General features: G+C 38.2%; 1 protein-coding gene across 1 annotated transcript; it reads right to left on the bottom strand.

The window, feature by feature from the left end:
* Nucleotides 1–13,059: 13,059 nt before the first annotated feature.
* Nucleotides 13,060–113,194, bottom strand: LOC139733145 (von Willebrand factor A domain-containing protein 5B1-like). The gene is made up of 12 exons (XM_071643987.1): nucleotides 113,099–113,194; nucleotides 41,434–42,233; nucleotides 40,239–41,023; nucleotides 26,660–26,774; nucleotides 24,943–25,297; nucleotides 23,521–23,657; nucleotides 22,257–22,384; nucleotides 21,276–21,703; nucleotides 19,685–19,827; nucleotides 18,131–18,269; nucleotides 14,761–14,916; nucleotides 13,060–14,096 (listed from the first exon to the last, which is right to left on the bottom strand). Exons 2-12 carry the CDS (start codon nucleotides 42,103–42,105, stop codon nucleotides 13,060–13,062), a joined length of 4,095 nt encoding a protein of 1,364 aa, XP_071500088.1. The 5' UTR covers nucleotides 42,106–42,233; nucleotides 113,099–113,194.
* Between the last annotated feature and the right edge of the window lie 5,584 nt (nucleotides 113,195–118,778).

The following is a 118,778-nucleotide window of genomic DNA, read 5'->3' as shown; positions in this document are numbered from 1 at the left end:
TCACAGTAGATTTATCTAAGGCTCCATCTACACAAGTGTATACTCTATTATTGATTTTCTTTGCTTCCTGTCACCATGTTTACGACAGAAGAGAAGGTATTCATTGTAATTTCGTTTTTTCAGAAGTAGGAAGAGCACTGTCGCCACTCAACGACAGTATCGGCAGGCGTTTGACTTTACACAGATACTGCCATATAGGCTGAATAAAGACTAGTTGTGATAGTGGAATTTCTCATGAATAAATAATGAAGCATTCAAACCCTGGCCATTGTTCAGGACCATTGTCAGGGTGTTAACCACACACTCCCATACACACCCATTGACCCCTGTGCAAAATGAATGTTTTGTACAGAGGATTGAAAATAGAGCAAAATCTGAAACCTAACTGTGAAATCAATCATGGATTTCATGAAACTGATTTATGCTTTCATATTTAAACCACCTTCAACAAAATTGTACACTATTCAGCTATCACTCATATCAATGACTGTGTTATCTGATATATAGTTTATGAATTATTAAGAATCAAAAGTGGAAAATGTTTTTTGAAACACCTAGTATGTATATATAGATATATATATATGTACAGTGGCGTACCGTGGGTCGAGACATTGGGGGGGGGGGGGCACCTTGTGGAAAAGTAATTTTGAGGGTGTGTGTGCTTGTGCGTGTGTGCGTGCGCTGTCAGTCTGCAAACGTAATGGGACAACAACACATTACGGAATGTGATACATTCAACAACGCAGTCATTGAGCAACATTGGAAGTTTTCCTTACATGGATTATGGAATGACGGTGTGAAACGACAAATTACTGTCAGCAACATCAGGAGAATTGCATAACAATAAAATGCGAGCGAGCAGAGCGAAGCGAGCTTGAAAATTTTGACATTTTACAGTCCTCAAACTGCCGTTTGTAGCTATATCTTTCGCTTTGGAAATTAAGGGGGGGGGGCGGTGGCGCACCGGGTGCAACTGCTGGCAATTACTGGCAGCAACATTAGGAGAATGGCATAACGATTCAATGCGAGCGAGCGAAGCGAGCGAGCTTGAAAATTTTGACATTCTACAGTCCAAAAACTGCCGTTTGTAGCTATGTATTTCGCTTGGAAATTAAGGGGGATGCGCATCGGGCTCAACTGCTGGCAATTACAGGCAGCAACGTCAGGAGAATGGCATAACGATTAAATGCGAGCGAGCAAAGCAAGCGAGCTTGAAAATTTTGACATTTTACAGTATAAAAACTGCCGTTTGTAGCTATACTTTTTTTCGCTTTGGATATTAAGGGGGGGGGGGGACGCACCGTGCGCAACTGCTGGCAATTACTGGCAGCAACATCAGGAGAATGGCATAGCGACTGAATGCGAGCGAGCGGAGCGAGCGAGCTTGAAAATTTTGACATTTTACAGTCCCAAAACTGCCGTTTGTAGCTATATTTTTTCGCTTTGGAAATTAAGAAGGGGGGGGGGGCGTTGCGGGCGGGGGTTAAAACTATTTTCCCGGAGCGCTACCTACGTCGGGTGTCACGTTAGAAACAACTAGCGGTGGAAGTTGGACGTATGGTAGATTTTTTTTTTTCTCAAGGGGGGGGGGGGGGGGGGGCACACGTATAAAAATTACAAAACAAAGAAGAATTTTTAAAAACTTGTTTCAAAAGGAGGGTTGGCATGGGCCAGTTGTGCCCGCCTCTAAATCCGCCAGTGCTTAAAGCTAACATTTTGATATTTACACGATTTTCCATAGCCAAAAGCCTCTAAAATCTGCAACGGTTACCGTTGAATGTGGTTGAGATAATCTGCTCACACGCAACGAAAAACGAATGTCTAAACATTTATGAGAGTTGGAATTACTAGTCTTAGCTAATAAATTTCCCTATTTGTATTGTATATATATATATATATATATATATATATATATATATATATATACAGTGTATATTTATTTTATTTTATTTATTTCATGTCTTTATTTATTTATTTATTATTATTATTATTATTTTATTTTATTTTTTTTTTTGGGGGGGGGGGCTTGGGGGGGGGGGGGGGGGGGGGGCAAAAACGCGTTTTGCCCCCCCCCCCCCCCCGCCCCCATTTCCGGCGCCTATGCTTCCATGAGTTGAAACAGATATTACATATTACCAGCGCGAACAAAATGTCTGCCACGGCAAAGGAAGTCAGTCAAAGAAGTGCGTTCACCAACTGGGGGATTCCCCGTTATCAATACAGTGTGTCCCAGAAAAAAAAAAATAATGAAACAGAGTTTCTTGGCAACTTTCTACATTTTCTTTAAATGTACATGAATGAAAAGATACGCATCTCTTCTTTCATTTGATGCACAGCTCTATGTTCATAATTCATGCATGACTGAGTTTACACTCTGTATGACTTTCTACATTCTTTCCTTCTCTTCCTGTCTGCTTTCAGCAACTCTACCAAATTGTTATGGTCATGTCATAGTCTATGTGTTGTTCTAGATTTTAATAAAGGTGACATGAATACATGTACACGTAAAAATATCCAGTGTCCAGTTTTACTTTATTGACGAGTTTAATTCCGAACGGTTGTTCCAAAATTTTCAATTACGAGCAGTCTCTCAGTATACGCATCAATGCTTGCAGTCTTTTGAGAAATTACGAAAGCATGCAGTTACTGTTACCTACGATAAATTTTAAGTTTACAGTATTTGGTCTCACAAGCACATGGCTTTACGACAAGTCTTCTCCTTTATATAATATTGATGGATATCCTGCTGTCTGTTCTGATAGAAAATGCAGATGAAGAGGTGGTGTCGACCTCTTCCTATACCTATATCACATTCGCCATTAAGGCCTAATTTGATACACGATGGAAATAACTTCGATTGCACATGTGTTGAAATTGATATGTATAATAGGAAAAAAAAGGAAATGATACTTTGTAATATAGTATACAGGCCCCCTAAATACAGATAGTAATTTATTTTTGGATAAATGTGATATTTTATTACACATGATCAATCAAGAAAACAAAGGTGTATAATTTTGTAATATCACAGCTGATAAGCTTTCACAAAATCAATTACAGTAAACACATCAATGTTGGTTGATATGAAGCAGATTATTCGAGGTCTCATCTTTTGTATAGTGATATTTCTGATTACCTAAGGGTCTACCTATATGTTTCATCTGGATATTTTTCATTTTTTGTCGTTCTGTAGGGAATATTTCTCTTTTTCTTTGAAGTTTATATATTCTGGGATGGATTTCCTTGTTAACTGTTGTGCCTTTTGAGTGCTGTGTGACACAGAAAACTGCATAGCGCTGTTTATTTGCACTCAATTCAGGGACTGTCCCAAGTTTAACCCTTTGAGTGCTTTGAATTCCAATGGGTGCAGAAAATATCATAGTGCTGTACTTGTTGCTCAAGTATCTGGCATAGAAAAGGTTGGTGACAAATGACCAGAGGTTGTGGAGTTTTATGTAAATTGTGCAATACACGTACTTTGCAGTTATGAGTTATTAAGAGTTATGGCAGTGGCCAGAGTCGGTAAACTAATCATTTTAGTTGACCATTTTTTTTCATCATCTGTGGATTTTGTGCACCTGTGTGCTTTGCCATAATTGATCCTTATTATGTCAACCAGGTAAAGAGTGAACATTTAAAGTATATGATCTGAATGATTTCAAAACAACAAAAAAGATGATAGCAGATATAAAATGCGTCCTTATCTATGAATCATGACATCCATTGTATGGTAATGTGTCTTGCTTAATTGTGTTTGTGCGACACAGTTGATCATGATATTCTACTCCACAAGTTATCACATTACGGAATACGTGGGAAGGCCTTGGAGTGGTTCAGGAGTTATTTAGGAAATAGAAGACAATTTGTTACAACTAAAGGCAATCTTTCAGTAATAAGAGAAGTGAATTTTGGCGTTCCACAAGGAAGTTTATTAGGGCCACTAATATTTATTGTTATATCAATGATTTTTGCCAGGCATCCGATGTACTGTCCTTTATCCATTTTGCTGACGATACCAGTGTATTTTTTGCCCACAATGATGTTAATTTTCTTGTTCAAAAAGTCAATACTGAATAACAAAAAGTGAATAATTGGGTAAGAGCCAATAAATTATCATTGAATACCCAAAAAACGAAATATATGATTTTTAGTAATACTGTTGACACTTTGAGTACAGCTATAGTTTTGAATGATTTTCATTTAGAACGAGTTTCACATTTTAAATTCCTTGGAATTATTGTTGACGACAAACTTTCCTGGAAGTTACATACTGATTATATATCCAACATAATCTCACGTAATATAGGTGTCATAAATAGAATGAAATTGTATATCCCACAAAAATCATTACTTATGTTATATTCGTCATTGATATTGCCATATCTTAATTATGGTGTTTTAGTTTGGGGCAACACTCACCAGAACCTACTGGATAGAGTGTTCCTTCTACAAACGAAAGCTCTCCGTGTCATCAGTTATCCTTTCATACCCTCCCACTCAAATATGTTATTTGCCGCAAATAAGCTGCTAAAAATTAAAGATTTGTATTTATTTAATTTGGGGCAATTTATGTATACGTACAGCAACAACTCACTCCCCTCCATTTTCGATTCTATGTTTCAAAGAAATCAATCATTCCATGACTATCCCACTCGACGTTCCAATGAATTTCACTTACCTCTCTTACGAACGATTCTTGCTAAGAACACACTTATTTATACTGGCCCAACATATTGGAATTTTCTGAAGAATGACATAAGAAATTCACCTTCTATATTTTCATTTAAAAGGAGATTAAAGTTGTTTTTATTGCAATGTTATGTTCCTACAGAAGTGAATCAGCCTGTTGGCTCATTTTAATTTTTCCGAAGAATTTTAGATTACCAATAACATGCTCTCACATATTTTCTCGTCCCTGTTGTCCTGAGACTCTTACTGAGTAGATTCAATTCTACTTGTATTACCTCCGTACTATTTCTCTCTATTTTTCCATATTTATGTATCCCTTCCTCGCATCCCATTATTTTTTCGATATAGTTCTGTCGAGGATCGCTGGATCTGTTTTTCCCTTCTGTCCGCTGTATTGTCTTCCTATTATGTCAACCTTGTCTCGTTCTGTCTTGTATTTAAGTCCCCTTTCATAAGTTTTGTCGTCTCAGTCTCGTTTAATGTTCATTCGCTTGTGTATGTGTGTCTGTCCGTTACTCTGTCTTCTTATTGGGCTTCCAGACCTTTTTTTTTTTAAATCTGACTTATTCCCAATCTTTTTTCCCCTTTTTGCATCAGTTCATTTTCTATTGACATTCTGTACCTGAGGGGCCCACATTCTACAAGCATTGCCTTTTTAGTGGGTCCCTCCATTTTTCGATATTTTGTGTAATGTTATATCGTCTATATCACTTCAGTCAATTTTCATTACAACATTATTTGTTACCCCAAGGTTCCACAATTATGTTCTCTTTTCAGTTTTACTTTGTTTTGATTATATGTAACCTTATTCTCTGTTACCAATGAAAGTGAAATGTTTATGTTCTTTTCGAAAAATGAAATAAAGTTTGAATTGAATTGAACTGAATTGAATGTTATGTAATGGTATGTAATCATGGCAATACATTTACATTACAAAATTTAAAATGCCGAAGAAAACCTGTTTTGCTGACTGTCTAAAATTTAGGATTTGATCAGATTGACATCTTACTACTGAGTGCACTGATTGAGTGACTGATTGACAAACAATGTAGACAAAAAGATTTCCTCAGCCCGGCATTTCCATTAAACACTACTGAATGTTATGGTCTACACAGTCATGTAAACTTATGTCTAAAATGATACAATTTTACCTCAACTGCAAAAACAAAAAACAAAAACAAAAACAAACAGAAACTTCAAAAATTGCACAAATCCCTCAATACCACAGAAAAAAAGGATTATCATTTCACTCTCAGCCTCAATAAAATAATAATTACCTCTTTCGACCCATTCACTAAATATCACACAGAATGAACACAAATAAGACATTACACCACCCAGGGTTTAAGGCAGTTGCCATTTTAGTCATGCAAGCACATAATACACATATGCATATAGAATGATTTAATAGTGTTAAAATTACCAAGGCAAGAACAGTTTGACATAGATACAATGAATTTTCAAATGTATCTTTATGGATTTTACAATGAGAAAGCAAGAATATAAATACACAATGGCAGCGACAATGAATGTCTGCAACATTTCTGTACTTAAAATCACTCAAATTAAGCAAATCTTTGTACTTTACAAAATAAAGAACTCACTGTACTCTCATATACTAGTATCATGTTCATATATTATACAATAACATAGACTTTGATGTGCATTAAATGTGTTACAAAAAAGTGATAACATGAAATAGGCCAGTTCACTTTATTATTCATTTTCAGGGATATATTTTTTGAAAGAGTTCATATAAATCATAATTCATATACCTGTTCCTAAGAGTTCAATTCCATGCAAGGAAAGCAGTATAGATGAATCAGTCACCTGTAATGCTTTGCAAAGATATTGCAAACAGATGGTAAGATATCTTTCCATTTTTGAAGAGATTGGTATGTGTTAAAAAATGTACTAACACTTGTTTCTTATGTAGTGATATAACTTATCCAGATAGTCTGAATCAATACTGATTACTAGCGCACCTTGTCGTAGCTGTAGTTGTAGTAGTAGTAGTGGTAGTAGTAGTAACATCCCAGTAATAGTACTAGTAGTAGTGGTGGTAGTGGTAGTAGTAGGAGTAATAGTAATGGTAAGAATAGAAGTAGTTTCATTACTGAGAGTAAAAGTTTATGGTTCATACTAGGAAGTATGTTCTAGTAGTAGTAGTTGTAGCAGTAGTAGAAGTAGTAGTGGTGGTGCTGGTCTAAGCAGTGGTTGTAGGAGGACAAGTGGCTAATAAAAGTAAAATACGAGACCGTGCATCACAAAACAAACAAAAAATTGCACCCCTTGATTTTACATGAGGACTGAAAAAAAGGTGAAATGGGTCACCCGAGTCAATCTTGAGTTTTCATATTTTCTGAAAGAGATATCCTTCTTCTACATTATTCTTTAGTTTGGGATCATAAAATGAATGGAAAAGTGTGTTTTCACCAGTTTTTCTACAACCCTTTTTTTTTTGGGGGGGGGGGGGAGAGTACAATGATCAGGTATGTCTATGAGGCTCCTTTTCATTTCTTGATATCCTTAATTTGCACACTCTTCACTTTCAAGTCTGATAACTTTTGAAAGGATAATGCTACTGTTTTGAAAGTTGAATTTAATCATGGACAGAACATGTCAATAGAACATGCTCAATTTCAGCTTAATTTGATAATTCCTTCACTGTTGTTGCTCCGGTGGTTTACATCCTGTGTTTTGTCCCTTTCATCGTAAAGCTATCATATAGCTTGCTAAAGATTAAGCGCTTGAATGCACCCGTACTTCAGAGCCTTTTCTCTCAGTTCATACTTTTCCAGATTGTGTGCTTTCTTTCCAGTATTTAGATAGGTTAGCAGAGTCCATTTGAAGTGAGTCTTTTAAAGCTTAGAGTCTCCTTATACAGAATTTGCCCTTAACTAATAATCCAAATCTGGTGACTTTTTGTTGGTTTTGTGATGCAGGGTCACATATTATTACGCTTTAGTAGTTGAAGTAGCAGCAGCAACAGTACTTGTAGGTTTGATAATGACATTAATAACAATTTCTTGGTAACAACATTAAAATAAAGAAAAAGACTATTCAATGTAGTGTTGAGCATGCTCCAGTTTCTACTAAGGAATGAATGATGTAATCTCAACCATTAATTTTTATCTGCCAACAAATCAGATTTCAATACTATGACTTGTACTCAGAGTCAAAGAAAGTGCACAGGAGAACTAAATTACACTTAATAGTGAAACACTCTAATATGACTAAATACTGCTAAGATCACTTCTGGTGCATGACAAATTAAAACATATTAGAAAAATATTTAGTGTATTTGCAGCTAGGGTTTCAGTGTGACATCCACAAAGTATACATACTTGCTACCACATAAGCACATTTGTCATACAAGGTTTACATTCTATTTACTACATGCCATACGTAAATGGATGTACTGTGGAATGATACCAGAAGTATGTACAAATTAATACACAACCATCGACATCTTTTCGATGGGTGAATCAACACAGAAAAAATAGTCCTCACATTACACTGTTGCCACCTTTTGTGTAATTCGCCAGTTCAACATGCCCATTCAGTTTCCAACACTTTCTCATTTTTGGTGCAAAAGCATAACAAAATAGAAATATAAACCAAAAAAAAAAAACCGAAGGATTTTCTCTTTTTTTGATACACTCTGAATAATCCCTTTCTGTTTTATATTTCTATGCCATGATTGCCAATAAGAAAATCTTGTTGCATGGAAAAAAAATAGGAAGCATTCAGACAACTCATCTAGAAGATTTTGCTTTACTTACACTGCCAGTAAAAGAGAGAAGACTATGACATAATGGTGTAAAGCCAGATTTTGAGACAGAAATTGTTTGAAGATCTAAAAAGGCAAACTCAACAGGCTACCAGTATTTTAACTCTTTATGTGCCATGGTGTAAACCCCCTGTGTGCCACATTATTCTGAGACAGCAACATAGTCATGCTTTGGGTAAACATTCTGTTTCTCAAATCTGTGTAACTTATTATTTTTGTTACCCTGGAAATTTAAAGTGCAAAGTTATAGAGAAAAAGTGAAGCTTTGCTTTGATATAAATTGTATGACAAATCTAGAATTGTTTTTCTTTGAAATGACCAGTAGCTACATTATTGTAGAGGCATGAATTTTGCACAAAAAAACAGTGACAGAAACTTAGAATTTATTTGCAAATCCAGAAGGAAACACAGCTAGATAGTCATTCACCACATAACTACATGTGGCAGGAATGGAATCGCGAGAAACGCTTTTATTGTAATGAGGCATTTGGTGATTTATCGATCGGTTTGGGTGGATTTGTGGGTTTAAGCAGAAAATGCAAATTTGGCATGTTGTCTACTGAGTCAGAGGTGCGAATGTGGCACATAAAGAGTTACACAACAAAGTAGCCGCTGCTTTAATCTCTTTTCAGTGACAAATGCAGCTTCAATCACAGATGCTGATCCTGAAGAGATATCATCAGAAAGCACCATGCTACCCTCTCTACGGCTCTCTGCCTACCTGCTGCTAGCCTACTTTATTTTGCATGTTTTGACTTCTAGCTCCACATTATTTAATGGTTGCATAATAAAGTGCACCTTGCGTCTCTCCTTTCACTATTCACAATTCTTCCGAGGCAATAACATTCTTCATATAACAAACCTTGTATCACTTATGTACATTTTGGTCCATTGCTCCATACAGATAAATAAAAAATTACATCGAAGCAAACAAGAGAATAATGTCAATGAAATACTGATCACAGGTAAAAACAATACAAGGAAAGTCTTTTGATGATATCACTTGCGAAGAAGAACAAACACGAGCTAAAGATATGGTATGATACTACTACCAGGGTACATGAACATAAACTTTGCCGCCTTGCAGACATCATGCACAATAATTTACATGAGACTGCTATGAATATTCATGAATCGCTTTTTACATATTGCACACAGACTGTTTATCATGCCTTTTTTTATTTACAAGAGTGATATACTATCAAGAATATTTACAGTCTTCCTCATCACATTCGTTGACCTCAGGCGAAAGTGCATATATCTTTGTTTCGCATCATAATATGCAAATCAGAAGGCATAGGTGTATAAACAAGGCAAGTGTTGCCGCACTTTTGACACATGATAAGTTTGTCCCTAAGAAGACATTCATTATATTGAACTTTAGAAAAAGACATTATGTCAGTACATTACATTTTAATGGGACTGGTATGTCGAGTAGAAGTGGCTATACCATTGTAAATTTAGAACCTTCCAAAAGCTTTTCTTTCCACTTCACTCAAGAAGCTATGTTTGTTCAGTCAAAATCATTTGTCTGGTCAGTGAGCAGGTCTAGAACTAAATAATATTAATAATAATAATAATAATAATAATAATAATAATAATAATAATAATAATAATAATAATAATAATAATAATAATAATAATAATAATAACAATAACAAAAAGATCTGGAAAGTACCTTCATGACTAGATCACTCAATATCATTATCTTCATAGATAATCTCATCAAAATTGACATAAACACTTACAAAAATCGACAAGTACATACAATACTCCTAATACACTATCAATAAACTGAGCACAGCAAGGCAACTTTTACCATGTTATTTCTGTTTTCCACTTTCAAAATGACAACGTAAACTGAAAATATGTGACTTGTGATTAAATCTCAATTCTAATAGGGCAACCATGTTCCACAGAGTTAAATAGTGTTGAACACATTTCTCAATGAAGAAGAGTAGAAGAATTATTTCTTTTTTCTGGAGCTTTCAATCAGCTAGATTGATTCCATGATGATAATATAAATAGTCATCAAATTTCTGTGCTGAATGCTACTGGTTTCAAATAGGCAAACAGCACAAAGTTGCAACGGAGTGAAGAAGAATAATGGTGCTTGTGAAGTATGGTGGAGAAAAAAATACCCAACAGGCGTGTCTTCATCAGTCCGAAGTTCAAACTAGCGGGACATTTTGCGGTCTTAGAAAATAGCCCGATACAGCAAATGTGCGTCTTCATCAGCTCGAACAGACTGCTTCGGGAAATTAGTCCAAAAATTGACGCATGCGCACTTTGCAATATTACTCTGCCTGGCTCGTGGTTCGAAACTAGATTTTCCTGCTCAAAATCTCCTATATCACCATATGTACGATTCTACAACCAGGGAGGTGAGCAGTACAGCAAATTCTCTCCAAAGGGATATTAATAACGCTACTCTTTCTTCGGTCCAGTGAGGCATCTTATATGAAATTAACGAATTGCAATGTTTAAACAAATCCAAAATGCACACAATCTGCAAGAATCTTCAGCTAAGGTAGAGTGGACCAGAAGAAGAAGTTTACAAAAAACAAAAACAAAAAAAAAAACCAGCTAGCATGCATGGCACTGAGTTCTAATAGGGAGGTGATTAAAGATGACAACAACAGTAGACCTATAGTACACACATGTGATCCTTGAATACACCGTGCGTGTAATGTACTATACACAATCACTAGCTTGTACATGCGCTTTCCATTGCCAACTGGCTAACCAGAAGCGGTGAGGGATCAAGAAAATTTCGGACTGATGGAGACGCACCCAAAATAGCGCGCTATTTCACGAATTAGCGCTCTAGTTGACGAACTAGACCAAGATTTTGGGGGAAATTTTCCCGATCAAATAGCGCGCTATTTGCGTCTTCACTACACAGATAGCACGCTATTTTGACATCGGACTAGTTCGGTAACCGCAAGATAGCGCACTATTTTGAAACTTCGGGCTGATGAAGACACGCCTAATGAGTCTTTGGTTTCTCCTATTCAGTATCACATGACGAGAGCACCTTGTTGTAGCTCAATATTTGTGCAAGGGATTAACTGTGCAGATAAGAAGCCTGGTGGCGAGACAAAACAGTGAAGAAAACCTGAGTAAAGCGTTGTTTCAACCGGGTTGTCTTAGACGGACTGTATTCCGAATGATCATTCAACCCATTATAGTCTCTGGGGAATTTTGTTGCAGAAATTATCTGTTTGCCTTCATTGAAGGGATTGTACAGTACTGGTTGAGGTGAGAATTCAAGTTTATAACATTTTTGTTGAGATAATGAGAAACCTATATATATAAAATATAAAAGAGCATGTAATTTCAGGAGGGATTTAACATTTATTTGATGAAAATTGGCCTTGAAATGGCTGAGATATCCAAAAAAATAAGCGATCCTAATGAAATTGACAGGTCATAACTTTTATTAGGATCTCTTTTTTGTACTTTTTAAAGATATCTCAGTCATTTCAAATCCGATTTTCATCAAATAAACTTTTGATTCCTCTAGAATTGTATGCTCTTTAAAATTTCATAGAGTGGTTTCTAAATATGTATACTTTGTACTGTGTTTTGATTTTTGTTGATTGGAAATAAACTATGATTGAATTGAATTGAATTGAATTGAAATATCTAAATAGCTGAATCCTCACCTCAACCAGTATTGTACAGACCCTTTCAGTTCATACTGGAGGCAGACTAGATGAATCTGTAGCTAAACTCAATAAATCTGAACAAAATCTTGACAAAAGTTTGCAAATTCGACAGAAAAATAGGAAATCTATTATGCTGCAAATTAATGAACATTATAGATATGGGAACTGAGGCTTTTGAAAGTTCTGCAACAGAAACAATTAATTCTATATGAATTGCATTTTAATTCATATGAAAGATATTTTTTTACTCTACCTTAATATGATACATTGAACAGTAAAAATATGATAAAGAGACAGACAGCACCAGTATGGTTTGTTGGACTTGATGGCGTAAACTTGATCAAAAGCACAAGCACTTTAGTATGTACCACTTCCCATAGATTTGACAATGAATTATCACAAGAACCAAGAGATTAAAAACTTATAACCTTGCATGTCACCTTACCAAAATTGTGCTTCAAAAAAATGCAATTTTTTGATATTTTACTCAAGAAAATCCACAAAAGCAACCTTGTAAATAAACGTGTAGGAGACATGTTCTAGTTTAGTTTGTTGCCCAGCACAGTGCTTTGCTCTTACTGGACAGAGCTGATATGAAAAGTATTGATGCCTTTGTATTATCTTTATAACAGATCATTGAATGCAAAAACACACTCCATTTGAGATTAAAACAGAACATTATAGTCAAGGTGAAATAACTTGTTTTGTGATGGGTTTTTTTGTCTTCATGTTAATGGCAAATGGATTTCAATCTAGGTTGTTTTTCTTCTTAGTTGGGTTGAAGAGGTGCCTAAGACGCTAAAGATTAATTCAATGGGCTGACCAAAAAACAAATGGCCAATCCTAACTATACATACCTACTGATCCAGCAGTGAAATATTGTCCACTGCTGCAGTGGAGTCATTGTTAGTACTTTCTGGACAAGACAATAAGCTGCCTAGCTGAAGCCTTAAGTTCAGCTAGGTCTATGCCACTGGCACTGGGAATGGGTTGCTCCCCAAGCCAGTGGTCAGCCTTGGCGGCCAGTAACTCCCATTCGTTGAAAAAGGAGGCACAGTTGTGCTCCAGCCAGACCAGAGCCAGGGCTGTGGCCCACAGCCTCTGCTGCTGGGATTCGTCCGGAGACAGGTGACGAATCTCCTTCCGTAGCTGCTGCACGGCCGCGAATCGTTCCCGGCGTCGGCGGCTGGGGCTGAAATTGGCGGCCGTCTCAAGCTTCTTGGGCAGCGGTATACCCCGCCCTGAAGCCCCCAAGGTGGGGGATGGTGCCCGCATGCTGGCAAGGGAGTCTGGCCTGTGATTGGCCACTGCTAGGTTGTTTGAGTCGGTATGGCTGCTCCCATTGGTCGGTCGTGCCGCCTGCTGCAGGTCTTCTGGAGAGGACGACTTTACGGTGACATAACCGCTTTCAGATTGAGACAGCGACTTGTCGGACACAACACTAGCTGTGTCTGGTGGGCTGAGGGCGGCAGATGTCTCGTTTCCAGGCCCTACAGGGCTCCATCTAGTGCTGTCTATACTAGAATCTTTGTCTGAAGCCTGAAGACTGCTCCCCTGTGAGCTGCTGGCATAGAGAGTCCTAAAGCGAGGCCCAGCCAGTGGGCTCCGCACGCTCGGCATCATGGCCTCATAATTGACAGGGACGTCACAGAAGAGACAAGCACGTCGCAACTTCTCCAGCGGGATGTCAATGGCGTCGGCCAGTTCGTAGTCAAGCTCCCAGGCTCCTGACGCAAGTTGGAGGTTAACCAAGGCATGCAGCTCCACACACTCCATACTTAACGTGCGACCCACGCAACACTCTGTCACATCCACAGCACGGAAGAGGGGCCGCTTCGAGGGGGCGTTACCGAGGCGAGAGCGTAACCTGTTCAGTCGCGACCCAAGCTGCCAGGAACGTGGCTTGGATGATGAACTCATCCCATAGGATTTCTCGAATGACCCTGGAAAGACAAGAGAATTTCATATAATTACAAGGTTTTGTTTTGAGATGAATAAAAGCTTCTAAAAATTCAAAGATATCAGTGAGGTATGGCTTTGAGTCAAATCTTATTCTTACTGATGTAGAAAATTAGTCAAGTGTCTTCAAAGTATTTTTGCTTTTTCTGTAATTCAAGAAAACACATTACCACTCAGAACTTGCCCTGAAATCCTGCTATGCTTAATACTGAATTACAAAATCAAAGAAGCCGATGTAAATATTTGAAATGCTCTGTGTTTATATATGATATATGTAGCCCTTATGATTGTAATCAGTTTCTTGTTGGAAATGAAAAATAAATGAAATGAAATAGGTCTCCTCCTGATCATGGTGTTGTCATGACAAAAAGCAATAACTATACTCTTTAAACCTGAATTGTTTCATAAGAGGGAAATGTAGCATGAACAGATCAAGACAAAATTAAAATTTTAGGCTATTTTCAACTTGTAAAGGGAAAAAGTCCCGACATTTCTCAGAGGTTAACTGATGGGTATATGGCCCAATCTTGCATTGTGTAGAGAGAGAAATGAAACTGGTAAAGAAAGGTGGCTTGCGGAATGGAAAATTATTATGAATAGCACATGACAGGATATTAAACATGACCTATGGCCCAAAAGATGACTTACATGCATAGTAGTCACCACTACACTGAGATGACCAGGGTGAGTGAGGGCCCATAGGGAGGCCCAGGGGTGGTCCGGGGGGATCCAGGGGCTGGGCACCTGTACCTGCAGGCATGGGAACCGGTTGAGATGGGAGTGAACTGGGGGATTCAGACCGCCCTGGGGTTGGGAATGGGGGCGAGGGTAAACAGTAGAGGAGAGGAGGGGGAGGGGCATAGATTAAAGGTATATGGGGAACGTCGGTTGGAAGTGGAGTGGAGTTAAGTGTTTCAGGCAAAAAGTCATCAAAGATGAACAGAATGTGCAGAAAGTGTAGAAAGAAGATAGGAAGTCGTAGATGAGTGTTATCAATTTGATGTTCGAAATGAGAGATATCGGTTGTTTGAGAAAGATTCAGTGTTATTATGAATTAATGAATACATAATTCATTGGTGGGGGAAGTGGAAAGTTGCAAAGATAGCATCGAGCAATTTCATATTTGGTGAGACAAAAATTGATGTGAGAGCAGAGTTGCAAAACATGAAGTAAAGGAACATTGTTGAATCAAGTATTTTGTGAGGCAATTGGGATATAAACAAGTGACGGAGGAAGAGTTGTTTTTTGGGGAGTGTTTTTTGACATCGAAGCAAAAGAAATAATGAGACAATAAGGTGTAATCAATTTTGTAGTGTCAACAAGTTTACATATCAGTAGGATGAGGTAAACAAGAATAGAGGTGACATTTTGAAAACAGTCAATAGTTAGGAGTAATGTAGTCAGTATAAATAGGAATTTTCACAAGTATCGGGGGGGGGGGGGATGTGCAACAAAGGTTGTGAGAAAATACGAGGGATAGAGAGGTATAGACAATATTCAATGGTGGGGTGTTTTGATAGGAGGAAGGGAAGGGTTTGTGGTGGTGAGGATTTGGAAGGTGTGGGACAGGGTTGATGGAGAAATGAGGGAGCGAAAGTAAATAAAATGAGAAACAGCGATTGAGTAATACTGTGTGAACGCACATCTTTCCAAACAGTCATGCTACAATCAAAATGAATTGTAATGCAAAATCGTTCTAAGTTTGTCCTGTCCCAAAACCATCTGGAATATGCAGGGGTGATTTATTCGGCAAAACAATTATAGCTGATTATGGAATTAAATATGCAGGTATGTATGAGAAAGAAATGTGCACCTGTGTAGTTGTGACAAGATGACGGTTGATCTTTGTGCCATCACCAGGCAAGTTACATTGAAGACAGACTACCGTAGCTTCAAATTAACAAGCTAAACTCAGAGAAAACATCAGCAGAACAAATATGACAACTCTATCAAAGGTGCCTGTTAATCACCATTCTCGACTTGTAGATGGTTTTTAACTTTGATCCTACCTCTCCCATTACACTCCTACTTTTCACTCATCTTTTTGCCTCATTTTTAAAATTACAGTCTGTAATCTAATTCTCTGTATAGTGAAAGATATTCTCCGTTACGCAAGCACAAGCCAGAAATCACATTTCTGCATTTTGGTGCTGTGTCAACTATCATGATTTATTATAATGTTTGCATCATTCATTCTTAGTGTTTCAGAATGTGGAGTAGATGTTCTCTTCAGGTGAGCCCAGCTTGGTCATAGTATTATGCCACTACTAATTCTGGTAAACAAATCACAATAGCCTCTAAATCATTTACTTTTTAGTTAACTTTAAATTGACACCATACTCCAGAAGGTTAAAGTTTATGTTGTTGCTTAAAAAGTATAGGCAAATTTTTTCTGTATTTCATAATCATTACATATTGATGATGAAGGAGTGAAATTGCATTGTATTTTTGTCATTCAAAATGGACAGATGTAACAACTTAACTTGGAAACACAAGAAATAAGAATATTGTGAAAATATGTGGGGTACAGCTTTGAGATTAAGCATGGGGAAAATACACATAAATCATGATTTTGCTAAACACACTTATTGGCAGCAAGAGTTGCAGTGCTACGTCTGGTGGCCACTATACTAAAAGTATATTCATAAGGCAATTTGACAATGAACCAAAGAAAAATTATATTTTGGATCTGGAGCAAGCATCTGCTAAAAGGTATATGAATCAAAAGCATACACTCAGTGTATCTTTCAACAAGAAACATGTGTGAAGCAGAAAATATATGAACAAAACAACATTTTGGTGTTTTTTTTTCTCATATCAACACTAGGTCTATGATATTAATCTTCAAAGTGGCAAATATGCCACTCATATCCAGTACCCTACCCCCCCCCCTTGAATGATTGTTTGTAAGTTGAATTTTGGCACTAAAAACGACATTAAAACCACTGCGGCAAAAAACCTTGATTACTGAGGTTAAATGAGTTTAAAAAAATGAAATAAAATAAAGATCAGCGAAACAGGTAATGACTGCAGTAGATGACGACATGTTAGACCCTTTGGCCAAACAAAAACTTTCACAGAAGTTACATTTCAGTGATGTATATTCTCTTTGCATACAGTTACAGACAACTACTCTCCCAATAAAAAACAAATCACAATACATATGTGACCCGCTACAACAAAAAGGTCCTAAAGTCGCGCACGGTCGAAGCCGTGAAAATCGAGTTTGAAGTCAGAGCATTAAAATTGGTCAAAACTTACGATTTTCTGATTTTGATATATTATTGGAGTCTAACATGTTTTCTATCATCTGTCGAAATTTTGAAGCAAAATGATCAAAGGAAAGATTAAAAAATAGCATTTTTCTGAGCCATGTTTTTTGGCATTTCAACGAAGTAGAAACTTGTTCGAAAATTTGGATTGAGCGCCACAGATAGGTTCCGCCCCTAACAACGACCAGAGTGATCTCATTGGTCAGTTTGCTGCTTGCTGCTAACCGAAGCGTGAAGCTCGCACACTGCCCAGTCGACTGGTGCATGCGGGCGGGGTGCGCTATGCTCAGCCGCTTCTCACATCCTGGTCACTGATTGGTTGGTGAGGAGACCGCCGACGCTGATGTGCTTGAATGAACTCTTCGGGGGTTGCTAGGGCTTACCTTCTATTGTCCAGAGGTGAACACTGACTTGCGTGTCCCTTGATCGCGATTGCGTCGAAAGGAAGACTTTTAGGGCGCTTTTCTCGAAACAGTGATTTTCCAGACGTCTCGACATGCTCTCTTTTAAACATCGGTATCTCCGCAGCCGATTATTTTTATAAAATGTGTTATATATCAGTTTAAAGCAAAAAGATTGGGGGATTATATCATGCAATTTTCAAATAATCAACCTCGCCCGACTTTAGGATCATTTTGTTGTAGCGGGTCACATATATTCATACTTCTATATTGTTAAAATTTCTAAGCCATTAAACACCAAGAGTTGATGTCCATATTCAGGTCCGCTAAATGACCATGTCCTACCGTATCCAGATGAGAATGCTTCATCTTCAGAGTCTGTGAATGAGGAGGAGTACTGCTTGCCCATGATAGAGTTGTATCCCCAGAAACGCGCCGCTCTACGCTGGAAAGGATGGGGCGCCCTCGGCTGGCTCGGCATAATCTGGCCACCAAGAAAGCACATACAACCTTTGAGCAATAGATCACTCAATATCTCTCCGTATATGTCACTTTAGATGCAAAAGGGCATTCTGACTGCATGGGAGTTTTGTTGTTGTTGTTGTTGTCTTGTTCTCTATTGTATTTTGCACAATGTATAATATAACCAAGAAAGTCTGCATACATATGACTTATGCACATATGACAGATATATCCCCCCAAATCACTGTGTGTCACTTCTGTATCATATATAGTGATACAGTGTATATATATGACATATACTCATATATCACACAAAATTACTGTGTGTCACTTCTTTAGCATAATTGTGCTCATGATTGCAAGTTTCTAGTACACAACCATATCAAATCAAAGAAGTTCATCTTCACTCCTTTGAGAAGCAGGAAGGCCAAGTTACTTCAAATGTCTGTTTCGATTGCAAATCAAAACCACAACAATGACAAACACATTCACTTATAATCTTTGAAGAAGAGACCTCTCATTATCATAGCTTACTGTATACGCCATATATTTAGCGAGTCTCAATTTCCGCGAATTGAGAATTCCTGGCTATTTCGCGAGTGGTTGAATTTGCAATCAATAGAGTACTTGACTGAACGGAGAAATGTATACTTGTGCATCACAATTTATATCGGGATCAGAGTCATTATTTTCATGTGTCTTTAATTTCACAAATAGCACCTGACTCACAAAATTTGTGAAAGAAAAAACCTCAAAATATTCGGCATGTAGCCTATGTATCAAGTGAACAGAGAAAGGACCAATCAACTCTATAAAGTTTTTAAGACACAACCACCTTAAGATCAAGAAAGCACTTGTGGCTTTTGTGAAAAAAAAAAAATGTGTGCCGCTTGACTGGCACAAAGGAATTGATGGATTTGTACAGTAGTGCATTTATTCCCCTCTGGCTTTCAATTTCTTCTATAATGACATGTATGAAAGAAAAGGGGCCTTACAGAACAACAAACTTGAGTTATATAGGGTCAAAAATATGATACTTTTACTGCTTAACAGCGTGTGAATGAAACAAAATGTCACCTAGAAATATTACTAATGTTCTCACCTTTTCAAAAGAGAAATTATATGACGTAAATTTGAATGAAAATGTTTGGAATTTGAGTGCCCATTCGTAAAATTGAAAGACTCAAACATCCGGCGAGTGATGGTGAATTTGAATTAACATAGAGTATCAGCCAAATTGAATGCCCTTTTTACAAATTCGAATTAAAGCCACATGTGCAATTTTCATTAATCGAAATGCTAAATTGAACACACAAGTTGCCATTTTTACAGACAAACTGTGCGATAATGAGGGTTTTTGCTAAATTGAATGAACCTTCTATCAAATGGACTGACAAAAGTGCGAAATTGGCCGGGAAAACCTATATCATAACTCACCACCACAGGAGAAGGCAGGGGCTCCAAGGTCTCCAGGTCGAGAGAGACGAAGGCGGTGTGACGACAGATCACATGACTTGCTTGGCTCAGGTCCACCATCTTGGCTCGAATTTTGAAGATGTCGTCCGATGAAGGCTGATGTTCTGCAAATTTCACAGAGTCAGAAAAACAGAAGCACAATGTTTAGTAAGCTGACAGATTGTTGGAAGCTGAAGAGAAACAGTTCACAAAATCTTCATTCTTTTTTGTTTTTCATGAAAAACGAACATTCTCTATACCTCTATGATGAGATTTATTTTAAGACAAATATCATTCACAATGCTTTCTGGAGGTGATTTGACAAATGTACTTTTGATGTCAAGAAGTTAAAAAAAAAAGAGATTGTTGTAGAATTCCTCTTACATGATCCCAAAATACTGCCCCACTATTATGATATCATTTCCATGTGAGTTTCCATGAGTTTCCATGTGAAAAGAGCAATTTCTCAAAAACTGTCTCACTATAACCTTCTGCATTGACTAAATCCAAACACATTTTAAAAGAAAATTCCCTTCAAGCTGACATGTTTTTCACTTTCATAGTTTTTTCACTGTTAAGTGGGCTAACCCCATTAACAGTACCATCATCCACTATTACCATCATCCATCATCTTATATCATCATCCACTATCCTATGATACATGTATTTCATCCAACATCTTATGATCATCATTCACTATCTTATTGTCATCCACCATCATCCACCATCTTACCATCATCCACTATCTTACAATCATCTACCATCTTATACCATCATCCACTGTCTTACCATCATCTACCATCGCCATCATCCACCATCTTATATCATCATCCACTATCTTACCATCATCTACCATCATCCACCATCTTATATCATCATCCACTATCTTACCATCATCTACCATCATTTACCATCATCTACCATCTTCATCCACTATCTTACCATCATCTACCATCATTTACCATCATCCACCATCTTATATCATCATCCACTATCTTACCATCATCCACCATCTTATACCATCATCCACTATCTTACCATCATCCGCCATCTTATACCATCATCCATTATCTCATAATCATCCACCAACTTACAGCATCATCCACTATCTCACAATCATTCACCATCTTGTAGCATCATCCACCATCTACCATTATTATGATTATTCAATCTTATATCATCATCCACCATCTTATACCATCATCCACTATCTTACCATCATCCGCCACCTTATAGCATCATCCACTATCGCACAATCATTCACTGTCTTGTAGTATCATCTACCATCTACCATTATTATGATTATGCACAATCTTATATCATCATCCACCATCTCATCATCTTACCATCATCGATCATCATCTACCATCTTCAAATATAATTCCCCATGTCATCACCATCCACCATCTTATACCATCACCCACCATCTCACCATCATATACCATCATCCTCCATTACCTTTATTAATCATTATCATCTTATACCATCATCCACCACCTCACCATCACCCACCATCTCAACATCATCCACCATCTACCTTCAATCACCATCATATCATTAGCCACCATCTCACCATCATCCATGATCTGTCCCATTGTCTGTATGTCGTAGTCCATCAAGAGACTCCCCGATGCCAGCTGATGAATGGTCTCCTCCCACGCGTCATCCTCCTCTGTTGGCCCCCGCCACTCCCCGGCAACCAGCGTCGTTATGTCAAAGGGGACCTCACACCTGATTGGGCGGCCACAGAATAGGCCCGTGACGATGACGCAACCCTGGCCAGAGCGGTTAGCAATGTTAATAAGTTCTCCATCATCCATGAGCACGGCGTTGCTTAGCGACATATGGACATCGGCATCGAAGAGTTCTTCCCCCTCTGCGTCGATGTAGTCATCCCAGGCTGGACTGGTTGGCTCAAAGTCAAAGCTGTTGAGATGTGACCGGTCATGCCTTTGACCACTGATGTGGCGACGACGTCCATTCAGCTGGCTCTCTGATTGCCTTGCGAAAGCAATGTGTCAATTTGAATACATTAACACCAATCACATATCTTACTGATAATTACCCTACCTGTCACAATTGGGTATATCATTATCAACTCATCTTTTCACATCTTGCACCATTAAATACAGCTATTCGAATTCTACACACAATGCAATTGAGGTATTGTTTTATTTCATTAATTTTGATATGCTCTATTGATTTGCTTCCTGGCTATTTTTTAGTCAGTTCACGACAAAGCTCTATTATGTACAATAAAAAAAGAGAAGTAAGTATTCAAACATTCATCAAAATTTACACTTCACAAGTACATCAAATGACTTCTCAGAAAGCATCAGAGCTCATCAAATGATGTTAACTCATTGAGGACGGGCAGATTTTGCTACAACACGAATTTCAAGTAGACACATGCCCGAGTATACTTGGGACAAATCCTCAACTGGTTAAAACAGACAAAAGAAGTGCATCAAGCTTCATAATGCAGCCAAAAGATGCCTCCCTCTCATCTCCTCCCACCCCCCTCTCCACCAAACTTTGTCCCCTGCATGCTAACCTCCGATCTGCAGCATCCAGCGTGTCCAGGAGTCTCTGCAGTGATGTTGGGTCTGCTGCCAGGGAGTTGTCTGGCATAGACACTGCCCTCGTGCGCCTCGATGTGAATTCTTGTACTCTCTGCTGAACCTAGTCGGCACATGGTAGAAAAAGGATTACATTGCATCAATACTATTTGCCAAATACAAGCCAGTATATGACTAGCATAGAACTTCATCTCTGCTACATTGATTAAAATTTGTTATTTACTATCTACTGCACCAGTCAACAATGCAAACAAAGTGTAAAATTCATGATAGGGATTTTCTCTGTGTGTGTGTGTGTGTGTGTGTGTGTGTGTGTGTGTGCGTGTGTGTGTGCATTTTGTGCAAAATGATATTGGTAGCAACAAAGTTTCCTTTCATATGTAAAACTATTTTATATTTTAACCAGTTGAGGACGGTTTGATTTTGCTACAACACGCATTTCCCATAGACGCTTGCCCGAGTATACTCGGGACTCGTCCTCAACGGGTTAAGGTTTTCACAGAACCACAAACATGCAAAACTCATCTTACCTGGCCAGCATGAAAACTTACTCTCCTGAAAATTTTCACATTTACAATATACCACTTTGGCAAAATGACAGCAAAACAAACATAACACAAAGATACTCCAAAGAATGATTACGATATCAAGTGCCTCAATTAAAAGATAAACAGTTCCATCTGTGTTGCTATTATTCCTTATAAGGGGAGTCACATTATCGTGAGGTTGAATACAAGAAATACCTGTCAAGAAGCTAAATCATCAGAAGTTTCAACTTACTTTCACATGCTTACCTACAGAATTGTTAAGTTTCTTGCATCGCAATATGAACACTGGGCAAAAACAAAAAACAAAAACAAAGAAGAATTTGCGCAGATATAACAAACAAATATTTTCTTCCAAAACCAAAGAGTGGGCAATACCTTGTGCCAGGACACAACCATTAGAGTTCAATTCATTTACACACTTGTATGCTGCATTATCACTGCATGCTTGCAGTGGTTACAATTTAGGTAAATTTCCTTTTGAATTTGCACAGACCTTGCAGATTTCCTCAGTTACACTTAACTTTTATTCAATATGATATATGCAAATGATACTCAGAGTTGCCAATTTAGTGATTGTAAAGAAAATGATTTCTGCAGTAAAATGATCCCCAAGGACTCGATGGGTTAAACTGTCCATTACAACAGTTGCACACTTCCCACATTTTAAGTTCCTAAACGAGATGTGACTTACTGCCTCGGTGAGGGAGCTATTGCACTCTGGGTGAGACTGGACCTCGCAGGGATCCTGGGTGTCGCCGCACGAGCAGATGAGGCCATTGGAGTGACACTTCCTGGGTGGGGTCAGCAACTTCAAGGGGAGAGGCGGGTCTGGAGCTGATGGATTTTAGATTAGACAGATGAAGTGGACATGGGGTAGAAGATAAAATTCATTCATATTGTTTTCATTCCACAGAAAAGATCACAAAAGCAGAACACACAAGGACACTATACAGGAGATATGGAGAAATAAAAGGAGTAAAATAAAAGAAACAACCACACTTATGGTAACTATGGTTACCAAAATGGCATGAGCTCCTCTACAAGGCTTTCCTAGGTCACTAGCCCTTTAGAAATAAAACATACATGGATGTTGTGACTGAAATGTGACTGCATATGTGACTTTGTAGCAACAAATACACAGACCAATTCCAAACACTTTTGCCAATTAAAAAAAAGTGAGATTTATGTGTATATATCATTTCATTGTGACCACAAAAAAAAAACAACACGAAATTAATTTGAACTGAACTGAACTGATGTTAGAGGAAAAAAGGACATAGAGTCATTAACAAACAAAGAGAAATACCAAAGAAAAGCAAAAGGTCTAAAAAGAATCAGTGTAATCTGCAGAAACTCTATCCCAAAATCATAGAATACAACTTCAAAGCTCTCTTTACTTTTTCCATCTTTTTAACTGCACGTGTAAACGCTGGTCGCTGTAATAAGGTCTGAATAGACAGGGGAGAAGGCGCGTGGGATATCAACCTGTTGAAGACTAGTCCCATGAATAGTCTGACAGGTTACTATGTGAAATGCATGCTATAGCTAAATTAGTCCATCCTCAACAGGTCAAAAGTGAATTGATTCAGAACCAAACAAAATGTAACTATCACTACAGGGAATGCTAAAATTTGTGGGATCTTTTCTCATCGTACAATACATTTTAGGCTGAGCTAGATTCAGGTTATGTGTTACTGTGCTTCACTGTTTTCCTGTTGGGTCAAAGTTGCAGGGTCTTTTTTTGTGTGTGGGTTTTTGGTTGTTGTTGTTGGGTTTTTATTTTTTGCAAGCCACTTACTCCTTGTTTTCCAAAGCCACAAACTTATTGCAGCATATGGATATTACAGTCATTTGGAAAAAAATGAATAAATCAATGAATTCAAATGAAACAATGTTGGTCCGAGATACTTGTAGCTGTTCTTTCCCTTTTCAAATCACTTTATCTATCTATAAAAAAAAAAATGAAATTGCATGAAGGAAAGGACACTTTGAGAGCAGAAGATATCAGAATAAAAAGAAGAAGTGTCCATTTCACATAATTTTCTGCAAAAGACAAAAGTTATATATGCAATTGAGACATCAAAGTTGTATACATAAGGGGTAAAAACAGTACCTCTATCCTTGTTCTGCCGAGCTGTCTTCAGTGGTGACCCAGAGTTTGGGTGAGAGCTGGTGTTGGTCCCTGCCGAACTCTCCTCCGTCCTCTCGCTGCTGGAGCCACGCGAGAGGCAGTGGTCCAGGAAAGGGTTGGTCCGTTTGATGGAGTCGCCGCGCAGGAGGACCGAGGCCAGCGTGCTCTGGAGGCGGGCGGTGTCGCACAGCAAGGCGTAGATGACAATGGGTTCCCCCCGACTGATGGGTGGGTGGTGGGGCGGGGTCTGGAGAAGCTCCATGCCAGCAGGCAGAATCCACTCCGCTGTGATGTCACTTATGGTAGGTTGAAGAGCTTGTCGTACCACCGTCATCACCTTTACATTGATACAATTCACAGAGAGAATATGACGTCATAATCAGTTAAAACCTTGGATGCAAAATATTTTACCGAGTATGTGTACTATGCACATGTACGTATATGTATATGCATGCATGCACATATGTTCATACTTGTTTGTATTCAATATACATGCAAATATCTAAACATACATACATACAAGGAAATGCTTCAATATTGGATATTTCTCCATTCGAGTCATTCAGTTATGATGAGCAATATTCAACAAGGGAGCTGGTTATTTGGATATTAATGGTAGTTGCATTCTCTTTGATTATATAACTCACAAAAAAAGTATATTCACGATTGGTTGATATCCAAATCATACAACCTGCCATATTAAGTGTTTACTTCTGAAACTGTAAATATCACTGCATGCATAAAGAGGGAAAATATGTATCTATCTTTGTAGTCTGCAATGGACCAGGAATGCAGTACATGATATCAATAACATCATCCAATCCAAGACAGCAGCGACAAAATATGGCCAGGAATTTTGCTATAATCAAGGATGTCAAGGTCTGCATGATTACAGACTCCCAGGGTAGCTATGTCAATACCTGCATCCAAGGAAATCAAGCAATATACATGTCTTGCATATGGGGGGGAGGGACAATTCATACAAATTTACACATACACTTATATAAACCTATTTACTCTCATCTTTGCTTTCATCTTAATATGAAATTTCATTGATCCATAGTTATACATTCCTATCTACCAGTGATAACAAAATATCATATTAATGTCCCAGAGCTACATGAACATACATTGTAGGTATGTTTGTGGCTTTTCTCTACATGATTTGACTTTGCATATCTGCCATTTCAGTTTGAGTTGGATTTTTTTTTTTGGTCAAAGCGAATAATGTCACAGTGCACTGCCTTTACCCCATTGAGGATGAACCCGTTTTACTATATCGTGCATTTCCCCTAGAAACCTGCCTGAGTATACTCAAGACTAGTCTTCAAGAGGTTAAGCAAGCAGTGTAACACCTACGATCTCAATGATGAAAGAGAATTCAGCATGGCCTGTGAGGTTAGAGGAAAACTTCAGCTTCATTTACTTTTGTGATTTAAAAAGACTCCCCTTTCTATTGCTATGATGTTATAATCTCATTAAGAGGACCTTTGAATACAGTTTGATTTTGTCTTTTTGAAGGAGACAAATTTTACTTCATATCAAGTAAAGAAATGCCACCCATCTATACCTACGAATACAATGCAATAAGATTTAAAAAAAAAATCTCCAAGATGAAAAAATCAGAACACAGGCTATCCTATCTCTCAAAATCTCATGTTACAAAGGGGGGGGGGGGGGTGGGAGGGGAGTGGATTACCTTGCTTTGCATACGCTCTCCTGTGGCGATAAACTCAGCTCTCCCTCTTCCTGCCGACGCAATGCCACGGATCAATCGGCGTGATGCATTCTCGCCAACCCCAAACGCATGCACCCTATTGAGTAGAACAATGACAAAAAAAAGGTAGAAAGTGAAAGTGCTGTCTCATGGAGAAACAGAAGTTGGTATCTTAACCCGTTAAGGATGAGCTAATTCTGCTCTAACATGCATTTTGCCATAGACACCTGCCCAAGTACTCTCAGGACCAGTCTTCAATGAGTTAAAGTCCAAACAAGATGAGGAAGGCACAAGTTATAAATATTGAGTGACAGAAGGCCGGTGTTGGTGTGCATTGCTGATAAGGAATTACATCTATACTTTTGCAGGTTGGCGCTACATCAAACTCAGTTTTGTTATTCTTTGTACATGACTGATCACTCAGATGACTTCAAACAGTACTATCATGCAATCCAAGTGTTCTTTAATAATTCACTTGTCCTGATAGACACTGAAAAAGATACAAATAGGATCACATGACTTCTACTACTAATACATACACTTTACAAATGTAGATGTGCACACACAAATACACTGCTTCAATGCAGATCTGAGCATCATTTTGCATTGATATGAAAAACATGAGTGCTTGAGACCTGAAAGCTTCACAGGTTGTGAAACAGAATGAAAAGGAAAACAAATTGCTTTCCCCGACGCTGTCTGGTAAACCTTACTTAGCAAATACACACTTCTGAAGTATTTTGGCAGAGCAAAGATGAAAAAAACAACAACAATGAACTGTCACATATTTTTCAGGTCTAACCAGTTTGACATTCTAGGACAAACTGAGACAATACAAGGGTACTCTGAATCATGAGAAAAACAGAGATATATTAAGGAGTAAGAGTCATTTCAAAGAAAATAAAGTCTCACTTGATAGGACACTGATATGAATGATAATAGGAAAAACTCAAAATATCCAGCAGGCCACACTAACACCCATTGGCCATATCACCTAACAAAAGAATGTTAGTACTACACAAAAAAAAACCCAAAACAATGAGAGCAACCAAAGAACAATTTTAGCTTGCTTGGGCAAATACAATTCTTGATAGGATCAAAAGTAATAGCTTCCTCTTGGGGAAGAATGGGCATCTATTTTTGTCCACTTGGCAAACGGAAGAGATGGCATTTAAATTTCTTTAATAGAACACGGTGCTCCAGAGGCCTGAAAAGAGATGGCATTAATTGAAGTGAAACCAAAACATGGAGGTTAGTGTCCATCCCTGATCAAGCAAAGAACATCAACAGGTCCATGAGCAAATCAGTTCAGCAAGGCACGGACGATGGAGAAAATTACACCACCCAAAAATAGATTGGAGCAAACCTACTTCTCATCATCCACAATTCTGGCTGCATGCTTCTCTAAAGTTGAGAGAGAGATGAAAATGATTGAGATTCAAGAAGAGAGAGATAGATAAAGATAGAGATAGAGAGAGAAAGAGAGAGATGGAGATAGCAATAGATAGAGAGAGAGATAGCAATATATATATATATAGAGAGAGATAGATAGAGAGAAATAGAGATAGAGATAGTGAGAGAAAGATATATATATATATATATATATATATATATATATAGAGAGAGAGAGAGAGAGAGAGAGAGAGAGAGAGAGATAGAGAGAAATAGAGATAGAGATAGAAATACAGAGAAATAGAGAGACAGGGACAGAGATAAAAAAAAACAGAAGAGGGACAAGAAGAGAGGATGACACAGATACAGTGATACTGAGATGGAGAAGAGAAAACAGAATGAGTAGTGGAAAAATACAAAGACACATAGAGAGGGACAGAGAGACAGACAATCAAGAGAGAGAATATAAGCAAATAAAAGGATGCAAACACACCAACAAAAAAATACAATGAGATGGGGGGGGATAGATAATCTTAACAGGAGAATGAGTATCAAAAGGACATAAAGACATCAAGGTAGACACAGAGTAACAGAAAGATATAAAAATTGGCAGACAGAAAGGTATGGAGAGAGATTTAAAAAAAAGACAAAGAGACAGTAGGGGAGAGAGAAAAACAGAGACAGACAGAGAGAATGAGCAGCAAAAAGACACAAAGATACAGACAAAGAGAGACTCGGAGTAACAGAAAGATATAAAAACAGATATTGGCAGATAAAAAGGCAGAAAGAAAAAGAGATAAAAAAAGACAATGAGAGAGAAAGACTAACAGAAAGCAGGAAAGAAATACAAAGACACAAACAAACAAACAGGGAGAAAGTGAGACAGAAAGAGACAAAGATTGACAAATGGAAAGAATGAGCAATGAAAGGATTCAAATGCATAAAAAGAGGGAGATAAACAGATAAAAAAGCGACAGAGGGGGAGAAATAGAGAGAAGAACAAACAGACAGAAAAGCAGAGAAAAAGGGAGACAGAGAAATACAGATGATTTGAAAGGAGATAGACAGAACGACAGAGTAGGAGAGATACAAAACAGAAGCGACAAAGGGGGACAAAAGGGAGAGACAGAAGGGCAGAATGACTGAGAAACATGTCAATACAGAGAATCTGAAAGGAAGAGAGAGAGAGAAGGAAAGAAGGAGAGGGAGAGGGAGGGAGGGAGGGAATGAAAAATCATCACACAGGAGTTGGGATTTTATGTCTCAAGGGTATTGACTGGTGTTCCTGTTGGGAATGAGCGTGTCGATGTGAGTCAGTGACGTCATTCTGTGATGCCGTTTCCCCGTCTCCCTACCGGTCTTCACCTCCAGCAGCGACACTCCTAATTCCCACCTGCTGATCAATATGTATGCTTGACAGGTCCTGTTTCTACAAGGCATTGATTTTCCATCGCTTTCTTCTTCCGCCTGTATTCTCATTTTCTCACCCCCTCCCCCCCAGCTACCTCAAAACACACATACAACTATATGTCTTTTCTCTCTGTGGTTATATCCAGTTCTTGTGCTTTTTCCATCTAACTTGCACAGCTTCAATTCATTTAACCACTGCTCTTTTCCATTCCTCACTAAGCTTTCTTTCTCTCCAGTGGTTCTCAATCCATAATTCCCATTGTTAAAGCCGTATTTTCAACCTTTCGGCTATCTCCTCTGTTTCTCGCCATATCTATCATTCTCCTTTGCTAGACTCAAACATCTTACTGGAACCATCATTGATACTTGACTGTGATTAATCTCTCCCTATTTTTTAGGTTAATATCATCTCCATTACCTGCAATTTCACTACAAACAAAGAAATGTGTACCAGTTTACGCCATTGCTCAGTTTCTTTATGTTTCTATGTCTTCTATATGTCTGTATATATGCCTCTAGATATTGTAGATGATTATGATATCAGTATGATCAAAGTGTGTGATTAGTACTTAATGTATTCATATGTTCCATGTGTGTTTGGGTGTGTCTAATGTATACCTATATAAATGCATGGATATATCTCATGCATCAACTAAAATTGCCACATTAACTGTAAAATTTAGGACAGAGTTCCAAAGAAACAAATTTAAGCTCTAAAATGATACATAACTTTCTTGACCCAATGATATAAAAAACAGAGAGCAGAAATGACTTTTTGAAACAGAATTATTTAGACAAAAGGTCAAAAGGTACAAAGTGAATAAGGGTGTACTGAAGCACACCTTTTCATAACTGTATACCTGACTAAAAAAGAACAGACATAGAATTCAATAGCAACAAATCTTACGGATATATCTGAAACTTGGCAGACTCATTAAGCACAATCTATATTTGAGTGTTTTACATGCTTGCAAGCATGATTGCCACTGTTGCAGTTTACATTAGTAAGTTTTATTTGAAGGGCTCACAGTATCTTCTACACAAGCCCGTCATTGCTTTCCTCATGATGTCATCAGGCCTGATCCTGTCTGATCCTGATCCTGTGATCGTATTTGTTTAAGTAGGTTTTGTTTGAAGGGTTCACAATATCGACTACATGAGCCCCTCATTGGTTTCCTCATGAAGATGTCATCAGACCTGAGCCTGTTTGATTGTGATCCTGATCTCGTAATCCTATTTGCTTTAGTAGGTTTTGTTGGAAGGGTTCACAATATCTACTATATGAGCCCCTCATTGGTTCCCTTACAATGATGTCATCAGGCATGATCGTTATCCTGATCCAGTGATTGTATTTGTTTTAATGGAGTTTGTTTGAACGGTTCACAATATCTACTACACAAGCCCCTCATTGGTCCCCTCACAATGATGTCATCAGGCCTGATCCTATGAACTTATTTGTTCTAGTACATTTTGTTTGAAGGGTTCACAGTTTCTACTACACATGCCTCTCATTGGTTCTCTCATGATGATATCATCAGGCCTGATCCTGTTTGATCCTGATCCTGTAATCCTAGTTGTTTTAGTAGGTTTCGTTCAAAGGGTTCATAACATCTACTACATGATCACCTCATTGGTTCCCTCACAATAACATCATCAGGATTGATCCTGTAAATACCTCTGCCATCATGTCTCCATCACCTCTATTTTTACCAATGGCAGCAGCACCCAGCAATAAAAACAAAAACAAAAACAAGAGAAGACATGCAGATTGTGACAGAAGATTGGACAAAGGTGAGAGAAAGGGGCGGAGGAGGATACCTGCTTCTATTTTTACAGCCAGATGGCAACTGGCTGTAGACACTTGTTTTCTTCAAACGCTTGATTACTGAGGTGATATTAGAGGTGTGAATCAATCCAGCTCTGCCTGGCTCAGGTGCTTCCATCTTTTTCTTTTTCTTTTTCTTTTTTCTTTCTCTTTCTACTTCAATAATGGTTCGCATGTAGCAACATCATTTCAGCTTCTAACACACGGCAAATACTTGTGGTGCATCATCACTTTGCCTGTATACAGTCAGAGATCATTAAAGGAAGACAAATGTGCTTTTAGCCAACTTTGGCAATATAACCTTTACAGTTTTCTAACTTTGGGTTCTTTTTAAACATATTTTCCTTCTAATGAAGTCAGGCAAATCATATGTTCCTGAATTTAAAGCTTACCATCTGACAAATTTATATGTGCCAAAGCCCATTTTCCTGACATTATATGTCTTTCCTACGGATGCATCACATTTGCACACATAAGCACTAACGTGGCAGACAAAATCATGAAAGCATTATATATATCATGTGTGGGTAGGTGTCTTCATGTGGGTGCAAGACTACATATGGGACATTTTGAAGTTATATTTTCCTTATTTTGACTTCACTAACCCTTCAACATACATGATGACCCTAGAAATCAGTTAATAGGAATAACTAATACGGTGAAAAAAAGAAGGCATTTTCACCTTGTATAGGCACACAGGGTTGAATGAAGTTCCTTCTTTGATTCATCACACACAAAAGAAAATGAGAATGCTCCCCTAAAATGGTAATATATGAGGAGAAATGTGGGAGGGGTGATGTAGAACAGCCTATACATGGAAGGAGTGATATGGGAGGGGTGATATAGGCCCAAAATTGAGGATGACGTGAGGGCGGCACCTAAGTATTCCTGGTTCATGAAGACAAGGGAACTGACTCATCCACATCAGTGCAGCTCCTCAACCTAGCCATGCCCACTCAGGCAATACAAGTGAATTTAAAATGATAAAGAGATGCTCTACTTACAGGGACTGTGGGGGAAGGGGGGGTTGTGCTTGGGGGTGGGGAAGGAATCACTGTCAGTGAGTAATGAGAATGAATAATTTAAAGCCCTTGGAGGGAAGGCAGAGCAGAAAGTCATTGGATCACTTCCACCGCATTAATTTTCATTTTGGGATGCTTAATAGTTTTCTGGCATTCCCAACAGGAGAGAGAAAGAAAAAAAAACCAAGAATGGTGGTTTTTAAAGTAGATATCATTATATAGCACTTTAATAGTAATTTCCTTTCCTTGTTTCTGGTTCCCTGAATCCTATGGGATTTGGAGATACATTAACTCACATCACACTACACATTACTCCTCTTCTTCTTTTTTCCTTTTGCATTAAAGATGAAGCCCATCTGCTTTCCAGTTTGATGCAGTGCACCGATATGACGGTTTTATCACACACTGGTTCTGCAAACTTTTGAATGACATAATGCACATATATAATGCTACATGCAAATGCCTGAGAAAGGACCTCAATATTATGAGAGACAAACTTGTTATTTGAATTGTTGTTTGTTTGTTCTTTAACTTATCACCTTCTGTCCTGATGGCCTTCCCGAGGGTTCATTACACTATCACATTTCCAGGCACCACTGAAAGCATGGCGTACCTTGACTATCACCCCCCCCCCCCCCCCCCCCCTCCATCATGCCCAGCCAAAAATATCTCCCATTTCACTGCCTAAAGCCTGGAGATAAAAAGGAAAATTTGGACCCCATCTCAAGGCCGCTCTGCAAATCACCCTTCTTCAAGCACCGGCGAAGATATAATGTCATTTCCGATGAAATTGATGATACCGCTGATGGTTTAATGTCATTTGAAGCAATACAGGGGACATTCACTTCGGTCCTTCTAACCAGCTTCCAGACCAAACTCCACTACTCAGCAGTGAATAAGAGTAGACACAGCATCATGGAAGGTTGTATATCCCTTCAATTTGGGCTGCTCTCTGTTTTCTTTTTGTTGTTGTCGTTGTTGTTGCTTTTTGCAGCTTCCTGCCATATTTCCTGTGCCAAGACTAAGAGCTCAAGCGCATTAGCCGCCAGCTGGCTGCTTCATTACTATGGTACTGACATACATCTCTTCCGATCCTATGAGCAAACTGGAATTGAGATAGTTATGTAAAAGAAGAAAATAGTGTATTTACACACACATATTTCTCTGACATATTTCTTTTTCCACTGTCAATCTGTCAGTCTCGCTATCTCGCTCCTTCTCTTTCTCTCATTTTTTCCTCTCTTATCTTATCATCCTATGGGTATTTGTGGTCATCAACATCCCCATCAAATATGAATCTACCCATTCCTTCTAATACCCCCTCACATTGTACATCAATTTGTGCCTTTTTGTCTGCTGTGTTGTCATCCTGTCATGTTAGACTTGTCTCTTAGCCTTCCTTTACTAGTTTCATTGTTGTCCCAGTCTCGTTTTATGTTCTTCCGTGTGTGTGTACATGTGTCTGTTTGCTACTCTCTCCTTTCAGTGGGCTTCCAGACCGTTTTTTTTTTTAAATCAATTTATTTTTCAATGGACGTTCTTTACCTGAAGAGCCCACATTCTACATGCATTATGTTTTTAGTGGGTCCCTCCATATTTTGTGGTTTGCTTTTGTTATTTCATTTTCCTCACTTCAGTTTTCATGACAATATATAATCCCTATAAAAGGTTCCACAACTATTGTATACCCTTCTCAGTTTGCTTTGTTTTGCTTATGAAACCTTATTCTGTGACTAAAGAAAGTGAAATGTCTATGTTCTTGTTGAAAAATGAAACAAAATTTGAATTGAATTGAATGCTATGCATCTACAGCAGAGCCCCAGGAATGTGGGTGTGAGTACACATCAGGGTGCCATGTGCATTCAGTAAAGGTTTGCTACCTTTTGATTCTGGCAGATTATATGCCATGCATGATTAATTTCATTGCTCAGTCAATCCCTCACCATCCAAGTTGTAGTTGTTTTTTACCCGTTTGCCAGTAGATTTTTTTTTTAATAGCAGTAGTAATACAACAATAAGATCACGTCTAATGTGCCAGCATCCATCATAAATTAGATACTCATTGTGCAGAGAAAGGAAGAAGAAAATATGAACAGAGATATGAGATACGGATGAAAAAACATTTAAGAAAATGCTTGTCATTAAAGAAATCAGGTTTTGAGTTAAATCTTAAAGTTTCATTGAATCATTCTTATTTTTCTGCCGGTCATATTTTTGTTTCTTGATTATGCATTCAATTTATTTCATTTTATTCTATTTCATTTCATTTCATGGTAAGAAGATATCTTAATCAGCTCGACAATATGCATAAATTTGTCCTCCTTTCCCTCATCATGTCTTTCTTCCTCCTCAATGAAGGAAAGTCATCCTATCATCTTTTACATCTGACAAGCTAGGACCTTACTCAGTTATGGATGCATCGTTGCCATGAAATGTGCACAGTCACAGCTGCGCAATAACCATATACAGTGGCAGCGACTACACTGACTAGACGCACTCCATCACAAGCAGGTTAGTCTTGAAATCCGTCTGACGGGAAGCAGACATATTACCTTGTGTGTATGTCTGCTTTAAAAACGGATCTTAAAGTCACAGCTGTGCGGTTACCATGCACATCATAATGCATTCAGATCGCCGTGATGAAGAAGGCTATTACTAACCTGTTTTGGTGCTTTGTTTCTTAAAACAAGTGCTTCCGCAGTAGGATGGAGCGTTTAATTGCCAATTTTAGGTTTTACCATTGTCTCCTTTCCCTCATCATGTAGTTCCTTCTCCCCTCCCCCCTCCCTCTCCCCTCCCCCTCTCTCTCCCCTCTCCCTCCCTCTCCCCTCCCCCTCCCTCTCCCCTCCCTCTCCTCTCCCCCTCTCTCTTTCTCTCCCTTTACCCCACTTCCGCACTGTGTCAGTTTCATGCAAGTTGCAGATATCTGATGTATTCATACCGAAATGCTTTAATCTGAACCATCAAACTTTGAAAAGTCCCTGTAAAACCTAGTTGTCTTTAACCCATTGAGGACGGTCTGATTTTGCTATAACAGCATTTCCCACAGACACCTGCCCGAGTATACTCGGTACACGTCTTTAACAGGTTAATGAGGAGTCATTCTCTTGCAGGATATGCTTGATCAATGCAATTTTTATGTTCTGTACATTTATTTGTAGAAAAAAAAAGGGAATTATTGCATCTATATCCCTGTTGATGTTAGCTCACTCTGTATTTCATGTTTTGTGTCTTTAGAAACGTAATCAACAATCAAAGTGCAATACAATGGATTGTTTCGAATATTGTAGATAACTCAATAATGTATTCACCTACAACAATGTACTGTAAAACCATAAATACTTGCTGCATGAAATTTGAAATTTCATGGAATTGGAGCTGGCAGCATTTTTTATGGCATGAAATTTTTGTGAATTGCAACAGGCATTCAATGTCAGCAGTGTAGACAAGAATTTTCATATGCATTTTATTTCACTCATATTGGCTCCTCGCAAAATTTGCAAAAATTTCATGCACATGAAAGTTTGGGGTTTTAAGGTATAGTTATATGGATACATATTTTCATATTATATGTGTCTTTTTGATATCCTCTTAAAAGTCTTCATAAGTTCATATGGAATGATTGGTCAACTATCCTTGGAAACATGAACAGCAAACCTTGGAAAAGGGAAAGTGATATTAAAATGGGATGGCATCTCAATCACGCCACAGTGAATAATCACAAAGACAGCATGCTGCCATTGGTTCACCAACAGGTCAAAACACTGAGTTAGCATTTCAAGCCTTGGTAGCTTTAAATTCTCCCTCACTACTTCCCTCCATCTCCCTCTCCTTCTCTCTTTCTTTGCATAACCTCAAAGAATATTTTTTTCTCCTTCAACATCACTTCCTGGAGGTAATTGCATCATGGTTGGGCAGTTGACACTAAAACACGCTTTCTTCAAGAATTTTGACAAGCCCGAGAGATGGAGACGATCCGCATTCTGCCACTCGGCGAATTTGCAGATTGCATCTCTGGAGTGGACAGGAGCCCCAATCAGAAATCAGGCGATTGCCGATCTTCCGTCCGGTTGCCACGGGCAACTGCCATCTGGAGTGACAGTGGCCTCGGCGAATCAAACAATCCGTGGAGTGCCGGGAAATCAGAAATGTCAACCGTGATGTTGGCAAGCTGTATTGCACCGATGCCAACAGGAAGCCACTTACTCATTTATATCATCCACATCAGCTTGCAACACTGTAACACCTTGATTTATATACTTGTTTAGGTTTCCCTAATTCAAACTTCGCTTCAGCAAGACTAACAGGAGTCACATAAAAGTTAAAAGCCTTTTGGTTTGGGTGTATAAACGTAGCATTTACACATTGCTGCTGCATTTGTTTTATATCCCATCTTCCGTTACTTGGTATACTATATCAGTAATTACTGTTGGCAAATAGACACAACATCTTCACCAAGACTTTTGTTGGGCATTTATGCTTCTGTCATCGGTGTCTTCCGTCACAGTGTAAACATCCTGTTCAGTTTTCAAACAAAGTTGATATTTTGGAAGGTGCCCTTTCCATGAGTCAATTTGTCATCATCTAATTGCCCCCGGCACCAAGACTTTGTGGTTGATGAGATCCATAAACTGTTAAAGCAAAGTAGAACTCTGGGGAAAGATATTGGTATACATTCGGAAAGATTCGACAAAGCAAGTTACAGTCTACAAACTTCTTTGAGTTCTTGACAAGTATCTCACATAATTCCTCTAAAACACACACATACAATTAATTTGAAAAAGCAAGAGAACACACATCACATGTATTTCTAGGCAAAGAATCAGGAGTAGAAATAAGAAAGTATAAAGAGCATGTGTTAGTGTTCTATCAAGTCTTTTGTGTATAATTCTTAAAATGTCATGATGATATTTCAAGAGGGGTGCCTACTTCTTCATCTTTGCAAGTACAGAAGATCTAAATCATATCAAAAATAATTGAAAAAAGAGTGAGATGTCCTAACCCTCGATAAAAAACAACTAGGAGTAAATTGTCACCAGCACATAAACTTTATCTAATCTATCAGCACACAGACTTTATTTAATCATTCACTGTGATTGTTTGACATCATGAAATAAGATTCTGTACAATTACAATGTATGCTGTTCTTTGATTCATCCCCCCTCCCCCACAAAAATGAAATAGGAAGTTCCTTAGTCTCAGAAATTAAGTGTAGAAATCATGAGAAAGGAATAGAATTGAGCAAGAAAAAAAATAAGTCAAGTCTGTAAGTTTCATCCAGCCTGTAGGATATGATTTCAATCATTGATTTTAGTATAATATCCCACCACTAATCACTAAACTTTAAGCTTGGTCTGCCATCTAGGACACAAAGAAATCGGTTAAGTCAGACTTCAGGACCTCTCTCACACTCTGAAATTATGACAAAGAGATACTAAGAAAGAGATTAAGTATTCCTCTCTAGGTGCATTAATGGGCTGTGGTCTTCTCTCTCATGGGAAATGATCTTTGGTGGTAAACTGGAGAGCTAGACAGACCGCTGCGGGGTACAAGGAGGTTATTGAGTAGGCACGAACCCCCACTTCCGCCGGAATAATCAGCGCAGCTCCTGCCCATTTACTCCGGCACAGTAGATCAGTCAAAGCTGACATTGTACATTTCTTTAACATGATGCCTTAGGAGGTGATGGTGGGGAAGTGGGTGGGGGGGGGGGGGGATGGGGAAGCAGCTGACATGTGGTTGCAAACTCACCCACAAATATGTTTGTACATGCAAAACAACACACACACATGTTCTTACAACTGTTCATACCGTAGTAAAATATAACTCTGTGTAGAGATTGTTTAAAGCCATGGTGGAAAATGAGAATGTGAGAAAACAGTTATCTACAGAAGATGTGGACATTTTACAAGTGCAAAAATTTTTGCACATTTCACAGAACATAAAACTAGCAGAAAATAAAAAGTATGCATATTCATAAACACATTTGCACACAAACATATGCACACACATATATATACAACTGTCCATGCACAAGTAAATGTAGTGCTCCACAGAGACTGAAGGAAGCAGTACATATGTGACCGTGCACCACAAAACGAACAAAAACTCGCACACACTGATTTTGTGTGAGGTCTGAATACAGGTGAAAAGGGTCACCGAGCCGATGTTGACTTTTTCATATTTTCTGAAAGAGCAAGTCTTCTTCTACATTATGCTAAAATTTGGGATCATAAAACAGGAAGGAAACTGTGCTTTTTAGCCGTTTTTCTGGAACATTATTTGGCAGAATTTTCATTTCTTAAAAACCTTGTTCACACTCTTCACTTTCAAGTCCTATAACTTTTGAAGGGATAACGTTACTGCTTTGAAAGTTGGCATTAATTAAGGACAGAATGTGTTAATAAGGCATGATCAATTTCAATCTAATCTGTTAATCCCATCATTGCTGTTACTCCATTAGTTTACATCTGTTTTTTGTCCCACTCATCACACAGTGAGCACAGTTTGGTAAAGATTAAATGCTTGAATAGACAGATACACCCTGTACTTCAGAGCCTCTTTCCTCAGTTCACACTTTTCCAGAGTGTGTGTTTTCTTTCTAATATTTAGGTAGGTTAGGAGAGCCAATTTCCATAGAGCTATATATCCTTTTAAAGCTTAGAGTCTGCTCTTTCAGAATCTGTTCTTAACTAAAAATTGATAACTGGCAACTTTTTGTTGGTTCTGTGATGCAGGGTCACATATAAAGATGTGAGACAACAGTCATCTGCAGTAGATGTAGAAATTTAATGCAGTGTGAAAATTGCTCACATTTTGCACGACATAAAAATAGCACAAAAAAATGAAGAGTAAGCAAACTCACAGAAACATCTGCACATAATCAAACATACAACTGTATACACAAGTAGAATATTGCTCAACATAGAGATGAATAAAACCGTGATGGAGTATGAGAATGTGGAAATACAGTCATGTGTACTAGACATGGACATTTTAGAAGTGTATAAATTTTTGCCACATTTCACATAACATGACACTAGAGGGCAAATAAAATGCACACGAATAATTGTGCTTCTTGTATATTGTGATATGTCATCTCTTTGATTCTGTAGACTAAAAACATACAAAATTCTTTTTATCTAGTTAATCAAGAAAACTTATGTAGAAATTTCTTCTTTCACACCATATCAAGGGCAATTGCAAAAAGGAGCAATTACTCAATGCACCATATCAGAACACATTATTGTTTTATCATGCACATTTGGATTAAATATATCTTAATACATTGTCACAAATACCAGAAATATGGAATATTTTGCTCTTTGGACTTTTTTTTGTGCAATTAAATTTCATGTCCTGCTAAACTAACACAAAAATGAGGATGTGAAAACACTTAGAAAGCTATTGGTACATGTACAGCAATGTTTTTGTCTATAAAAGTCTATCCAAATTTACTTTTCCAGATAATATCTTTGCTTTTCAATTGTTTCTATTCTCTGTTCATGTCATTTAAGTGCACCAATTTGTGATCACTGCCTCAGTCAGAGAGAGTTTGGTAGATCAAGGTAATTCTTCCTGGTTACACTGCTTGACCTGAAATCAGATTGCAACGATCAAAAGGCATGCTATTTTCAAATACAAAAATGCATGCCAATCTCAAGGAATTTGTTGTTTTTGATGTATGTGGGTTCATGCCTATCTGGTTTATTTATTTCTGGGATATGGCACTGCAGCTATTGAGTTCTAAGCTAAAGCTAAGTGGACCAAACATTTTACTGTTCAGTAGCCAATGGCCCACAGAAGTCTTCACATAAAGAAATGTATAGATACACAGAGGAAGAGGAACTTGGTGTCATAACTGGAACATTGCTTTGAGTGAGATATTGAGAGGAGAGCTCAACACACTAACCTCGTGTGGGGAACATTACTGCGCACCAAGTCCAGAATCTCTGCAGTGTTGTTGGCTCCTCCATCTGTGAAGATGAAGATCTGGCGGGGGCAACCCCGCACCACAGGATGTCGATACACCCACTGCAATGGCACCAAGAGGTTCGCCACGGCACCAAGGTCGGCGCGCATGCACCGGAGGTAGGCACTGGCCTCACTCACATTGTCCTGGGTGTAGGGCCGACTCGACTCAAATAGGGGTTTGTAAGCCGAGCCAAAGCCGATGATGTTAAAGCGGCAGTTCATCGGGAGGCTCTTTAGCACCATCATCAAGGTCTCGCGGGCGTTGGCGATGTACTCCCCGCTCATGCTACCGCTCCTGTCAACGAGTAGCACATACTCGCCGGGTACATCAAACCGATAGGTTAGCATCTGCTGTGTCAACTTCTCAAAGTCCGGGCAGTAATTGAGCATCAACACCGGGTTGTGCATCACGTCCTTCAGAAGGCGCTTTTGGAGGAAAGTCCTCGTTTTGTCTTCCGTGTCGTTGTCTCCCGAATTCTTGTACTCGTTCTCCGTCTTCACAAACTGCTCATACGCCGTTGGGCTGATGTCACCGTGTTCCAGAATGACAACCGGCACATGTGGTTTTGGGTAGTGGATGGTTATGGCGAGATCGCGGTCCATGGGGTGGGGCTCAGCAAGGGTGACAAAGACATTGGAAGCATTAGAGGCAAAAGGCTCTGCGTCGACACGAATGGCGTGAGAAGAGCTTGAGACTCCAGAAAGGAGTGAGGGGGCTCTAATCTGAAAAGAGGAATTAAGAACAAGACAAATCAATTTTGTTTCCTTTCTTTCTTTTTTTTTTTTTGGGGGGGGGGGAGGGGTCTCATTACATCAAACAAAAATCCAACTAAGTTATCACAACAGCCCCTTAATGCTCTTATCATCTTCCCATTCAGAGATTCTAGATTTTAGTTTTAGTTTGAAAGAGGGTAGAGCTAGACAGCTGGCCATTAAATTCCATTTGCTTTCAATAAAGTGAAGTAGCACTGAACTATTTGAAATACAGTGTATGTCCTTCTGCAAAACAAAACAAAAAAAATCAGCTTATAATTTCTACATTTATATGTGCTAGCATACATTCCATCAAAATTGCATTTTCTGTCTGAGATCCAAAACAAAAGCATACTCCTTGAAGACAATTCTTCACTCACCTCTAACTGAAATTCAAACTCGTATTCCTGCAAATTCTCTCCAACCTCCTCTGTGATGTCGAGTAGCGAGCGGTGCATGTGGTCAGAAGCACTCCCGGATGCTGAAGACGATGACTGTGACATCTGCGTAGTATTTGCAGGCATCTGCTGGGGCTGGGGAGCATTTTCCCGGACTGTATGCTTCTTGTACCGAGGCGTGAAGACACTGGGTATGTGGAGCTTGGCCTCACCCCGCGTGCCTGTCCCGAGGAGCGAGGAGATACTGAGGAGGATAGTGACTGTGCCGTGGGGCCGGATCGTGCCCAGATTGGCACAGAAGACACGGGCATTGTGGAACTCGGAGAGGGCGAACTTTCCTGGTGGCAGGATATTGGGCTGGTTGGGCGTCATGGTAACGCGGCCAGTCAGGATCTCGTTGAAGTGCTCCACCTGTGTCCGGTCCTTGAGATGCACCGTGATAGTGCGACCCTGTAGCATGCGGGCCTCGAAGGCGGCGACCGTCGTGTTCTCGTTCATCTTGAAGGCAAAGACACCCTCGACTACATGGTCCTCCTGGTTGAAATAGGTCAGTGAGGCCGCCAGCCCCACAGAGAGGCCGTTGACGCATGCCGACACACGGGCTGCCTGCAGGGTCAAGGGAGCCCTCGTGTGGCGATTGATCAACCCTGGCATGATGGGTAAGTGAGTCAGGGGAGGTCAGCTCATTTATGACACTCCTGCGCAGGGTTACAACTTGCCGTCTGGAAGGTGTTTAATCCACAATAACACATGGTTTTGACTTATTCGTCAGTTGATTCCACCTGTGAAGGACAATGTTAGACAAAATTATTCAGAACTGTTATTCCAAAAATTATAGGCAATGTATATGGTTCATATGGATTATAGGAGTTGTGATTTGATTTCAAATCTAATCTATTTATTCAAGCATTAAGACACACAATGGATACCCATAAACTTCCCAATCTCAAGGTCTGCACACATAAAATTTAAAGCAATCCTGTTACTGTAAAAGCTGTTATTTTCACCAATGAGGAAGTCACAGACATTTTTGCAAGATGTTTTCACAATTTGACACAGAGGGTCATCGTATGAGGTGCACTTATGATTGTCCCTTTGCAATATTTTTGATTGCTGTTAAATTTGTTGCCCACCAGTGATTCACAAAATTCATGAATATCACAGCTTTTACGGTAGCATGCCCAGCATCATTCAGAGGGTGCCACCTTGATCCTTCCCTGCAAACTCCATAACTTAGCTATACAGCAGAGAATGCACTCGACCATAGCACGATGCACACGTAAATGAGAGGAGTAGCACTTCAAACATCACCCGGCATCGCACGAACCTCTCCTAGATATTGCCAACCACAAGGAGCAATTACGGGGAGACATTATCGTTAAAAAATAAGTATCAAAAAGTAACAAAATCTATCTTTTCCTCGTTAATGAGATTAGAAATTTACAAGAGAAATAGTTAAGTTGCAAATATACACATGAGTCAACAGTAACCCATATGCAAACACTCAAGTCCACGAGAGCAACTCCTGCAAAGCACTTTAAGATCTATATTAGTGAACAATGTTGTGAAGTGGATGGGAAAAAAACAGATTACCAGTACATTCCCTGAGACAAAAAAAAAGAGAGGAAAAGGTCCTCACGCATGTGGCGGCATATATTATGTTATCCTAGTAGTGAAAATGAGCCAAATAGCAAGCATCTTGACAACACCACAGACAACTAGATGGAGAAAAACCAGAACTCAGAATTACTCCCCGAAATGTGACAGCAATGCTGCTGTGGTGATCACTTGAGAGCGTTAACCTGTAAACAACACCTCCCTTCGGTCACGCTTCAGAGAGATACAACGTGTATTACCTCATAAAGCATTCACATTGTCGAGGCCCAATTTCTGTGAATTTGATGTAAAACAGCACTAAGCTCCGCCCACACACACTTAATGACGTACAGTATCTAGTTTACATCTGTGACAGGTTCCCACAAACAAGGTTAGACAGAGAGCCAAACATTTGTAGTGACACCAAAGATCCTACGTAGGATCTTTGGCAACACCATCACAGAGAAAAAGAGGCAACAGATAAAACAGGTTTACTATAAAAAAAAATAAAAAAACATATTCTGTCATATCTTTCTGGTTTGAAGGGACTTGCAAAAGTCTAGGAAACTCAAGAAGACTCAAAAAAGGTCAAATCAGACTGAGAACAGCTTAGACTATATGAAGAAGATTAGGGAGTTCACTCACAAAGACAAAGGTTGAGTTCTCAGCTCTGCTGTATAAGGTTTTTCTTACAATTATCATAAATATAGTTCGCTTAGCACTGCATATTCTTGCATCACATAAAGAAAAAATACAGATACTGTGTTAAGACTACATGTGGAGAGCATAAATTAGAATAACAAATCTACTAAGCTTAGCTTATTGGTTCTAAGAACTGGTTCTCACACTTCATCAATCAATTAACTCTTTCTTTTAAGAGAGCTGTGAATTGGAATAATGAATCTCCTAAGCTCAGCTTATTGGTTCCAAGAACCGATTCTGACATTCAATCAATCAATTAACTCTTGTCTCTTTTAAGAGAGCTGTGCGGTGAGGGGCCCCGCAATCTACCCACAGGTGGTGATTATCACTTTTCATAACGCTGCCACAGAGAAACCTGTAGCATCAAAGACAAAGGATATACACTGTTGGCATGACAACAGAGTGCTTGTTTGCGAGGTATCACAACGCTTTTAGGCCTAAAGGCAGTGAAATAATGCGAGCAATGGATGGCTTGCAAAACTGGCACAATAGCCACCAGTTTTTAGTCTGAGCACTCATTGTCAATTGACCGACATATGTTACTAAGGACAAAAAAAAAGTTGAATTGTTTATAAGCTTTACAGGCTATGAATTAAATAGATTTGCCTTCCTTTGTCACTTTCGTTCATGATGGTCAAATAAAAAAACTCACTAGTGCTGACAAAATAGTAATTTATCATTGAATTAATCAATCATATTGCAAAGATACTAAACAGAAGTAAAGTGGTGTATCTAATCAAGTCAATGAACAAGTTTGTCATTTGGTGATCATTATCACATGAATCATATTCTGTCTGATAATTATGGGATAGCTTTCACAATGATATGAAAAAAGAAAAAGTTCATACCCATAATACCTGCTAATGCTTAGTTAAAATGAGAAAGGACTCACAGTATTTTCTTGTTTTTCAATTCAATGTAATTTTACTATGTAAGAATTATGATGAATAAATCTTAAATTGTTTGCAAAGTACACAGTAACAATATTGACAGATATTACCTGAAAATAATTGCCTTTACTGGTAATATCCTCTTTAATTAAAAATGACATATCCCATGTAAGTTATGGTGTACTTAGACGTGTCGTCTTGAGACTAATTTTCTTCTCATCTTTAGACCTTTTGGATATGTTGTTGCTGTCCTGAAGCAGAAATCATCTAGGCAAATGCAGTTAATAATGGAAAATGAAAAATCTTTGTTGTGCACTATAAAGGCACCCAAATAGGGTCAAAATCTAGTGAGCTCAGAATCATGTGCTTCATGTGCCTTCTTATGGGTTTTGCAGCAAAATAAACACACTACTACTAAAGAAGATAAGGTAACAAAAATGTATGTAAAGACAGAAAAGGAACAGATATTGATAGAAGAAATGCACAATCTTTCAATAAAAGTCCATTTTCTGCTCAGTAAATATTAAAACATGAATTTTGGCTATGAATGCAGACACTCTTGTGTACATTTTAGGAACTGGGTATACTCAGTTTCTGTCTATGAGTTGGTACCATGGGAATTTAGTATACCCAATTTCAGTGAGGAATGGGTTGATTCAATGCATGATATTTGTAAATATTACTAAACACTAACCTTGCATGGCGTCAGTTTGGGATTATGATCAGGTGGCTTCCGGTCATATTAGACGGATGTAGGCATAATGATTCTTTATGTGCCATTATTTACAACATGAAATATTGAAGCTTACTGTCATCTATTCCATGTCTGAGCATATCTGTGCCATATCTATTTATTGCTTGACACTTAACTACGCCGGATCCAGGCTAGACTTGTATAAATTATGCATTGCAAACACCTGATCATATATGCTAAGCTTGAGGCGGCTGGATGCATGAGACATATTGCACTGCATGCATGAAATATTGAATGAGGTTATTGCAGAACCGCTAAAGAGGTATGAAGGCTTTGAGAAACAGAAGAAGAGTTTAAATGCAAAAAGCAACCCTTTTTATGGCGTTGATATATTTGAGATTGAGTCTGCCGAAAAACATTGATTAAGATGAATGTAAGGATAAATATTTCTTGTGATGTATGTACAAGTATGATATCATTAAAAACTAGAGAAGTACTCTGAGAGCGCAAACCTCTGCCAAGCAGGTTTTTCCACCACTGATCTTGTTCTTCCACAGAGATCAGTGATTTCCATTCATACGTATGGATGCTGAAAATCACCCGATCTCCCAATATAGAAGCCTTTTCTGTTACGTCATCAGCTTCCAGCTGCGCGGCATCTAGCTTGCCCGAGCAAAGCATGCACTTTAGTGCACACTTGCAAACCTAAAAAAAGCTCAGCTTGAACTCCAAAGTTTATTGACCCTACCTGCCAAAATATTGAAAATCCTTCATAAAATCCATGAAAATTCCCACATTACAACCAATATTTAATCATGTAGCTATTTCTTGCATCATTTTCAACATTTCCTTAAGTTTCATTCAAATCTGTTTGCGACTTTTTGAGATATCTTGCACACAGACAAACAAACTAATAAACAAACAAGCACTGATGAAAACATACCCTCTTTCCTTGGCAAGGGTAACAATTTCATTTTTCTGTATTTGATGATGAACCTGCAGTTTAAAAAAATATCTGAATATGGCGAGTATTGGTTTTTGCATTCATTCTCTCGAACATATGGTGTAGACACATGGAGAAAAACATCAAAACAGGTGTCAGAAAGAAATGAAAAAAAAACCCTGGAGAAAGCATGGTGTTAGTGTCAAAGACAAGTCTTTGCGAGGACAACGCAAAACCTCAGTGTAAACAGAGAGGAGCAAGTTTATAATGAAATGGAGAGTTAAGAGGAATAAATGAGTTTGGCGTTGTGGTGTTAGTGTCACAGACAAGTCTTTGCGAGGGCAGAGCAAAATTTCAGTGTAAACAGAGAGGAGCAAGGGAGAGCCTAGGGACTTAGGAAAAATAAAAGAGTGTTAGTCATCGTGCCTTCCTTCCCCCTCCCCCATCAAATTGCTACCCTTGGTCTGGAGCTAAGGGAGTTCGCCAGTCTCCATTAGGGTCCTTGGAATCAGTGACTCAGCGATACCACTATGGCATAATAAATTCCTTCTCCCAAGAAAATAATGACAAATTTTACAGTCAAGCTCGACATCTAGCATAAGCACTGCAAGAGGCAAGACAAGATGATGGAAAGTCCTAAATTCTAAAAACAAATGATTCAAAAAGTTTTACTGTGATAGTGTGAAATTTTAGAATTTGACCATGACCTGTAACATTTGAGCTCGAGTGTTTATACTTACAAGTTGACAGGCACTGTTTTGTTGGCTCGTACATACATATGCCAAGTTTCAATTGGATTGCTCAAAGAGTTTTTAAATCATGCTGTCCACAAATTCGATTACGGATAGACAGACAAACACAAGGACAGAAGGATGGACCAACAACCCTAGAACAATATGCCTCCAGTGACACTTCGTGGTGGAGGCACGAAAAATAAATCTGAACAAGGACACAGTGCCGGGGAAAGAGAGAATAATTCATTGCGTCTTCAACTGCACTACCTCCTCAGAACCACAACTCTGCGGTTCAATCTCATTCTGTGCTGTCTGTACGTGTAATTCACTACCCTAGCAGTGATTTTATGCATTCTGTTCAGGTATAATATACTCCAACAACAGAGTACGAGAGTGAGAGATAGGGACAGATAAAAAAAGGCAACCACAACATGTACATGATATGCTTGTAAACTCTGTACATAACATGCTCTTCACCTATACAGCCTAGCTTGCTTTGCTGTGCCAATCAAAAACAAAACAAAACCAAACAGACTTCTACATTAATCTGACCTTTGACCTTTCAAACAGCATTCCCTAATCATAGCCATAGCACCTGTAACTCATTGGAGTCTGTCTTTCATCCTATATTCACTGAATGTCATCACATGTTTTCGGCTATTTGGCAGAAACATATCTCCATCCAGTATAATCTTAAAGTTTTGATGTCACCTATTCTGGATGCTGGGACGAAAACATTTTGTAATGTCACATATGGAAAATGAAACAAAGAAATCATAACAAAAGTTCCACAAAAATACATTGTTGTTACATAATCATGCCCTACACTTACACTTTTTTAATGATATATGTGCATTGTAATTGGTTCATTCATGGTTTCTGTGATATTACTAAAAAGAAATAGGATTTATGTATAAAATTGTGTTGAAGAAAAGTAAAATCGAACAAACAATGGGTAATATCATTTTCCCCTACTTCTGAAAGAGGTAAGTCAAGTGTTCTTTCCTTGTGATTGAAAATTGAAACATTTTGAATGTTCTTTACTACATTTTCTTCATATCATCTTCCCTATCAGACTTTACATTGATTGTCATAAACATGCCAACATCAACAGTGTAATTTTTATGACCAAAAAGAAAGCCTGCATAAATAGCATAATTATGTGTTTACCTATTCATACAAATGAAATTGAACATTACAGTTTGGACTTATAAAAGTGTATATCTGACAAAATGGGAAGACAAATAAAGTTGTATGATATATAGGAATACATTCTTATCAAAATTCTTGCAATGAGAATATTTTTCATGTAAAGCAATACACTTAATGAAGAAAAAAAAATCAGCCAGAATTTGGCTTGATTTTGGTTTTCCTGTGCATGCTAAGCAGTGGCTTAATCTTGCTCCCTCAATGATAAACTTGAAGCTCTGGAAATTTCCTCAAGTATCACGATTTTAATCAAATTAGGACAATCAATTCTAAACACTGAAACCACACATCCTGGCAGTACTATAATTATACCCAGAAGCCTTATGTTGGCTGGTAAAGTGTAGAACATGAGTCCAAAAAATAATTTAAAACAATTTCCTTTGGGCAGTGTCTGCTCAAAATGAATCATTACTTGGAAAACACTGACAAATTATTTCTTTTTATTGTCTCCTTTTATTTTTTTTTCAATTTCTCATTAGAATACATATTTCTTAGCTAGCAAATACATTCCCATGAGAAAAGATCACAGATTTGCACAAACAAAGCCATATATTGAATATTGTGCAATCTTAGCATGACGTCACACTGCCTGACATCAAAGTCCTCACGGACTGCAAAGTATCGGCAGGAAAAAGATGGCAGTTTTAGATTTCCTCGCGACTTGTGAAGCGCACAGAGGCGAAAACAGGAACCTTTGCGTCATCCTCTCGGTGTTGGAGACATCGGAGGAAGATCGAGCCTCGTAGAGTAGCCAGCGGAACCCCCCCCCCCCCCCCTGCTGGAAAATTCTGAATGAGGAGCAGCCCACACAAGGCTCACAGGCAGACCAGTGACGTGACTGATCGCTTTAATGCTGACGGTATGGTAATGAAGCCAGCAGCATGGCTTTTTTTCCGAGTGATTGTATATTAACACCAAGAGGACCCGCAAAGAAGAGATAACATTTCTTTGGGCATATATGAAAAACAATTGTGAGGGCATAACCATCCTCCTCACTTTCTCACTTTTCTCTCCCCCTTACCTCCCCCCCCCCCTCTCTCTCTCTCTCTCTCTATTGTATATCCACAGAATCTGATTCTTCTTTATGCCATTATTCTGTTATCTTCTAGCTTAAAGCCCCTTGCTAACACTTACAAAGAAAACAGTGTCAGTGCTTCAAAACAGTTCTTAAATGTGAATTAGGGATAAGAATGACCAACATGAAAATGTTGATCAGCGTAATCAATGTTAAGCATTGATGAATATACAAAATGTGAACAATTAAGTTTTGCTATAAAAAAAACAGCAAAACCATTTCTCGAATAAGTTGTCACTATGACCATTTATTGAAAAAATTAGGGATATCTCCTTATATTTGGGGCTTTATTGCCAAATTTTTGTGCAGGTGTCTAGTACTACTGATTTATTCTCTATTTTGAGAGTAGTCTTCAGGTGCTGCTCACAGAGACTCCAACCCAAAGCACCATCTGATCTGGAGATTCTCCCGCCTGAAACCCTTAGCAAACGGGAGACTCAAAGTTGATGTGTGCAAAGCGCAAAGTTCCTAGGGTTCTAGATGCTCTCTGGTGCTATCTAAGGCTTATTTTTTCAACATACGATAGAAATAAGTAAGAAATCCTTTCCAACGGGAGACAAAGAGCCAGGGCGGGAGAAATTAAATCTCAATCGGGAGAACGGGAGATTTTGCAAAAATGGGTTTTCGGCGGGAGATCTCCCGTCGAAAACGGGAGAGTTGGAGTCTCTGTGCTCAGACCCTTTGTGAATCTAGTTTTACCTCCATTTAGAGGTAGGGTCACAAATTTGAAGCTATCATCTCACAAATTTATACCTTCATAAAAAATTGAAGTGTTGTGACAAGTTGCAGCTCCAACCTCAAACTGTCACCTGGTATAATGAGAGTGTACACTTAGCTTCACATCTACATGTATCAATCTTTTGAATCTAGCTTCCTGATCCCTGACACACATGTCCTTACATTGTGACTTGGTCTAGAATTTCTGAACATACTACATTCATGTGCTGTATTATCAGTGCTCCTATCATGGGGCTATGAGTCACTATTGATGGGAGGGTCAGATATAAGACAGACAGACAGACGTCTAAATTGAGATTTTCTCTCTTGGTGCAGACAGAGAGGGAAAAGGAGTAAATAAATGGTATCTGTAACCCTTTACACAACTAGGCAGTTAGTTTTCACATAAAATACAATTTGTGAGCACTGTGTTGATGAACTGAATTCCACCATCCACCCCAGAAATTTGAGAGTATTGTCGATCCTTTGCCTGCTCTGAGTACCAACTGGCAGAGGTAACCCCATTGTGTTCTACACACTGTCCAAATTCCCTGGCAGAAAAAGGGTTAAGTCAGTCAATCCTCTCTGGATTACTCCCCTTCTTCTTCTCCTCTGCCACAGCGATGTGCCCGATCGATACCTTTTGCTGCTACTACTGCTGGTCACTTGAGGCAATCCACGAGGGGGTGGCCTCTTTCGCCTAGTTTTTGGTGCGGGTACGTGGGGTGGAACAATTTGACCACATTTGCACCCACTCAAGTGTAACACTGCCACAGGCTGTCGAGAAGGCAACTGTGATGCAGCAGAGATCAGGGGGGATTACATAACCCATATGAACCTGACAGCCAGTTTCAGGACATCTGCGGCAAATCAGCAAAGTACAATGTAAGCACACCATCAAAAATGTGATGCTTTCCTACCGAGCATACATAGGTTCACCAACCAATCACACCCCACAAAAATGTGCCACTGGATTATATGGATGCACGGTATTGGTCACCTGTGTGGCGTGTGTGCAGTCTTGGATATGCCGCACGAGTTTAATCATAATTTCAGGTGGCTTTGCCAGTGGCAAGCCATTCATAAGATATCATAGGCCGGCGCACACCCACACTGCCATGAAGAGACAGCCAAGTTTGACAGATGAAACGAGTACTACTCCTCCAGATATTTTCACTGAAAAGCAACACCTACAGATAACTTTGGCAATGCAGATGCATGTGGTAACCTATTCATGCAAATCAATCTTATTAGTAAAAATGTATTTACTGATAAAATCTGAAAGAAGAAGCAAAATGTCAATTGATACATCTCATCTCCAATTCCTCTCCTTATTAACTTTCTGAGATATATTCCAAATGAATGATTATCGAGTCATATTTCATTTATGCAAACATAGAAGTACCACTAACACTTAAAACACTGTCCCCAGTATCTTACTACATACAACACTGTAACACCATCCAGCATACAAACACAGACAGATGAAATTATTTTTCTCACTCATATGCAAAGCATTTAACAAAACTATCGTAATAAACAAATCAAAAAATCAAAGCCATTGTTTCAAAATACCAAGAAATCATAATGAGAGGTAACTATAGACAATGAAACCAAATCATACACAGAGAAAAGTAGACAATGAGAGTCTGCATAAAAACATTAACAAGCCCATACCACTCCATTGAAAGTTACCCCATCACCCCAACAAAAGTAGCCTTTGACCTAGAATACTAAATACACTTTCCATTCCTTTTTCTTGTCAGCGCTTTGACTGGTCTTAAAAATATGATTATATCACATATCTTTTTTCTCACAAATGCTGCAAACACAAATATGACAATTCGGCAATCTGGTACAGTAACTACTGATATCAATTTAAGTTGAAGTCAAAGCTCCATCAGGTAGGCATATCATATGTGAGCTGATTTCTGCACTTAATATCTTCATTTATGAAGCGGTTGCTTGTTTGTCCTATGCATCACTTGTGCATATGATTGTTATCTTTGCGAGGACCGGCCATGGTGTGAACCCTACCATGGAGTGATGTTGTGTGAAGAGGGGGCAGATATCGATGGGAATTGAATTTGATTAGGTGTAATGAGGCGGAGCAAATGCGATTTGCATGAGTTCCCAAGCAAGGGCAGACAAACACACACATACAAACTCTTGTGTGAACATGCACACAGACATATGCAAACACACACACACACACACACACACATACACACACACACATACACACACACAAACACACACACCACACAGAAGTATGTTCCAGGAAAAGGGAGTGAGGCTTTTAACTCTGTCTACACCATTAGTACTCTACTGGTAGACACTATGACTGGCATTAGACGTGATTATCCCAATAGGGTTAAACCATGCTGGCACGAATGGAGTCTTGCTGTAATGAGGTATAAAGGTCAGCTGAGCTAACAAAATTGGATCACACACACACACACACACACACACACACACACCCTTCACATGCACATGAAGAAGTGATGCAATTTAAACCCTATCACCTCTACACCCTTCTCCTCCCTCTCCCCCTCCCCCCGCAACTCTGCACATAGGAAGCTGCTCTGGGATTCAAGGTAAATTATCAAGGCCTGCCATCCCCCACATATAAAACACACACACACACACACACACACACCCATAGACGCATACATCCATACATGGACGGAAGCTACAATGTATGTTACTGAAATTGCATAGGGAAAGGATAAGAGAAAATACATTGTACTTTGATCAACGGTAGATATGAAAACACTTACATTCTACATTTTATAGAATACAATAAGTTTATACCAAATGCATCATTTCTTTTGCCAATATCTCTTCCTTAGCTTTAAAAGTTTAGCTCGCGGTATAAAAGATATTGTTGCATATTCTATGACCTCCTGACAGCCCTCTGAATCCCGATCTGAGAAAGGGTGTGCTGATGTCAGCACTACATTAATATCTCTCGGTCTGGGTATAACGTGAGAAACCAGGGGGGCATTTCATGAAGCATTTTGTCCGACAAAGTTGTCGCACAAATTTGCTCTCAGCCAATCAGATGCAAAGATTTCAGTACCAAACTGCTTCATGAAATGCCCCCAAGCTATTACATATCTCCCTCTCATACAGTGCACATTGATATTTTCACGTACATATAGCTTTGTGAATGGCAGTATGTTGGACATTTCTCCAACTTGTTAATTCTTTGTGGTCTTCTCATTTTCAAAATAATTGAAAAAAAAAGAGACAAAAATCTGTATTAGTTTTTGTCAATATTTTCACGCATTGTTATTTTTCCCAAATATGTAAATATACAACTACTTTACCTTCAATTTTCAGAATTCACAGTAGTCTAGTGGCTGGAATCTGTCTGTTATAGACAAGGACATGCAAGTTTCCAGTACATCTCAGAAAGCCTCATGGTATATCTCAAATTTTCTTGTGGCTATCCTCTCCTCTCCTACTTTACATAGTTAAAAACTCAGTTATCTACTAGTAGTCTTTTCTGTTTGAATAGCCAAAGCTATTCCCTGTATCCCTGTTGGTGCCATACATTATTGGTCAAGTTCACTGGTCACTCTAGATTAACCCGTTGAGGATGGTTTGATTTTGCTACAACACACATTTCCCATAGACACCTGCCCAAGTATACTCGGGACTCGTCCTAAATGGGCTAACCATACAAAACGAAGTATATTTTGAGGGTAGATTCGATCGTGAACTTCCTCATTTTTGGTCGGACAACTGGAAATAAATAACTATCTACAGTGTTGTCCAATCCTTAGGCAAGCATCATGGTTGTTGCAGGTGAGTTGTGTCTTAAACAATTATTCAAAAATAGACTTTTATTGCAAGCTATTCCGGTCATTTAGAATTCATTTGTACTCATGTAGCCCATATCTTTCTGGTAATTCTTTACGAAAAAGATATACATAATTCTATCAGTTGTTAGTCTGTGTTAATACAAAAAAAAAAAAAAAAACTTATTTCATTTCACTTCATTTCATTCCATCACTTATGCAAAGTACATGCTTCAGTCTGGGGACTGTTCTTCCACAGGTTCATGCAGATAAATTGAGAAGACATCTTCAGAAGACAAACATGGTGATTATTTTTTAGATGCCCTGAAATTCCTTTTCACTGCCAATATTTTTTTTTTTAAAGATTGCCAATACCTTTTTGCCCTGTTTTGACTGCTATGCAAAAAAAGAGAAAAAAATACAGTATATACAATTTTTTTTGCTTTATTTTTATTTTTGTTTTTGTTTTGCCAGATGATCTTTGGTGATTAAATTCCCTCTCTCTCTCTCTCTAATATGTCATCACTGGACTTTGGCATTTGAGCTGCGCTATAATTCTCATTTCCCTTCTGCCTCTGTAAAGAGCACAGACCCCTTCCCTGTCCATTATTCCACTTTTCTCCAGCTAACCATTTCAAGCACTTTATGCCAGAGAAGGAATTCTGCAGAACTAGGTTACCAAAGAGGTGTTCTGTTTTTTCTGAGGCATGAAATGCAGAATGCATTGTTCATATCAGCTCTACCTGCTCTCAACTCAACAGGTGCATATGTGCCTTTATGTGTTCATATACATATATATATATATATGCCTGTGTTTACCAATTGTACGGTGTCCAAAGGATGGATCTACGGCTAATCAAAATGCTGTTTTTTTTAAACTTATTATTCCATATTCCTATCAAATAATCCTTTTTATTTCTGCAATTTAGTAAGTGCTCTGAGTCGCACGGGAGAGCCTATAAAACATTGATGTATTGCATTATCTTGTATTGTGTTGTATTGTATTGTATTGTATTGTATTGTATTGTATCATGTGCATGTGATACTTTGTATATTTGAATGCAGAGATAGCTCTTGACTTATCTATGGCATGGTGCATTTGCTTAATTACTAGCATGCAATAAACAGGTTATGTGACCATGAGTGTACTGTAGGGATTATCACATTATTACAGCCATGAAGAGGATCTGTGCCTTTGTTTGTTTCTTTCTTTCTTTCTTTCTGTGTGTGTGTGTGTGTGTGTGTGTGTGTGTGTGTGTGTGTGTGTGTGTGTTTGTGTTTGTGTGTGTGTGTGTGTGTGTGAGTACTCCTGTACATGACAAGTCAAACACAACAATTTCTTTTCAATGTCTACCTTGGCTCTGCCATATACTACTGCAAAACTCCTACAGACAGAATGAGGTTGAAACAAGTGCTGATGATAAATAGGTCCTCTTGAACCGCTTCTGCTGATCAACAAATTTTACATCACGAATGGAATCAGAACTGTACAGCTTTACAGCCCTTAACATTCCCGGCAATAAGAATCTACTTTTAAAAAGAGAAAAAAACCATCAATTCCATTGATGCTTTTTTATGATCACAATTCTTTAAGAACATGCATACCGAAAGGTGACAGAGAAACACAAACATGAATGCATGGGACTGGATTTTCTCATTGCCAAAAAAGTGTAAAAAGTCAATAATATTAAGCATTTTCCTTAGTTGTTGGATTTAAGGAAGTCAATTTTCTTGTAAAAATCTTACTCAAAAGAATTGGTGTGTGCTGTGAGACGATGTGAAAATAACAAGATTTTTACTTTAGTTTCTGGTGTCTACCTTAATACACATGGGAAGAATACACAACGATACAGACTAGCAAACACAATATTCCAAATCAAACTGAAATATGCCACAAAATCTGTCGCTGTGGAAATTTGTTGCACATTTTGTGCAACCAAAAAATATTTTTGCTTGCCACTATAGTAACTATTTCGAGGTCTTGATTCGGCGGAAAACATGAGATATTCATCTTTTCCAGGCAAGCACGCAAAAGTTGCACATGCTAGAATATCCACTTTTACAGTAATTAAAGAAAAGAGTCGAGACAATCCTAGTTATAATTCATATTTTCAGAAATTGAAAACTGTTATACACTTCTGTTCCCTTTTACAATGATTTCCCTTTTCCCTTTAACCCATTGAGGATGAGTCCCGAGTATGCTCGGGCAGGGGTCTATGGGAAATGCGTGTTGTAGCAAAATCAGTCCATCCTCAACGGGTTAAATTTGAATGCCAACAACTGGCCATCACCACCACATATCTTTATAGTAGCATTGTTTAGCATAGATTTGATTTTATTCTTTAGTATAATGGTCTTTCATCAAGGTGTACTGTTTAACTAAATTAGAAAATAACACACATTTATATGTCTTAATTGTTAGTTTTGAACACGGACCTGCCAGTGTCTCTTGCTGCACATCTCTGTCTACAAAAGCATTTAGAAAAGCTTTTTGCTAGGTACATCAGGGAATCCCATCTGCCAGTATGCACCAATATTCCAATATTAGAGCCACCTGCTGAGCGGTGCATGCATGGAAGTTAAAAAACAACCTGTCACCACCTGCTGTAGGATAATAAAATATGTATCTGGGGAGGCAGGATGAGCAACATAATCTTTCACAAGCCTTTTGCTAACCAACAAAATCTGGCCTCATCAGTCCCACCAAGCCTTGGGTCAGCTGGTCCACCATTAACCCGTTGAGGACGGACTGATTTTGCTACAACACGCACCTCCCATAGACACTTGCCACAGTATACTTGGGACTTGTCCTCAATGGGTTAAGCTGTTCTCATGAATATTCAGTCCCTCTCCTGCACCATTACCTTTTCTGTTCAGGGTGCTTGCCTCATGAATATTCATTATGTGTTATTGCAGACCCCTCCCCCCACCCCCCCAAAAAAAAACAATCAAGAGAGATAAGGCAGTTCGCAGTTCCACTTTGCACATGAGCAGAAAAAGGTCATTCGTATCGACAGGCGCACTGGTTTTTAACTTCACTGAGATAAGCATTTGTGATGGAATGATTATTCATACAATCCTTATAAATGGTGCTTGCCTGCACATCTACCTGACAGAAAAATTGGTATTTTGGCAATATCAATAGAAAGAGAGTGTTAATACATTCAGTGCAAAGTAATGAAATGGATGTTTTTCCAAGTGTTATTTGACGGATCATTCTGGCCATCAGGTCTACACAAGCTCATTCTTTGTTTGAACAGGATTGATGAATCCATAAATTGTTATGTAAAGCTTATGTGCTGAAAACGAGTGCAGTGCCCCTAACCGACTGAGAAATAAGAAAGGTCGTTCGTACCATTGTGTCCACGAGCTAACTCCAAACTGGCTTACAGAGATGCTATTGAAATTTTATACGCTTAGAATATCCTTGTCAAAGTAACATAGTGGAAATCCCACGTGGAATATCATTTACGTTCTCATGATATCTTTATATCAATCCAATCCATTTATATATTTCTTTTGTGCATCTTATGGAGAGGTTTCTCTTATTTGAATAATGGCTTTCTTTTCTCATGATATCTTTATATAAATGCAATCCATTTATATATTTCTTTTATGGATCTTATCAAGGAGTTTCTCTCATTTGAATAATGGCTTTCTGTAAACGGCTATCAAGAGACAAGCCTCTCAGCAAATAATATGGCAAATAAATCCCACCCTAAGCACTTATCATCAAAGATAAAAAGGTCTGACAGATAGATAAAAGCTCTGATTGAAAAGTATTCCTTTATAGAACAAGAAATGATGCAGAAAACTAACATTTGGAATGCTGCATTATCCTAAACAAACGATAGAATTTTAGATTTATACACAAATGACAAAAGCTGGAACTCTATCCACTTAATAAAGATAACCTGTGAAACAAATGATACAATTTTAGATTTATACACAAATGACAAAAGCTGGAACTCTATCCACTTAATAAAGATGACTTGTGAAACAAAAGATACAATTTTAGATTTATACACAAATGAAAAAAAGAAGAAGCTGGAACTCTATTCACTTAATAAAGATGACCTGGAAAAGAAGTTATCTGACCAGCAATGGGTAGGCCTACAAAGGGGCATTGCAAGTTTGGGGTCATCCACAAAATAATGTGAAACTCTATAAATGCATGAACAACAAGAAATGAAACAAATCAACAGAGATAAATTCCCCCTTTATTGCGATACAAAATGAGGAACTATTACTTGTTTTGTTGTTGTTTTGTGCCAATGTGCTTATTGTTGATTTTTAAACAAAGAAGCCCATGTGTGCAGACCAAAATCAGTTTTCAAATTCATAATAAATACAGTGGCCCGTTGCATGAAACTTACCGTTGAATTTCAATGGTAACTACCGTAAAAATTAGGCGTCACAGCCAATCAGCATCAAGGATAATAAGATTTACCGCTAATTTGAAGACTTAATGCTAGAAAGGAGCGGTAAGTCCAACGGTAAGGGTTTTATGCAACAGGGCACAGGTCTTGGATTCTCATCATTATTTTGTACTGTGTGCAGATAAATAGGGTTACTTCAGATATTTCTCCAGACCACCCCCCCCCCCCAAAAAAAAAAAAAAACCAACAACAACAACAACAAACATACAACAAACAAACAAACAAAGCTACAGGTAAATGACAATTATATAAGATTATAATCAAGACTTCCTGGAATAGGACAGCAATTTTTTGGTGTAGTATCTACTTTGTGCCCTCAGACTATGCCAGATGTTCAATGAACTGAGGTGTTGGTGAAACAACCCTTGATTTGTATGGACTTTTTTACCCCTATTCTACCCCCAAATACATTGCGTATTTTGGGGCCATTTGAGGCTTGTTTCTGGCATTGTGTTGAATTCTGGATCCATCAAATTGATGACTTCCATTAAATACCACCAGGGTAAAGTAAAAAATCTTCCATGCGGAATTGTTCAACATCATTACAATCCAAAAATACTTCAGTGTTTTGTTGACAAGCATCTTAAAAAAAGGTTGTTTTTCATGCATATGTCTCTCCAGATGCTCTTAGCTCATCAGTTTTTAAAGCAGGTCCATAAAGCACCCTTTTTCACTCTCCAAAGTGTCAGCAATTCCAAGGAATGGGACTTGAGCAGAATCAAAAGTCCCAATACACCATCTTTTAGGGGCGGGAAGGGGTTGGGAATGAAGCTAAGAGAATTGATGTACAAGTGGTCTAATTCAACAATACAGCACTGAGAAGCACATCACATAACTTTTAAGGAGATCAACCACAGTACTTTATCAAAGCCAACAGCCAGCATATAATGTACAGACCATATGAGATACTAATCACTATAAGTGAATCATTGCAAAATCTTAATTTCCTGAGTTTGGTTTCAGCTCCTTTTTTTTTTCTGTTTTTTTAATTACCCAGACGTCACAGTTTGAAATGGCAACACCCACCCACAGAATTAGCATAAATGCTGACCACCAGATGAACACAAAAGTTTCATATTACTTCCACAAGATTGGCGTATTCAACATTCTTCCACAAAACTGGGTGTGCAGCCCTATATGAGTAATGTTATTATGATTCACAGACTTTTGACGCACACCGTTTTCAGATTCAGACTAGCTCCCACGTCATGGGGAAAATTTGATGACACAGGAATTTCCATTCCGAAATTGAAGTGCAGACGCTCAAGGGGACTACCCCTGCTGTCTCAGCAAAATTTGTTAGGTCTGGGGAAAAAAAAGCTTGGTTGGGAGGGGACCCCCTGGCACATAACTGATAGGACCAAGCTGCATTCATGAAATATGCGCATGTGCCAACTTATCAAATGCTGATTGTCAAATGGCTGGATGCACCGCTACAGCACCACGCACGTTCCAAATCACGATTACCCCCACAACTCTGGGAGAGCCAATCATAGTTTGGACCGTCAGTGCATCTCACGTGAATTTTTACCAATTTATTGAGTAATGCTGCTAAACAAAACTTCCCTTCAGAGTGACCAATTTGACACCCTATATCCACTATTTGCAATCAAATTCAAAACCAATTGTTTAAACCTGCAAGGACTACCATTAAAAAAACCTGTGGAAGCCAGCCAGTCTGGACTAAATGCATGAAAGAGAAAGTCTAGACTAGAAATACAATCTGGTGAATAGAAAGAGAAAATTGAAGAGAAAAGGATAATGAAAGTCAGACCAGATTCTGATGAAAAATTAGAAAGGATGAAACTCCAGAGGCATGACCAATCTAACAAACTGACATCTCTGTGATGTTGCATGTGAGCTCACATGTTCATAAAATTCCAGAAAATTTCATTTTTTACTCATTACTAATCGTAGAATATGTATTTTTGCGTGTATTGTTTTTTGTAGAAATTTTGTACAATTATTGCATATACAGTTAACAACAAAATTATTCATACCCCTGAGAAATTTTTAGTTTTGAGCAGATTTCTTACAAGTGAAGGATGGCGTGATGGTGACTTGGTGTTATATCTCAACATTTCTATTGTTATGCAAATGAGTTGAAACTGGAATTAATGTCAAGTCATAGAGGACAAATAAGAGCAAAGAGTTGACACCCATTCACCATCACTCCATCCTTCACTTGTAAGAAATCTGCTCAAAATTAATAATTTCTCAGGGGTATGAATAATTTTGTTGTTAACTGTATATGCAATAATTGTATCATGGGTGCACAATCTTTATGTGAATGGACATTTACTTGATGGGAAAATGAAAAGCTCTTACTATGAAGCATACAGCGGATGGGGTGAGTTCATATGTGACATCATAAATGTCAAATTGACAATTTGTGTTCGGTAGATCACAAATTCAAGAAATCAACATTTTTTAGTGTTGATCAGAAGTTGCTCAAATTCTCATTCTCTTATGCTTGTAAGTTTTCTGCTTCTACTCACAAAATGTATGTGATTTTCAGGGTGAATTTTCTCTTTGATTATGAATGCCCTAATTAATCCTTGTTTGACTGAGAAAATGAAAATTTGGTCTAGTTTCTTTGGAGAAAAAAAAAGAAGCCAGTAAAGCAAATTGGAGCCACTTAAAAGGGCACGATGTCAATACATCTCCTACGAGAGCCCCACACACTTCCGTCTGATATTTGCCCGAGTGTCAGTACTAATTGGGTGAGGGAAAGGGGTTGTTTTAATCACAAGGGAGAAAACAAATGGCATTATCAGACCACGGACAAATGGACTGGCACATATTTTATGTACGTGGGAAATGAAATTTGAAATCTAAAGATAACCTAAAGTAACACATTGTTTTTTAATGTTATTTCTTCGTATAAATGTCCTCAGTGAGCACCACATTTTTAAAGGGCCCCTGAAATCGAAATGCATGTTGATTTGTGTTGATTTATGATACCCTCAACATCACTTTTGTGGTGAAACAAATATCTAGAAACTTTCCATATATTTCTAACAATTTTTTCTTCTATTTTTCTTCAGATTACTTGGGAACGCCCACAAAAAAAATCCTTCCAAACCAATATTCCTCTTGTGACCTCATCTGTCAATCATTGCTAAAGTATTGAAATGTTTAACAAAAGACATTGGAATGCACCTTCCCCTTTACTCAGCATAACTTGCATGTTTCTGTGATATCAATGTGACTAACAAAAGACATGGCGAGGGATTTAATGGATCAAAAAGCATGAAGGTAAAGGTTAATCATGATTTCTTTCAACATAATGCACCAATTCCTCACTTTTTTCGTCTTCCATGCTATAAGTCATATTTTTCTGCACCAATCAGCCCATGCAAGGCATGTCAACATATTAATAGAAGTAACTGTCACTTTCTATTTGGTCATGTCCATCAACTATGTTACCATAACATGGACATCTTGAGCGGATCCGGTTCAAAGTGCTGACTTTCTAAATCTCACATGTTCTCCGAGCAGAAATTTGTGACAATTTCTCTTTTCCTTCCCCCCCCCCCCCCCCCATCTACTGCCCCTTCTGTATTGGTGATAAACTGGGTTGCCATGGAAGGAGAAAGGGGGGAAAAAGGCTCTCACAAGAATCTAATCAGGCAAAATGAGATCACTGCCCCTCCTTCATCCCATGCATGTGAAAGCAATCTGACCACTAAATCATCAGAGAGCTTGCTCTTACGAAAAGAAAGGGGGGAAAAAGACCTGTTGAACTATCCTGCAAACAAGATCGCCTTTCCTCCTGAATGTCTTTTTTTCCTCTCTCTCTCTCTCTCTTTCTAACTGCACTTCAATATACGCCTACCCACAATTCCCCAATTTGTCAACCTCAGGGAGACAGCAGAATAGGCTGAAATGGCACTCGCATTATCATGACCCCTCATAACATCAATGTTTGTCACCATGGCCAATGTGCTTCCGTTTCCCTCTCTTCTCTGTTATCACTGTATCCCTGACTACGCACTCTGTGTCAATCTGAATACAACTCTAATAATTTCATTGACTGATTGCATTAACTGATACAACAATCAATCACTTTCTTTCCTCTTTTTTTTCAGCCAACATGGTTTTTCACAAAGTTCAATCATTTTTCTTTCCCATCTCGGGTTCCTCCTCCTCCTCGTCAGAAGGAAAGTATCTTCACTTTATCTGGCATCAATATTAACCCGTTGAGGATGGACTGATTTTGCTGCAACACACATTTCCCATAGACATCCGCCCGAGCATACTCTAGACTCGTCCTCAACGGATTAAAATCTACTCATGACAGCTTATTTCTGTTTTGAGTGGACCCTAGAAGTAATTCACTAAGCCCTATCCCACTTCCCATCATAAGAGAAAGTGATCTCAACTCAACCTGCTCATTTCTCTGCATTACCAATTTCTTTCCATTCGCTCCTTTTCACAAGGACAGGAATTTTACTTTAAAAGATATATAGATATATATTATATATATATATATATATATATATATATATATATATATATATATATATATATGTATATATATATATATATCTTAGTTTTGAAATCCGTCCGACCAGGAGCAGACGTATACCCTTGTGTGTACGTTCTGCTTCAGAAACGGATTTTAATCTAACATCACATCGCATCCTGGTCGCTGATGAAGAATGCGATGACTAACCTGTTTGGTGTCTTGTTTCTAAAACATACGCTTTCCTCGCCAGGATAAAGCGTTTTAATGCCATTATAGGTTTTAATCTCATATATATATATATATATATATAAGTAACAAAGCTGCAACAAAGTTCATGCTGTATTCACCAACGGTTTATTTCTTCACACAAATTTTCGGGCGTCTCGCCGCCCTTTCTCAAGTGTTGATACTGAGAGAACAATAACAAAATTAAGCCATAACAATATATTGCAACCGTGTTACTAAGGATGCGCGCTTTAACGCATCCATGCTAGGCATCCTAACACCCAGCGCGCATCCTGGCAACAGTACAATGTTACGTCATAATGAAATTACAATGAGTATAAAGCATACATGAAAAAACTTGGCACGACTGATACAGAAGTAATTCCTCTGAATACGCAGCTGCGGTGGTAATGTAAAAGCAGTGCATTATTTCTTTCAAAATTCAACATACACATAAATTAACTTTAATTCTAGTGTATAGATAATCTTTACATAATCTGAAATTATCATGATCAATATAAACATTCGATTTTTTAAAATCAAACTGAATCGTCACACTGATGGTTATGCAAAATATGTGCAAGCAGTTTACCATTCCTTTCAAACTTCAGCATACACATACATTAACTTCCAAATTCTGGTGAGTAGATAGTCTTTAAATAATCTGAGACTATAGCATGAATATGAAATACGTGAAAAATCATATTTTTCTTCTTTTGATTAAATAGATACGTCACAATACGTCTCGGAGTGGAAAAAAGACTGGTTCCAAGAAATGGTTAAAAGGAGCGTCAGCATTATATCACTCAAGCAATATAATGACAAGATCTATTGCAGCGGGGTAAACGGGAGAACATACAACAATAAGCGGCGCACCTACTTGTAAAAAGTGTAGTTCGTGAGCCATGATAGATCTATGTTCATGCCCTGTCCCTGGAAGCTTCGTGTGCGGATGATTGTTTTTAGTTCTTTCACGTGTCTTTCTTCAAATGCTTCCATGTCCTTGTATAAAATGCAACATTGCAGATCTGTTAGTGTGTGATTTGGTTTGTTGAAGTGTTGTGCGACTGGATGTTGTGTTTGACTTCTAATGATTGTGCTTTTGTGATTGTTGAAACGTTGTCTAAAATTTGTTGTTTCTCCGATGTAGACAGCCAGGGGACATTGCTTGCATGTAAGGCTGTATACTACATTCTTGCTGTTGCAGTCCCCTGACGTCGGATGGAGGGTGTGGCCGGAGCCAAGTGTGATATCTGTATCTGTGATTAGGTGAGCGCATATTTGACATCGTTTGTTTCCACATTTATGATTTCCAGTAGGATTGATTGTTCTGTTGACTCGAGATCGTGTAAGCAAACTCTTCAGGTTGCGTGGCTGTCGTTGTGCATGTAAGGGACGTGCTGTTAACTCGGGAGCTACCGATTGGACTTGTTTGAGAGTAGGCCATTCTTTCCTCACTTCCTTCATGAACTGTTCAGATGTGGGATGATATGTTGTTACAAAGACTTTGCGTGTGTGTGAGTCTTTGGGTTTCAGATTATCATGATGTAGTAAGGATGAGCGTCTTTTTGCTATCGCGCGGTCCCTACCTGCTTGCACAATGTCTAACGGGTACCCCGCTGCAACGAATTTTTGCCCCAGCTTCAAAGACGCATCCAGAAATTCCTTGTGATCAGAAATGATTCGTCTGTAGCGGAGCATTTGACTGTACACAATTGACCTCTTAATATGATTAGGATGGAAGCTGTTGTACTTAAGATACGTCTGTCTGTCTGTAGGTTTGTGGTAAACAGACGTGTTCAGCTTCCCTCCTTCTTTGCGGATAGTCACATCAAGAAAGTGTACTTCTGACCTAGAGCTGTCCATAGTAAATTTGATGTCGGGATGAACCATGTTGAGCTTGGAGTGGAACTCCGACAGCTGTTCGTCAGAATGGGGCCAAATGAGAAAAATGTCGTCAATGTAGCGGACGAACATGCTAGGTTTTAGAGTTTCTTTCGAGAGGAATTCTTCCTCGAGTACGGCCATAAAAATACTGGCATACGCTGGCGCAAATTTAGTACCCATGGCAGTACCCTGAGTTTGTAGAAAGCATTCATCATCAAATGTGAAGTAATTATGTTTCAAGATGAACTGGGCAAGACGACAAATGTCTTCTATGGGTATGTCAGAAGAAGGGTCGTGTTTGGTCAAAAATCTACGCAATGCATTAACCCCATCGGAGTGAGGAATGTTCGTGTACAGACTGACGACATCCAAAGTGACTAGAGTGCAATTTGGAGGAAGCTGAATGTTGTCGAGTCTATTAAGAAAATCATTGGTATCTTTTACATAGCTCTCGACGTTATGTAAGACCCCTTGTAGATACTTGTCAATGAAAGCTGACATCGGTTCAGTAAGTGAACCTACACTGGAAACAATTGGCCGTCCAGGCGGAATGATCTTATGTTCTCTCGATAACTCAGTAATTTCAGAAGTTTCCAAATCTTCAGCATTTTTGTCAGTGGCATTTGCTACCATCGTCGGAAGTTTATGGATCTTAGGTAATGTGTAAAATCTACTAGTTACCGGCTTACTTGGTACAAGTTGTTTCGCTTCTCTCTTATCGATGTGTTTCAGGTTATTACAAAGAGTCTCAGCTTCCTTCGTGAACAAGCTCGTAGGGTCACTGTCAAGCTTCTTGTAGAATCTAGTGTCGGACAGTTGTCTTTCCGCCTCGTTGATGTAGTCCGCTGTATCCTGGATGGTGACGGCTCCCCCTTTGTCAGCAGGCTTAATCGTGATGTCAGCGTTGTCACGCAGGGATCGGATGGCGTCTTGCTGCTTCCGTGATATGTTCGATGAGGGTTCCCGTTCAGTCTCCTTCAGCAGCTTGTCGAGGTGTCTCTCCACATTGCTCACAAACGAGTCGATGAAGGGGTTTCTTCCGCTGGGGACAGCAGGGCGTCGCTTTTGATAGACTAGTTTCCTCGTCGGCCTAGGTTGCGACGCTTCTTCTTCCTCTGCCACTGCCTCTGATTCTGGGCACCTATTTGCCGCGCGGAGTTCGGTTCGGCGGATTTTTTGCGTGAACTGGAAAGTGTCGGCACACAGTTGCACTTTATCGAGTTGCCTGTTAGGGCAGAAAGACATACCGAGACCAAGTACGCTCTCCTCCCCTTCTGACAAAGTGTAACTCGATAAGTTAACAATAGGCCTATTATTCCTCTCACTGTCACTAGCAGGAGATCTAGTACCTGTACCAGCAAGGAATGTTGACTCCTCGCGTAGTTTCTCCAGCTTTTTTCTTTTGCGGGCCATGCATATTCTCAGGTGGTTATTGTAATGCGAGTCTATTTGTGTAATGACTCTTGTCGCGTCAGAGTTCTCGCTACGGAGGATGTTGATGAGTAGTTCTTTCTGCTTTCGTGATGTCTCCGTCAAACGCTTTTTCCTCTCGTAGGAATCTTTGAGAGCGGCGTTTCTCAGAAGAGCTGAGGCCTTGTTGACGATGTTGGTAGCGCGCTGGCTGTTGTACGTTGATCGCATTGGGTTCTTCAGACGAAATCCTTTCGGTATCAGGCCAAGTTTCTTCGTTGTAGAAAGGAAAAATATATCCGAATGTGTCTGGGCTAGTTTTGTCACAGTTCTCTCGGTTTTCCTTCGAGCGTGGAGGCAATTCGCATGTAGAATATCCATGTTGATAAGGTAGTCCACGTGTTGGCAAGATAAAAAGATAAGTAACAAAGCTGCAACAAAGTTCATGCTGTATTCACCAACGGTTTATTTCTTCACACAAATTTTCGGGCGTCTCGCCGCCCTTTCTCAAGTGTTGATACTGAGAGAACAATAACAAAATTAAGCCATAACAATATATTGCAACCGTGTTACTAAGGATGCGCGCTTTAACGCATCCATGCTAGGCATCCTAACACCCAGCGCGCATCCTGGCAACAGTACAATGTTACGTCATAATGAAATTACAATGAGTATAAAGCATACATGAAAAAAATTGGCACGACTGATACAGAAGTAATTCCTCTGAATACGCAGCTGCGGTGGTAATGTAAAAGCAGTGCATTATTTCTTTCAAAATTCAACATACACATAAATTAACTTTAATTCTAGTGTATAGATAATCTTTACATAATCTGAAATTATCATGATCAATATAAACATTCGATTTTTTTTAAATCAAACTGAATCGTCACACTGATGGTTATGCAAAATATGTGCAAGCAGTTTACCATTCCTTTCAAACTTCAGCATACACATACATTAACTTCCAAATTCTGGTGAGTAGATAGTCTTTAAATAATCTGAGACTATAGCATGAATATGAAATACGTGAAAAATCATATTTTTCTTCTTTTGATTAAATAGATACGTCACAATACGTCTCGGAGTGGAAAAAAGACTGGTTCCAAGAAATGGTTAAAAGGAGCGTCAGCATTATATCACTCAAGCAATATAATGATAAGATCTATTGCAGCGGGGTAAACGGGAGAACATACAACAATAAGCGGCGCACCTACTTGTAAAAAGTGTAGTTCGTGAGCCATGATAGATCTATGTTCATGCCCTGTCCCTGGAAGCTTCGTGTGCGGATGATTGTTTTTAGTTCTTTCACGTGTCTTTCTTCAAATGCTTCCATGTCCTTGTATAAAATGCAACATTGCAGATCTGTTAGTGTGTGATTTGGTTTGTTGAAGTGTTGTGCGACTGGATGAGACAGCCAGGGGACATTGCTTGCATGTAAGGCTGTATACTACATTCTTGCTGTTGCAGTCCCCTGACGTCGGATGGAGGGTGTGGCCGGAGCCAAGTGTGATATCTGTATCTGTGATTAGGTGAGCGCATATTTGACATCGTTTGTTTCCACATTTATGATTTCCAGTAGGATTGATTGTTCTGTTGACTCGAGATCGTGTAAGCAAACTCTTCAGGTTGCGTGGCTGTCGTTGTGCATGTAAGGGACGTGCTGTTAACTCGGGAGCTACCGATTGGACTTGTTTGAGAGTAGGCCATTCTTTCCTCACTTCCTTCATGAACTGTTCAGATGTGGGATGATATGTTGTTACAAAGACTTTGCGTGTGTGTGAGTCTTTGGGTTTCAGATTATCATGATGTAGTAAGGATGAGCGTCTTTTTGCTATCGCGCGGTCCCTACCTGCTTGCACAATGTCTAACGGGTACCCCGCTGCAACGAATTTTTGCCCCAGCTTCAAAGACGCATCCAGAAATTCCTTGTGATCAGAAATGATTCGTCTGTAGCGGAGCATTTGACTGTACACAATTGACCTCTTAATATGATTAGGATGGAAGCTGTTGTACTTAAGATACGTCTGTCTGTCTGTAGGTTTGTGGTAAACAGACGTGTTCAGCTTCCCTCCTTCTTTGCGGATAGTCACATCAAGAAAGTGTACTTCTGACCTAGAGCTGTCCATAGTAAATTTGATGTCGGGATGAACCATGTTGAGCTTGGAGTGGAACTCCGACAGCTGTTCGTCAGAATGGGGCCAAATGAGAAAAATGTCGTCAATGTAGCGGACGAACATGCTAGGTTTTAGAGTTTCTTTCGAGAGGAATTCTTCCTCGAGTACGGCCATAAAAATACTGGCATACGCTGGCGCAAATTTAGTACCCATGGCAGTACCCTGAGTTTGTAGAAAGCATTCATCATCAAATGTGAAGTAATTATGTTTCAAGATGAACTGGGCAAGACGACAAATGTCTTCTATGGGTATGTCAGAAGAAGGGTCGTGTTTGGTCAAAAATCTACGCAATGCATTAACCCCATCGGAGTGAGGAATGTTCGTGTACAGACTGACGACATCCAAAGTGACTAGAGTGCAATTTGGAGGAAGCTGAATGTTGTCGAGTCTATTAAGAAAATCATTGGTATCTTTTACATAGCTCTCGACGTTATGTAAGACCCCTTGTAGATACTTGTCAATGAAAGCTGACATCGGTTCAGTAAGTGAACCTACACTGGAAACAATTGGCCGTCCAGGCGGAATGATCTTATGTTCTCTCGATAACTCAGTAATTTCAGAAGTTTCCAAATCTTCAGCATTTTTGTCAGTGGCATTTGCTACCATCGTCGGAAGTTTATGGATCTTAGGTAATGTGTAAAATCTACTAGTTACCGGCTTACTTGGTACAAGTTGTTTCGCTTCTCTCTTCTCTCTTCTCTCTTGGTACAAGTTGTTTCGCTTCTCATCCTTAGTAACACGGTTGCAATATATTGTTATGGCTTAATTTTGTTATTGTTCTCTCAGTATCAACACTTGAGAAAGGGCGGCGAGACGCCCGAAAATTTGTGTGAAGAAATAAACCGTTGGTGAATACAGCATGAACTTTGTTGCAGCTTTGTTACTTATCTTTTTATCTTGCCAACACGTGGACTACCTTATCAACATGGATATTCTACATGCGAATTGCCTCCACGCTCGAAGGAAAACCGAGAGAACTGTGACAAAACTAGCCCAGACACATTCGGATATATTTTTCCTTTCTACAACGAAGAAACTTGGCCTGATACCGAAAGGATTTCGTCTGAAGAACCCAATGCGATCAACGTACAACAGCCAGCGCGCTACCAACATCGTCAACAAGGCCTCAGCTCTTCTGAGAAACGCCGCTCTCAAAGATTCCTACGAGAGGAAAAAGCGTTTGACGGAGACATCACGAAAGCAGAAAGAACTACTCATCAACATCCTCCGTAGCGTACAGGTACTAGATCTCCTGCTAGTGACAGTGAGAGGAATAATAGGCCTATTGTTAACTTATCGAGTTACACTTTGTCAGAAGGGGAGGAGAGCGTACTTGGTCTCGGTATGTCTTTCTGCCCTAACAGGCAACTCGATAAAGTGCAACTGTGTGCCGACACTTTCCAGTTCACGCAAAAAATCCGCCGAACCGAACTCCGCGCGGCAAATAGGTGCCCAGAATCAGAGGCAGTGGCAGAGGAAGAAGAAGCGTCGCAACCTAGGCCGACGAGGAAACTAGTCTATCAAAAGCGACGCCCTGCTGTCCCCAGCGGAAGAAACCCCTTCATCGACTCGTTTGTGAGCAATGTGGAGAGACACCTCGACAAGCTGCTGAAGGAGACTGAACGGGAACCCTCATCGAACATATCACGGAAGCAGCAAGACGCCATCCGATCCCTGCGTGACAACGCTGACATCACGATTAAGCCTGCTGACAAAGGGGGAGCCGTCACCATCCAGGATACAGCGGACTACATCAACGAGGCGGAAAGACAACTGTCCGACACTAGATTCTACAAGAAGCTTGACAGTGACCCTACGAGCTTGTTCACGAAGGAAGCTGAGACTCTTTGTAATAACCTGAAACACATCGATAAGAGAGAAGCGAAACAACTTGTACCAAGTAAGCCGGTAACTAGTAGATTTTACACATTACCTAAGATCCATAAACTTCCGACGATGGTAGCAAATGCCACTGACAAAAATGCTGAAGATTTGGAAACTTCTGAAATTACTGAGTTATCGAGAGAACATAAGATCATTCCGCCTGGACGGCCAATTGTTTCCAGTGTAGGTTCACTTACTGAACCGATGTCAGCTTTCATTGACAAGTATCTACAAGGGGTCTTACATAACGTCGAGAGCTATGTAAAAGATACCAATGATTTTCTTAATAGACTCGACAACATTCAGCTTCCTCCAAATTGCACTCTAGTCACTTTGGATGTCGTCAGTCTGTACACGAACATTCCTCACTCCGATGGGGTTAATGCATTGCGTAGATTTTTGACCAAACACGACCCTTCTTCTGACATACCCATAGAAGACATTTGTCGTCTTGCCCAGTTCATCTTGAAACATAATTACTTCACATTTGATGATGAATGCTTTCTACAAACTCAGGGTACTGCCATGGGTACTAAATTTGCGCCAGCGTATGCCAGTATTTTTATGGCCGTACTCGAGGAAGAATTCCTCTCGAAAGAAACTCTAAAACCTAGCATGTTCGTCCGCTACATTGACGACATTTTTCTCATTTGGCCCCATTCTGACGAACAGCTGTCGGAGTTCCACTCCAAGCTCAACATGGTTCATCCCGACATCAAATTTACTATGGACAGCTCTAGGTCAGAAGTACACTTTCTTGATGTGACTATCCGCAAAGAAGGAGGGAAGCTGAACACGTCTGTTTACCACAAACCTACAGACAGACAGACGTATCTTAAGTACAACAGCTTCCATCCTAATCATATTAAGAGGTCAATTGTGTACAGTCAAATGCTCCGCTACAGACGAATCATTTCTGATCACAAGGAATTTCTGGATGCGTCTTTGAAGCTGGGGCAAAAATTCGTTGCAGCGGGGTACCCGTTAGACATTGTGCAAGCAGGTAGGGACCGCGCGATAGCAAAAAGACGCTCATCCTTACTACATCATGATAATCTGAAACCCAAAGACTCACACACACGCAAAGTCTTTGTAACAACATATCATCCCACATCTGAACAGTTCATGAAGGAAGTGAGGAAAGAATGGCCTACTCTCAAACAAGTCCAATCGGTAGCTCCCGAGTTAACAGCACGTCCCTTACATGCACAACGACAGCCACGCAACCTGAAGAGTTTGCTTACACGATCTCGAGTCAACAGAACAATCAATCCTACTGGAAATCATAAATGTGGAAACAAACGATGTCAAATATGCGCTCACCTAATCACAGATACAGATATCACACTTGGCTCCGGCCACACCCTCCATCCGACGTCAGGGGACTGCAACAGCAAGAATGTAGTATACAGCCTTACATGCAAGCAATGTCCCCTGGCTGTCTACATCGGAGAAACAACAAATTTTAGACAACGTTTCAACAATCACAAAAGCACAATCATTAGAAGTCAAACACAACATCCAGTCGCACAACACTTCAACAAACCAAATCACACACTAACAGATCTGCAATGTTGCATTTTATACAAGGACATGGAAGCATTTGAAGAAAGACACGTGAAAGAACTAAAAACAATCATCCGCACACGAAGCTTCCAGGGACAGGGCATGAACATAGATCTATCATGGCTCACGAACTACACTTTTTACAAGTAGGTGCGCCGCTTATTGTTGTATGTTCTCCCGTTTACCCCGCTGCAATAGATCTTGTCATTATATTGCTTGAGTGATATAATGCTGACGCTCCTTTTAACCATTTCTTGGAACCAGTCTTTTTTCCACTCCGAGACGTATTGTGACGTATCTATTTAATCAAAAGAAGAAAAATATGATTTTTCACGTATTTCATATTCATGCTATAGTCTCAGATTATTTAAAGACTATCTACTCACCAGAATTTGGAAGTTAATGTATGTGTATGCTGAAGTTTGAAAGGAATGGTAAACTGCTTGCACATATTTTGCATAACCATCAGTGTGACGATTCAGTTTGATTTTAAAAAATCGAATGTTTATATTGATCATGATAATTTCAGATTATGTAAAGATTATCTATACACTAGAATTAAAGTTAATTTATGTGTATGTTGAATTTTGAAAGAAATAATGCACTGCTTTTACATTACCACCGCAGCTGCGTATTCAGAGGAATTACTTCTGTATCAGTCGTGCCAAGTTTTTTCATGTATGCTTTATACTCATTGTAATTTCATTATGACGTAACATTGTACTGTTGCCAGGATGCGCGCTGGGTGTTAGGATGCCTAGCATGGATGCGTTAAAGCGCGCATCCTTAGTAACACGGTTGCAATATATTGTTATGGCTTAATTTTGTTATTGTTCTCTCAGTATCAACACTTGAGAAAGGGCGGCGAGACGCCCGAAAATTTGTGTGAAGAAATAAACCGTTGGTGAATACAGCATGAACTTTGTTGCAGCTTTGTTACTTATCTTTTTATCTTGCCAACACGTGGACTACCTTATCAACATGGATATTCTACATGCGAATTGCCTCCACGCTCGAAGGAAAACCGAGAGAACTGTGACAAAACTAGCCCAGACACATTCGGATATATTTTTCCTTTCTACAACGAAGAAACTTGGCCTGATACCGAAAGGATTTCGTCTGAAGAACCCAATGCGATCAACGTACAACAGCCAGCGCGCTACCAACATCGTCAACAAGGCCTCAGCTCTTCTGAGAAACGCCGCTCTCAAAGATTCCTACGAGAGGAAAAAGCGTTTGACGGAGACATCACGAAAGCAGAAAGAACTACTCATCAACATCCTCCGTAGCGAGAACTCTGACGCGACAAGAGTCATTACACAAATAGACTCGCATTACAATAACCACCTGAGAATATGCATGGCCCGCAAAAGAAAAAAGCTGGAGAAACTACGCGAGGAGTCAACATTCCTTGCTGGTACAGGTACTAGATCTCCTGCTAGTGACAGTGAGAGGAATAATAGGCCTATTGTTAACTTATCGAGTTACACTTTGTCAGAAGGGGAGGAGAGCGTACTTGGTCTCGGTATGTCTTTCTGCCCTAACAGGCAACTCGATAAAGTGCAACTGTGTGCCGACACTTTCCAGTTCACGCAAAAAATCCGCCGAACCGAACTCCGCGCGGCAAATAGGTGCCCAGAATCAGAGGCAGTGGCAGAGGAAGAAGAAGCGTCGCAACCTAGGCCGACGAGGAAACTAGTCTATCAAAAGCGACGCCCTGCTGTCCCCAGCGGAAGAAACCCCTTCATCGACTCGTTTGTGAGCAATGTGGAGAGACACCTCGACAAGCTGCTGAAGGAGACTGAACGGGAACCCTCATCGAACATATCACGGAAGCAGCAAGACGCCATCCGATCCCTGCGTGACAACGCTGACATCACGATTAAGCCTGCTGACAAAGGGGGAGCCGTCACCATCCAGGATACAGCGGACTACATCAACGAGGCGGAAAGACAACTGTCCGACACTAGATTCTACAAGAAGCTTGACAGTGACCCTACGAGCTTGTTCACGAAGGAAGCTGAGACTCTTTGTAATAACCTGAAACACATCGATAAGAGAGAAGCGAAACAACTTGTACCAAGTAAGCCGGTAACTAGTAGATTTTACACATTACCTAAGATCCATAAACTTCCGACGATGGTAGCAAATGCCACTGACAAAAATGCTGAAGATTTGGAAACTTCTGAAATTACTGAGTTATCGAGAGAACATAAGATCATTCCGCCTGGACGGCCAATTGTTTCCAGTGTAGGTTCACTTACTGAACCGATGTCAGCTTTCATTGACAAGTATCTACAAGGGGTCTTACATAACGTCGAGAGCTATGTAAAAGATACCAATGATTTTCTTAATAGACTCGACAACATTCAGCTTCCTCCAAATTGCACTCTAGTCACTTTGGATGTCGTCAGTCTGTACACGAACATTCCTCACTCCGATGGGGTTAATGCATTGCGTAGATTTTTGACCAAACACGACCCTTCTTCTGACATACCCATAGAAGACATTTGTCGTCTTGCCCAGTTCATCTTGAAACATAATTACTTCACATTTGATGATGAATGCTTTCTACAAACTCAGGGTACTGCCATGGGTACTAAATTTGCGCCAGCGTATGCCAGTATTTTTATGGCCGTACTCGAGGAAGAATTCCTCTCGAAAGAAACTCTAAAACCTAGCATGTTCGTCCGCTACATTGACGACATTTTTCTCATTTGGCCCCATTCTGACGAACAGCTGTCGGAGTTCCACTCCAAGCTCAACATGGTTCATCCCGACATCAAATTTACTATGGACAGCTCTAGGTCAGAAGTACACTTTCTTGATGTGACTATCCGCAAAGAAGGAGGGAAGCTGAACACGTCTGTTTACCACAAACCTACAGACAGACAGACGTATCTTAAGTACAACAGCTTCCATCCTAATCATATTAAGAGGTCAATTGTGTACAGTCAAATGCTCCGCTACAGACGAATCATTTCTGATCACAAGGAATTTCTGGATGCGTCTTTGAAGCTGGGGCAAAAATTCGTTGCAGCGGGGTACCCGTTAGACATTGTGCAAGCAGGTAGGGACCGCGCGATAGCAAAAAGACGCTCATCCTTACTACATCATGATAATCTGAAACCCAAAGACTCACACACACGCAAAGTCTTTGTAACAACATATCATCCCACATCTGAACAGTTCATGAAGGAAGTGAGGAAAGAATGGCCTACTCTCAAACAAGTCCAATCGGTAGCTCCCGAGTTAACAGCACGTCCCTTACATGCACAACGACAGCCACGCAACCTGAAGAGTTTGCTTACACGATCTCGAGTCAACAGAACAATCAATCCTACTGGAAATCATAAATGTGGAAACAAACGATGTCAAATATGCGCTCACCTAATCACAGATACAGATATCACACTTGGCTCCGGCCACACCCTCCATCCGACGTCAGGGGACTGCAACAGCAAGAATGTAGTATACAGCCTTACATGCAAGCAATGTCCCCTGGCTGTCTACATCGGAGAAACAACAAATTTTAGACAACGTTTCAACAATCACAAAAGCACAATCATTAGAAGTCAAACACAACATCCAGTCGCACAACACTTCAACAAACCAAATCACACACTAACAGATCTGCAATGTTGCATTTTATACAAGGACATGGAAGCATTTGAAGAAAGACACGTGAAAGAACTAAAAACAATCATCCGCACACGAAGCTTCCAGGGACAGGGCATGAACATAGATCTATCATGGCTCACGAACTACACTTTTTACAAGTAGGTGCGCCGCTTATTGTTGTATGTTCTCCCGTTTACCCCGCTGCAATAGATCTTGTCATTATATTGCTTGAGTGATATAATGCTGACGCTCCTTTTAACCATTTCTTGGAACCAGTCTTTTTTCCACTCCGAGACGTATTGTGACGTATCTATTTAATCAAAAGAAGAAAAATATGATTTTTCACGTATTTCATATTCATGCTATAGTCTCAGATTATTTAAAGACTATCTACTCACCAGAATTTGGAAGTTAATGTATGTGTATGCTGAAGTTTGAAAGGAATGGTAAACTGCTTGCACATATTTTGCATAACCATCAGTGTGACGATTCAGTTTGATTTTAAAAAATCGAATGTTTATATTGATCATGATAATTTCAGATTATGTAAAGATTATCTATACACTAGAATTAAAGTTAATTTATGTGTATGTTGAATTTTGAAAGAAATAATGCACTGCTTTTACATTACCACCGCAGCTGCGTATTCAGAGGAATTACTTCTGTATCAGTCGTGCCAAGTTTTTTCATGTATGCTTTATACTCATTGTAATTTCATTATGACGTAACATTGTACTGTTGCCAGGATGCGCGCTGGGTGTTAGGATGCCTAGCATGGATGCGTTAAAGCGCGCATCCTTAGTAACACGGTTGCAATATATTGTTATGGCTTAATTTTGTTATTGTTCTCTCAGTATCAACACTTGAGAAAGGGCGGCGAGACGCCCGAAAATTTGTGTGAAGAAATAAACCGTTGGTGAATACAGCATGAACTTTGTTGCAGCTTTGTTACTTATATATATATATATATATATATATATACACACACATATATATAGATAGATAGATAGATATATATGTATATAATCTTCACCACCCTTAACAACTTTAAATGTATTCTAATAATTCACCACTTTTGGAGCAAATCTTTTTCCCAGAAACATGCATGATTCCACTACAACCATAAGGTCTGGTGAACTCTATCTATTTCTTTGTCTCTCTTGATTTCTCTTCCCCCCCCCCCCTTCACGCCCCGCCCCCTTCTCTTCCCGCACTGCCCCAGTCTCTTTCTGATGTCTCTAATTCCCCTTCTATACCTCATTCTCTCTCTCTTTTTTTTTCTTTTTTCCCTATGCTTCTTTCTCGCCCGCGGTGACGTCATTAGCCGGTGATTATACTGGGTTAATGGAGTTTTGGTTGATGAGATTTAGCAGGCTTTTAAGTAACCATGACCTTATCCCACAAAGCTATAAGCTGCACAGGACTTGAAAGAAACCGAGTGTGACAGGAGCGTGGGAGATATTTCCGTTTTATGCATATTTTCCTAACAAAGATGCTCCCTGGCAACAGGTACTGGTAGAAAGTCTCTCTCACGTGCCAGTCAGAACGAATGACATCTTCATTTTGCGACCCAAGCAAGGTTGGTAGTTAAAGCATTCAGACAGCCTTAGCATGGGGATGGAGAACATTTCCAGGTCTTTTTATACTCTATACATACAAGTTGATCTGAAAATGCTCGTACGAGATGATTTTCTAGATGAAGGTTAACAATCTTCTACCAGATAAAAGAAGGATATTAAATGGACATTGAAAAAAAAGTACCATTTCTGATACTTTGTTGATTTCTATGTCTCCCATTAAAAAAATGAAGTCAAACTTACGAGGCTGTTGTTTTAAAAGGAGATCAGTTTCACTTTAAAAAGTCCTCAAGTGTGAGACATTTCACTGCTGCTTCCAATCAAACTATCCATTCAGTAATGGCAATATTTTGCTGCAGAATGGTTATTTTCTTTATGATCTATTTGGCACCCCTAAACTTCTCTAAAAGTCTTATACTGGACAATGATTAGATGGAAATGGTCACATTTATCAAATCTGCAGGAACTCAGAGAGAAATATTTACAAAGAATTGCCAATTTGGCAGACAAACATGACTTTTATTCTTCTGAAATATGTTACAAATAAAAGAATTAGTTAGTAATCTTGCAACTCAGCAACATTTTTTTTAACACTAATGGTGAGTAACACAAATTCCAATGCAGCAGGAATGCCAACCTTATAAATTGCAGTATTCTAAAGGCTGAAAAAGCATAATTTGGTAGAAAAACATCATGCTACCTTTCTTGCAATAGACATAATATTATGCAGTAACACAACTTGAAAGGACACCATTTTCCCCAAAAACCTGCAGTATTTCTGGCAAAATAAAACCAAAACAAAATACCACAAAATGTTGCAAACAAGTAACAGACGGCATTAATGATAGATGCAATGTCAAGTCACACAAATATGGTCTCTGTGACTTGGCTGGGAAAGAAATGCAAGGCTTTCTGGTTTCTATCAATCTACATTTTAAAATGTTATTCCCGTTTCTGTGAGGTTACTTCTGCAATTGGCAACAAAATTACATGCTCCATCATACGAGATAAGATGAGGGAAAGCAATAATTACCAAACTCAAAGTACGCTACTGTCATCAATCAAAGCGTTGTATGAGCTATCAATGTTATTCTTTCCATTGACCCGATATTGTAAATTTCATTCACAAAATACACCCAACACCTGAATCCTTGAAGATTACAGTGTGGGCAGATACGAACCAAGATCTCTTCATTAGATCATATCCAAAGAAAATAAGATCAGTGTAGGAGGCAGTTTAAAGTGTGGGAGGCTTAGCTTTAATGCCCCTGTAAAGCCCAGACTATTACCCTTTTCTCTTCTTTGTTTTTGTGTTTGTTGTGTTTTGTGTCATGTTTGTTACTTCAACTGACTGGAAACTTACCTTTCATTGCAGTTACTGTGAGATTACCACATATTTCTTTTTTTATTATTTCATATAATCATGCTTTTGTACAATTTTATCCATACATCAGCCTTGGGGGCTACTACTCTCACAAACAAGGCAGATATTTCTCGGAAGGTCTTCTGGAATGAAATTCAGTTTTTCCATGCTGGCAAAGAGCAATTTTGTGCCCCAGCACTCGTGGGTGGCACTTTTGCGATGATGAAAAACTTCCTTGGCGAGGAATTTACAAAAGAGCAGCAAGCTAGAATGTGACAGGTCTCTCAGGTTACTGTCTTTCTACCCAAAACACTCAGACAACCCATCACAGTACAATCACACCATCTCAGCATATTTTTTAAGGTCAATTCCTGATATATCTTTTTTTCTCTCTTAACAAATCATCAGGATGTTAACTTGAGATGGTATCAAAATCAATACTTTGCACAAAGTCCTTGGGGTAAACTTTCCGTCCATATCTTCCATGCAATCATGGTATGTTTTTTTTTTTCATAAAACAATGGCATAGAGAAAATACTGATGGAAAAAACATTTTAATTAAGTTTGATTGTATCTACATTCCTTGGTATACAAAGATTTATGGTGAATAGTTTAATTTGGATAATAATTTGAGATCTTTTCAAATGATTTAAACAAATTAATTAGTTGTTTAATATTTGTACATGACAATTAGCAGACATGTATAACCTGTGGAGAACGGGCTGATTTGGCTAAAACACGCATTTTCCATAGACACCTGCCCGAATGTACTCAAGACTCGTCCTCGACGACGGGTTAAGATTGCATTTTTCTCTATTTGATGATGACCTTACTTTAAACATTTGAAAATCTAAGTGGGCTTTGTGTATTCAGTATATCTTTTCTTCAAGAAAAATAATACTACTAATTACCTTCTCCATTGAAAAATAAACTCACCATTATGGAAAACATAAGTTACAGTGTTTGAGGCAACTGATTTTTTCATTCAGAATCACTGCAGTACAGTTCACTGGAGATCAAAAAAAATGCAAGCTCAGACCTGTCTGGTTAAAGGTACTGTCTACCTTTGGGAGCAGTGTCTAAAAATGTTCAAGTTATCACACTTGATGCATATGGCTGTATGTGTAGGTCAGTTGTATCACAAAACATCCTGCAATATAAAAATGTCAAAATTAAAGCCCCAAATATCAGTAGATATAAGTATTTTTCTCAATACACCATAACTGTAGACAGTTTATTCTAGAAACAATTTTATTATAACTATTGTTCACATTTTGCATATCTAACAATACTTAACATTGATTATACTGAGGAAATGTTTGCATTGGTTGTTTCTATCAATAACTCAAGCTTTAGAATGACTATGAAGCACTAAAGCTGGTTTTTTAATCTGCAAATGGTAAATTATGCCTTTAATTTCTGACTCTGAATCATTGCTTCCTGCAGAATATTCAACAGAGCTCTCTCCCTCACTGAATAAACAGCCAATATATTGCCTATCTCTCCCCTTGCATCACAAATATTGCATGGCCGGCGCAGAGTGAAAACTTGATTGAAAGGGACGGAATTATTGATCATCTGATTACGGCAGTCAAGCGTTTCACGATTACACACCGACAAAAAGCAACCAATCATGCAAAAGGAGATGATTGTGTAGGAGAAGAAAACAAGAGACTGGCAAAAGTGAAACAAAAACCAAAAAATGGCATAAGCTGGTCGTGTATAAAACAACTGTCAGACAGCAGCAGCTTTTAACAATGTGCCTACCTGTGACAGCCTAAAATGATGACTGGTTTTGCATGAAATTAACCAAGACGTTTGTTAGATTAGTTATTGTTGAGGTGGTTTCAGAGAAAATTCCTGATCAAGTAGGATGCGGGGCTCCTCTTCACTCCGTCATGTAAATTGCCAATTAAAATAAGGTGTGTTGTTGTTTTTTATTACCCCATTTCCCAAGGGCAGACTCATGACATTTTTTGCTTCCCAGAAAAAATTTCAGAAATTTGAGATCCCCAAAGAGGTTGAACTTATCTAATCTAGATATAAATTTCAAGATGAGATTATTCTGAGCATGCACACAAACACAGAGAGACACACAGACACACACAAATGAATTATAAACCATAATTTAGTGTGTGGGAGTAGGCAGGAGATGAAGATCGGTGGAATACTATATGTAATAAATGTCATTACATCATTTCATTATGGTTCCTACGTGTTTGTAGAAATAGGTGCAGTAGTTATCACCTTCTATGTATTTTACATAGTTTTTCTTTATTAAGGTGGATATTTACGTATATCTCCTCAGCAGTATGCTTGTTCTCAAAGGGAACCTTACATAATAATGTATCTCCAAGATTTTCTTCCTCTTTGGGCAAAAATAAAATATTCGCAATAATGTTTTAACACAATGGACAACAAAGAGAAAGTCAAATAGCTTTGTTCAAATTCACAGAAGAAAACAGGCAACAAACTTGCAAACAGGAATTGATAGAAAGGATTACATATTGCATTACAAATACCATATACATGTAGGCCTTTTGTTTCATTCTATCATCGAAAATCCTATCTGTCAAGGAGTAGAATTTCCTCCAAACTTTCATCACACTGATAAGCATTCTCTTGAAAATAAAAGAAGAAAAATCCACTGTACCAATCACTAATCTTCATAGGAATGTTTTGATTGATTTGACTCCATATACATATACTCCACTGACACCTGGCACTAAAATGGAAAAAAAAAAGAATGCAAAATACAGATAGAGCACATTGTTTTACTTCTTTACATGATCTTAAGTAGCTCATGATGGAATACATCCTACGAGAACAATAGCAAAGCAGCATTACTGCATACGTCAGCAAAATTCTTGCTATCACACTGTGCTGATACCCCTAGGCAATTCACGTCTAAATGAGATAACAAAAGCCATTGGGCTCCATAAATAAGACACCATTAGAATAATTGTGTTGACTTGATTAAAGGACTATATGGGGAAACTTGTTACAAAGGCAATTTATAATGGCAACACATACACCGCTGACGCCACACTTTCAAAAGTGTGGGGGGGGGGCCAACTTCCGGGTTTCATGACCTAATAAGCAAAAAAAAAGGCCTTCAGCGCAACTTCTGGGTCCACTTCCGCGTTTCTTCAGCTGACAAGCAAAAAAAAAAAAAAAGGTCTTCATCTCATCTTTCTCATTCTACCTCCGGGTTTCTTCAGCTGACAAGCAAAAAAAAAAAAAAAAGGTCTTCACCACAAAAACAATTAAAGCTTTACAGTGCTCAGGTTCAAGGTTTCTTTCTGTTTCTTTCTAGTGCCACTTACGCACTTCAAGAGTAAAAAAAGTGGGGGGAGAGCCCAAAGTGGTGACACCTTATGTATTCCTTTGTAGGGTGCAAACCCCCCCTCCCTCCCCCCAGTTCCACCAGCCCTGACATACTACTGACAGTATGACCCAGTTTACAGTGCGAGGCTCGGCCGCGGCCGTGCCCAGCCCCGCTTCAGTGTAAACGCGCACAAGGCCAAATGCGAGGCCAAAATTGGCCTCGCATTTGGCCTCGCTCTGGAGGTGGTCTTGGCCGCGGCCGAGCCGCGGCCGAGCCCGGCCTTTTCTTGTAAACTCAAACTGGGCCAAATGCACGGCCAATTGCGTGGCCAATTTTAGTCTGGCTTCCAAACCCTCTGCCTGTATCTTTCGCTATTCAGGATATTAACCCCCTCAACGTCGAAAACTAGTATAGTTTAAGGTGGTTTTGTCCTGCAAAGGATTCTTTCCTTCGGCAAAGGCCTTTGCCCGAACGGCGACTTCGTCGCCACGGAATTCATTTGGCAAAGGGTCTGAAAACCAGACAATACCAAATTGCATTTGTTTACAAGCAGAGCGCCACTACTACAAAATATTGAAAGGTTTGAATCAAAAGCGCGGCCGAGCCCAGCAGTGTAAACGGACAAAATTGCGGGGCTCGGCCCCGCACTGTAAACGGGGTCTTAGTGCTACAATGTGGATGTGGAAGGATTAATGTTACGCAAACAAGACAACAGACCATGGTGTCCAAACTGTGTGCAGTTGACAATTTATTGCTCATTGGACTTGCATAATTATGATACTAAACCTCACAAAAGAAACTCATTAAAATATCCATATGGTAGTGAACATATCTAAATGATAACTATACAAAGACATGTAAAGAAGAATGAAGAAAGGGGGTTGCAGATATCATTTCTAACAAAGATTTCATTTTGTCTATAAACTGCCCAACATGTTATCAACCCGCCATTATAATTATGTCAAGTATTTTTAAAGGACAAGTCCACCTTCATAGACATGTGGATTGAGTGAATGCAGCAATATCAGTAGAACACATCAGTGAGAGTTTGAGGAAAATTGGACAACCCGTTCAAAAGTTATGAATTTTTGAAGTTTCTGCTCAGTCACTGCTGCATGAGAAGACTACTACAGCTTGTGATGTCACATGTGTACAACCATATAAAGAAAATATAAAGAAAATTCAACATATCGTCTGTTGAGAATGAGAAGGGCGTTAAGTGGTCTTGAACACTATGGGTTTTGTGGCAACTTAACGCTCTTATCATTCTCAACCGACGATATTTTCACTTTTCTAGCTTGATAAAAGAACACTTGACTTGCCTCTTTCAGAAGGCAGGGGGAATAATATTACCCTTTACATACGTCAGTGACAAGTCCAGGAAATGTGCACTTTTTTTCAAAAAACAAAAATATGTGAAATTCTCTTTATATTTTCCTTGTACTGTTGTACACATGTGACATCACACACTGTAGTAGTATTCTCATCCAGCAGTGACTGTGCAGACACTTTAAAAATTCATAACTTGTGAATGGATTGTCAGACTTTCCCCAAACTTTCACTGATGTGTTCTTATAATATTGCTGCATTCACTCATTCCACATGTATATGAAGGTGAACTTGTCCTTTCATGATATCGATGTCTATTTACAAACCAAAAGAATTATCTCTCAAGACAAGCAGTGTACGAAAGGACAAGAAAAAATCAGGTAAGAAGGCTCTAGCTCCTAAAAAAGTAGGAAACAAAGACAAATGATAAGGCTCAACAGGAGAAAAAGACAATAGTAGACAGAGACAAGCAAATAGACATATACAGAGGAATAAAGTAACAGAAATAGATATTATGTGAAAGGAATTGGATCAGATGGGAACAATGTGGAATACGAGAAAAAGGGAGTACAGCAAAACATACAAATATACAGACATACACAGACACAGAAATACTTACTGAAGGTATAGAATGGAGAATGTCAAAGGGATAGAGAATGGATGGATGAAAAGACAGTAACAGATATAGGCAGAAATGTTAGCAGACATATCTACTCAATATAACAGAAGAGTCGAAAAAGGAAACAGTAGAGGCAGAAATATTAGCAGACATATCTAATCAATATAACAGAAGAGCTGAAAAAGGAAACAGATGGAAGTAGAAATATTAGCAGACATATCTAATCAATACAACAGAAGAGCTGAAAAGGAAACAGATGGAAGTAGAAATATTAGCAGACATATCTAATCAATACAACAGAAGAGCTGAAAAGGAAACAGATGGAAGTAGAAATATTAGCAGACATATCTAATCAATATAACAAGAGAGATAGAACAGGAAAAGATACAGAGTAAGAATTTGATGATAAAAATTATGAAAATAAAACGTGAGAGTAAATGGTAAAGACAGATAGAGAAACATGGTGAACACAAAGCAAGAGTGCTATCGGGAGATTCAGACGGGAGAAACTGAGAGTTCAAGCGTAAAGCACTGATACTTGAGTAGATTGGATATCAACTGTGACAGAACCTCAATCTGTATGGCGTCTTGAAAACTGGGGTCTGTTTGGAAATACAATTGCACTCTTCAAGGGCAATTAGTCTGAGATAAAATAAGGCCAATCATATACTCTGGTTTTTGTTCGTTAAATTAGTAAGTTCACACATGCATTTCTGCTTTGGCCCACAAAGAAAAGAAACATCAATGAAAGGAGTTGGAAATGTTAATGTTGACAGACAATCCCAAAGAGTAAAGGCTTCTTCTGATGTAAAAGTGCAAAAAAAAAGTTATAATAAAAAACAAAGAACAAAGAAAAGAAAAACAGCAAGATTCATATGCAAAGTAGTAGACTCAAAGTTTGTCATCTGGCCAATTAACTACTCGAAAGGAACACAAAAAAAGAGGACAAATTCAATAAAATAAGGGAGAAACAGATATACAGGGATAATACCATAATGGACTGATTTTTCATATCAACAAAATAAAGGCATAGAAGCCTTTATGTGAGTTACACCTTGGAAAAGAGCTTTTTCTTGAAACAAGCATCAGTTTACCTCCTAAAAATAGAACCATGCAAAGTTTAAACAAAAAAGCAAAAGAGGAACAAAATACAGACATGAATGCAGACAAGCAGGACATGTGAACTTTTTCCAATTAACTCTCTCTAGTCAAATGTCATCATAATTATGTCATGCTCCGAATATTGGATTCTCCTTATTTCTCCCTCTCCCTCTCTCCTCTTCACCCCTCCCCCTCCTCCTCCCCCCCCCCCCCCCCTTCCAGCCTTTTATTTGTCTTCTTTAATTTATGAAGCTGGAATAATCTCAAAATCAATATGTGGTAGAGAGGCAGACACAAGACGCATGGAGCTTGTCTGGTGTAGTAAAGTGCAAGTTGAAGCTACCACCATACCGCACATGCTGTATATTTGTCAGTTGCTAGTCTCGGCTACCAGGCAAACAGGTACCATGTTGTCAGAAGGCTTTAAAATATTTTGAAGATTATCGCATTTGTTCATTTTTTTTTCTCCCAAATATATATTGAATTATATGAATATTTACAGAATTATACAGATATTTGATATACACAGCCAAGGAGAGCGATTTGTTAGCATCACATAGCTGCAACGTCAATCAAATATGATGCCCAAGAATGAAGTCTTCTTGGGACAGACTACAGGAAGTCTATGTTATAGTTACGACAGGAGACTAAAATTGACTTAATCAACCATGTCATCACTGACATTTAGCCATAACAGGTCAGGCATATATGCCTATGAAATATTTCCTCTGCTTTCTCCTTTCAAGGATGAAGCAAAATTATTTAAACATTGCCCTTTACTATGACTCACTTATTTGCCATGACCCACACCACAGAATACTGTAAACCGGAAATTTTTTTTGCGGGCATGAAACTTTCTCAAATTTCAGGAGGAGCCAAGAGTCCTAAAAAAGCAATGCACCTGAAAGTTTTTGCCTTCACACTACATTTAGTTAATTTATCATCTTTTTTGTGGATATTTTTTTTTTCATTTTCATTTTTTTCTTTCACAGTTTGCAATAGTTTCATCAATTTTTATCACCCCTCCCCCCCAAAAAAAAGATCAAATAAATAAATCAGAGAAACTGTCTGCCAGTGAAAATGATCACACTCTATTGTAATTGACGTTGATACCTTTTCAACACATTTCTCCCAGAATACCACTTCTTGCATGCTATTTGCACACCTGTTATTGTCTTGAAAGCTCATCTATATGTGTGGTCTTCTGTAAAACAAAAAATATTTGCGGCATAAAATTTTCACAAATTGGTGCCAACAGCCTTGTTTGCATCATGAAATTTTCACGAATTGGCATTCAACGCATATACTGTAAGACAAGAATTTTTGCATGCATTTTAATTCCGCGAATCTTGGCTCTTGCAAAATTTGCAAAATTAAAATGCACGCAAATAAACATTTCTGGTTTTACAGTTGCCCAATGGCCCCAAGTAACTTAGAGGGAAAAAATGCACTTGGGCTTATCTGAGCTGTGGTAATGATTTAAAGCATGGACTTGCTTCTCTGCAAGCAAAACCTGGGCATTGTAAGTTGTTTTCATCTTTTTTGCAATAGACAGTGAGCACGGAGAGAATTTAACAGCTTTTGACTGATTTTATTATCATACAATATCTATCTTCTGTTCTTTTTCTTATTATAATATTTCATAACTCACAATTAAAAAAGTAATAAAAATACAAATTGTGTATGATCAGAAGGAAATAAAAGATTCAATTGACCTGATAACTTGAGATACAAAACATGAAAATGAAATGAAATACAATATTAGGGCTTATAACAGATAGGATAATACTTGCTGTTTTGCTTGTGAAGAATAAGGCAACTGTCAGCAAACAATAGTTCATTCTGCTTGTTTTGCTTTGAAAAAACTTACCAGCTAAAAGGGCCTGAGTAGCAGAATATAGGATTCTACTTCATGCAGTAAAGGATCAAACTATTAAAGTTGTATTTGATATGACTGCATTCACTGCTTCTTCTATCTGTTCTCAATACTGTTCTCCCCCAAATGTACAACTCATATTTATTCACCCATTACATTTATCTTCCTTTCCATACAACTATCTCCATTTTGGTGGTACCATCACTCTTCTCCTTTTATATTAAAATATGTACAGTAATTCTGTCTGTCTTTATCTCTGTTTGTCTGTCTGTCTGTCTATCCTTGTATTTATTTCTCTATGCACATTTTTCGCTATCTTTCTATCTTCCTCCTTCTGAGTTATTATCATCATCATCCTTTGCTCCTCTAATGCTGTAATGCTTTTAGGCATAATTTACGATGAGTGGAGCACATTCCTCCTCAAAAAAAGAAAAGAAAAAAGAAGTGCCACATGTGAAGCAAGATGCCGAAGGCGGCATCAGTGAGACAACATTTTGTTTCCATTGAAGTCATCGGAAGTCATCATTTGGCTCTCGGGGCACAAGTTTCCTGCTACTTTCTTGGAGATATGCTATCTGGTTGCATTCAGCATTTGGTAGATTGTCATACAGCACATGCTGAAAAAAACTGCTGTAATGCTGTAATGCTTTTAGGCATAATCTACAACTGAGTTGAGTGCATTCCGGAAAATGTGTCACTTGTGAATCAGGATGTATGCACACGGTGGCATTAACAAGGACAAAATATTTCTTCTATCAACTTAAAAACCCCCATTTTGTTCCTAAGCAGAAATATCCGGCTCTTCCTCAAAAAAAGAAAAGAAAAGAAATGCTACATGCTCTCATTCATTTTGTTTTGTTGATTTCATTTTCAACAAAGAGTAACAATTTTCAACAAAGAGTAACAACGTTCAAACACATCACAAGAAAAAGAACAAATAATATGAAAATAAAAATACAAATTCTCAATACGGTGAAGTATCATATAAATACCATGAATTAGGAAAGAAAAAGATAAACATATGTATGTTATTTACAGCAAAATGTTGAAAATGGAAGGAAAGCTAAAGAGCAGAACGTGTAATATGCTTTCCCCTCAAAACCAATATCAATTAAGTATGAAAATGTAAAGTACAAAAACGTAACACATTCAGCAGTACGGCATAATGCTTTATCACATGCACTGACATATCAACCGTCAGAATACACACAAAAAAAAATGTGTGGCACAAATTTCCTTCTCACAAAATTTGATACATATCTTGTTAAATTCTCTTCTTGATTCTCTTATTGCATTTTTACAGTGTAATCTATATCTCTCTTTCCCTTTGTGACCGCTAGGGCTTCTTCATGAACCAGCTGTTATGGCATTATTTGCTAGCTTCTTCTTACCATATTTTCATGCAGCCAGTTTTTACTACATTAATTATTTATCAAGGTAATAGTCTCTCGTAAAACAACAACCTTTTTCTATTAAAAGGGTGACTTTCATTGGTGCTGCATTTATTCACTCCTCACCTTTTTTTTTATTCATTGCCTCTCAGAATACCATTTGTCTGGTACAAGCCCCCTCTAATTCTCCCCTTCTATTCCTCTCTTGCTCTCTCTCTCTCTCTCTCTCTCTCTCTCTCTATTTCTTTCATATCTCTTTTTTTTGTTCCCCCTTTATTCTCTACTCATTCTAACTTGACCCCTTCTCTTTTTAAAATTGTTTTACTATTCATCTCCAAAATTGGTTTCATTTCCTTTCTGGCTGCTGCCTACCATAGCAATTCCTTTTACACTGTTTAACTGATATTTTTGTAATTGTATTCTAATGTTGTTGTATGTATTTGTTTGTTTTTATATCTTCTTTGCTTGGTGAAATAAAGAAACTTGAAACTTGAATATAGAATACATATTGTCCATTTTTCCTTCCGTACTCCTCATTCACAGTTCTTTCAGTTAAATCCTACAAGCTTGTCTTTCACTTGGTTCCCTCTTCCATGAACGCAATTATTTTGAACAATTAGTTCCGTAAGTATATTTGCATATTTTTTGTTGTAGCAAAATGTACATTTTGTTTTCTTTGAAGCTGTATCGATAACAAACATGTGTTATTGGGAACAACGTCTCATTTGAATTTGAATTTCAATCTAAATTACAAAGTACATTTGGAATATTCAACTCATCATCTGTCTGTAATGTTTCCTCTTCATCTATTCCACATTAAAGTCCAGTCATCAGCATCAGTGCATATTCATTTACCAAGAATACAGGTAACCTTTTTCAATTTCTATTTCTTCAACTGTCTGTTTACACCTACAGCTATATCTTTGCCCACGTACTGTAAAAGCTTAAATTTTCATAGTGTAGAAACTTTCACACATTTTGCGCAACCAAAAACTAGTACGAGAATATAAAAGCATGTGAATATTTTCCCCCAAAATTTAAAAAACACACAAATTTCTTCTTACCAAGCCAAGCATGAAAATTACTCGCACAAAAGTATCCAGTTTTACAGTAGTTTGTATGCATCTATCTCCTTTCTATCAACTCCCTCAGGGGTATAAACCTAAGATCCAATGGACATTGTATAATGAAACACATTGGTTGGGACTGTAAGAGTTAATCTATCTCTGGAGTCTCTTCTAATCTACCCATCAATCTTCATCTATCTAGAGTGTATCTCATTATCTCCCTATCAGTATCTCCCTCCCTTTCCTCTCTCTTCTCTCCCCCCCCCCCCATCTCTCTCTTTCTTCTCCCTCCCTCATCTTTTTCTTTTTCTCCTCTCTCTTAACCCTTTAGCAACTGAAATTCTGTACATTATGTCCTATGGTTCCCTGGAAGGTACAGCAATATAGCTCTCATTTTGACAAGTTTCTAAATAAGGTAAAATAGCTCTCTGCCTGTTCATTTTTGTCTATCATAAGTTATGTTTATTTGAAAGCCTTAGAAGACTACACCAAGAGAATGATGTGTCACAGAGGTAATTCTGATATAAATTTGTTGACCTTTGACCTTCTTCAAATTACATACAATATTATATACTCCATATGAAAGCAAAAAATGGTACAACATAAAACTATTGAATAAATCAAATAGGCTGTTTCGGCCATTTTAGTAACTAAAGGGTAAATCTCTCTCTCTAAAGTCCCCTCTATCCACCAATCTTCATCAGTGTGACAGTGTATCTCATTATCCCCCTATCAGTATCTCGCTGCCTCTCTTAATTCTTTTTTTTTCTGCCATTCTCTCTTCTCTTTTCTTACCTCTCTTTCCTTTCTTTCTTCTTTTAAAGGGATGGTACAGTTTTGGTGGAGATGAAAATTGGGCTTTTACATTTTTGCGAGATACCAAGAAAACACTATAGTACAGAGCATACCATTTAAAGAGGAGTTTAAAGTTTATTTGATGAAAATCGGGTTTGGAAAGACTGAAACATCCAAAAACAAAGTAAAACAAAGCGATCGTAATAAAGTGTGGGTCCCACACTTTATCAGAATTGCTCTTTTTTGGATATCTCAGCCATTTCAAAACCAATTTTTATCAAATAAACGTTGAATTCCTCATAGAATCACATGCTCTTTCATATTTCATAAGAGGTTTCTCATTACCTCACCCAAAATGTTAGAAACCTGAAATTAGGTCTCAGCCAAAACTATACGATCCCTTTAATGATCTCTCTCCCTCTCCTCTCTTATAATGACGTCTCCCTCTCTTTCACTCTTTTTTCCTTCTCTCGCTCTTTCCTCTGTCTGACTATCTATGAAAGGTTATTTACCCTGTGTAATTACCTGACAAGAATTGGTGTGTACAAGGGGGGATGGTACAGGCCTTGGCTATGAGAACCAGGTGCACCGCTTAGCGGTGTGTGTGCACCATGTGATTGGTTGTCTCGCCTCGCGGCACAACCATGTCACTCTCACTGGTCTTCGATCAGTACGCTGATGCACGCACCAATTGGCAGGGTATGATGTCATCCTTACGCCCTGGGAATAGATAATAATGGTGGTGGTAGTGGTGGTGATGGTGGCACCGACAGGGGAGGGGGTGCATGATGGGGTAAATGACGGGGAGGATCACATAACACCGAAGAGTGTGACATGCCACCATTTATAGTCTCGTTCACACACACCCAATATCGTCATTTTTTTTTAACTTTATTTCACAACAAAGTGCCAAAACTATTGATTCTCATGACACCACCTTTGACACTGTGATGGGAAAGTCAGTCCAACTCAATATTGTTTTGAAGCTCTTCCGATAATTTGCCCAACACCGCACTGATGAACGCCACTCGAGGAAACCATACATCTTTTCAACCCCATAATGCAATTCATCATGCTAGGTCTGCACACTGCGGGGTGCCGCCCATCACGCTCCGGTCATTGTCTGGGCATGTGCAGTCTGGAGATTCAAAGCACTCTATTTGCAGCTGAGTGATTTTCTTTTGATCTTTTTTTTTTCTGTGTTAAAATGGTGCAATTTTGTTTTGTATTTTCCAACACCTTGTGAATAAGATATTCCTGTGCGTGAATATGGCATATGATTACCGGTGTAGCTGCCTGGTGCCAATAAGTAGTTATTATCTGCATGCAGCAATGAACTGAGACCTCGATGCTGCAAGAAGGTTACATTAACCTTTTGAGCCTGATTACTGTGAGGTACTAATGGCATCGCGCTCAGTCTAGAAACAAACAGAATTAGGTGACCGAGTTAAGGACATTTATAAAATGGGTTCAAGAATGTAGCCAATTGGAAGCGCTGAAATGCGTCACGTGTGCGTGCATTAATTTTTACTATCATGCACGGCCTTGCAAAATGCGTAAAGTCACTGCGTCACAATGTTTACACTAGCAGTGCGCACTTAATCAGGTGTTACAAGTGCGTCGCGCGCTACCATACGCGCTGTCAATCCTGTAAACAACTTCTCGTTCGGGCTGCCAGCCGGCCTTTCTTGTGCACAACAATCATGTGGCGTACGTATACGCTTATACATGTACGTACAGTACTTACATGTGCGGGATTTCCGAGTGCGACGTGCGTAAATGTTTGGGACGAACATCCTCGGACGTCTTGACCCACAAAGGTACGTGAAAAACGCTGACAAATGCTGTTAGTTTTCGAATTTTCGACCCATTTTATAAAACGAATGATGCACAGGATTATTTCGTGGCGTTAGTGGAGGCGTAGCTCACTCTCGGGTATTCACTATACGCTTACACTAACACACTCTATCCTGTGCATCATTTGTATAGTATCATTCTGCCTGTTTTACCATGGGAGATATATCATTTTTCGTTTGGAAAGCCTTGCGGGACACCAACTCCAAGATCCTTCAATGTCTAACTGCACACTTTGGATTCTCCATGTAAGTAATCTTTATGACCTTTATGATCATTAAAACTTTTTTTGTAATTTTTTTTGGTAAAATTTTTTGTAATATACATACAGTTTCAAATTGGAATATTTCTTTTACTCTTTTTTTTTCATCAATGCAAGAAGATACTTCAAAACATATCTTCACTGTCTGCATGGTAGCAGAGTATTGAATCTTGTTGTCTGTAGAACTAAAAAAACAAACAAATTATTAATGAACGTTCTCTGCCACTTATTTTAGCCCTTTTTGATGAAAATGCTTCTCATAATCTGAGTCCTTGCATTCATTTCATAAAAAGACATCAACATGCCCTCAAGCAACATAAAACATCCATAGATTTTGTCACATCTCTGTCACCTTCCAGCCATTGACTCTCTGTCAATGGGAACATATTCTGTCAAAGCTGTACAAAGCCTATGGGGAGTTCAGAATCTCATGGTAGTGCAAAATGAGGCTCATCAAGGCAGCACAGATATCAACCATGTGAACGACCCTACTAATGACAGTGAAATAACTATCCCGATAAAGCATGCAGATCGCACTGCACGTACGTGCCATCATGATCTACATGTACATGTGATATTAACCGGAACTGATACAGAAATCCACAGTCAGGGATCGCGAGGGCCCCCATACAGCAAGGAAGACAGCAAATGCAAATTATCCTACCCCAATTCCCTCTGGATATGCTGAAATCGGATTTCCGGAATGAGAGAAGTGGATGGAACATACATGCACATAAGATAACATGACATGGATTTCAGCAAGTGGTTGTCATTACTGTCACATTTTTTTATCTCTCTCTCATACAAGGTAACTGCGATAAAATTTGCATGGATTCATTTGATATTCGATTATGCCAGGGTACCAATTTGATGGAAGCTAAAAGAGCAATTTTTCCATCATATTATAATTCAAAGGTAAATATCAAGAGCCTTTATTTTCTATCAACACTTAATCTATACTTAATCCTGGTTTGATAACATAAAAGGACTAAGTGTATGTCAGCTTTTCATTCATTCTTTTTTTTTATTATTTGCTTAAAATCACAAAATTTTCTTGTCACTGAATAGCTCGACTATCGGAATTGAAAATACAACAGGTAGAAGTGCATTGTCCCATCCCAGATGTAGATCTAAATGGTCATCCTATTCCTAGATAGCCACCTGGTATATGTGCCTCAGCTTCATTTCATTAAATGCTTTTCTGAATAACAGTGTATCATTCTTTCATCTATAAATCCACTCTCCAAATCAGATAAGCCGACAAAATTTCAGTTTGCGTCTTTCTTCTATTTTCAGCGTTTTATTACTTCTTTTCCCTCTGTGGTGAATATGAAGTTACCTTCTCCAGCACATGAATCCCCTCTTGTATGAAGACTTAAAATCTCATTGATCCTGTCAGTGATATTGATATTTTCAGAGTGACATGAAGTAGTGGTAGACTGATCTATTACATGATGGGATGTGGGCGGACACCATTGATGCTATTCCTGTTTTCCAACTAAATTATGAACAACTTCAGCACCAAAATCAATTTGTCGAAAGTGCTCGCCGACACTCTATTTTTAATGACAGTGGGGGAAAAATGAAAGTTAATTAGCTACACAAGCCACCGCATGTTTTTCAAATAGTAACCTCATAACTTAAGCCCACCTCGTTTACACCTTCGCACTGTGATGTCTATCTATTTTGTGAGTACTTACGTCAAATAAACAACACTAGTTTACACTCACACAGACATCTCAAAATGAAATTTGACATGATAATTTAGGGTCACACTCCTCAAATTTTATCTAAGTCAAGGTTTGGCTCCTACAAACTCTTTCAAATCCCAGTTAGATTGAAAATGATCTTTGTTTTTTTATATCACTTTTGGCCAACATACATGTGATTCAATCTTAGTAAAGTGTTAGAGTGACAAACAAAGATACAGAACAATGGTTTACTGGCAGGCAATTGAAAATATGATTTGTTTGTTTGTTACAAGTGGCAGGTTATGTTGTGTCCGATTGTTATCGAGGGATATTTGGACATACTATTTCTAAACTCTTCTTCAAGTAGCAATGTTATGCACATGTTTTCATCATTGTTTTACCAGCCACTACATGACTTAAAGATTTTGAGGTATGATACATCTAATCATTGATGAGAAAAAAAGCAGAAGAAACACTAGTCCTCAAGTACAAAAGCATCATGTTCTTTGAATGTGAAGTCCGAGCACTGTCTCACATGCAACAAACAGATTAGACTTCAAATTACATTCTACAATGGCTGCTTGGTACAGACTTGATTTTTTTCAGGTAAATGCGAAAGAGTAATGAACAACGGAAATACTCCAGCCTGTGACTTGAGTTGTTTGTGAGTGGACAATTAGAGAGGAAATTTACATCGAGAATGAAAATGAATCTTCCCTTGCGAAAATGAGTCTTCCCTTGCAAAGTTGTCAGAATCCTCTTCAGACTTCGTAGAATGGGAATCATTTGTTTAGTATCACTTTAGCTCTCATTAGGTGAGCTGGTCTACAGGCTTGTGAGAATGTCATACAAGAACAACAATTTTATAAAGCACCTATAAACATAACAATACATATGAAGAGTTTGTTTGCAAAAACCGATAAGTCCATATTTGCCAAATGGAGATATTTGCGATTAAAGGTCAAGAAAAATAAAGAGAATAATAAGAAAATTGTTGCTTCTTTTGACCATAACTCAAAGAATATACCTTTATATGTTGTGACCAATATATCGTTTAAAAGGTATTATTTTGTACTTTATGACAGAGATCGACTTCAAAATCTTCAAAAATGGACTTATCGGTTTTTGCAAACAAACCCTTCATATGTATCATTAGAGGTTAGTTTGTGATATGTTATCATGAGTGAGGTCACAATCATTCACTTCTTAAGTTATTAAAATACACAAAGAAAAACAAAGAAAAACAAACTATTGACACCAGTAGAAAATAAAACAAATGAGCAACTCTGATATTAAGTTATAAAAAAAAGATGTTTGAAAATATTAAAATGAAAAAAAAATTGTCACTTCCATGGACAAGTATAAGAAAATGAAAAAGAAAGTTCAAAAGACTTCACAGCAAGATGATGTTTACAAAAAAAATGATTTGAATCCCTCCATGTCATTTCACAATGGCAATGAAGTCAAACAAACTTGGGGTAAGCACTGCAGTAAAATTGAAAGACACAGCAAATAACAAAATGGAGAGAAACAGAAGGAGATTCTATTTATCAGCCTCAACACAACGAAAGAGACAAAACATGATGTCTTTAATATTGAGAAATGTAACTTCCTGTAGGTACTTATTAGCTGTATTTTGAATATGAACTCCCTTCTGCAAGTGGCAGTGTCTTTTTCATGACAACCAAAGGACTTTGATTAGAAATTAGAGTGCTTAAGAAATGATGATTTTGTTTTTTCCATGAGGGCCTGAGGTATAATCCACTATAAGAAATGGACTTCTTATCAGGTAAAAAGGAAATACACTCAGTTGCTTGCACACACACAATTTGGCATGAATATTTTGTGGTTTCTTGATCTTAGCTATCACTTCTTAACATTGCTTTGGAGACTAATGCACTGGGTATAGCAGACTGCAAGGCTTGGGTTCTGTGGTATCATGGGAAATTATGGCAATGCTTTGACAAAAGAGATTCACTCCTGTAAAGATGCCAAAGAATAAAGAATAAAGAATAAAGACAAGAAATATCAAGAGATGAGAGAGTGGTATAGCTGGAAACTTGGTCCGCAGAGTCCAGCTATCACCTTGAATGTTAGATATGCTGCTGACAAAGAAAAGGAAGAGTTTTTAGAAGAATAAAGAGGAAAGATAAAGGAGCTGGAGGGGGAAATAAGATTACTGGGAAAGGAAAGAAATGGGAGACGGACATAACCCGTTTTCACAAAATGTCAGCTTCAACGGGTTCCCATCTTTTGAGCACAACATATCAATTCCACCCCAACCCCCCCCCCCCTTTGAGAAAATAGGAAAACAAAGTTTAGATATTCAATAGATTTCTAGTCTTTTCTTTGCTCCTCTTTGTTATTCTTTGTGTTAAAGTTTCTTACTGTTTTTGAAGACAAGTTGCTTCTAAAAGCTTCCCTCTCCTCTTTTTCCCAGAAGAAGGAAAGACAAAAAATATCTAGCAGACTTTGTTTGTCATTCAGCCAATCATAGGCAAATCTTTAGCAAAGACATTAATTAGAATTTGGTCCATACATCTTTCAACAACTATCCCCCATCATTTCCACTTCAGTCTGTTCAATGCAGAAAGAGAAGCATAGACACTTCCTTCAGTTGTTGTTGTTGTTTTGTGTTTAGTGGAATTTTCCATTCTCTTGAATATTTACGCCAAACACTGCTCTATAAATTTCCTTTCCTTCTCTCTCTTTTTTTTTTTTTTTTTTTTGGGGGGGGGGGAGGTTCTTTTGTATCTTATAGTCTTGTTTCCAGTCAAAACTCATGCAATGCTGCAAAAAAAGAAAAGAAAAGATAAATCTCTCAAACAATGTAAAGTTGCACCTATAAAGGTGCTCACTAGACTGGAAGGTGCAAAGTTAAACCTATTTTCATAGTGTGTATGTCGTCGGCCTTATGCCAAGAAAAGGTCCTTAACACCATAGACTTTTGTATACTGTTAAGGGCCTTTTGGCATAAGGCCGACAATGTGATATGACCTTATAGTGTTGTTTCCAGACAAAATTCATGATGTGCTTAAAAAAAGAAAAGAAAATACAAATTCCTGAAACGATGTAAAGTTGCACCTATAAAGGTGCTCACTGGTCTGAAAGGTGCAAAGATAGAGTGTAGTGATGTGAGAGTCATTCTGACATCAGGGCTTTATTCTGATACTGTCCACAGAATATCTGTCAATCCAATTCACCCCCTCCCTCACGTGTGCATTCTGTTTGATAAAATATTATGAATTTTCTCTCATAATCTAAACTCTCTCATAATAACAGCCAGGATTGTCAGGATTTTTTTTTCAATTATAACTTGCGATGATATGAAAAGTGATTATGTGTGTATCATAATTGGGTATTTAATTTATTTAGAATGTCTCTTTGATTAAGATGTTTCAGAATCCTCATGTGTCATTCATGATTGAATGATAATCCTGTACAGCTGTATATTGTTCTTAATGTTAAAACTGGACATAATGCTGGATTTTGTATTACATAGATAGACAGAGCATGCTAACTCCTCATCTTAATGCAACTTTTCATTTGAAAAATACAAACATACATTTATGACTAAAAACAAGGATAAAAATTGATTCCATCTGATAACCTCATCAGACAGGAGCTAAGATTTCTGATCAACTTGTTGACATTTAGAGTCACACATTGTGTTTTCCCCTTTTTCCACTCCCAAACCAATCCCCACTTTTCCACTCTATAAGTCTTGTAAACACTGCCTCTCTACTCAGCTGGAAATTACTACTTTTAAGCATAAAACCAGCATAGAAAAAAAAAACAATCCCCAGGTCCTTAGAGCGGTTTCAAAATGACTAGGGGAGCTCGCCAACAAGAGCTGAAACAAGGTCCCTTGTTATTCTGCCGTCATGTCATTAATCTTTCAGCAGCCTCTTCAGCCATGCTATATCTCTACCCATCCAATTCTCCAAAGGCCTATGATATGGGGAATATAGAGTGAATATTAATCCTTTTTTTCTCATTCTGCTGTCATCTTTATTGCCATCATTTCAAGAATGTCAACATAATAAAAAATATCAGATAGGAATATTAAAATATTTCTTGTGGTTCCATTGGCATTCTTATTGGCAGCACCTTAAACCATTAGTTACCGAAATGCTCATCTGTTCTTTTTAGTTTTAAGCTTTACCAATTTTTGTTTTCATATAGGATACTAAGTAATTTGAAAAAGGTCAAAAGTCAATAAATGCAACTCAGAATTACCTCTGTGAAACACCATTCTCTTGGTGAAGTCTTGCGATAGACTTTCAAATAAACATAACTTGTAATAGACAAAGTTAAACATGCAGTGAGCTATTTCAGGTCATTTAGAACATTGTCAAAATAAGAGCAATATTGCTGTACCTTCCAGTCAGCCCTAGGGTACAATGTACAGAATCGTCAGTGGCTATTTAAAGAGTTAAGAACATCACATCACAAATGATATTTTATTTAGAATGTAGTGAATATTACTCCCATTTTCATCCCACTTTATATCTTTATCATCAGGATTTTGACAATATCAAATCATAAAGGAAGCAACAAAAAATGCATTGACTTTGATATTTTTTTTTGTTCCATTTACATATTTATTGGCAGCTTATTAGAAACATGAAATCACACAGGATCAAAATGCATCCGTGTAGAGGTAGAGATACAACTTTATCTGACAAATTAATGAAGTGTGAGCAAGATGTTTTTTTTTTTGTGATTATATTCTTTCTTAGGAATTTGAAATCTGTGGATTTGTGCTTATTTCAATAATGCAGGCTTTTCCAGATGTGATCCTTGTGTTATTTTAGTGCCAAAAAATGAGGTTTTTTTTTCTTTTTTACTGTTGATGAAATTTCAATTGTGAAAATGATTCAAGAATTTGTCTACCACTAGATTAAGCAATTACACTTATACTTGTGCCACAAAGAAAACATCTGTAGTGTTCATGGGATGCAGAAAATAGGGGCTATTCTCTGTGAGCATTTCAAAAAGAAAATGGCAACATATACAAGAGAAATAATGTGTCAATTTTGAAGACAGTCACTAGGTAACTGTCCCAAACACAGATGGAAACATTGTCAGAAAAACAGCACAACTAAGAGAGATTTTCTTTTTGATTAAGTTGTGAATTTTGAATAATCTGTAGTGAGAAAGCTTACCACTGAAAATAATATTTGTGACATGACATCCATATTTCCCCCATCCCCTCCCCACCACCACCATCAACATTACACCATCCCCACGTGTGAGATGTGCAGCCAGCCAACCTGGTTATTTTATCAGCTGTGTGCAACAGCTAGACCCTCCAGTCAATCATGCATGCAGGCCAAGAACCTTTTGATTCTTCCTAAATTTGTGACTTCGTATACATAGAAATACCAGGCATATTGATTTCAAATGTTACTGTGTATTTCAAAATAAGAATAGTCCTACATATATGTGCGAGGATCATTTTGTAACCAGATAGCAAAATTGACAGATGACAATAATCACAGGGATGCCAGTTTCAAATTGAAAGAGAAGGCCTGACATACATCTACATGAAGTTACTTTGTTCATGAAAAAGCCTGAACGTTGAAACTGTCAGGGCCTGAATTCAGGCTTTTGCTTGAAAATGGGTACTCCCTGAAATCTGCAATATTAGAATTTAGTTTGAAATCATATACCATTTGAGAGTGCAGGATGTCATCAATTCCAGTATAAATCAAGGTATACTGTCCCTCATTCTGAGGTTTTCCATGTTACCCTTGTACCGTTGCTGATGACAACACCTAGCAAGAATTACTTCGAGTAATTACATTGCTGTTAAATCTTTAAATAGAATTCCTCACAGACAGCACTTAAATCTGACATTGAAACATGCCTTTAATCTACCAATCAAAAAACTATCTCATGGCCTTGTGTGTCAATCATAAATTTGTTGGTTGTTGTTGTGTTTTTTATTCTCCAGCCAGACATGGATGATTGAATTAACTGCAGTTCTGACAATGCTACATTCATACCAAGCTGATCTTTCCTCATCCAAATAGATCTTGTCATATGTAGGGATGAATACACATCAAAGCTCTCTTTACAGGAATGTGTGTAAAATATTGCAAAATATAAAGGGCTTGGCTCTATTCTTATAAATTGTGATTTGAAATGTTTTAATTGCTGTAACTGTAATTCCCTTCCCTATTGAAAATTCCAGCACCTTTTGTTCAAAATCCAGCAACCAATTTTTTAGAAACATATGAAAATGCTAAACGTTATGAAAATTAGCTCATGGGGGAGGGGGGGGGGGACGTATGAATCCTTCCAAGCTTGACTGAAATCTAGCTCTCAGTTTTCAAGAAAAAGATGAAAATATTGATATGTCTTATATATGCAAAACATAGAAGATCAATGCATACCGCTCAATGGATTGGAATGTAGAATGATTAAAGGAATAGCTGACTTGATCCATTTGACTCAAGTAAACAAAAAAGAACATGAGCGAATTAAAAGGAAAATCAATTCAACTCATACACACAGCCAACTGGATTGTCTCTGCCTCTAACATACTGTAATACCCAGATCTGCCATGAGAATATGACCCTTATTTACATATTGATGAAGTTCATTCACTTGACCTTTAACCCTCTATGCACAGAGGACACAATTTATAATTTGTTCCTTTCAACTACAGAAAGTAACATTATTATTTGACTAGACCTTGACCTTTGACCACTCTCTTCTCATTGATATAATTTCATTTTTATTTTTACCCTTCCTACCAAATCACTTTTACCACTGGATATTTCTAGATGTTACAGTTTAAAAATGCACATTTTACTCAAAGTTCAGTGACCTTTGACCTATGACCTTCAGGAACTGCGCCCAAAATCTAACTAAGCTCATCTATACCCCATATAGATTCTCCTTTGAGATTTTATTTTTCTAAGATAGCTAAAACAGGATGTTAAATGGACTGCCAGACTGACAGACAGGAGAGCCTGAAAATGCAATGCCTGGATCAGTCTGTTACCCTTGGGGCTGAGGCATAGAAATGTTTGTTTGTTTGTTTTTTATTGCCAGCTGTACGTACCTTGTAATTGTGGCTTTGAGTAAGAGGATAACAAATACCTCATTTCAGCATTGTTGTGAAGCCTCTCCCTTATTTTCTTGCATGGTTAGGAATGATTTAATGCATGAACTCTATACAGTACTGCCTGGGAGCTGTCATATATGCAAGTGTGTCTGCTTGAAAGGTCTCTGTTATGCATGAATTGATAAGACTTGTTTATAAGCAGTAGGCTGAGATTAAACACAACTTTTTTTATGTGTGTGGTCTATGCCAGCAAGATGAGAAATTCAATCCAGAAGTCTCCTTGAGAATTCAATATCCATGGCATCCAAATCATGATCCGGAAAAGATTTCGAAAACCCAAAAGACCTATTGGTGCATCTTGGCATTTTGTCCCCAATAAGGAAAAAAAAAAGAGAGAGAGAGATCACATAGCCATCATGCTGCTGAAGCTTAAAGGAATGATCTAAGACGATAACTTTAAAAAAAGAAATCTGCTATACGAACAACTCTGCACATCAGTACAATTCATCTTGATTGTGCATAGTTTTGTCAAGATTTGCATTTTGTTCTTTACATTCTGGGGCTCCCGAGGTCATGATTATTGTGAGAGCATTCACAAACAAAAACAAAAAAAATCTCATTAAAAAAAAAAAATCATACAAGTCTGGATCTGTAAATCCACTAAAAATGATATAAAGATAAACTCAGCAAACCAAGATATACTCTTCTGAGCATATCTTTAATTTACCATCCACGTGATAATATTGTTTTTTTTTATTGGGGTGCATTAATTCCAGAGTTGCTTCTATCTTCTTTCAAATGCAGGAATTAGGATAAAAAGGATTAAATATTTTTTTTTCTCTTTAAATAGCCATCCAAGAATGTTGCTGTGGTGCATTGTCTTCTGCCAAAGTGTTGTCTGAGCTTAAAAGCATCATTTTATTGGACAGAGTAGTTTTATTGGTTATATTGACAGACGCAAGATCACGATGAGCTAATCTTGCTTGGCTCCCCACCACTCAAAGGGCACATTCTGAGGTAATAATGATGCTTCTCAGCACTGGGAGACGCAGCATCCACTCTGACACGCAGCATCCACTCTGACACATCGGATGCCCGCTTAATGAGCGGGCCAAGGGGTCTTTTATTGGAAAAACGTCTGCAGGCCACCTCATAGGCGGGGCAATGTCCGGACACGATGAATAAAATGCCACTAAAAACGCAGCAAAGATGATCGTTTGGCAACAGTGAACGAACTCGGTGCACCCATATTAATGTTTGCGCAAGCTGCGGCACTGACCAATTCTGCATAAACATTGCACAGCCTCCAGCACAGTGAGAATAAACTGTCAATCTGACAATGTGTGCACATGTATATCACATGCCAATAGTGGAGATTGCCAGTTCGCTGTGCTTGTTACAATGTACCTGTTGGTGTGTATAAAGTCTGCTGGGCAGCTCTTACCAGGATTAGTTCAAAATAGTCTATTTAACCCCTTGAAGACTAGCCCAAGTATATTCGGACAGGTGTCTATAGGAAATGCATGTTGTAGCAAAATCAGCCCATCCTCAATGGGTTAAGTATTGAATGCATGATGACATAAGATTTATGCATAATGAAAAAAAATTAGACACAAAAACAAGGAGTGCAACATGTGAATTCAATGGAAATATCAGCATAGAAATTGTGATATTTTGTTACATACCTAGGGTTAATTCAAATTTCAAGTATCAAGTACTAACTGGTACAGTAGAGTTTTTGAAGGAAGAGCATTTATATCTCACGCTTATCTTTTGCTTCCAGCCATAATGTCAAATCCAAAGAAGTTTGTGTCAGAACAGATGCAAAGAGGAATGAGTTATGTAGCTGAAATTGGCATATTAACACCAATAGACCCAAACAAACCTACTTCACATGCACACACATATGCATGCATATATGCCAAACACTCTCGCTTATATGACCTGCTACATTGATACAAGCTTCAACTGTTGGTGTACTTGTCGACCAACCAATTATTTCAACTATTTCTATACAACCAAAGTCTCCCAAGAAGGTAGCAATTTCAACCAACAGTTTTAATAATATCTTAATGGTGCCATGTCAAACTAACCAATCTCTCATCCATAAGACTTGAGACAGAAAAAATGTCAGTTTCAAGTCATTTTTTCGAAATGTGATGCAATAAACTGATAACTCTTTTAAGTTGACAACAAAAAAAATGACTATCACGAACAGTATAAAAATGCAAAAACCATTTCATCATTGTGTGTGCGTGTGCCTGAAAACTCTTGCAATAATTTACCCTACACAGTGTGTATAAATCACATGCAATTAAAAAAATCAATTGTTTTATTCCTTCCATGCCTCACCTTACTCCTCTAGGCGTCTGTGAGGGCTCTCAGGGGTCATGCTCAGGTCAACATCTTTTAAGCATGCGCAATTCTTAGATCTAAAGTGTTTTCCTTACGGCAAATAGTAAAATCAATTTTTGCTGTGCAAACCAAAGAGCAATGATTATTCTCACATGCAAATGGACCTAGAGTACAATCTTGTATCGAGCTCTACCTTATTCCCCTTGATATGCCACATGTCTTTATTGGAAAAATGAAGATAGTGCCTATCATAATGCACTAGCTGTAACTTAAATAGCATTCAAAATGACCTAACACTGTAAAAAGGACTTGAGGAAAAGATTAGGATTTTAGTGGTAGCTGCCTTAAAATGTAATATTTTTTTATGCTGACAGGAAAATAGCCCAACTAAAACAAGGCTCTTTTTTCAAACATTTAGGATATTGGGTTCTGACATTTATTTTGTATATTTTTCATGACTTACAATTTTACACTGAAATATAGATATACTATATCTTGAAGCATCCACATCCATGCTAGTGAACTTTATCATTCTTACTTTGTCTGATGCCAACCATGTATTCTCTCTTGTTTAGTCAACAGACTGCATTTTAGAATAGATATGAACGATGTCATGACTTTTAGCGAAGTGCCAGGCCAAAATGATATTATATCCTGCCAAGGTATTGTGATTACCTTCTGCAGTGTTTTTGTTGTGTGTGTGTTGTTGTTTTTTTTTTGTATAAGAATTAAGTGAAACACAAATATTAGTAAATTACACATCAATCATTCTGGGCATCAATAATATGTTAATTCCGCAATGGGCAGGCATCCTAACTCGTGAATGGCCGACAAAGACAAAGCCAGCATCTATTAAACCTTGAGCAGGGAGAAGGCATCAAGGGGAACCGCCGCCACAGATGGCTGGTTTGACGCCATGAAATATGCGCACTTGATCGCCTGCAAGGAGGGCTGCCCACCAAATGTCAAATGAAGCAATGTTTACCAGTCTGCGTATCCAATAACATGCATGGTTGCCCAAGGATTGAGACATGATGTACAGACTAAACATGTTCCCCAATTAGGACCTAACTGGACCCTGCATTATGTAGTAGGAATATGATGGCAAGAGGTCGATGACCTTAGGTGGACAAACGAACAAAGAACAGAATTATAGTTCCCAAGAACTGAGAATATGGCTCATACTACTCAGGCCACTCCATCTACAAAAGGGGCTTTGATGTTAGATGAAAAGAAAAAAAGATGCCTGATAATCACAATCTCACAATCACACTTATGATTAATATTATGACAATATATGCAAAGAGTAATCATCAAATCACTACAGGACTGATTTTGATAGCTGTATCAGTAGCTGTAGGGGGAGAATATATAGTGATGACAACTGTGACATTAATGATGAGAACTTTAATGATAATGATAATATTCATGATATGAATATAAGAGTTATTTTCTTTTAATGTTTGTACAATCCGTTAGAGGTAAGCCATGTAACTAAAGGGACTCAACTGTCAAATGAAAATTCTTTAATATGGTACTATGTGAATGTGAATGGTACTATGTCTTCTTTCATAGGGTTGCTTTCTTTAGGGGTTGGTAATTGAATTTAACAGGACACCATTTGCATAATATTATGTACTACATTAACAATGGCTGAAAATGTTCACTGGTTCATTGGTTATCGCAAGGTGGGTTAAAGCAACTGCAGCTGAGTAAATGTCAACATAGAGCGCAAATGAGATTTGGGATATTTGTAATCATAACTTCAAGAATATTCCTTGTTATGTATCAAGTGAAGTGTGACTGGAAATTTTTTATTTTGCTACATCCACTGACGGACTTGCTCTATAATTTTTACAAATTTCACTTAATCTGTTTTGCCATCAAACTCTTAAATATATTTCATAATCATTAGAATGAGTTTTATGCAAATTAAATGGAAAAGTCATCCTCAAATAAAAGGCTCACACTGAGTGGCAATTGTGAAGACTCAAAAATATGTCCAGTCAATCATATTGGAGACAACTGTCAAGTTTCTGCTCTGAAGTAGAGCAGTACGACCTAGATATGACAGGAAATAGACGATGAAAATCTACCAAATTAGTCATCCTTGTGATCCCAATCCCCCCCCCCCCCCCCCCCCCCCTCACCAGACTGTTATTAAGGGCGGGAAACAGTATGTAAACACTGTGTTGGACAATACAATACTAGATTGCCCGATAACTTAATGCACTCAATACAGTGAGGGACGCCTGTTGCTTCAATTGGTGCAGGAGCAATTCAAGGAATAGATGGGCACAAGGCCCCAGCAGGTCGAAGCTTTCAGCAACAGGTGACCAGTCCTCATTACGGCTTCTATGTCTAAATGAAGCTGTCATGTCAAAAATTAAGTCAACAGCACTCTTATTTATTCTTGATTTGAATTTCATAAAGATGGCCTTCTATTGAGGCCACATTTTCCTCCTTTCATATTCATCATTTTTATGCAATTGAATTTTAAAAAGGGAAATGCAATCTCCTTTGAAAATGAACTTGACTTGCTATATATTTCTCTTGATTTGATTTGATTTGATTTGATTTAATTTGATTTATTTCAGCATTGTTCACAAAGTATATATAACATAAGAAACAATTTTCCACTACTATTCACATTATATCCAACACAAAATGAACATAAATATCGTCATATTTAATGTATCAATAATGAAAAATTGTACTGGTGAATTATAGTCATACAAAGATAATTGGAAAATCATTGATTATTCAGTTGAATTAATGCATACAAAATGCAGGAGGCTGTCATCTTAAGCTAAAGCTTGAGTTTGATGGCGGCCTCTGGAAAAGCATATCGCCTGTACTTCTTTAAAAATCATTTAATAAATTTAATATTGGGTATCTTCTGTAGAGACAAAGAGATCAATAAATGATTCATACACAGCAAATAGCTTAACCTGATCATTTTAGAGAAAAACAAGGCAAAATACAAATGATTTTTGTAGCATTCGTTTACCAAAGCTGTGCTGCAATATCTAACAAAGAAACAAGATCATTTCAGCATACTGCAATTGCACAGCCTTTAGATATTACATGTACTAACAAAAGGCCGGCAATTCTAGGGAGGTTTTCTTAAACATGTAAGGCTATGTCGATAACAATTTTAGCCTGAAAGCTAGCATGGTTATTCTAATAGACAAATATGTATTTTTCTTTATGGAATTTGAATGGTGTGCAATAAGGACTGTGGAAAAAGAAATACACATTAGAATCACACACCTGCAATGGATTCAAATATAAACATCAGTTACAATAAACAGTTAAAACTACGGGAGGAAAACAAATTCCTAGGGTTAATTCAGTTTTTTTTCCTGCACTTGGATCAAAAGTGGCAACGTTCATGAGCTGTCATTCAAAACATAAAATCATGGCTATTCATGGATATAAAAATTGCAAGTACACCACATTAAACCAACAAAAAAGGGATAACAGGCAATTTCCCATCTCTGCTTTCCCTACACATGCCTGGCATTCCTATGTTTATCTGTACAATGAATACATTTGTATGCATTTTATGGATGTATGAAAGTATGCAACTATACCTATAAACTGAGGGATACAAAGACACGTCAGCATTCTCAGCTATCCTACTCACTGTAGCTGCCTGCGTTCCTAAATTTCAAGCTGATGAATGAAGTCATATCGATTCAAGGAAATCGTAAAAAAAAAAAGATGAGACAAAGAACCAAAGAACGTAAACACTTCAGAATCTATTGACGCTCCTATAGACTGCTCCTACCTTAACAACATTCATGTACAACTGCCAGGCATAGAATGCATTGCATTCAGAACATGGTCGTCAAGGTAATATGGGTAGATTTTTTTTCCCCTTCTACTTGACTTTGCTATTAAATCGATCAGTAGGTAAAAATCCACAAGATAATAAATGAGATCATGATTTCTTATTTCAATGGGGAAATCAAGACCTCAAAAAGATATATTGCTTGATGTGAAACTAAAAAAAAAAAAAAATGAAATTCTCGCTTTGATCAATGCATGCTGATAGCAAGTCTAATTTTGGCACTGATTGAAGACATCTCATCCAGGCACCCCATCTTAAATGGATGTACATGTATAATGAAGGCTCCATGACAAAAAGTTTAAGTGGGGGAATCTTATTATTAGATAAAAGTGGAAATGCAGGCATCATCCGCATATCAAAATATTCCCAAGACACACTGCAGTACATCAACATCAAACGAGACTAAGAATTAGCAGATGCAGTTTGTTCAGATGCTGGACGGAAAAAAAAAAAGAAGTGATATTGCAAGTAAATACATGTTTAGGGGCCTCTACAACATACCTAAGGACACTAAAGTATAAAGTTTTTTTTTTCTAGAAAAACTGCTAAAAGCACAATTTCCCATTCATATCATGATCCCAAACTTAAGAATAATGTAGAAGAATAGCTGCTCTTTCAAAAAAATATGAAAGATTAACTAAGTTAAAGATCTATTTCATCTATTTTGAGTCTTTGGGTAAAATCAGAAAATGCGAATTGTTGTTGGTTTTGTGATGCACGGTCGCATAACATACTGAAACAATGACAGACACAGAAGAATATTACAGCAAGGAAAAAGTGCTTTGAAATATTAAATAAATTGCAAGGTATGGATGATTCACGGATGACCAGAGAAGGAAATTTGGAAACATGAACTATTAAACACCTGAAGAAAAAAAAAAGGAAGAAACACATTTATGAATTCAAAAGATGGACATCAAGGGCATAAAAAGTAATGCCTTCGTGGCGGAGGCATAAAAACTAGAGTTTGAGGTGGAAGATGCAAAAACATGATAAAATTGAGAAAACATGATAAAATGAGAAAGACAAAATGAATAGACAGTAATGAGAAGATAGGAGAGGTCTTCCATGCAGCATGATAGAAGTTATGCTGCACAGCTAAATACTAAAAATACAACCCATGTCATAGGGTTGCTATAGCAACAGCCAAACAATACACACCCATCTCGGTGTGACATCACAAGTTAGACCAATCAGAGGGTGATATCGTGATGCCTAATTGGGGCTCCTCGGGATAGGGCTATACCGGTACTTCAAATGATGCGATCTCAACTGCAGCTATTTCAATGACAATACTAGGAGAATTAGCGGATAATTGATTGGGACATACCATGCTTGATTGCCAGCTAGTTGACCACCAATGTCAGCCAAGCTTTATATATCCGCTGTCTTAATCATCTAGCCAGGGTAGCTGATGGACTAGAAGTACTATGATGTTTTTATTTGGCAGGCTAAAAATGTGCTGGAAGCCAAATGATGACAGACTGTGAAGACAAAAGACAAAATTAAAGGGATGTTCAACCATATCTGCAGGCTAAAAAAACAAGACACTGCTGACAAGAAGCTGGTGTGAGAGATCAGAAGACATTTTTAGAGGGTATTTCACAAAGAATTCAAGTCTATCTTACATTTTAACTTAATTTCTTTTTAAGTTAAAATTTGGGTATGCCACTAGTTTCCCTATTCGGTTTAATTTTTTTTTTTCCAGAATCCCCTTCATAGTGTGATAAAAATTTACAGGAAATTCGTTTGTTTGTCTGGTAGATACTTTATTTTCTGCAAATCAATATATACATAGATTGAATAATCGTGAACATGGGAAACATACAAAGTATATTTGAAACAGAGTCGTTTGACTTGCATAAACAACGATAATAGGAAATTAATGATATTACCAGTATGCATGTCTATGCAGCTGGGATTACAATAACAATATTATATTTAAGAAGTGATAATGCAGAGGGCCGCCATTGTAAGCATTGCTTGAAAAGATGGCCGGCCCGAGGAAAAGGTAGGTAGGTAAATTGGTAACAATACAAATTTGTTGCTGGCGTAAAAAAGTCTCTAAAGTTTTCATTTTCTTCTGGATGTTAGAATATCATGTAAGATACACATGCCATATCATAATCTTAAGTTGAGCTTAGAATTTAAGATTGACTTAAAATCTTCTTGAAACACACTCCTGATTATGGTTATGGTTTTTGTCAATAAAGCATTCACTGCAATGCATTGTGACATTAATCCATTGAGGATGATCTGACTTTGCTGTGTCAAGCATTTCTCATAGACACCTGCCAGTGTGTACTTGGGACTAGTCTCCAACGGGTTAAGGACCATGATGCTTGATCTCTCAGAAAATAAAGTTTTGTTTTTCATTTGTCTGTGTTTTGTTTTGTTTTGTTTTTTCTTGACACGAAGAGCATGCTTTATCGGCTATGCAGGCCGCTATATGCAACTGACTAAATAACAGTTGTTGGGGGCCCCTCCCCCTATAGGCCTACATTTCACTTATGAAATAGCCATGGAGTGTAATTAAACATCTAGCAAAGGTCAAAAGACAAATATTGTGAGTTGTCTGAATAAAGGATTCACACCTTAAATCATAACTGCCAATATCTTGTTGAGTTAGAAGACTTGCACTTCAGTTTACACTTTTCTGGCAAAGTAATAGATAGCTTTTGAATACATTCATGGCTGCCAGGTAGATGGAAGAGAGTCTCTTCCACCCACCTGTAGCTGCCTAGCAAATCTCAGCAAGGTGTCAAGATTTTTCAAATTGTGAGAGTTGTTATTTCATTTTCAAGTAGCAGTATGAATGCCCCTTAGGCCTCACGCTCCTAATTCAACTCGCGCATTGCCTACAGGGAAGGCAAGATGAGGTAATGTTATTTTTTACCCAAAAAATCATAAAAAATCAGTCAAGTGGAACGTTGCCACCTTTTTGGTAGTGTTTGACATTGCTTGAGGACAGGAGCTTCTGCAGGCTATGAAGAAGTTGAATGAATCAGGGTTTTTGTATTCTTTATGAATTTTATTGATATATGAGGTAATTTGCTATTTTTATTGTTTTTGAGAGTGACTGGATGACTAGTCTCATATGGAGGCTCTTAACTTTTTTTAGAGCTGGAAAACACCCCAAAATATGTTGTTTGCTTGAAAGCAGAGAAAATTTTCCTTCATCTGCTTCAATTTAAAAAAAAATTCTATGATTTGATTGATTTTTTTTGTGATTTATGGAATATGCTGCATTTAACACAGGTTTCTATGGGAGCCCGGAAAAGTAGCTTGAGGCCTATATCGATTCTTAACCCATTGAGGACAGATTGATTTTGCTACAACATGCATTTCCCGTAAACCCCTCCCCGAGTATGCACAGGACTTGTCCTCAATAGGTTAATTACTTAGAACTCTATGTTCCAACAAGATTTACTTCACTATCTCACAAGATTAGTCACACTTTATTCGCGATCATAAGATATCTGATAGCACTTACAAGTCAGACTTGTTGAAACAGGACAACACTGAAAAGAAAGAAAAGGTTGTTCCTACTTTTACAGGAAAGAATGCCTGTGACAAAAGATAAACATCAGTAGCTGTTTTAGACACCAGCAAGATATCAAACCACAATCAAAGTGTATTCAAAAGCCAGCCTGTAAGCAGGCCGGCTTATGCACACAAAGCCAATAGATCCTATCTTTTCTCAACCCCCCTCACAGCCAGTAAATCAACGCTATCAGGTAAGATTACCAACTCCGTTTGAGGGTTTTCCTCGATCTATGTAGCGCTCGTCTGGTCAAACTTTAAAGACACTCTTGTGAGCGCACAAGTCAGTTTTCCAATTCAGTGTAGTGAAGTTATTAAGGCCACCTTTAAGTTTTTAAAACAAAAAACATTGGCAAAGAATAATCAGAAAGTAAAATAATTATTTGAAGGCCTAAAAAAGTCTTAAAAGAAAAGTAATGTTAAAGCCTGGACATTTCAAAGAAAAGTATACAAGCTGTCTGCACAAGGAGCTATGCTACTGCAGTTTTTTGTTTTTTTATTTGTGTGTGTTTCTGTGGGTGTTGGCCTAGATTGAATAGGTAAAAGTTAACACAGAAATTTGTCAAGAATCCTAAAAAACAGCTGAAGTGTTAAGGAAAAAACGGAAGACGAGATGGAATAGGGGAAACATAGCGTGTCGACATCATGATATCCGGTTGCTTGGACGATCAGATACTCGGGGGGAATGAAAACAACTGACCACATCACTCAACGTGAAAAATTTGCTGGGCACGGCCCTTCTGGCTGAAAAATCTAATCTCAAATTCAGACTGCAACGCACTAAGTTTCTTTCATTTGCAAATTATCAGGGGAAAAAAGTACAGAAACCAGGTTGTCAGATATAATACCCTTGCCTTTTCTTTTCTCTCCTCCCACTGCTACCTGGGAAAACCTCCGGCAAGGTTTGCCCTCCACTTGATGGAGAGGACAGGTTCCTTTCTCCGATGTTCCGGCGGGGTTCGCTCACTCCCGAGGATTGCACCTGAGAAGAAGTAGGGGAGGTTCCCCTGGATTTTGACGTAAATGCAAATAGTTTCCCACTTATTCGCCGGTGGGGGCTTTCCAGAGTGGAGTATATCATCGCTTTCTCCAGTAAAACGCTAACAACTCTGATACCTCATCTCACAAAAAAGGAGGCAGAGGAGGACTCTTTGGAAGAAGTGTGAATGCAAATGAAGACAACAAACCCAAGTAAGTTGGCTACTAAGACGATCATCAAGGTTTAGTGCTAAACTCATCCATTCCTTACAGGAACTAGGGGGATGGGGGTGCCATGTCTATTAAAGGTCTGTGGGAAATTCCATTCTTTGGAGGCAAAGGGTTAATAGTTCCTCTACCGCAACAGGTGGGACAGTCACTTTAGCAAGTGTGATGGAAGGACGCTGATGCTATCTCCATGTGAAAGATCATAATCATTTTATCTCAATCATAACAATCAAACAACACATCATGATAATCTTCATCATGATCATGAACTTGAACATGATTGCTACAATGTATTGCAATCGTAATGCGTAGTCATAATCATTATCACTATTGAACTCATGACCATAATCATAGGCACAAAAGATTCAAGATTCAAGATTCAAATTTATTTTCATTTCCAAACAAATATGGAGGGACCCACTTAAAAGTAAAGCTTGTATGATATAGGCCAAAAAGATAACAGCATGGTCTCCTTTGCCATTGTTACCTCATTCAGTATCACCATTGCTCTAGCAGAGGACTCTAAGCCATTATTGATACCCAGACATTGCCAGACACTAACGTGTACACATGGGTAATAGAAACACAGTGTGAGTAAATTACCTTGTGTGAGGTAAGGTTACCTTGTGTAAGGTAAGGTTACCTTGTGTAAGGTTAAACACACCAGTGGGGATTTGAAGCCAGGAACTGCAGTTTGCAAATCCCGAGTCGTATCCACTAAACCCAGCATGCAAGGGTTCTGACTCTCTATCTCACATGAGATTGACATTTTACGTCCTATCCCAGGGACAGAGTATTTGCCTCTCCTAGAAGGGACGGCATGATAGCACATAACATTGCTCAGTTATTGAAAACTCAATGGGCATCAAACTTGCACTCAAAACCAAAGCAATTCGCTCACAAGGCAGACACGCTATCGACTGAGCCACCTCGCCGCCCTGTTTATTCATTTGTTCCTTTTTAAAGGAGGAAATATAACTGAAACCAAATTTGCAGAAAGTCTTCATCGTAAAACATGATATGGTTACTTTTTTTTTCTTTACACTGCTGCCAAAAGAAGAAAATACATGAGTGAAACAGGCAAACAAAAAGAAAAAATCTATGAAAACAAAATATACTTGCAACTTCAAAATAGTAAATGTTCATTGTGGCTATCTTCATCGCTAAAAATGAACAGAATTTGTCGATTCCTACACATACCTTCACTCAAACTGGACAACAGACAACCACAAAAGTCAATGCAAATAGAAAAATAAAGATAAAAAAGATGAGTTCTTGAAGCAAGAAAATACAAAAATGAAATAGCTAACCTTTGTCTCTTTCAAGATGACACAAGAACGTCAATGCAGTGGGAAAATGAGAGGAGAAACCGTTGGCAACGGAAGAGAGAGCTTCTTTGAGTGATGTCTCCACATCCGTCCGTAATTGTACGATGTATCATGGTCAGAATTTGCATCAAAGGGACTTCCAGATTTGCCGCAAGAAATAAACTCTGCTGATCAAGGCATACATCCTGTGGTGAGATGAAGCAAATATGAAGATAAACAATATCGGGGAAAACAGGTAGAAAATAAAGAGACACCAGTGCCCACAAGATACAATCAGCTTTTTCCACATCAAGATCCAATGGCAGCTGACACTCATAGCGTGTTTTTAACATTCACCCACGCTCTTGTTAAAGTATATCAGGATTTCCCGGAATTTGGAGAAACTACAAAGTTGCAAATTTCAACACCTGTGAGTAGAAAGTCTGTCTATATCAAATATATACAATCAAAAACAACAACAAAGAAGGAAAGAAAAGCATTGGTCTTCAATAATATCCAGAGGCAAGGGATGATTCTGTTGCCTTATTCAGCCTCAAATGTCATTTGTAGGGAAAGAGAAACAGCAGGCAGGAAAAAACAACAAGCTTTGTCCAACGCTCAATGATCATTGAAGCCAAAAGATTCACGGCAGAGTTATTCAGTCAGGAAGTTTCAAGAACAATGATACAATTCAGATATTGTTGACTTTCACATCCTCATCTGCGAACTCTTTCAGATTGTTAATATATCAACATTTTTGTTGTCATTTCTGTGAATTGTGATTGTAATCTTGAGGTTAGTTTTGGAGGTACACCCTTCCTGGTCTTTCAGTCAAACTCCCATGTGCTAGCTAGCGCAGAGGAGGCAGATGGCCTTACATTTTGTGCTTTCTGTGGGTGGAAGTAAATGTAGGACCGAGCTAAGCTCCACCTCTTCAAATGTTTTAAAGGTCAAAGTCTTTGAGATGGGAAGTATGCCGCACAAATTGAGGAAATCAAGATTTGAAAACACCTCAGGCCCTTGACTTGTAAATCACAATTCTAAACTCATGGGTACAATAATTTTCTTTCAGACATTACAAATATATCAATTACAATCATTACTTTTCAAATAGAGATAACAGTCATGATCATAGGGAAAACTTTTCTGTCATCTGAAAGAGAGGGATGTTTCTGGCTTATGATGATAAAATCATTAACCCACTGAAGACTATAGTCCTGAGTATACTTAGGCAAGTGTTTATGGGAAACCTTAACGGGTTAAAAACTGATGACTGATAAAATCATTTCATTTGTGGTCTTGTGATATTCATGACAAAACTAACAAAACAACAAGGATTGGATGTCTTCAACAAAGTGACACTCCATTTTGAAAATGTTTTTAACTGAACAAAAAAAAAATAATGAGTGTTAATGGCCAATCAAACTAAATGATGGAAAATTAAACACATATAGGGATATTATTCTATTCGGCATGTTTGATGTGTGAAACAAACGGAGGATTTGAACTCTGTTGCAACCAATGAAAAGTGATTATGTTATTATTAACTCTGAACCTGGTACATTCATCAATACAGAAAATGTTTTTTTGTATATTCATGCACAGTTTCAGATACCTGACTGTAAGCAAAGAAGTCTTTACCTACTCACACAAGCACACACACAAGAAGAAAAAAAAAATGCAAAACATGACTTCTAACCAATATATTGTTTTCACACTCTTAATTCAAATAGATTAAAAGCAACTGACTGAGAATGCCCAATGCCAAAGTCAGCCAAAATGACACCTATGCTTATATTTGAACTTACTATAAAATAAATATATGTTACTCTAAGTGGATTTAAGCACTATGTGTGCTTGAACTGGAACTTGAACTTGAACATGAATGTTCAGCAACTTTAACTTTAGACAACTAGAAAAGCACTCTGAGAGCGCAGACCTCCGCCAAGCATGCAGCTCATTTCCATCACTGATCTTGTTCTTCCAGAGATCAGTGATTTCCACCTTTACTTAGCATTGTGTGCTGAAAGTCGCCCGATTTCCCCATATAGAAGCCTTTGTTACGTCATAAACCCTCAGCTGCACGGTGCCCCTCACCCTAGCAGAAACTAGAGCATGCACTTTAGTGCGCGCATGCAAACCTCAAATACGCGCAGCCTGAACTCCCAACCTGCCAAAATATCAAAATCCTTCATAAATTCCAAAAAAAATCTTGGATCACCACCAAAATTTTATCGTTTGTTACTTGTGTCATTCTCAACCTTTCCTGCAAGTTTCATCCCAATCCGTTAACTACTTTTTAAGTTATTTTGCACAGGGACGAACAAACAAACAAACAAACAAACAAACAAACAAACCAACGGTAACGAAAACATAACCTCCTCCCTTGGCGGAGGTAATAACGACTGACAGTACCCCGAATTCTGCTGATACTGGGCAACTGCACAGACATCTCAATAGCTGCGCACTGCAGGACAGGAGTAATCTTATGATGATATGAACACACTGGTCCATGTAGGACAACTTAAATGCAAAGTTGCAACAAAATGCAAGTTCAATATTAAAAGCATGGTTGCATTAAACTGGATATTCATTGACATGGATTGTTTTTTACATATCTTCCCTGTAGACAGCTAATTAAGTCATTCCATATCACTGTCAGTCCAGAGAAAGTGATAATATGCCTTGTACGAGTCAAAAATGAAAAGCTAATATTAGCTCAAGTGTAAGTGATGTACTGAGAAGAAGATCTAATCTCATTTTTTTTTTAATGTTGGGATTTGACTTCATATGCTAGGCCAAGCAAGGTACAGTATAGCGTGGAGTGTAATGTAATGAAAGTAATGATTTTTAATTCAGAGTTGGTTCTTTTTTCTGGGGGGTGGGAGGTTGTTTGTCTTTTACACAATCAACACATTTTGGGGTTGTTCTATCTTAGTGATGCATTAGCTTGATCTTGATCTTAAGCTTCATGCCATTATGTTTGCAAATATGAACTCATAGGCAAAATCTGAAAACATAGGTACTCAATGTCTGAATCAGCAAAGCATTTCATTTTCAGTTGGGTTTATTTGTGTTTTTAAAAGATATTTTGTTTCAATTTTTCACAATGACAAATTTTCTTCTTTGACTGTGATTTGCTTTGACATTTTAACTGCCAAATCCCGCTTTTTATTCAATGGCTGCATTATTGTAACTGGAAAATTGGATGCTGTGAGATTGAAGTAGTTTATAAGTAAACAGTTGTGACAAGACCTGTGGGATTCTGACTTTCAATTATAAAGCACAGAACACAAAGCAGACATAAAGTAAACATACAACTATTGATGCTTCTTAACCTTTTCCCTACTGAATTCTGAAATCCCCATAGACACAATACACATGCCACCAAGTTCCAGTAAGGAACGGGAGAACTATTAGATTGATTAATGTTAAAGACAAAGTCCATTGTCAAAAAGGAGCAGAGGAAATGAACTTTTGTTCAATTTGGTTCATTTCATTTCTCCACTTTTTTTAATTCTCACACAAATAAAATCATTATGACAATTCAACAATGTTCACATCAAAATATAAATGAGAGTACTCATGGTGTACCTTAAAAAAATGATGTAATTTCCTGAACGCACAAATGAAGAGTTTGCTTGCAAAAACCGATAAGTCCATATTTGCCAAATGGAGATATTTGTGATTAAAGGTCAAGAAAAATAAAGAGAATAATAAGAAAATTTTTGCTTCTTTTGACCATAACTTCAAAAATGTACCTTTATATGTACAAAAATCATTTAAAAGGCATTATTTTGTACTTTATGACAGAGACCGTACTTCAAAATCTTAAAAAATGGACTTATCGGTTTTTGCGAAGAAACTCTTCAAATATACCATTTTATTGTATCCTACATTAAAGGCGAGTGTCATATGCAGGGTATATGCCAATGTCTCACGAGACAGATGGATGCCAACAACAACAACAACAACAACAACAACAAGAGTAAAGGTAGAGAAAACTGTTATCAATAAGTAGTTTGTTGAATCCTTGTTTTCATGAAATACTAAACACTGTCACAATTATCAATTTTGGAGGAAAATATCCATTTGATGTACTTTTTCTGTCTTTTACAAAAATTCTTGTACGCAGCTGAGTGAAGTTGGGAAATTTGAACACATCACAAGACATTCTGGAAGAAAATTTACCACAATCTGCTTAAATTCCCCGATGCCACGCTACTCACCGCACTTCGGCTCACGTTACTCATTAAACATTCTTTTTACGCAAGAGGAAACTGTGGTGATACACATCAGTTGCCCAGGCGACAAAGGGCTTTCCTCGTAATCTAGAATGTACACCTGCTTCCGTTGACGACAGAACAAACACCGCATCTTGGCGCGTAAGGAACACGGCGAAAAGAGCAAATGATTGCCTTCAGGCATCAGCTAATTGTCAGGGAAAGTTACAGATGCGTGCAGATCGGCATTCAGGAGAGGGGAAATAAGACAATGTTTCTAATACAAACAGGTGATATTAGAATTACTGAGGCAAATATCGTGCACAAAAAGATTATGTTAACATAGCATCAACACAAAAATATTTGCAGGCACAAAAAGAAAGACATACTCCTCACAAAATATCTCTTGTTTAATTTACCCATTTTCAATAGAATTATTAGTGCTATCATTCCAAAATCTTCTCTACTTCCAAATTGATACAGTATATTAACCAATACATCCCTCCTCTTGTATTATGATATGGAGGTTTTGGATTTGTTTGCTTGTTTCTATTTTTCTTTCTTTCTTTCTCCTTGTTTTTGAAAGGGGAGACAGAAAAAAGTTATATCACCCTTCTCTTCTCATTTGCACTGTTCCCTTGTCTAAATCTATTAAGGAAATATATCTGCACTCTTTACTTTCTGTTCCACATCTGAACAAATGTGTGTGTGTGTGTGTGTGTGTGTGCGTGTGTGAGAGAGAGAGACCCTGCATTATCAAAGCCTCAAACCATCACTTTGTACAAGTTTGTAGTTAAAGGTAAATTCTGAAAGGGGAGATTTTTGGGCTTTAAAATAATAGGTAACTTATTGAGATTATATGTTCCTATCCAAGCAAAATAAATGACCGAAACATAATCTTGTAGAAGTGCTACAGTTGAGGGAAGGAGCTCTAAAGTTTAGGGCCCACTCAAGTGCACCAACTCATCACTTACCCACTACTACATGAGAAACTAAGGAGGAATGAAGATTTTGTGGCAATCATTGTGAATGAATAATACATAGTACCCAGATTTCTCTAAGACTTCATGTATATTCATTAACAACATTACATACATTATTACATCAGTAATGCAAAAGCAAAAATTTTCATGCATTTTGCACAACCAGAAACTAGTGCAAAAACAAAAGCACACCAATAGTTTTGCTTGCCGCACATCCACGCAGTTAATGCCTTGATTTCAGAGTAAAACCACACAAAAATTCATCTTACCTGGCCAAGCGTGAAAAATTACTCACACAAAACCATCAACTTATACAGTTTATCAAAATTACAGTCATTTTTTAACAATTCTTGATATTTTTCAAGCATAATTTCACTCACCTCACCAGAGTACAATAAAGAAGACCAACAGAAGACAGCAAAAAAAAAAAAATGGATTAGCCAAAATCCTTGAAAACACTTTTTATATTTCATATTG

The sequence above is a fragment of the Diadema antillarum genome, unplaced genomic scaffold (assembly GCF_040938485.1).
Source record: "Diadema antillarum isolate AM-2024a unplaced genomic scaffold, OU_Dant_1.0 seq00000462_RagTag, whole genome shotgun sequence".
Lineage (NCBI taxonomy): Eukaryota > Metazoa > Echinodermata > Echinoidea > Diadematoida > Diadematidae > Diadema > Diadema antillarum.
The sequence above is the reverse complement of the archived record's forward strand: the minus strand, read 5'-3'. Positions and strand labels throughout refer to the sequence as shown.

Excerpts from the sequence above, each read along its gene's own strand:
- LOC139733145 (XM_071643987.1), bottom strand. The coding sequence starts at position 42,105 with ATGCCAGGGTTGATCAATCGCCACACGAGGGCTCCCTTGACCCTGCAG. Across the intron at positions 23,658-24,942 it reads TCGGCAGAACAAGGATAGAG|ACCCGCCTCTCCCCTTGAAG; the intron begins GTACTGTTTTTA and ends CATCAGCTCCAG. Across the intron at positions 14,917-18,130 it reads AGCATTCTCATCTGGATACG|GGCGGTCTGAATCCCCCAGT; the intron begins GTAGGACATGGT and ends TCCCAACCCCAG.